At 41.9% G+C, this 144,179-nt stretch overlaps 3 protein-coding genes across 6 annotated transcripts in view; 2 read left to right on the forward strand and 1 right to left on the reverse strand.

The window, feature by feature from the left end:
• Positions 1–1,723: 1,723 nt before the first annotated feature.
• Positions 1,724–89,063, reverse strand: SERPINI1 (serpin family I member 1). 3 transcript variants are annotated; one of them, XM_044434415.1, is made up of 11 exons: positions 88,918–89,063; positions 77,890–78,062; positions 71,047–71,104; positions 33,525–33,793; positions 31,997–32,227; positions 25,194–25,388; positions 23,644–23,848; positions 13,077–13,174; positions 8,147–8,233; positions 3,770–3,859; positions 1,724–2,083 (listed from the first exon to the last, which is right to left on the reverse strand). In XM_044434415.1, the coding sequence occupies exons 4-11, from the start codon at positions 33,772–33,774 to the stop codon at positions 2,007–2,009; spliced, it is 1,233 nt and encodes a 410-aa protein (XP_044290350.1). In that variant the 5' UTR covers positions 33,775–33,793; positions 71,047–71,104; positions 77,890–78,062; positions 88,918–89,063; the 3' UTR covers positions 1,724–2,006. The 3 variants fall into 3 exon arrangements, with proteins under 3 accessions (XP_044290350.1, XP_044290348.1, XP_044290349.1); XM_044434413.1 differs by lacking the exons at positions 71,047–71,104; positions 77,890–78,062; XM_044434414.1 differs by lacking the exons at positions 71,047–71,104; positions 77,890–78,062; positions 88,918–89,063 and adding an exon at positions 58,186–58,293.
• Positions 89,064–89,304: 241 nt separating this feature from the next.
• On the forward strand, positions 89,305–116,206 carry PDCD10 (programmed cell death 10). Of its 2 annotated transcripts, XM_044434417.1 has the most exons (8): positions 89,305–89,409; positions 102,862–103,073; positions 104,216–104,269; positions 108,519–108,636; positions 109,884–110,010; positions 112,446–112,524; positions 113,010–113,092; positions 115,717–116,206. In XM_044434417.1, the coding sequence occupies exons 2-8, from the start codon at positions 102,978–102,980 to the stop codon at positions 115,796–115,798; spliced, it is 639 nt and encodes a 212-aa protein (XP_044290352.1). In that variant the 5' UTR covers positions 89,305–89,409; positions 102,862–102,977; the 3' UTR covers positions 115,799–116,206. The 2 variants fall into 2 exon arrangements, with proteins under 2 accessions (XP_044290352.1, XP_044290351.1); XM_044434416.1 differs by lacking the exon at positions 89,305–89,409 and having other exon boundaries at positions 102,768–103,073.
• Positions 116,207–124,227: 8,021 nt separating this feature from the next.
• Positions 124,228–144,179, forward strand: part of WDR49 (WD repeat domain 49) — a 108,826-nt gene continuing 88,874 nt past the window's right edge. Inside the window, exons 1-4 of the mRNA XM_044434567.1 lie at positions 124,228–124,442; positions 138,580–139,023; positions 141,470–141,646; positions 143,456–143,630. Of these exons, the coding sequence (XP_044290502.1) occupies positions 124,287–124,442; positions 138,580–139,023; positions 141,470–141,646; positions 143,456–143,630 (952 nt within the window). The 5' untranslated portion in view covers positions 124,228–124,286. The remainder of the gene's footprint in view (positions 124,443–138,579; positions 139,024–141,469; positions 141,647–143,455; positions 143,631–144,179) is intronic.

Genomic DNA, 144,179 nt, shown 5'->3' on the forward strand with positions numbered 1-144,179 from the left:
CAGTGGGAGCTGCAGTGGGGAAATCCAGCTTTTGCATGCTAGTATATTTGCACCAGACACATTATCAGTAAGAGTTCAACGGAGGGCTGAATTAAATATATGACTCTCATAGATTGTAGCTGACATTAGTTGTGACTAAGCAACACTGGAATCAAAGCAGGTTTGCCTTTAACTTGTGACCCGTTGCTTTCAACAGAATGCAAAGCCACGGTGATCTGTCTGTGCAACTGCAACCAAGCCCCATAGCAATGTTCCTTTGCTACTTTTCATGAGTAATCTAAGGCATTGCTGAAGGAATCATGTGAATTCCTGTAAACTGCTTTCAGGAAAGAAATGCATTAAATTCTGATAAATTATTAACTCCCACCTCCATCAATTAGTAGCTTTTGCAATTTACAATGGCAGCTACTCTGTTTCAAGCAGAGGCTCCTGAGCTTCTAAAAGCTGAAGAATGGTGTTCCCAGAAATAAAACAGCAAACACACCTCAATCATACCTAGAAAATTTTACCTTGAGGCTGTGTAAAACTAAGAATTAAACACCAAAGAACCAAAGATTCTCACTGGCTCTCCATGTTTCTGCATACACTTGCGTACGGTTTCTTCCCCAGGCCTAGAGGAAGCAGGGAAACAACTAAGAGTTCCCTCTGAGGTTGTGGATTTCTGCTGAACATCTAGAACAACTGGACCATCCCATCCAATCTAATATAATTACTAGTGTTGAGTCAACTTTCAAAATGATTGGCTCTGCCTGTTGTTCACACTTTAAGACTGTGAAGAAAAGCCTTTGTATAGCGAATTTCCACACCGCCCAGAACCTGCATGAACACCAGGGGCAAGTCCAGTGTTTCCACACAGCCTCAGAAATTGAGGGAGCCACATGGGCTCACAGCTCTATTCTTTCTATGAAGGGGACTATTGCTCTGGGGCTTTCTGGGGAAGACAAAATGGCAGACAGCAACAGCAGTCCCCCACCCCCACTCTCTGAGAGAATGCCCATAATATTCTCAGGCAGTTACTCTTAAAAACCTACTCTCCTGAACTGGGAGGTCAGTCAGGGCTAACATCAAAGGCAGGCATGAGATGGGTATCTGCTGAAAGCCAGCTGGGACTCACCAGCAATAGCCCCTGGAGTTGCTCCTCCTTGTGATTATTGCAATCATTGCCTGCCCGCAATGGTGGTGGGGAGGAAAAGCAGCAGCAGATGCCATGCCTTGCAGTGTTAGTGAGGAGCAAGAGTAGTTGGTGGTGATGAGAAAGTAAATTCGCCCCCAAATCTGGAGGTAGCAAGAATCTGGTGCAGAGGTTGGGTTAAGCAGTGACTCATGATGAGATCCAGTGGGTCTCCTGCTCCATGGGTGAGTGCTTGGGATGTTTCCAGATGAAAGGATCCAGCAGTTAGCAGTGAACAGGCATTGGGTAACTGTTTTGCTGTTTCTCTCCTTGACAGGTGCTTGCTTCTTTATTTGTTTTAATGGAAAGGGGAAAGACAAACAGAGCAGTGGGAAAATTAGCAGAACACAGTCATTCCATGAATGTATCAGCAAGATTGCATGATAAAGGCTTTGTCTGGAAGAACCCTTGGGTTCACAGATGCCTATTTCCCTTAGCATACTCTTCATTCCCCCCATGGGAGTTAAGTGTGCTTGAGCATCAAGTCTGGGAATGAATGGATCAGACAGAGAAGTCAGTCTTACAGTTCACTGAGACAGGACGTGTGGGCGCTGACATGGATATGGTCTTTATTTTAAAGGACCAACACAACAAATCACAAGGACAACACCATTCACTTTAATACTGAAAGCTTTTCTTCCACAACTGTGGTCTGCAATTTCTAGCTGAAGTTAGATCTGGAAATCGTTTTTCTTTTCTTTTTAAACAGTGGTAACATTGCAAAAGAGAAAGAGAGAGAGAGAAAACCACACAGCAAACCTTAAATACATCAATTGCAACTCAGTGTGCTTATTTTCTGTGTGTCTGTGTGTGGGCGTGTGAACCTGTGGAGATATTAAAGTTCTTCAAAGTCATGGGCACTTGAATTCATCGCTTCTGGGTGCATAACTCTCCCCATGAAAAGGATGGTACCTAAAGGAATAAGAAAGAGATAAATACAGAAAGGGAAGGTGGCTAAAGAAGGGCATTTTTATAAGATACAAATATGGAGAAATCTAGTATTTCTTTAGCTATTCAAGAGAGGAAAAATCGTGGTCAAAATGCAAACAGCAGGAGGGACCTCATGATGGGTTGTCCTGATGGCTTTCACTTGAATAAAGAACAGCTGTAGGGCCTCCAATCTGCAGAGTAGGCTAACTCTTCCATGACATAGTTTTCCTGGCAGAATTAGCCTCTTAATACTGCTAGTGGCCTTGGAACAGTGAAAGAGACAGATGCAGATGGGTACCTGCCCCTTCTCCCTTTAAAGAACAGCAGCAACATTTTGAGATGAGTGAAGAAAAGCTTCAAGCCAAGTGGCCATATCCACCTCTGGAGCTGCTTTTCATAAAAATCACTAGGAGAACCAATTGTGGCCATCTTGCATCTCATGACATTTCCCAAAGGAGAATTATCTATTCACCACTGAGAGAACTATTCAGAACAAATGGTCTTCTTCCATGGCTGATTGTCCTACGTGATTAGAACTATACAATGCTAAATGATTAATGCCCAGTCACTGGTTTCCAATACTCTTGGAAGTTGTAAAGAGTTGAGGCCGATATACTTGGATTAGACTGTCGATGTGACACATTTGTTCCGAGTCTCAGGTTGCATACTTTTTGTAGTAATGCAGGCACAGGTTGACCATCACATTCTTCTGTTCCAGCACTATTCAGATTTCAGCTATGAATGGGTTCCAATGATGCCTTGTGTAGAGGAAGGAGTGTGATCACATTTATCCTAACTGCCAGAAAAAACCTATCCATCTCCAGGAATGGCCATGCAACAGACATTTGCAAAGGGCAGATTTTGATAAACTTGTAGGTGCAAGTGACTCTGCTGTTTCCTGAATTTCATGCTTTCCCATTGGCTAAGATTGCAATTTTTTAGAGAATACAGTTGACATACAGGTAACCTGAGTTCCACGGAACACACATTGCCTCTGTCCATTTCTCCCCACCACCCAGCTGATCATTAATCAGCTGTGCAGAGGAAAAGAGATCACTATAAAAACAGAGGAGAAATAACACTATTTATCAGGATTACTGGGGCTACATGTGGAGAGTTTTAAGTTTCTCCAATAGGTCATGATCGGAGTGAGGGATAAAAGAGGCTTTCGCTTCACCTTTCTGTCAGGCATCTTTGTGCAAATTGCTATTTGCACAACTCTAAGTCCTTTTGAATCCAGTAACTAGGTTCAGACAACATGATAAACCTGGAGTGTGGGTTATGAATTCACTGTGGGTTGATCTTGAAAGATGGATTCTTGTGTTATACAGAATAGCTCACATTTCAGCCACAGGCCATGCTTCAACTATACCAATTCTCAACCCGTACTCAATTCCTGAGTGTGGATCATTGCATTGCATAACTCAGGCAGTACCTAAGTGGGCTGCATATCTGAAATTTGATTCCTGGCATTTCCAATTAAAGGAATCAGGTAGCAGGTGATCAGAAAGCTGTCATTCTGCTGGAGGCCAGAGAGAACCGCTGCCAGAGTAGACAACATTGGACTGGATGGACAAATAATCTGATGAAGCATAGGGCTGCTTCTTAGTGAAGATCCAGTAGGAGCAACAACAACAACAACAACAGAAGCGAAACTGATGTACTCACCTGTCCTTCTGTTCCGAATCACAAAGAAAAAGGGATGATCCACTATCACCTGAGGATACAGCACTGCCATTCTGCTAATGGCAATCATTCCTGGGGAGGGCAAAGGCAAGACGAGGAGACAAAGTCTGAAGTAAACATCATGTTCCTTCCCCCCCTTCTGTGTCACCCCATTAATGACATACTCAAAGCATGTGAACAGAAATTAAAAACTTACCATGCCAAAACAGGTTGTCAACAAGATACACAGCTAGCAATCTAATGTAAAATGAAGAGAGACTTGGAAAGAAATGGATGTGTCTAGTTATGCTCTGTGAATGATTAACAACTGGGAGCAGTAGAATTTATTTCTACTGCTGGGGGAACAGCTTATAACTTACGAAGAGGCAGAACTTGGATGGAGAGTTATGACAGCCATTCCCTTTTGCAGGAAATGCATTATGCTTTGACAGTCTTGCCACCCAACATGGGTTGCACTAGGCAGAGGTGGAGCGCATTGGATGAAACACACTCTGCGTTAATTCTGAATTTACTGTGATTGTTCCCCACAGCCCCATCTTATATTCTGGAAATATAAATTGTAAGCCAAGGGATTTCAGTGCAAATAAATGCAAATTCTGAATAGGTTTCTCTAAAAACATTTCAGGCTTTTTCTAGATACCTGCCCACCAAAGTGGTACCTGTTTATGTACTTGCATTTGCATGCTTTTGAACTGCAAGGTTGGCAGGAGCAAAAAACATTTGAGGCTTACTCTAGATACTTAGAATAGATGCAATTGCATTGGTGGGTTTATGGCTGGTAATACTGAGAGAGCCTCAGCTATGGGACAGTATAAAAATGAAGGTAAATAATGACACTTCTACTGCAAAGTTTACATTTTTAGGATATGGTACAGATAAAACGTCAACCACAGTTAAGAAACTGGATGACCAGCTTATGAAGATTTGTTCCTATTCTCCAGTCCTTCATATAAAACCTGCTACCTCAGACCAAACTCCCATCAGTCCAATATTTTGTACCCAAAATTATTCAGAATTCTGGATACCTAAAGAAGACTACAGTTACCTGCTACTTCTTTCAGGGGAAATCTTTGCTTTTGTGATCGAGCTGCTACGGAAGGACCACAATAGTTAATAGCTTATGGTCAACCTAAAAGATAATACTACTCTAATAGCAGAACATGAAGAGGAACTAAAGCGCCTCTTGATGCAGGTGAAAGAGCACAAAAGTTGGCTTGAAACTCAACATTTAGAAAACTAAGATCATGACATCTGGTCCTATCATTTCCTGGAAAATAGATGGGGAAGAAATTGAGGTAATGAAAGATTTTATTTTCTTGGGCTCCAAGATCACTGCAGACGGTGACTGCAGCCAAGAAATTAAAAGACACTTGCTCCTTGAGAGAAAAGCTACGGCAAATCTAGGCAGCATACTAAAAAGCAGAGACATCACCCTGCCAACAAAAGTTCATATAGTCAAAGCTGTGGTTTTCCCAGTTGTAACATATGGCTGTGAGAGTTGGAGCATAAGGAAGAACTGACACCTTTGAATTGAGGTGCTGGAGAAGACTCCCAAGAGTCCTTTGGACCGCAAAGAAATCAAATCAGTCAATTCTAAATCAACCATGACTGTTCTTTAGAAGGACAGATATTGAAGATGCTTTGGCCACCTAAACTCAAATGCTTTGGCCACCTAATGAGAAGGAAGGACTCACTGGAGAAGTCCCTGATGCTGGGAATGATCGACAGCAAAAGGAGAAGGGAAAGGCAGAGGTTGAGGTGCCTAGATGGGGTCACTGGGGTGGTGGGTGTGGGGCTGTGTGGACTCCAGGAGATGGTGGAGCACAGGATAGCCTGGAGGAATGTTGTCCATGGGGGTCATGATGGGTTGGGCACGACTTTGAGACTGAACAGAACAGAAATGACTTGGACAACAGACTGAACAGGAGAATAACTGGAAGAGCAAGTTCTAAACATGTATATTCCCTAGATATTTCTTACTGAAAGGTTCTACAGCAAACAGGTTTCATTTTTAATATCTGGTATATAAAAGAAATATTGTGGGCCAAACATATTAGCAACAAGGCAGGATTTGATCTTAATTAAATTTGGTAGCCTTTAATAACTCTGAAGCTTTATATTTTTGAAGCATTTTATTAACTCCTACTATTGTTGCACTTACATATGGCTAAAGAAAGAACAAGAAGAAAAATAATGTCCATGCCTGCCCAGACATGACAGTAATCCTCACTTGGGGAATGTGGGTTTCTGATCAGGGTTATAGTTATGAATAGGGCTCACTAGGAAGAATGTTGCTTTTTTCCTTGGGGGAAACAAAAACTACCTGGGGAGATCAGTTCATGATCCAAATGGATGAAGAGACAAAAATTACTTGCTGGTGGGCAAAGTCAATATTTACAAGCGACAAACAAATGGTTCTGCCACCTGGTCCTTCCGTAATCTTGCTGTTCATTCATAAACAGTGGCCACATCTTAAGCACAATTACATCGCTGTGCCATTTCCAGCTCATGTGGAAACAAACATTTCTGGCAGACTGATTCAGTGCTTGGTCCCACAGTTGCAATGGAGGCTCCAACAAAGGGATTTTTAAAATCATCTCACACTGGTACTGTTATACAGCTCCATTCCCTTGCTGCTACTGTGCTGGTGCAGCCCCTTGCAAGCCTTTAAAGCCCCAGTGGAAACAAATAAAGGAAGACAATCAGCTGTGGATCTTTCTCCTAGCTCAAGAATTTAGATTTATGATGCACCTAAGGCAGAGTCCTGAATGTACAGGAATAAGAAAGTTGTAGGATCAGGTGACCAATCAGCAAATTATTCCTGGGGCAAAACAAACACTGCCCAGATTCAAGGGTCGGCATGAAATCTTCAGCAATCTGTTCTGAGAGAAAATGTCCCCATACCCACAACAAATAGTAATATGCTACTTGTGACACTTGCATTAAGAAAACATGGGTTGGTTCAATTTTCCACATCATCTTCAGACAGTAGCTACCATGGTGTCTTCTGAGGCATTCTATCAAGGTGTTGTTATTCTTTATTTGTCCTTCATGACTGCTTCAGACAGTATGCAAACGTGCCAAAAGATGGTTGTACAAGTGAAGCTGAGTTCTAAATGAGCTCTCAGCCTACCTAGTGCCCAATGCAAACCTGTGCAAAGGGCTAGAATGCTTAGAAAAAATAGTGTGCCCCAGGTAATGACCAACTCGCCCCTAAACAGCATTTTCAAGGCATGCAATGCGACAGAGTTGTTTGCCTTGCTGAACGTCACAACAGTCTGGTAGAGAAGCCTCACATTTTCTTGACAGATGAGAATCAGAGGATGAAAGATGGTTCTGTGGTTTATACACTTATCAGACTGGCAATCCTCTTTCTGTGGTAGACCCAGGACATTCCCTTCTCTGCCATGTGCGTCAAGTGTTAGAATCTGAGTGGAGCATTCCTGAAGGGCGCTGGGCTCTGACTGAGTCAATAAGTGTTCAAATTGCTACTTAGTAATGAAGCACAGAGTGACCTTGGGCCAATTAGTCATTCTTTCCTAGGGCTGCTGTGGAAATGAGTGAGGTGACCCCTTCTCTTGCATGCTATTCCAAAAAGGCAAAACAAGATAGGGTGATTACATTCTACAGTCTTCTTCCAAGAATCCTACTATATGGATTTCGAGAGGTGTGCTGCCCAGCTGCACAGGAGGCTTCCTGGTATGAACCAGGCTGAGACCTGGTTGGGCCAAACCAATAGCTTATCCTCATATTTCACATGCTATTTACATTGATTCAAACAGGGTCTGTTAATTTAATGCAGGGAGGGGGTGGGCAGCTTCAGTTGGTCTGAGACCCCTTTCCAGCCACTGGATTTCCCTGGCAAAGAAGCCCCATCAGCTTCAAAAGAACTCCTTTAGCTTTGCTGCTGCCAAGTTTTAGTGCTGTGGGGATTTACTAGAGGCCAAGGGTGTGCACACAGCCTTTGGGGAACTTGTTGTCTACCCCAGTTTGATAACACAATGGTAATTTGATGATGAGGATGAGGAGGAGGATTTTTCTAGTGTGCCCAACAAACTTCACACACACACAAGCTCAGAAACCTTCCTTTCTCTCTCATCCACCCATCCATCAACTCACCTATCCATCCATTTCTAATCCTTATAGAAATCCTGTAAAATTGACCAGTGTCATTATTCCATATAAAAATGTCTAATGCCACCCAGAGCATGTGATGCCATTGGGCGGTTTCCAAACCAATTCAGTAAATAAGAAAATAATAAATAATGCCAACTCAGGAAGCTCATGGTTGACCTGATGCCCACAACCAGCTAAGAGGTGGTGTTTATAATTTAGTCCACTGTTTTAGATGGTGTATACCTGAAGCAGCAGCAGCTTCAGAGCCTTCTTCATTAACTTCGAGGACAGACTTGTGAACTGCTTTTGAAAGGTAAAGCTCTTTGTTGTCTGGAAGAGGAACAAAAATCAGAGGATAATAAGCAATACACTGCATATTTCCACCAACTGATTGTCTGATTCCAGCAAGAGTGTTAAAACAAGCTTTGGGCAGATATCTACAGCCATGGAGATCAATAATGGGATGGAGGCTCTTCCTTTATGTGACATAGATTACTGTGGCCTTCCCTGACATACTAAATTATGCTGGACTGCAGCTCCCATAATTTCTAGCCAGCGTGGTCAAAGGGAATTATGGGAGTGACATTGCAATGCATCTAGAAGGCCCTAAATTGGGGAAGGCTGGATCACACCCTTTGCACACAACAGCTGTGCACAACATCCTAACCACACCTACTTATGAACCTGGCCCTTCCCTTCATGCCTTCAGGCTCCAAAACACCAGGCAGATCTTTATCCTGCTTTACAGCTACAAAACTCTAAAAGCCCTCTAGTGAGTTCGGAAGCATAACATCTGCTCATGTCAAGAAAATGGTTGAACCCAAACTAGGTACTCCTCCTCTTCCCTTTCGGCACCTCTGGGAGTTCCACTCTCAGGGTTGCCCCTGTGGGGGAGGGTCAGCCAGCGAGATCTACACAAGCCCTGAAGGGGAAATAAGAATCAGTCATCTTCTCCAAGCATCTCCTGGACCTCTTGGGTCATGTATCCTTTGCAAAAATGTTCCCAGCAACTTTGCTATGGATTGTTAAAGGAATGTCCTGCAATAGTTCTGCTCCAGTAAATCTCTCCGGTACTGACCTGCACTCTTATGGTGCTCTCTATTGCCTTGTCTAGTTTGAGTTTCTGCTGAGTACAATTAAGTTTAACCTGCTGAAAGCTCCAGGAATTGGGTGGGTCAATAAAACATATGAAGGTGCCTTGGCCCATCTGAATCAGAACTACCCACCTGACTGGCAGTAGTTTCCCATCTTTCCAGGTTTTTCCTAGTCTTCCCATCACCTGGGACCTGTTTGTTTGTTGTCTTTAAACAAGCTGATTGGGATTCAACTCGGAACTGTTTGCATGCTAAGTATTTTGTCTGCTACTGAGCTTGTCACTTCCCCTCTAAATCCAAACCATTCAACCAATCAATCCTATGAGGAACAGACACTAACAACCCAATTCATCAGCACAGACTCAAAAGACACCAAAGGCTGTTGCACAAAAGTGATTTGATCATCCATCCCTAAATTGTGAAGAAGTGTTTTGAGCACATGAGAAATCATTTATATACTTGCATGTATTAGCCTGCCCGCTTAGGGGAGGAAAGAGAAGATCTTGCATCCCTTTTTGTTTTCTCCTCCAGATAATAATTAAAAAGTAAAGTTGCATTTGTGAGAGATGAAAATAAACAAAGCCCTGCATTTACTACATCAAGGCAAGAGCTTCAAGTATTTTAAAGATGGTGCTTCAAAAACACTACTTCAAAATTATAGCTGGGTATTTAATTTAATATAGCAAACTGTGAACAACCTTTTCAACACCACCTGGGATGTCTCCTTTATTCATGAAGAAAAATTAAGAGCGCTGCTGTGGAGCCCATTAATCTTCTCGGTGCTTAATGCTTCACGTTCCTCTATAAACAACTTAATCTTTAAATGGTGGAGGAGTTAATTTGTTCGGGTAAAACAGGTGTGTGGGTTTAAAGTTCTCTCCTGGTTTTCGTAAGGTAAAAAGAGTTAGAAAGTATTAAATCTTCAAGAAAATGTTCATCTCTTGGATGCAATGCAAAGCTAATTCAATGCATCTGCTGCTTTTCATGCTTTATAGCCCAATCTGACACTTTGCTGCATCAGCCCTTTTTACAGGAGCTAAATAAAAGTTGTGTAAGAACAAATGAACTGTGGAAAAGATCCATCCTGCCCAGCGTTCAGCCTCTGACAATGGACAGACGGTCCTGGAAAGCAGACCTCCTTTGTGGACTCTTCCCAACATCTCAGCTTCAGGGACTGGCTATCTCTTGCAAAGGCACTCAAGAATTCATTTTCTCCATACATCATCATGACACTTGCCAGAGGAAGATACTGTTGATCTGCTGCTTTGTTTTGCTGCATTGCAGCACCAAAACTGCAGATGGGCCATGCCTGGTGTTAATGTCTAGTACACATCAGGTCTAAAAGGTAGATTTTCATCTCTAAAATTCACAGTTTTGAATGAAAAGTTGTCAGGCCTCATTGCATTTCTCTACAATAACTACTGGTGTTTCCATGGTGCCATCAGAAATGGGTGCCTTATCAGAATTTATTCTTTAATAGCAAATATTCTTTCTTCTCTCTAACATGAATAGCAACCGTGGAGAGATTTCTCCACTCAAAAGAACCAATCCAGTTGCTCCCTTTCACATGAATGTAGCTGTGAAATCCCAAGGACCACATGTTCAACATCACATGATTGCTTCCTTGCCTACCCTTACCAAAAGGCATGCCGCTCCTTTCAGTTTGTTCTTTGCTCCCTGCTTCTCTGAGTTGCGAAAGGTTCCAGGAATAGCAAGCAAAAGTGCATCTAGTTTCCTTTGTGTGGTATTGGATAAACTGTTCTCAGTGGCCCAACCTCCCGCAATCCCCTGGGAAGTGATGTCAGGAGGCCTCTGCAGGTAATTCTGCTGCACATGTGCAGAAGAGGAAAATGTTGGGATGAGCTCCTTATTTGATCATATCCTAGCATATTGTTTTCTATCTGACCACTGAAGGCACAGCATATTACATTAGTTCAGGTCAGAGTGGCACTGCCCTTGAACCAGGGTGTTGAGCAGTTTGGGAAGACTCTCTCACCATGTGCCTCCTGGTCTGCAGACTGTGTAATTTTCGTCTTTTTCTAACAAATCCATTTGTTGTATAACTTAGCTTTTCCTTACTTGGACCTTCAGGAAGGAGAACTAGGTAAGGAGGTTCCTACCTTCCAAGGATCCTCTTTACCCCAACAATGGGAAACCATTGGCAACTTATGATGTGCCTATTATACAGCCTTGTAAATGAGGCCACAGAAGATACTGGCCTGCAAAACATCTTCTTCTAGCTTGTTACCAGACTGGCTGCACCAGAAGGGAAGCCGGAACTGCAGGCTTTTAGTTGCTCAGCAGGCTAGAAAAAGATTGCCTTCTACCAAGGATTCTTGGAGGGAGGGGATCATTGCCCCATCCTTCTCCCCATCAGCTTTATATATTCTTTGCTGGTTATGAAGGAAAGATCTTTCTTCTTCTACCGCTAGCCATGCTTGCATGTTTGGAATTCTTGGACACCTTCAGCAACCTGGTAAGCTATGGGAATGACGTATATTTTCTTTGTTTAGAACTACAGAAGCAGAATCTAAGTGGAGGCAAAAGTGAAATCCTACAAGGCAGAAGGTCCTCTACAGAGAGCAACTTGGGCAGCCATCTTGGCTGTATTGCTTCTTCTGTTCTGTTCTCCATCCAATTTCTTCTCCATCCCTATTGTCCTTCTTTTTCTTATCCCTCACCTGCCAGGTTGTCACCTTCTACAAACCCTAACGAACGTAAAATGCTAACAGATCCCTAGCTCTATTATCATCAATAACCACAGTCTCTGAGGCCCATGGGCCAAATTTCATCCTTCTGGGGTCCTAACCTGTTTTCCTGGGGTTCTGCAGATAGCCCTTCCCTTCCCTTCCCTTCCCTTCCCTTCCCTTCCCTTCCCTTCCCTTCCCTTCCCTTCCCTCCCCCCAGATACTGACTCTTTGATGGTTTCCCAGTCACAAGAAGATTGAAATGCCTTTCCTAAGCCTTACTCCAAGGGAGTAAAGTGAATGCTATGCTGGTATGCTGGCTTCACACCTCCTGCCTTCCACACTTCTTTCTCTGTGAGCTTCCCCTCACAGGGGAGCTGCTTCAGCCCCTTGGTATTTCAGTTGCCCTTCCCTGGACCTTTTCCAACTCAAACTGAGAAAGTAAGCGGCTCACTGAAAATCAATCGTGGGGAAATGAGTGTCAGTGAGATATCAGCATAATCTGGCTAGTTGTGGAACGTGCAACAGGAAAGAAAACCCATCTGCCCCCACCGCAGCTACGGCTCTGTACCAGCATGGCACTGACCTTGAAGGTATCTGCTGATTACTGCTGTTGGCTATAAGCCATCTCCCAGCAGAGCGCTTATTGCCAACTTGAACTGCCCAATAAAAATCAGCTTCATGCTCCAGGTGAAAAGTGCACAGGGCCAAAGGCAGAGAAATCCATAAATGAGAGCTGCAACAAGCAGCACAGTACTTAATTGAAGATGGGAGCCAGAAACATTAATGGAGACAGGCATGGCTAGTGACTGGTTAAAGCCCAAAGCCAACCTTCCCCATCCCTGGCACATTCTGGGTGTATTCAGAGTGCAACTTCCATCATTCCCAGCCAGGCAGGGTCCCTGGGAGTTGTACTCCAACACATCTGGCTGGTAGCAGAAGACAGCTGTGGCACAGAGAGTTCAGCTGACACTGCTGGCAGCTTCAACACGTATTAAAAGTTTAAACAGGAGGCAAAAAGAAATGGTGAGCTGTATACCCCCACAAGAATGGTAAGCCCTCTTTCCTGAACCATTTGGGTTCAACCATGATCTCTAAAATGGCTGGCCTTTTGTCAGTGGGTGGTGGGGGTGGTTTCCATCCCCTCCTAGCTGTGACGATGATTCTGCTATGAAACTACCAGTTGGCCATAAGAGCTCTAAAGCCACGTTTCACATGGTAGCATCATGGGGCTGCACAGGCTGAGGGAGGAACACATTTTGCCTTTCCCTGGTTGTGAACATTGCACACACACAATTTAAGTATATGTATATAACTCACATTTTATGGACCATACAGTTAAACTGTTTTGAATTATACAAGAAACCAAAAGATGGTCAACAATACTCTTACCAGACATTGCAGTGAGATCAGCACTTCGACTGAATACTTCTGTGATCCCAAGGCCTTTCAGAACATCCTTCAGATCAATTTCCTGTTCTATGGAGAACCTAGAGAGCATATACACAGAGAGACTGAAAATCTCAACTCTCTTTCCATCCACAGGAATATATTTATAAGTTGTCACTAGTGAAACAGGAAAAAAACCTGTGCTGATATAGAAGCAGCCTGTAAGGCATTCAGGTAGCTCAAAATAAGGGAAGAAAAAACACATTTAAAAAGTGATCAATCATATTTATTGAGCGTACAATTGTCACTAGCTTACTGCTGGGCACTGCCTTGTTGGAAGGAATATTTTGAGACTAATTTTTTGCAGCCATGTACAAAAGTCCTAGCAAAAGACTCTGAGTCAACAGAACTAGGAGAAAATGGGGTATTCTTGTGAAACCAAATGAAATGGTCACTTTTAAAGCATCATACAAGAGTGAAATTCTAAAGAAAGAAGAAGGGGAAGGAGACTGTCAGAAAACAGTTAAGAGTATGACTAAAAACCAAAGCAAGTACATAAAGAACAGCTATTCCTTCAAAAGAATAGCATTTGGACTTTCAGATAGCAATCATGATTTTAATAATGGGTTTTTTTCTTTTAATGGGAATACTATGATAAGAAACACAAACCAATGTACAGTTCTTGTTGAAACCTCTAGGAAGATGTAAAAGATTAGAAATCCACAGTCAGTATTTCAAAGGAGGGCCCATTCTCTGTGGGAAACAGAGCTAGAAGAGTTCAGTTGGCCAAAAGGCCAACCTTCTGCCCAAAGCCAGCCACTTCCTTGTGAAAAGATGTCTTCAAAGCCAGCCTTGCCTTGGTCAGAGAATCCGCAAATGCAACAGCAGGAAGAGGCAAGATAGTCTCAGTCATGGATGAGTCACCTGTCCACCCCCTCTCCTTTCCGAGGGGGTTCAGCTTGGGGAAAGGGCCATGCCTGAAGTCCTATGGGCTAGAAGGGCTAGACTGATGGGCAAATTTGTCCAGCAGGCTGGGAGTTCTTCATCCCTATCTAAACTTGGTTACTGTAGGTCAGGAGTGGAAAACCTGCACTTGTACAACTTCAGTCGGCTTCAGAACTGGGGAAGCAACAGTCCTGCCTCATTAGAGTATCATCTAATAAACAAACTCCTCCTCTGAACATGTGGCTGCAATCAGGATTTCAGCCCCAAACTGGGTACTGCATAGGCATATAGATGCACAGAAATAATAGACAGTAAAAGCTGTTAGAAGGAATAAAATCAACAGGGATTTGATCTATGAAGCCTACAAAGAAAAACAAAAATTCCTGCCCATCTGGACTCCTATGGAGAACGAATTTGCATGAAAAGCAACAGTGAGAAAAGGTGGAAGGCAGATTAAAAAAGTCACAGAGGCATGTCACCCAGACAAAGCCGCACCGCTGAAAACGTTTCTGGAACTCAAAGGCTTTATTAGAATGACAGGAACATTCTTTATGAAGACTTTCCGTTCCACTGACAGTCATGGCAGAAGGCATGGGAGAAGCACATAGCCCAGGAGCGGAGGATATGAACAGAATTCCTTAGCAATCCAGATGGTCAGGCTATGGGTGCGGGCTATCAAATACCTTCTCTGAAAGATGTCAACAGAAAAGCAAAGAACACTCAATCTAGCAGGCAGGGGTTGGTGGAGCGTGCTCCTCAATCACACAAGATGTAAAACAGAGGACTGCTGTCGGAAACTGTTCCCCCTCCGCTGTCCCATCCCTGCGGCATACTTTAAATGGGCTTTAAAACTGCCAGTCAAGCCAAACAGGGTTTCCTACCACAATTAGGCATCCCATGGCATTCCCTAGGTTGTGAGGATGGAGTTATTACATGCATAACACCTAGTGGAACTCTGTCCTAAGGGATGTCTGGTTGGTTTTCTCAGTAGTTAAGAAAGGCTCTGGAAATGCACCTGTTTCAAAGAGCTTTTAATTGATGTGTTTTATTGGTTCATGCTGTTATTTTATTGTGGTTTTATTGCTGCAGCTCTGAAAATGTTTTTTTTTTTTTAAATACTGACTGAATTATATTTTAATCACTCAGTTCTCTGTTAGGGTTTTCTGCATGTTGTATTCTTCTGAATTTAAAGCTTATTAGAAAAGTTACATTGCACTTTTAGGGTTGTACTTTGTTCACTGCCTTAGGTGAATCCAATTCAGATAACATATATTTAAACAAATAGAGCGCAATGATAATTTTGCAAGTAATTAAAGGACTCTGAGGTACGCTGGGTGCACACAGCAAAGGGCGGTTCTGCTCCTTTCTCCGCAATTACTTCTCCTTTGTAAATTATCAGCCATCACTGAGGCTAATGCCTCAGACAGCAATGCTCCATCCCACTGAATTTAATGGTGGTCAAGAAGAACTAAGCCAGCCATAACTATAATTATTCTGCATTGGGTTCTGTGCCCTGCACCAACAAAATCCTCAGCTCACAGAGCAGGACAAAACTTATGGGCAGTCCCCATTTTGTCTAGTTTGGGAGAATGCTGGGAAAGCCAGCAGGCCACCAGAAGCTCGTTTATACAGATATAAGGTTGCATCTAGAGGTGCATGAGCAATTTGTTTCAGCTCATTTTTATCAGTTCATATCTTCTGGATTGAACATGGACTTGGATGTAATCTGTGCATTTCCAGACTTGCAATGTGACTTGTGGAACAAAAAAATTGTGTTTGACAGCATGTAGCAACCGACATTTGCCTGGTTCAGAAAAATGAATGGTAATGCACTTCAGTCAATGAGAAAAGAATATGCATATTTCAAAGATGCACTCATTTGGAAAAATCTGGATGGATTTTCATGAGAAGAGAAAAGAAATGAAGTGTTCAGTCAGACATGGGCTCAAGTCAGGATGGAATCTGGTGAACTTCAGTGAGTTTGTGTTTTGCTGATTTGCATGCCTAGCAGTATTCAGTGTTAGTCTAATGCAGGTCCCTTTCATTTCAATGACCCTGCACTGGACACAACCCATAGTTTCTAAAGATGGGGGGAGATTGTTATTACCAGGAAGGTATTAAAAGAAAATCTCTGTCTTACTAGATCAGTCTAGAAGGGCTGATACCAGAAAAAACCTCTATAGTATTGAATACTTATGTCTCTAGATCTAAAATACTGGCTCAATCATTTGAATCAATGCATGACATTCAGTCCATCCAGCCCACTGACTCTTGGTTTTGGTGTCCCTTTATTTATTTCACTTATTGCATTGTTATCCCACCTTTCTTCCATTGCAAGGTGGCTACATGTGGTTCCCATATGGTCTCCCCTCCATATTCAGGCCAGGCCCAAAGCTGCTTAGCTTCAACATGGTGGATGCCTTATGTGCCTTCAGACAAAACATGATTGAGTCACAGTGATACAGAATCAAACAAGGCACACCAAGTCTGCAGCAGAATTCTTCCTGACTTGGGAGCTGTGCTGGAAATGAAGGTAAGTAAGTTTGGAACTTGAGCCTGCACTGAAAATTAAGGCCCATGGACCTTTTCTGGGTCTCCAAGCCCTTCCAGGGAGTCTGTGTAGATCTTTAGAATGCTCCCATATGGCATGTAGGCATGCACCTTCTCTGCAAGGGGCTTGTTCCAATGGTACATGGTTGCTGGGTTTTTACATGCTGCTTTTATTGTACATCAAGGTAGAGGATGTGATTGATAAGTCTAACAAATAAATACAGTGCAGGAACAGAAAAACTTTTGGAAGCTATCTCTTTAGCCTAGTATTAGCTGCAAGCAGAGATCTGGGAAATGGGCATCCAATCCACTGCTACCTGCTCCTTTTAACTGGAAGTGCCAGTGGCCGAACTTGGAATTTTCCACATGAAAGGCATGTGCTCTTCATTGAGATAGGAGCACCATGGCAGGCAAGAGAAAGTCTCCAAATGTCTAATGCAGCCTTCCTGAACCTGATGCCCAGAGGCTTTGGACCTCAATATTCACTAGCCCTAGCCAGCGTAGCCAGTGGTCAGAAAACCTGGGAGTTTTGCCTAAAACATGTGGAGGGCTCTAGGTTGGGAAGGCTGGCTAATATAAAGGAACTGAAACATCAGGCTCCAAACAGGTGAGCTACAGACATGAGCATAGCCATTGGAATTATGTGCATAGCTTCCCCTCCTTTTGAATGACCAACACCTTCTGTCACTTCAGCTTTGTGAGCTTTATGGTGACCATCTGGGTCACCGAAGAGAACAGGATGCTGCATTAAAGAGCCCATTTGGTCTGATCTAATTCTGGGGGGAAAACTACAACGATGAAGCTGTCTAGCCTAGGAAAGTAGAGGATGTAGTATTAGTGACCACAGCACAGAAGGGTGTGCATAAAAACAGGAAATCATGGAGAAAGATGTCCTTTGCCAGCCATAACAACACATCCAGGACTCAGAGAGGAGAAACAAGTTGCTTGAGAAATCATGGGAAATAGGAAAGCTAAAATGACAGGTTCTGGGGCAAGACAGACAGACATTCCTTTCAATCTGTGTCTGTCACCTAGATCTAGGTGCAAGGTCCCTGGATTTGGATCAGGATCCTTGATAGAGGGTGTGTGTGTGTGTGTGTGTGTGTGTGTGTGTTGGGGGGGGGTTTAACATCTAGACCTACTCCAGAATAGAAAAGAAAGCAATAGCTGTTTTGAGATTAGTGAAACCCAGACCGATCTTTGCACAGTCAGAAAATCTGTTTAGGTGATCTCAGACCACTTGCCATCTCTCAACCCAGACAAAAGTCTAAAGGTGGGGAGATGTACATCACCCAAAGCTCCTTGTAGGAACAGTAGGATTTTTAAAAATGCCTGCATTTATTTCTCGGGTGGTTCGCATTGTACAAGTGAAGCTGAAAAGCTCTGAAAAATACTAAATGACTGTGACTGCAGAGCTAAACATTTTATTGTTCTATGGCAGTTTGAGATGCTGCTGTGCATTCAGCAGAGAGAGAATAATTTCTAGTAGTGGCTGGGAAGTCCGTGGAGCCTTCCAGTTACAATTACCTAGGAGAACACAATAAATTTTAAATTAATTTGATCCAAATAGAAATCCTTCTTACTGTCACCTCCAATTTCCCAGTTGAAATGTTGATTTCTGCCAGTTACCTGGAGCAATGACAGAGATATTCCATTGGGCACAAAAGCCTCGTCAGCCTTCTCTACTGCACAGTAACATGGTGGTGACCTTACTGACTTGGCAGTCACCTTAAATAACTGAGTATTTTAGAGTTAAATTAGACGTAGCCTTTAATTTGTGGCAGACAGGATGCCAGGCTAAATATGCCTTGAAGCTTCCTACTCACTTTATATCTCCAATAATGTCCACTGCTTTTTAATACAAATTAGAAGTATCATTTGGGAAGCTTGTTTTAATCATTTAATTTGTTAAATTAACTTCTATTGTCATTATGATCAAGAAATCTGGGATATCTCTTAGTGGCAAGGACTAGATACTTACTTAAAAGGAGTAAAGATTCTATCTACTTTGGTTGATTTGGAAGGCAGTCTTATGGGCTAGATGGACAAAGGACTGAGTTCTCCAACCTTGGATGTCTCCATCTAGCCAATGCCTTGCTGGATGCTTGCTGGCACAGAAATAAGCATAATGAAGTCTTTTTTTAGCCTCTTCATCCTCCAAAACAGCTTTTCTAAAAGACAGTTTTCTGACCTCATTTAACTCACCCAGTCTGCCTGGGCTAAGAGTATATTAAATCTTGCAGTTGGCATGTCTCTTCCCACAACACACCCATTTTTCCCCTTTTGAGGTTGGAATCCCAGCCTTGGTGGGGTAACCTCTGCAGAGCTTTCCCCATGCCTGGAGTGAAGCTGAGCAAGAGGAAGCGCTGTAGCATCCCCTTGTCTGAGATGGGATCTCTGTTGCTCGCCTTGGAAGGGAAATCTCCTTTGTCCTGTAGCCCTTTAGACACTGTCTAAGGATTACAGGATGATGCCCATGATGCAGCAGAACTGCAAACAGCAAAAGTGCCCCTCAGTTTCTCCAACATTTATTTGGAGACAAGGCAATAAATATTGCAGGAGAAATTGAAGGATTACATTCCAGGTACTGTCTGGGTTGAGTTGGAGGCAGGAAAAACTAAATCTAAGAACTTCCCTTCCTAAGATCCTAATTATTGCAGCTTTGAAAATCAAGTCTGTTGATATCTACAAGGCTCCATCCAAAAATTCATCTCTTAAATGTGACAGAAGCTTTGGAAGATTTAAACCAAACCATACCGACCGCAAAGCAAAGCAGAAGAGGGTCTTTCAGAGGTTAAGCTTTCCTGTAAACATTCATAAGCAATGCTGAGGTGAGAACAGATGAAACAGCTTTTCACTCCAGCATATTTTCATAATAGCACCAAAAAGGCAGCTAGCATAAGCATGAATGTAGTACTCCAGTACTGTAATTCCCTTATTAAATTCCAGAGATTAATTGCGGACTTCAAGGCTGAATTTCTCCTAGGACTGCAAGCAGATCTGGTGGATGTTATCAATGCACTAAATAAATACTGCATAAATATTGTATGCTATTGCTCAAAGGCGGGGAGAAAGAGAGAGAGAGCCTGAGAGAGAGAAAGAAGGCATGGGTGGCCTGTGGGCCCAGTACATTGAAAAACAGCAGTAGAATAAAATTTAATTTTCCATGCCCTGAAAGAGTTCATCCAATTATAAAATGAACATTTTAAAAACTTCTACATTTGTAATAAGACTAAGCAAAGCCAAGTTAATCATAACGTTTCCAATTTTCCATCTGCAGTATTTGCTTCTGACTGAAACTGGAATTTGTTTGTCTTAATAGTGAAATGGAGAATCAGTACAAGATTGTTAAATTGTACTTGGTTTCGTTCTCAAATCATTGTTTCTGAGCCAAAGTGTTCAACATTTTTAATCCACTTTTGTGTAGCAGGGAAACAGACCATGAAACTAATTTGCAAAAAAAAGTCTTCGAAGCACAATTAGTTGAAGAACACAAGAAAGGAGAAGTATAAGCTAATAACAGTAACCAAGTCTGAGGCATATGAATTGCTTCACTTCGCGCTGAAGTCTTCAGGCTCTGCACAATAAAGGTACATTTGTTTTCCCTTTAGTTGCATGCAGGCTTCACATCGTTCCCTCACGGGGCCTGCTGGTTGTTAGACAGGGTTTAACAGGTTCTTCTTAACATAAAATGTTGCTTCTCTGTTTAAATTTGGCTTTAAATTTTGCACTGCTAACTTTTATGATGTTTAATATGTTTAACTGGTATATTTATACTGTTTTTAAATATACTTTTGCAAACCACCCAGAGAACCTCAGCTGTTGGGTAGTATAACAAATAAACAACAAAGCAATTTGAACTGCACGCTCTCAGCATTCTAAATGCACACAGTTTCCTTCCTTCCTTCCTCCTTCCTTCCTTCTTCCCTACTCTTGAGATTTCCTGCATGGGATGAACATCACATATCCCAACTGGCCATTGGGCTAGATTTAGGATAGCAGTGATTCCTTCTTTGCAGAGGAAAGTTACCCATTTGAAGGTCTTCATATTTTTCATACCAACTACTTTGGTTGCTTCAGCAAATGATGAGCATTGGAAACTGAGCAAGGCAGCATGTCCCTGTTGGTTCTGCTGGACCTATTGACTGTGGTATCCTCCTTAGGCAACTGCCTGATGTGGCACCGGGAGGACCTGCTCCAGGGTGGCTCTGGTCCCCTCTTGGGGGTAGTTTCAGAAGGCTGTGCAGAGGGATTTCTGTTTTGTGCCTCATGCCATTTAAGATATACATGAAGCCACTGAGAGAAGTTGTTGGGAGTTTGGTGGCGCCAGTATGGTGAATGACACCTAACTCATCTTTCTCTTCCATTTAAATGCAAGCAAGCTGTTCCAGTTCTAAATCAGTGTCTGATGACAGTACTGGGAAGAATGAACGCAAACAACTTGAAGGTTAAACCCAACGAAGCAGAAGTGTTTGTGTTCAGCCAACAGGCAGATCAGAGAACAAGAATTCAATTTGTGCTGGACGGAGTTACTCTCCCACCCGTGACTCAGATGTTTGCTTTGGGATTCAGCCCTGAATCTGATGCTGAGGTTTAAGTGCTGGTTAGGAGTGCATTTGGCAGTTGAGGTTAGTGCACACTGCAGCAGTTCCTAGAGATGTCTGATTTGGCCACAGTCAGTCATGCCTTTGTTACATCCTATTTAGTCTACAGCAATGGACTCTACTGGCAGCTGCCTTTGAAATCTGTTTAGAACATTCAAAGAGAAGTTTGAAGTGGGTCTGAGCAAAACTCACCGTGCTGGTGCTAAGTCCTATACTGCTTGGGACTAGGTTACCTGAAATACCATATGAGCTGCCTAGCCTCTAAGATCATTGGGTGAATCTTTCTCTCTGACTCACCACCATCAGAAGTGCATTTGATGGGGACACAAGGGAGACCCTTCTTGAGAGCTGCTCCGAGGGGCTAGGCACTCCCCTTTCCTTCTGAAGGCAGGCAAAAACACTTTTGTTCTAGCAAGCCTGCTAAGCTGGTCTGTGGTTTTAAAGATGCTGGTGCTGTTTATTGTTTCATTTTTAATTGTGCATTTATTTGTGGGTTTATTCAATGCTTTGTTTTAATGTTAGCTTGTTTATGACTTGTTTTTAGTCTGCATTTTATTATTAGCCACTCAGAGCACCATTTTTTTGAGAAGATTAGGATAGAAATTAAATTATTGTAATTGTCAGTCTCCTGGGATCCCATCCAGGCATTTGCCTAGTTCAGACTAAAGGATGCTGTGCAATGAACCTGTCTGTCTATGACTGTTCCTTGAAGAACTTGGGTTCTTCATTACTCTCTTCCTTGAGACAGGGAAAGAGGGATGCACATAACTCCTCTGATCCAACAGCCTTCATGAATGGCTGGAATATCCCTGGGGTTTAATATTTCACTTATGGGTGGATCATACCAGCTCATTCCAGCACAATGTTTGGGATTCACAGCTTCAGTCCTTAAAAACAAGCAAATGGCCATTATGTGACTGTAGAACCCCAAGCTAGCCATGCACAAAGAAATATATCCTTTTGTTCTTCCTAAAGTGATTTGCCATTTCATTTTATTAGGGGAGTTCAATGAGTTTTAGGGTTTCGGAAGAAAGAGAACAAAAATAAATCTCTATTTACTTCCTCCTACCATGAATTGCAACTATCTCATGGAGCAGCCTGAGACACATTTTAAATGGTCAGCTATGATTAATTTGGCCAGCTAACTGAAACAGTTGTTTTCTGTAACTTCTCAAATAATACTAGGGGTTCTTGATTAAACAAAACAAAACAAAACTTGCAAATACTTGGGAGGTCTGCCTTAATCCTATTTCTGCCTTATGCCAGATGAGTAGAATCAAATCTTGTTCGAATATGGTATGTCAACTGTTGGGATCGGTCTACAGAATGCAGAGATTGAACTCTAGCAAATGGAATCAAGATGCAGTTGGAAGTACAGACCTCTCAATCCTTTCCTGGTTTGCTGAAACATACTACAATGTGCTACAATCCTTTATACGAGTGGCAAACTCATTAGAGCCAGATAGGTAACATCTCTGCACAACAGGAATGGATTGAGGGAACTTCAAGGTTTGAAACAGCAGCAAAAATGGTTAGGGTTAGGCAACTCACCCTGCCCACCACCCACTCCAGAAAATGTCCCAATGAGGAACAGCCATGTTCAGCTTTAACAGAATGCTGAGTACCTAATTGGGAAGGGGGCTTGGAAAACCAGCAAAAGGGATGGAGAATGGAATGGAATGGAATGACCAAAGAGAAGGCATGTCTGTTCATCTGGCACCCTGAACTGCAACATGTGTATCACATTCTATTCATATTCAGTTGGCTTGAAATGGATCTAGTTAATCCATATCATCTTGAAAGTCTTCCCAAAGTTTGAACAGACTCTGTACATTGAAAACAAACCCAGCAAATCAACAGTGGCCCTTGCCTGAAGCTTTCCTAAAATATGCTATCCATCCATCCATTTATTTATTTTAATATTATATACAGTCCCATTTCCATAAGCTCTGGGTGGTTTACAAGAAATTAAAACCAATAGTGGTTAAAATCAAGGAAGACAACATATTAAATAAAGCTGACATGAGAACTAATCTGGAAACTCCTGTTGGAAAAGATACATCATTAACTCCCTCTTAAAGGAGTTAATTTGGGAAATCAGATGTATCTCTCCCAATGGACCAATCCACAGCTTAGGGGCAACCAGTGATGAAGCCTCCTGGGTGGTTGACATTAATCTTGCAGAAGCAGACTTCAGAAGATTATCCCCAGAGGACCTTAGCTGGGAGGTGGAATCTATGGGCAATGATGCTTTCCCCAACAATGCACCATTGCCCTCCAAATAAGAATATGAGGATTCTATTTTACATCTGGGGAATTCATACTAAAAGGGAGCCATTTTACAAACACCAGCTAGAGTTACATGATCAAACAGGGATTTGAAGGCCCTGTCAGACACACCATCCAATATGCTATCATTCTAGACTGGTTCTTCTCCTTTCCCAACAAGAAGCTAGAAACAGCATTCTTACCTTGGCAGATACACCTCCACCTTCTGTTTCTTCACAGAGCCTGCCCATTCCTCAATCAACTGGGCTTTGACCAGAGGTTCCAGCGTGGCTAGTGGAACCTCCTGCCTGGAAAGTACTATCATCATACTCATCTCATCCCCCTCATACGGTATTTCCAGAACTTGATAGATGCCGCCAGCTTCATTGGAACCATCACTGAATTCCCCTAAAAGAAAACCAAATAGTCTGGCTGGTGGTCTGGAGTTCATTTTATTTATCTGCACTTAAAATATACATGGGGATGCTTCCAGATACAGTCCCACACCTCTGCAAGTAACCAGGTATGTGAAGGTTGAACTAGGTTATTGCAAGACATGAGGAATGCACAATGGTAAACTCTTCTGTATCATACTCTCTCACACTATTAAATTGAAATGAATAACCTTTAATAGCTATACCGTTTTCACATTTTCATGGGATATGACTACTAAGTCATTATTCTGGTGGGCTGCCCATTTATTTGGATGATCTCCCCACACTTTGGGGGAAAAAAACTGGCAAGCCATCCTTGGACAATTTTCGTCTAGGACAGGGTAGAAATATTTTAAATAAATGAATAAAGATGATGAAAATGTGATACTTTGGTATACCTTCTATATCTTTGGGATATAATGTGATTAGACAGCTGGTTTCAGATATAATGCTTAGCTATGGTTTGTGCTTACCATAGTTATGAATGTGTGCCATACTTTGAGTTTCCAGAGGTACAGCAAGCAAACCATGGTTTAGAGCTGCTTTTGCTTTCTATGTGCTCAGTTTTATAAGTTCACTCCTGTTTTCTTGCTACAATAGTCTTTTGAGGTGGAGCAAGGTCCTGAACTATGGCTTGACAATATTCTGTGAATTCAGCCATACTGGAAGACCATATTTAGCACAAACTATGTTTTGCAAACCAGCTTCAGACCAGGGATAGCTGTGATATTTGAGTGTGCTAGGATTCCTGTACTGCCACTTTCACCTTATTTGTTTTTGTTTGTGGATTGTGTTCACTTGCTTTGTGCAAATGGAAAACTTACACAAATTGAACAGCCATTAAATGGGAGATATGTCCAAATTTACTGCATAGACTAAAGTAGGACTGATGCAATCTATGGAAGAAATTTGTGCAGATTAAGACACTGGTGCAACCGGACTGGGGGTCAGAAATGAGATGAACACAGACACTTATTTGACAATTTGTAAATACTTGCAGTGGACATATACTTGAACTTGGTTTTGGAACTTTGACTGATGGTGACATAGGATGGGCTGCACAGCTCCCATCAAATATCATCCTAAGTAGGCTGACAATTGATGCGGATCACTAATTAGAATCACCAATTTAGCCAATATGTTGATCTTTTTAATTATTTGAGTTAGCATAAGTGCTATTGCTAAATCTTGTACTATGATTATCATTCCCGCCCGCTACTCCAGCTTAGCTTTTTGTTGAGCTTAGTTCATTTCAGATTTCTATTAATTAAGCTAGTCTGCAGTTGGATGGTTAAAAAAAAATGCACTCTTTTGCTTACCATAATAAAATTCACCCTGCTGATACATCATTGGGATTTGAACTTCACTTTCATCATCTTTAGTGAAGGAGAAGGTTCTTGTGTTTTCTGGCCTGAACTGGGACTTCCAATTTCCCTTAAAGTAGATTGCATTGATGAGGGCCAAGTGAGTAAGTGCACTGAAATCCCTTGCTGACACAAAATCTTTGATCATGTCTGTCAGAGGAAAGGAGAGAGGGAGCACATCCATCAGAATGTCCAACTGAACATTTAAATCAAAGTTTACCCAGCCAGCAGAAAGCAAGAAAACAAAACAACATAAAAGTAATGTATAGTTTTCCATTCAAACATCATTTTCTGATCCTAAGATTAAACTGTCATCTTTTTGAATGGGGAAAACCTTAAGCTTTAATGTTGGCAGAGCAACCTGTATAAAAGATGTATATACTAATCAGTTGTCATTAAAACAACAATACAAAATATATCCAGTTTTATTGCCAAGTTAAGAACATGAGAATAACAACATGGTGAATCAGACCAAGGGCCTTGCAAGTTCAACGTTTGGTTCCCACGGTGGCCAATCAGCTTCCTATGGGAACCCCACAAGCAGGACGTGAGTCCTGGTGCCCTTCTGGGAATTCCATCCCATTTAAACCTGACACAAATTCTACAGCATTTCCACTCCAGAAAATGATGGTGGAGTGTCCCCTTCTCCAATTCCAGGAAAATGTTTCTATATTTTGGGGGATCTCCATTATGTGCAATCATTGTAATCAGTGCAATCAATTACAAATCAAATCAGAAATATCTTGAAATTTGTGCAAATGGCATCATTATATTTTAACAGTTTTTTATTGTGATATTGTGCAAATGCACACATTTGCAAGGCTGCCTATCTATTATGTTGTCCTGCACATATTCCCTTCTGGTACATATCCTTGTGCCTTTGACCTTCTCCACACATCGTCCAGTCCATATCCCCTACCTTGTATTGACAAGGCACTTCTCAATTGAAGGTGGAACAGAAATTGGAAAGTTCATAGACAATTCTTATACCTCCCCAGTTAGAAGTATCCTGCTTCTAGTGAGAATACAGTCATCAAGACTAATAGCCATGAATAGCTTTATCCTCCATGCATTTGTCCAATTCCCTTTAAACTTTGAAGTTTAAACTTTAAAGGCTGTCCAAACTAGTCACCACATCTACAGGAACATATTTCCCAGCTTGTCTATCTCTGGGATGAAGAAGTATCACCTATTCTTTGCCCCACTTATCCAGACGCTTATAGGAAAGAAAAATAAAATGTTCTCCAAGCAACTTTGTTCATACCATGACATTTTTATACATTTCTATCAAGCGTAAACCAAAAAAAAACAAAACCAGAACAAAATCAAATGTAACCTTTTCTCATAGAAGAGGTGCTTCATCACCTGGTTTTCTGCAGCTAATGCACTAACTCTGCTGCCCCCTCCATTTTTAAATACATAGACATTTATAACCGAGGAGCCCAGTATTACATACACACAAGACATCAATGAGCATGAACGGGAGAAGCAGACATGCCCTTATTCTCTGTGCCTACCGTGCAGTTCTGAAGCTTTTCTCCAACAGCAGCAGCCAACCAACTCAGAAGGACTAGGGGAACTCAAGGAGCTAATAACGGTCATGCCAGCCTTTTAAAAAAAACTGCCCTAGGCCTGAATTTCCAGTCTAGGTGATTCTTCCGTATGTATTGGTGCTCAATAGCCTAATCCATCTGGAACCAGACCAAAACTCTTGAGACCCTGACATCAGCCTCTGACCCTTTGGATCCTTGCCTAGCATTTGAAAACTTGAACACTTCCCTTTTGCTTCTCACCTCACTGGGCTGACAGTAGGATGCAGATACAGTTACTCCTTCTTACCTGTGCCAGCCTTTCAAGGCTCCCCACCTGCCACCAGGTTCTACCTGGTTCTTCCTCCCAGTTAGAATCAAAGCAAGGAGTTACGTTCAAGGTAAGACCATTATGGCAGCCCTACTTTAAGAATGCTCAGTGTACTTCACAGCTGGGTTGCTGCAATGCTGTAAAGCACATCAGCATTATTTTTCTAATACTGCAAGTGGGCAAATCAAGGCAAAGAGACGGTGGTTGAGGTTTCAACAGGGGATTTCTTGGTGCACAGCTCAGGCCACAATCCTAGGCATGTTTACTCAGAAGTAATCCTCACTGAACTCGCTTGCTTGCAAGTAAACATAGGTGGAGGTGAGATGATCCCATGACAGTCTTGTTGGGTGTTATGAATCAGAAAAACAATACCACAGATTAGGTGCTGATTGTTCTTCTGTTAACTGAGATTAAATTCCAAATGGGTACAAAATGGATAAGAATCAAGCACCTCCTGCTTTCCAAGCAAGGATGATACGCTTTGGGAAATATTCACTGTGGATAACGACTTGCATTAATTAAACACTACAGCTAATCTGAGTTTTAATTATGATTTTATGGAAAAATGTTCCTAGTACTAAATGCAATCAACTCTGCTAATTGGAAATACAACAGCCCACTCAGAGCCTCTTCAATTGTACTCTATTAATTACAAGAATATATTTGTCAATAAATTCTTTTATAAATGGTTCTATTTTTACTTGGTTCTACTATGTATTTATTATTTATTTATATCCCTGATTTCTTGATGATTGTCTGTGTCCCTCTGTATATTTCATGGGTCCCATATAAGACGAACTTTATTATTTCATTTAAAATGTAACCAACATTTTCTAAAATGAAGTCTTTTGAAAAAGGAGTGGGTCATTAAGTTAACCATTATGCTATCTCTCCGTCTTCTAGAAGTACACAATCTAAATGTAAATATATGGCACCAGGCAGTTGGTTTGTATCCAAAGCATGGGCTGGGCACAGGCCGTAATAATGTGATTGTGCCAGCTTTAAGTGTCTGTTGCTTGCTGTGAAAACCCAGTGTTCATTCTTATGCAAGTGTCAAATCCAACCCTTTTATTCTTCTTGTACTTGTTAGGACTGCCAACAGCCAGTATGAGAACAACAACACCTCTTCTACTCTTTCTGCTTTTAGAATATGCAAGACAAGAAGCTGTTCTCCTAAAGGAATAATCCAATTTTAATAGACATATGAAACAAAGTCATTAAACAATCCTACTGCCTGGAAGCTTGACCAGGAAAAACTTGTGTTGTTACTATTCCATTTTGCCAGGGCAACATCCCATAGGCTTTCAGGGTAATAACCATGCAATAAACCGAGTAAGCATCCCGGTTGCATCAGCATCTAGCCCATTGCCATTTGCTCAAGGAAAGGAAGAGACATCTTGCATCTGTTCGAGTCATGAGAGGCTTGTTAGCCAAGGGTAGCAGCTGCTGTGCCCACATTCCTAAATAAATCACTCCAATCAGAATGCATTGTCTTCTACCTGGTGTTGCCAACTGGGATCAGCCTGCTTGCTTTTCAGTATGATAATATTGAGTTTGGAATTCTGCACCGACAGTGATGAATCGAGTCACTGCACCAGTTTCACAGATGGTTACAGATGCATCCCTGCATTTTATCTGGGATAAAACACCCTGCCTGGATCAGAGAAACTGATATAGCCTGGATCCAAAGTGCCACAAGCACTCCAATGCACACTTGGAGCACTGCACACTCTAATGCATTTCCCATTCATGCACGGCATTCCCCTTCCCTTAAAAAACATGGGAAACCACATGCACACAGGAGAACATCTCTCCCTGAAAGACGCCACGCTTCTTCAAAGCTCCATCTTGACTTCCAATCCCCTGCAATCTTGCACAACATTGTTCCTTATAGCGCATGAAAGAGCGCTGCTTCAGTATTAAATATGATATTTTAATAGCTGTACCAGCATAAGCCTATGCCTATTATTGCAGAGGTGATTTCCATGACGTTCAGTGAACTTATTCTCAGCTCAATACATATAGCAGGGGTGAATAACATGTAGCTTGTGGACTGCATGTTGCCACCAAACAGTTTTCCAGCCCCTGCTGGGTTCCCTGCTTCTGCAGCGTGGCCCTCACTGCTGCTCGGAATTCTGCTTGGAAATGCTTGTTTCATAGCAGCATTCTTGAATTGTCTCTCAGCAGAATCACCGCTGTTTGGCAGGCTGCAGTGGAGGAGGGGTTCTAGCTACAGTTGGGCAAGGGTGCTACCTCCAGGGGACTTGTGGGGTCCCAGGTAACCTCCCATTCCACTACAGTCGCCCTCTCCAATGCTCAGCAAGAACCCGCTCGTGACCTTTACTTCTCCAGCTCTACCACTAGCAGCTATGCTGAAGTCTCCTCCTCTCTTAAACCATGTTCCTTGCTACTTTCGATCAGTCCTCAAAAGACCTCTTCCTTGGTTTAACTTCTCTAGCCCATTGAGGGGGGCGGTAACCTGAGTTTTGGACTATAGCTGCCATAACAAGTGGCCACTGGCCAAACTGGCTGGAGGACAATAGACACTTTGGAACACAGGTACACCTCCCACCTCCTCCAGCCTTAGCCGCAAATATAGGCATGTGTAACCGCTCTGTCTCTGACTCCTGTTACACTTGCCTTTCTCCTCTCCCCCATTGCTGAAATTTAGACTGTGATTGAAAACATGGATGTGTTGTTCTTGCTGATGCTGCTTCATAAGACTCCAGGAACACTGACAGCACTAAATAAATAATAAAAGCAGTTTTTCATCTGGTGTTGAAAACTTAAATTGCAACAGTGATAGCAACATTCTTTGACAGGTGATCATCTATCCATCCCTCCTTTCCCATGCACAAGATGGACTAATGTTATCTACAGTCTCCAGGATATAATAGAGGGTAGCAATTTCTATACTTCCTTTATATAGAAGGTCAAGGAGCTCTGCGATATAAATGGGATTATACTTGCTAAAAGAGGGTTGCTTTTCTTTGATGGAAATCTATCCAAGCTCTTTGAGAGAACGTTGACCTTCTTTGCCAATGGAAGTGCTAATTTCCAAATAAAAGAATAGGCAACTGAGACAGCTGAGTTATCTGAAAGCCTTGCTGGTATACTTTTCATACAACATCAATGAAGCTGTTTCTGTTTCTCTGAATTTTCTGACATCAAGTGTCTGTAAACATAAACTGTCTACCAGGCTGTCAATAGATTAAATAAATAGCTGATGAATCATTTGGCTTTAAACCCATCAATTAGACCCAAAATGAATTCAGTATGGCACAAAGAGCAGGATGTAGGTGTTACTGCCGCTAGCTAATAACCCCTGCAAATAATTGCTTGTGCAATATGGATCAAGCCGTGAAGAAAAAGTGAATCCTTAATTACAAATCATCCATTTCAGTGGAGCAAATGCCAATTAAGTCCTCAGGTCCCACTATTTAAATGTGTGTTCCCTTATTGTGGGTGAATTTAGGCTGCAATCCCATGTATGTTTAGATAGAAAAGATGCCTCCAAACAAGAATTATAGGCCTTTTAATATTGCCTAAACAGGCATACAATTGCACCTTAAGACTGCATCACAACACCCTGGTCTCTCAGCTTTGCTAAGAACTCCTTTCATTTAGGGGATTGTGTAGTCTAGTCAATACTGCTCGTGATGGCATTTGGACTTGACCTTTGAAGCCCTTCTACTTGTATCTTTCCTCCTTGTAAAGGGGAGCAGATGTAGCTCAGTAGCAAAGCACCTATTTTTGTATACAGAAGGTCCCACGTTCAGTCCTTGGCAGCTCCGAGCAGGACTGGAAATATTTCTGCATGAAAATCTGGAGAGGCTCTGCGAGAAACACCCCCCCACACTTTTATTTTTTAAATACATAAAAAATAAAAACATAAATACAAACATCTGAAATGCAGGTACGTACCATTCACAATATCAATAATATAGCACATAAAACCCAACTCATGAGTAAAGAAGTAAATAATATTGTGTCCCCACCACCCAGGAGACCAGTAATACCTCCATTTCATTTCATATATTATAACAATTGACAATATAGAATATCCTTCAATTATACCCATGTCCTCTCCAAAAATTTGTATAATCTTGATTAGGCTTACAGCCTTTCCCTTGCATCAGTACTGCTTTTACAAAATCTTCCCATATTTCATCATACTGTATTTATTTACTTTTACTATCCCTTCTTATTTTTATTTCTGTTGTCAATTTATGATTAACAACCATATTCCATTATACCATTCATTCCTTTGCATAACCCAATCCTGTTTCCAATATTTAACCATTTCTAACCTAGCTGCCATTATCAGATTTAGGATCAATTCTTTCTTAACTTCATGCAACTCACTGTTGGCAATACTGGGTTAGATGGGTCATGGTCTACATTCCTATTTCCCGAAACCTTATTTTTTCCCTTCACAAAATCAATTCAGTGCTTTAAAAATACACAAACACACACATATACATTGCCAATCATTTAACAGCTTGGTCTGCCATTTTGCTATGCCTTTAAGACAGACTATGTCTGGGTGATCCCTCAAAAACTGCACTGTTACGAAGACCCTGCAGACAGCTTTATGCTCATAGTTTTTGGAAAGTGTGCCAAAAAAAAGAAGTAAACTGATGTAAATGTTTTAAAAGCTATCTCCTAAATAAGAAAGAGCAGCAATTCAGCTGTGATAGACCACTTAGGAATGAGCAATTGACACAGTCGGAATGGACTGATTATGCAGAAAAGAAGGAAAATAAAGTGAAAGCACATAGAAGAAAAAGAAGCATTGCAGTTTGCAATTTAATTATCTGTGCATATTTATTTATACTTAAAGACACCCAATGACAACCATGAACAGCAAGGAAGACTGTATAAGTACAGGAACATACTGTTTGTGTGATTCTCCACCCATTTATTGATGTGGCTTGCGATGGCTATGCTTTGGCTGAAATCTACATCTTCAACTTCAGCTTTAAAGTATTTTTTCATCAGCTGTAAAAATTTGTCATTGATGTGATACCCATTCTGCACATAAAGGGAATTGGCCAGCTTCATCACATACTGGCTGTCCTCAGTGGTTGTCATGTCAGAAAGGTCTTTTAAGAAAGAAAATTCTTCACCTGAAATCAAAGAAAGAGATCAAAAGTAGGACCCACAGGAGAAGGTAAATATAGTGTGGGTTTTAACTACCTGTTTCCTCATTGGAAGATTTTTTAAAAAAATCAATTAATTAATTAAATACATTCTCCCCACAGAGGAGGGCAGGATGCAACCCAAGGGAGTAAAGCTCAAGGAACCAAGGTTCAATTGATGCCAGGCAGTACTTCCTGACAGGCAGGACCCCGAGGGTATGGAATGGGCTTCCGTGGGAGGTGGTTGAGGCTCCATCAGTGAGGGTGTTCAAAGATAGGCTGGACATGCACATGGTGGGCATGTCGTGAGCGGAGCCGGCTGGAGCCAGGGGTCAGACTAGATGGTCCAGGAGGACCCTTCTGACTCGCTCTGTTTCTATGTTTGTTTATTTATAAGATCTACAGAAAAGGTCACTATTAGGCTAGTATAACTTTAATTTTTGTAAGGGATGAATTAGAAACAATGGGAGCCATCTAAGGCAAGGGCACATGAGGCTCCATTCATCACCATCACCATCACACTTTTACACCCTGCCTTTTTCTGCTTGTGAGCAACCTGAACATGAACATATTTGCATTATTCTTATGCTCTTTCAACTCAACTCGCTTCTACTTTGTATTCTCAATTCATACACCTCCTTTCCTTTCCGTTTTTTTTAACTTACAAGCAAGCTATTCCTTTACAAGACAAGAAAGTATGAATAACTAATGGAGTGATACACATCCGTTGACAATCAACTGTTGTTGTTTTTAAATAAACAGCATCTACCCATATGTCTCCAACTTTTAATGAGAAGTTTCCAACCACTTTTGCTAAATATTTACTGTTTTATGCCAGCTGTTGGCAATTTATTTCATTATCCTAAAGATTTCCATTGAGCTTGTTCAAAGAGTTCCTGAAATGTTTACATAGGATTAATGCATTCTATTTGCATGGCAAAAACTAAATTATTTTGGTGAGCTGTTAATGAAATTATGTCTGACAATTAGGCTATTACAGTTTCTCCAAATAAGAATATTTATGTTTTAAACACTTCCACCCCATTATACAGCTCTGCAACATTTGGCAAATAATTGTATGGTTCTAGCAGTAGGGATGGGTTAGAAGACTTAGGGGTCCAACTGGGCCTGGCAGAACAGGAACATGGAACATTTAGTGGGAAGAACAAGTTGATGCTTGTGGGGTGGGATAGGAGAGCTGTTAGCTCCTTTTTCCAGTGTCTAGGTTGGTTTGTGTGGAGAAAAATAAATTAAGTAAGTGCAGCTTGATTTTAAAACATCTTACCATTTTTCAAGCCTTCATATCCCATGGCGTGCCTGATTTCTTTCAGGCTGGAACCATGGGCTCCCAATTCTACCATTCCCACAGCGATTGCTATTCCCAGTGGGGAGAAAATAATATTTTCATCTTCTCCTGTAGCTCTCAGCTGGTTGTAAACGTTCACCGAAAACTCTGCTATGGTTTCATCAGGAAAACTGGTGCTGAAGGCTTCACTTTGCAAAATAAGCAGAGACAGGAGTCCAAGTAGCATCATGGTGGGGAAAGTTTCAGACCTACAAGGCAAGTTAAAAGATGAAAAATTAATTTTACATTCTACACAAAATGGATTAGCAGGATCACTAAACTGTATTAAACACACCCACAGAGAGAGAGAGAGTTCAATACAGTATTTAAAAGATATTCAAATGCAAGATAAAATAAGAAGTACATTCAGTAAATTAGAAAATATAGAGATATATCTAGGCCTGATATATTGTTCCAGGTGAATTACCACTGGCAAAACCCATCTTCTTCTGTGTGTTTAAGAGTAGATGCCTGTATTGATTGGGCCTGCTTCTCAAAACATAGCACTCCAAGCTAGAAAGCTCAGACTCTGAAACTGAGTTAGACAAAGAAGAGTGGTTGGAAAGCTTTAATGAAATACCAAGGTTAATGAGCAAGACTAGCAAAGTGACTGATGAGAACCTGATTCTGGGGGAGACACAAGAGTCAAGGAGAGTCAAAGGAGGAGAGGTGTGAATACATCCACCAAGTAGTTCATCACTGAGCCAAATGAGAAGATGAATTAAGTAACATCTGGCATTCCTGCTGTGTGGTCCACAAGCAACATGAACCTTCTTGAGGGTGAACCTAGCCCCCTTTGGAGGTGAAAAGACAGACGGGGATTCAGTTCAGAATCTACTCCTAACTACCAATAACTACTTGGATGATACCTTAGCATCTTTATTGTTACTCACTCGGTGGGTGGTGAACTCTCCCTATGTGGGTCAATTGTGTCTTGTTAGCTCAGTGCAATCATTCCTGCATGGTAGGATGAGTTTTCTGAACCCATTGAGAAAATCAACAGTCTGTTATTATATGTCATTGTAGCCTCTCTGGTTGTATGGACGATGGAACCACCATTAAAACATGGTTGGTATAGAAACACCATAGAATCCACACATGGAAAGAACATGGGGTTGTCTGCTGTGTTGTGTGAACCCAGCCACTCTGTATTGCAAAGCCAGCCTAGCTCAATAAAGGACTGTATTTTAGAAGACTTTCGCCTTGATCTGCTGGAAAGGGAGAAGGGGAGAGAAATTCTCACAACGCATCCCCACAGGGCAGAGGCAGCCAGCTGGTGTAGCCTTGGACCCCTGCTGGCTTAAGTCTCACATCAAAATTAAGCTCTGGTCAGAGATTATGAGATGTGTAATCCAAAACACTTGGAGGACACCAGGTTGCCTGCAAGAGGGAGCCATTTTAAAAGGAACCATTTTTGTTTTCAAATATGGAATCTGCAGCAAATGTCTCTCTATATAGGGAAAGAAGCATTTAAAAGAAATCATGGGAAAGAAGATGTTGAATCCTTAACTTCTGGCATTCTTAACCATTGGGTCTGTTGGTTGGGACTGATGGACATGGAAGTCTAAAGTCTAGGGAAGTCTGGATTATGTGCGGAGTTTGAGATTCCTCCCGCACTTCTGAATTTGTCCTCAACTGCTGAGAAATCTGGTGTTCTGCCTTTTGCTTTCAGGCCCTACAGAAGTGCCCAGGCTGAAAAGGTAAGCCATGGCTCTGTTGAGGGAAGACACCGTTAAGGTTCTGCAAACCATATGACAATGCATATCAATAGCAAATGGATCTTTCAAGGGTGTTGATTTGTGTATTGGATATACTGCCCCAAAACAAGAAGAACTCCACCCATTTATTGACGCAGCTTGTGACGACTACGCTTTGGCAGAAATCTGCATCTTCATGAAATTATGGGTGTTTGTTCCTGCCTCCTAATTAATTGCACCAACTGGAGTCAGGTCTTTGGCACAGCTGAGAAGAAGTGGACCTTCTCAGACTGTCGTCTTTGCAGGAGATGCATGGTCAGGAGTGACAGAGGAGGTCCCTCTTTCCAACACTAAAGTGTGCCTGTTGCTAGGTGTAGAATGGACCAAGAATGGACTAATATCATTTTCCCATCATTTTATTTTGTGTATTAGCCATAACTCACCCCTGCTAGCATCTGTGATTGCTTTTATTTGCTTTTCTTTTTTATCGCCATTGAGTTGCAAAGGCAAAGGTACCGATGCTTGGGCAGTGCAATCTTGTGGGTGCTTGACAGGGTCTGGGCAGCCACAGGGTTTTTCAGAGTTACAGTGATGAGGCTGGAAAATCATTCGGAGCTTGCAGCTGGGGATCCACGTTCGGATCCCCCTGACCCACTCACACGCAGCGAGCGTAGAAAAAACTGATGGCTGCTTCCCTGAGGTTGTCAAGAGTACCCCAGAAAAGGGCTTTTGCGGTGGGGGCAAAGACAGGGATGGGGTAGGGGAGGAGACGGGCGTCCTCTGAAGAGCCTATCTTCGATTTCTGAGATCAGCTGCCTAAGTGCCTTTGAGGAATGAGAGGAACTAATGAGGCCTGTGCCTACACTCTTCCCACCCTCCACAGGGTGCCCATAAACCTGTGGGTAAGAAGGCTGTGGGCGCCCACAGGACTGTATCCTAAAAGTGCTCTGTTCAATTGTTGCAATGACCTTCTTGTCAGCTGCCTTGGCTGCTGCCTGTACGCAGAAAGGTGGGTTAGAAGCAAACACATAAATTAAATACTCTGGCTGATCTGGCAAAAAGGATGCATACCTGAAAGCTTCTGATTAATGTCTGTACCAGCTTGTATGGCTACACATCAAGCTAGTGTGTTGCATCATCTTTGCTAAGCAGGAAAGGCATGGGCCTGCAGCAGGATGGGTGACCATATGGGGAAGTGGAGCAGAGGTTTGGATTCAAAGGCCCTATAGGCCCTTTATAACCCTATTCTATTCCGTTCTATCCAGCAAAAAGAATGGCAAAGGTGGAAACAACTCTGAGGTTGCAATCTTCATTCTTTTCTAGGGGTAAAGCAGATGACCTGCTGTTATGTTAAGGTCAAAAATCAGCAACATATGTTGTATGCCATGTATTTCCTCAGGGAAAACTATGCACTTATTTTAAAATCCTGACAATAGCAGTTAAACTCTAACCAAAGCTCGGTGGTGGGCAGCTGGAGCTCTGGAGTTCCCAGCCTAATTTAATGTGGACCTCGGGAGAGGTTTGAAAATCCTCTGCAAGCAAGTGGTCGTTGAGAATTCTGCCAAGAGCGTTCTGCCCTTCCTTTGGCAGCTCACTGAGGAGAAGGGTGTGTTAGAACGAGAGAGAAGCCATGGTGCCGCCTAGACTTAGCTTCAGCTTCACTCACTGTTGGTTTTGGCCCACCCACCTCTGGCATGCAACTGAGAGATTACTTCTGAAAGAGAGAGAGAGAGAGTTCTCCGCTCCTGTTCTACATCACTGGCCAGGCTGTACTGGTTGTATTTCCTTCACCTGCTTTTCATTCTTGAATTCTGTGAACTGGCTACAAGCATATATTTGGCTAAGCACTTAAAATAAGGTTGGGTAGCAACCTGATGAAAGAAAACAGTTCTCCCCTGCAGCTCACTAGTTTGCATAAGCAGGTGTGCTTTCGTTGCCTTTATGTAACCAAATTCCTCAATGATGTGCAATGGTTTCAAAGAAGAACATGGAGAACATGTTCGGGACAGGCAGCCTTCCATTCTTGAGCTTCAAATTGTAAAAGGCCACCTCCATTAGTTAACCGCCAGTGGATTTTTGATTTGCTAGTCACATCCAAGCAAGAGATTCTTTATTGCAAGAGCCGTGTGCTGTGGACAGTTCACAAATTACATCTGTACGTGCATGTGCTAAATAAATAAATAGGGAGAAATAATTTAATTCACATACACATCATGAAACAGGTCCTTGCACAGTTATACACAGCAGGAAATTGGGGTGCATCTTCTTGAGAAGTGCAAAATACCCCTTATGCTTGAGCTTGGTGGAGGCTGTCCTTCAACAGAATATTCTCTGTCCATTGCTAGGGTTTCTGGAGAAACAGAAGCCTGGTTGAGGCATCTATTGGAACACGGATGGGACAAAGCATGTCCGGGAACGTGTGCACAATGGTTTGCAGAAGAGCCTGTGTACCTGGGGACAGTGCAGGCACACTCCTGACTTGTACACAGGTTTGGCTCACCTGTGCTTTGCTGCAAGGCTAGGCATTAACTTGAAAGTGACCCTAAGAAAAGAGCTAAAAATACTCATTAGGCTTGTGCCATAACACAGCTAGATTTTGCTCATTTGTCCGAGACCGAGACATTTATCCTTACAAAAATGCCATAAATGCAAATGGTGAACTCATCACATGCTTTCTGCCTGTAAAGCGTGAAGCAAATGCGAATGTCAGACTTATGCAATTCATTGCCGAACCTGGGTGATCCCCCCCATCCAAAGTGCAGACTCAGCATCTCCGTTGACTCAGATACAGTTCATTTATGTCTGTTTAATAGGTCATTTGTCTTCTTCTCTTCAGTGACCTTTTGCGATAATAGTACTTAACATTTATACAGTGTATCTTATTAGCACAGTGCTCCACAAACATTATCCAATTAAATATTGTGACAGCTCAGAGTGGTGTGTAATTAAATATTATTAAACCCATTTTATAGGTGAAGGAACATGAAGTAAATAGGCTCTTTTGTGTGTTTTGGCAGCAGCACGAACAGATAGTTTACTCAAACAGTGGATACACAGGAGGGAGCGGGGAAGAAGCACTGATCCTGGTCCGCTTTAGATTGCAGACAGGCACAATACTTAAATCCCTCCCATGGACACAATTCCTCCTCATGTACAAAGCTGGCAGATTAAGGAAATGACTATGTTAGAGCATATCTCTCTTAACCACCTCTTTCTAGCCTTGCTTGTTCTCTCCTGGGTATATTTGCTCTGCTATTTATCCCTTCCGGCCTCTAGCTCATTATTCCTGACTCCCCAACCGCTTTTGACCAGCCAGACCCCCAGAACTGCTATTGTGTGACTAGTCGTATCCCCAGCCATTTTGCAGCGATGCTCGTATCTGATTCCCAAATTCGCCCACAGGGTCCAGAAAGGTTGACAAACTTGCCTTGAGGAATCTCAGAAGTAGAGACCAGTGACCACAATCTCTTATAGTTCAAAATTTTTGCACCTTATATTAGGCAGACAGAAAATAAGTCCACAAACAGAGCTGTGTTTAGAAGATGGAAGGTTCATTGAGATGCTGTTTGCATGGACAAACAAGAAATGAAAACTGCTGGTTCTAAACTGTTCGTATTTAGACTGAGTGAGATGGTTATAATTTGATGAAAGTTATGACTCTGGTCTCAGCAATCTGTGTGAGAAAGTGGCATCTCCTCGTACATGTTTCTTACTGTTCAGCAAAATATATGCCTCTTCTCTTTTCAGGAGGCCCATGTTCATCTCCCCAGCTTATAGTCAACAAATGCTTTCTATGTGTTCATCCTAAGACACATCAGCTGAAGAGTTAACACCCCTGCAAGTTAACTCAGAGCTACTTTTCACACACAGCCAATTCTGCTGAATCACTAAGGCCCCATTTTTCAGTTACTATGACAACCCTTAGCAATTATGCCATTCTTGGTATTTAATATATATCAAGATTATAATAATCCAGGTCCATATGGTACAGAGTGGATCAGTTGGGGGATCTCCCCAGCAGAACCTCTCCCCTTGTGAGCTGGGTTTCTTCCTTTGCACATTCACATCCCAGACCTTCCTTGCAAAATGTACTTTGTTGACCAAAGTGTTTTCCAGAAGGGATATGTGAGCATGCACAGAGCAGTTAATTGAACCCATTCTAGTGTTTACTTCTAGGAACTCTCCTCATGAGTATGTTTGGGCCCATCCTTTCAGGAGGAGCCTTCTGGAAACAAGCACATCTTGTCTCTGCATGCCAGTTCTCTAACTGGGATGCTCTTCCCTGCTGACATCATGTTATGGGGTCCAGAGCCATACCTGAGAAACTCCCCTGTTCCAAGTCCTCTCCCACTAATTGTACATCTTGGTTATTCTCAAAGGCTGCCTGGACTCTGGGGGAGTCCGGCCTTGAGATAAGCATCTCCCTTTCTCTCATCTCAATGTCTTGGCTTGGCCAGAGTTCTGAATCCCAATCACGAGGCCTTGAGAATGCACCTCAAGAGAAACTGTCTTTCTCACTCCCAACACCTATTCTACCTGCTCCATCCACCACCAATAAATGGATCATGCTCTCCATCTGTGGAAGAATATTTACGACAAGACCCTTTTAGGATTGTTGCCCATACACATCATTTTCCTACTCTTTAAGCAAGCTGAGGGAGCAAGAAGAATAATCCAACCATCAACCTATTTTATTTTACTTGCTATGCAATGTAGTAAAATGCAAAACAAGTCATCTAAGCCCTCACCACGGTACACTTTAAATATTCCTGGCAGCTTGACTACCTGTCTTAGCATCACCATAAAGCTATTTAGTATTTTTCTACAAGGGAATGGAGGGAACATGTTCTACTCTTTGAGGAATGACCATCATTACCTCTTTCACGGGCTGCAAGGTAATCACATTGCCCAAATACAGACAGACCTCAATCTTTATTATTATTCCCTCTGTACTTTTCCACGAGAACCAGTGTCTGCCACTGCATAAACCTGGGCTTGGATAAGAAGATTTAGTCAAGTCTTCTCTTTGCTGTGGGCTCATTACATGACTGTGGGCAATCCATTTTCTCAGCCTCTATAGCCCATACACTGAATGAGGATAATAAAGTTCTCAATCAAAACAATGTTTGGAATGACTGCATTATGGGTTATAACAGCCCCAGTTATTCTTAGCTGACTGCTCTGTAGTTTGTAAAAGGAGTAATTTTTCCTCTTTAATCAGATCTGCAATAGGAAACATTCTTACACAGCATAATGTTACCATAACTACACATCCTCTTCTTTTGCTTTACTTCTCTTTGTATTATTCAGATTATAAATACATAAATCAAACTTTGCAAATCTGCTCCCTGATGTGTCTTTAGATATGCATACTAATTATAGGCAACGTGCTATAAAAGTTTGCCTTTCTTCACTCCCAGGAAAACTGACTACAAATCTTCCAGAAGAGATTTAATTCTCCCCACCCACAAAAAAATGGAGATGTTTTTCCCTCCAATCATTTTAGCATCTCACTACAAAGGGAAGAAATATTACCCTTAATAATGGAAGTCACAGCCTTCAAATTATGTGTATGCTCAGCCATTAAACTATCCATAATATTCTGATGCCACATCTTATGAATCTACCGTTACATAGGAGATTTTGGATTCCTGAACAGCTATTCAAACTGAATCACCTTGACTTATACCAAAACCAGGACTGACAGGCTGAGATATCTTTCTCCCCTGAGTTGAATTCAGCAGAGCTGTGCTCTGTGTGGGTGGAAGACTGAACAACACATTGAGAAGTTTACAGATGTTTTGCAGTAAAAAATGGAAAAGGAAAAAACCTGTCAAGAACCTTCTCTAGTCAGCATTTACAAGAGTCCCTCAAAGGGGTATCCCAGCCCCATTTCTGCCATGCACTTTACTTGCTTCTGTGCAGGGCAGAACTTTATTATTCCAAAGTGCACATGGAATTCTGATCTAAATCTTTACAAGATGTTCCCATATAATACGAGCATCTTTCTTTCCAGGTATCCCTCCTTTCTTCCCTGGAGTGAGGTTCTGAGTTCATACTCTGAATAATCCTATGGCTGTCTAGATTCGGTTTAGCAGAGCCATAGGACTGAGTCCTAAATGTTTGTTATCTGTTAGCATCTTTTCCGGTGCTGTAGTTGAAAAGGTTCTCAAACTGGCCCAAAAGATAAGAGTTCTGTCCCTGCTTGGAGGCCTGCCATTTAAAGGAATTGACACAAATTGAAAGCAGACTGAGAGAGGTGGAAGCAAATGCAGCGACTAGATTCTTAGCTGAAGGGTTCAGGAGGCCATGGGGGTCTATCTAAACACAGTAGGAGGACTGAAGCTCCATCTTTCTCTGCAGCCCTCAGCAGTGGCAGCTGGTAGCAAAGCAGGAAGAGTCTCAGCCAGAACTGTGTCCAAGCTCAGTATGGGGTCCTGAGTACTGCTGCTTCTTCCTGTGATGGCAGGATAAGCCTTCATTGTTCAAAAAGCAACCTGACGTGAGCAGAAGCACTCAGGTTTGGACCAGGACAGAGAGCAGAGCTTGCAGAAGCAGTGATGTTGCAAAATCTGGCCTTTTAGATTTCCTCAGTTTGCCTCCTAGGACTCCAGTCCACTTTCTCTCTGCCCTAAATCCACCTCTCACTGAGCACAGCTGGAAGGAAGTGAGTCTGTGAGGCCAGGGAGTGTGCGTGGCACCTGGATGCCTGCTGGGAAACTGATGTTCTGCTGCCTCACATGCAATTTGTGGGCTTTGTCCATCTTGCCCAAAGAAGCCACTGGCATCCCTGAGCGCTCACAGACTTGCTTTTGGCTTCTGGCCAGAACCAAGCATGGGGAATTAGTCTGGTGAGCATCAGAGAGTCAGATTCCAGACAGATCATCCCACCCCTATTCAGAAGGGAGCTCTGCTGACTTGCCCCGATGTGGAAGGAAGCATTTCCATTTGTTTCTACCGCCAGAACTGGTAGAAGGGTTGACTCCACTGCACGAGGGATCAATCCTGTTGGTGCACAGGCAGAATAAGAAACTGCCTAACATGAAGTGGCTCCAGTCCACCAAAACTTACATCAGAATAACTGTGTTGATTCATTAATGTGCCACAAGATATTTTGGTGTTTCTGCTGCAGTAGATGAATATGGCTACCCTCGGGGGTGGTGGGACAACAACCACCCACCGACCCACCCACACACCCACACACACAGAGGCTCTTCAGTTCCTGGTACCCTTATCCAAATCCAGCTCCTTCTTCTGAGACAGAGGAGGTGCTGTTGCAATGCCAGAAGGCACATCAGAGGACTGTGCTTCTCCTTTATCTCTCCTTTTCATCTCTGTGATCCCTGTTCTTTCTCCTGCTTCCCTTACACTTGTTTGGCCACTGGGCCATCTGTTTTCCTGCTTTTCCTTTCCCTCCAGCCTTGTGTGCTGCAACCTGTGCATGTAAAGAACTGCTGCTGAGGTCAGTCTATCACCGAGTTCAAATTCTGAACTGGAAAATTTTCCAGGGTAATTAGGCTAACTTGCATAGGGCGGTTTGCATCAAAACACTTTCACAGCTTGCACTGGGTTCTTTTTAATTGCTCCAGAAAGGTGTCTAATTTAGCAGGCACATTTCACTTGCATTTAATAATCAAAGCTAAATAATTCCCCCCTGTTAACCTCTCCCATGAAGGGGGTGGAGCAACTTCAGTTTCAGAGTCGCCAGCTCTTAGCTTTATTTCACACTCAGACACATGAACATTTTGAGGACATGTATGCATGTGATCACATACTTGCTAGGGATAATCACATGAAAAACATGGATTTCAATTTTGGAACTGCCAAGCTATCCTAATAACGGCTTTTGCAATAAGCCTCCATCTGTTCCTTTATGAAATGGAGAATTTTCTGCAGTAAAATAACTCCCACATCACAAAATAGCCACACATTACTGCTTGTGGAATAGACAAAACAAGGTGCTATCGGGCAAGTTGTAGCGCTTAGAAGCAGGATGAGGCACACTGGTGTCCACAGCCCATGGCTAGAGAAACATCTTCTGAAATTTGTGTTATTCTATTCTCAATACTTCAGTCCCTCCTTACTTTCCTCCCAAACAATATGCCTCTTTCAAAAAGTATATCAAGTGTGAAATGCCAATGTTGCAGTTCAGAGCAGAAAGCTTTGCAAAACTAGCCAGGTGTGTGTGTGGGGTCCTGCTGACTTAGCACTGGTGCTGTGCCATGACCAAATTTAAAAATAATTCAATTTGCCTTTTCAGTCTGTATAGTCTCTTGGTACAATACATCCATCAATTTCTGTGCTGTTCCAATGATATGATCAGTATTTCTGTAATCTTTAATGTAAGCCACTTAGTATTCCCCTAGTCAAATTTCATTTCCCCATTTGTTTCATTTTCCTCTACAGCAGGATTCAAGAGAATATATGAACAAATGTTTCTTATTCTATATCTTTCAGTGCAAGCTGCCACTTCATGAACACCTTGTGAAAGTCAGCTTTGACAGATGGCTGACCCACACAGTCATCCACAATCTCCTTTCAGTTTTATCATCTTCACTGATCATTATCAGTCCTCCTGAAGCAATTCCTGGGCAAATCCATATTATTCCTCTCTGTGAAGATATCTACTCCTTGCTGTTTACTTACAGAGCTCTAGACAGCCAGTGTGGAGTAGCGGTTAGAGTGCTGGACTGAGATGAGGGAGACCTGGGTTCTAGTCTCCAGTTGGTCATCAAGCTCATTAGATGACTCTAGGCTGATCACTATCTCCCTACCTAGCCTACCTCATAAGACTGGTGTTGTGATGATAAAATTGAGAGGAAAAGAACCTTGTATGCCACTTTGGGTTCTCTGGGAAGAACGGTAAATGTAAATGTAATATTGTAACAACCATGAATGATAAGAATGAGATCACAAGTATCTGAAAGACTGTGCAATTTGTACAATGATCCAGTTATTTCAAAATATTTCATGCAATAAGAAAACAGAAAAAGAAGGGGCATACCAGGAAGAAAATGAAATGGTCCAGTAATCTTTCCAGCAGCTTGTTCCAGCAGGATGTAACCTGCTGGCTTATGTTTTAAGGTTTATGGGTTGAATTACTCTCTGTGTATCAGTTTTATGGATCACTGTACACTGACTTGAGCATTTGGGGATTGGAAAGGCAAGTTATACTCTCAGTAAACAGATAAATAAGATTGGAAGAAGAGACCTGCTGATCTTAACAAAAGTCCATCTAGCCCAGTACCTACTTCCCACAGTAAACAATCAGAAGTCTCCTGGAATTCTGCAAGCAGGGCACAAAGCTAAAAGTTTACTCCCCACTGCTGATTCCCAGTTACTAGAGTTCAATACCAGACTGCTTTTCAACATGGAAGTTCCACAGAGGTATTACCAGACTTGCCTTCCAGGAATTGGCTCATCCCCTTGCGAAGCCACCAAAGGTAACAACCACCACCACATCTTATGGCACTGAATTCTACAGTTTCATTTATGCTTTGTATGAAGGACTGCTTTCTTTTGTTCAAGGCAGCACATAATTAATCTTTGGCAGAGTCCTGGATCCTACATACCCTTTCACCTGAAGCATGCTTCCATTTTAATTAGGGAAAGAGTTTTGTTTTAGGCTCCTCCACATGAAGCATTTATACCTGTGCTTTACTGAGATGCCTTCTGTTTTCTTTGTGGGAAGACTAGGACATTTTATTTTCCTATGGCTTTTCTTCTCTGCCTTGCTATTGTTCCACTTCACAAGCCAAAGTGGTGCTATGGTATGAAGCAGAATTGCAAAGATCTGCTACACTCCTGTAGGGAATGGTGGCAGCATCTAAGAAAATAGCAGACTTTCTTGGCTGTAATCCCCCGCTTCCTACAAAAATGGCTGGAATACATGGGAGATGGGGATGAAAAAAGGCACTGAAAACTTCCATGAGTGCCCAATAAACGTATTGTTGAAAGATGCCCTTAGTCTTGGCCGTATCCAATGCTGTTGTTTCCAATGCTATCCACTGCTATTTTTGGTCATTAGCATAAGTACCGAACCTGCTGATAGTTATCATCTTTGCCATTCTCATAAAGTATTTAAAAGTGTTTGTGCAAATTTTGTTCCTGAACCAGCAGGAACTTTAAGTAGCTTGCTCTGAGAACAGCAAATCTGTTGAAGTAAATAAAAATAGCAACTGAACATGATATTGCATGCCCAGACAGGTGCAGAGCTGCTCTTTCTTAAGAACATTCAACTTAGGAAAAATAAACATGTACACACAGAGTTTTTCTTCAAGTTTTTCTCTTCAGAAGAGATCATATATAACCTGGGAACTCTCCCCCCCCCCCCCGCCCCGGTACAAAAAAGAAAAACTTTTACTTAACTCAGTGCAAGCGTGGCTTCTCACGAAGGAGAAGATTCCCCACTGTATTCACTGCAAACCTGGCAAAGAACATGTCAGGCAGAAAAGAAATTGAGGGGAAGAATATAGACTAATGAATATATCTTCTCATTCTGTACATGGATATGTGAGGCAAGAAAGAGATAAAGTGGGGAAGCGCTGCTTTATATTTTGTGTGTGTGTGTCTGTGTTTGTTTCACTTGGGAGTGAACAGAGACAGAAAAGGAATGTTAAGCTGACAGAATTTTTTTGTGCTATGAGAAATCCGAACTTTGATGCCCAGAGCTAAGAGGTACCAATGGAGAGAGCTTAAAGGGATTTCTTCTCCCTTCTCACTTTGTAATATAGCTGAAGCTAGTCCATTCTGTAATGCTAACATTTTTTGAAGGCCGCATGTGATTTGCCTTAGTTCTTGCCTTCTAAAGCTCAGTAAACAAACACACAACAAGAAACAAAAGAGCTGTTTCTTGTGGTTCTGTTTTACTTCATTTTACATATACTTTTCTTCTATTTGTATTCTGTTTGTATTAAGAAAATAATTTAAAAAAACAAAACAAAGGGGTTTACAGTGGTGGCTCATGGCCCATCTCCTGAGCACAGTAGAAGACCTCCCATCCGAGGCAGAGCCAATGGGGCCAAAGGAAACAGGGTTAAGGGGATCATGGGAGATAAGCCTTTGAGTCTCCGACACCCAGAAGTCCAAACCACAAAAAGAACTCGGTTGTACATACTTCTAGACCGTATGTACAACCAAGAGGCAGGGAAGTCACAGCCACAAAAAAAAAAACAAAAACAAAAAAAAAAACACTTCTTGGGACCCACATTCTTTCTTCCAGAAACAACACCTGTTCCACTGGGAATAATTCCACAGGGTGTGAACAGAAAGCATTTCTGTGGATGTCGCACAACCACACAAAGTCATGCCGCTGCTCTTATGACGAGATCCTCCGGGACACAGCTCAAGGTCACGCTGGGCCTCAGGGTAGTTATCTGTACTGAGTTTCCTACCTGAACTCATACATAACGCACACTCATGAGTGCAGAGAGAGAGAATCCACAATGTATAATAACAATGGGGAAAAAACCAAAGTCTTTTCTTACTACCTAGTTTAGTGAAAATGATTGTCCATGCTTTCCTGGAAGCAAAGGACTTATATCTCTTTCACTGTGATAGTAAAGTCAAATAGTAAAATAGAAATACAAACACAAGCTTTTCCTTTTGCAGTAGCTGGGCACAGAACATATAAACATGCATTGCTGCGTCCTCTCATTCAGAGGCATGCTCAAGAGAGAGACATGGACTGACTCGTCCCTTCATTCTGACAAAGCAGCCTAACAGGACACACACATACATAGCTCTGCAGGACCAGGACAACGCCTTCCAACTCCCGTTGTACAAGTCCCCCCATCTGTGCTGGACATCCCTGGCAATTTCCACACTTATATATTAAATCTGATAGCGCTGTGGTTGCCGTTTCCAAGGTCTAACAACATTGTTCAGCTGGCAGGGAGTGTCCAGGGAATTTTTCTCCTCTTTTTGGAAATGCTGCAGATTGAACCAGGAATGTTCAGCACGGAAAGCAGGTACATGAACTTGAGGCACAATGCATTGACTGCACCGTCCCTTAAGTACAATCCTGGCTCTCCATCTCCAATCTTCCCTTGAACCAAGAGAAACTCTGCCATAGGCCCGCATTTTCCATCCATGCCAGGGAGCTACACGAAGTCTGGAGTACACTAGGCCCTAGTTGTCACCATGCTGAACCAGAGTGCCAGCATGGCAGGAAAGCACTGACCGTTCTGCAGTGTATTCCCAGCAACCCTTTCTTCTACAGCAGTGACCGGTATCCATTAACTTCAATGGAAGAAGCTGAAGCGGGTGGATGGGATGGAAGCTAAACCTTCTTCCCGTACCAACACAACCTTATCCTAGATTCCATTGTTTGGTGGCACCACAGCAGCCTCACCCAATGTGATGCCCCTCAGATGTGTGGCTCTGCAACTCACAGCATCCCTTGGCAGCATAGCTAGGATGAGATTTGTGGTCCAACATATCTGGCTTCTCTTGCACTGCTTCACAGAGGCAGTTTGCCCAGTTATTCAGGAGAGGTTAACAAAGTTATCTGAGCTTTCTGCCTTGGAACACAGAGCCCTTATTGCCATATGCCACACATTAAACATTTTTAGATTTGTTCTACTTCCCTTAGTGATGTGCAGTTATATTCATATTTCCATATGCATAAGTGCCAATAACAAAACTGCAGTATTTTAACACCAGCTGTTGACACACCTAGTTGCATGTTTCCCTGAGCCAGGAAATCTCGAACTTGATTTCCATTTGGTTTGCCACATGCTGCCCAATTTAGAAAGATAAATAAAATGACAGCAAGAATGCAATCCAAGGGACTATAAAGGGACAGCTCTTTATATAAGCTATTAAAGCATGCACAGAAAAAACAGTCTGAAAGAAAAGATTTCCTTTTTGAACAGCTCTGTGGCAATACGCAGCCTAGGCTTGCGCAACTTACGATTCCACCAGTCTCTGAGTGGCTGTCCGCGAGCCATACATTTAATAACTCACACAGTAGCCATCGGGGACTTTGAGTTCCACGCAGGTGTGCAGGCTGGAGAAAGAGGAGGGGCAATAGTTCCATTCCTTCTCTGACAACCCACTAAGTTTGGGCACTGGGCACAAACCCTTTTCTTCGCAACCATGATGGGAATACTGAGAGCTGTCAGAGAAGCAACTGCCGGCTGAGTATCAAGTGCTTTGCAAAGTATCGAGTTCAGGATTCACCTACAACTTCATGCAGGCCTCCTTTGCACCTTCTGAGCTCTGCTTTTCCCCCATGAAAAGCACAAGGGTATCACACCAGTAACTAATATGAAATAAGGTGACATTTAACTGTTCATATCCAGTGTATAGGCAACCTTTCCCAACCTGCTGGCTTTCAGAGGCATTTGGACCCCAGTTCCCAGAATCTCCATCCAGCAGGGCCACTGACTGGGAATTCTGGGTGTTGCAGTCCAAATGTGTCTGGAGGGCACAAGAGTGGGGAAGGCTGGTGAAGAGGAAGACTCAAGATGGTGGAATGCTCTTTCCTCAGGGAGTCCCCTCTTACCCTCCTTTTGGTATCACAGTAAGACTCCCCAGCATATGACAGTTTATGATGGGGTTTTTAATACAGTTGTGTTATCGGGCTCTGGTATTTTATTATTCATTGGACTTACCTGTTTTAAATTGCTTTAAAATTTTGCACTGTTACATTATGTTCTTATCATGTTGTACTTTCCGTTTGAATTTGTGTGAACCACTCAGAGAGCTTTGGCTATTGGACAAAACAGAAATGCAATTTATGCATGACTGAAAAGAGACACAAATGGGGTGGGGAGGGACAGGTCTGTCTTTAAAGTGTTCCCCCAGTGAAAATAAGGGGGGAAAGCAAGTGGAAATATTTTTATTTATTAGATTAAATGATAATAAAAAGGAAGCTTCTCAGTGTGCTATATTACTGACAATTTGAAACGCATTAGGCAAAAGTACTGGGGCTCCGAAAACAGAATTTCTCCGCATAAATTTAAGTTGTGTGAACCATGTAACAGACATTTGGAAAATAAGTGCTGGTATGGCAAGAGCATCCTTTTACAAAGTTTCACATAACACAACACTCCAGCTCATGAAATGCAATTGATTGACAGGAGAGACATAAGGGATGCAACACATGCTTGCTATATGGAACCACCAAAATATATGGTGATAACCGCTAACATTTTTAAAGAGAGGAACAGATTTCTAGTTCTTTGTCATTGACATTGCAGTTTTCTGTACTCTTGCCAGATCCACAGTACCACATTTGAGACAGGGATAGTAGAACCAGACACTGGCATTTTGAAGCGTCAACCCTATACCCACTTACTAAGCAGTAAACCCTACCTGAACTCAATGGGGCTTACGTATTATCAGGTATATTGACTTCCACTGTAAATATGGCTACAGAGAATCATTTAATGAGATTAAGATACATGCAACATCTTTTTTTAGCTTCCTTGCTCTTCATCTTAAAACCAGAAGTTACATATTTTGCATTTTACTGTGAAATTCAGTATTTTGATGCTTACTTTCAGAAACGATTCCCCAGTTGTAATTTAATTAAAAGGGCAGTATCTAAGATTCACCATATGTGACTGCCATCTGTAATAGCTGCAGTTCAAGTCTAAGGGTGACATTATTGCATGTACTGAAGCGTGGTCTTATAAGCGATGAAAGCTGTCACTTATGGTGTAGAAATTGCTATTATGCCTCATGATATTAGTGCACCAGTGGGCTATAAAAGCTATCATTGGTTTTTTTATGAACACATTCAACATCAGAGGTTAAAAAAAAGTTTAAATCCATAAGCCACACAAATAGATAAGAAAAACAATCCTTGGAGATCCATATATATCCCTTCAGTCAAACATAACCCAACATTCTTTTCAGCGGAAAGTATCCCCTGGTAGCATAGCAACTTCAGTTCAAACGTTTAGGCCATTGCACATTGGAGAACATGTACCAGAATGTGAACTCCGACAAACAGCGAGATCAAACACTTGAGGGAATATGGCTGGAAACACTGACCTATGATTCCTCCCTCGCCCCCGCCCGCCTCCATCTAAATCTCAGCTGCATTGTTAACATATTCAACTCTTCCCCAAAACATACAATCCTGGTCTTTTAGCCTCCTTTTTATCCACAACATCAAGTTTAACAGAATGTGCTTTGAAATGGAGACTGGATTTCCATATATTTAGCTTCTTCATTAGAGGGGAGGGCTCTGATGTGTGGCCTCTGTGGGTGCTGATGACCTTGGTCAGTCCCCACCTATCCTATCATGGCTTGTATGCAATGAGGACCAGTCTTCCTGTGAAATCTGTTTTGAAATTATCTCACAGACATGGGGCTCCTGAGATTATGGCTTGGCCAAGTGGATCCCAGGTTAGCACAGGGACTGGGCCTATTTCCCCAAATACAGCATCCCAAGGTGAATAACTCAGATTCCGAACTGGAAGAGGGCAGGTCAGAATGCTTTGCTGAATCGCCAAGGCCAGTGGGCTTTGTGGTAAGCCAAGTGGCTGGTCAGAACCAGACTGCCTCTGGTTCAGTAGGAGACATGGAGAGGATCAGAAGGGAGGGATGTAACTTTTATCAGTCCACTTGCCCATCACCAGGTCAAGAGAGCTGACTAATTATAAGTAACACCCAGTGTTCCTGTTCACAATAAGCAAGAACTTCCCTGAGGGTGCAGCCAGCTCCATTTGGTAGAGACAGCAGAGGAACATTCATTTGAATTCAAGTTCTAGAATGGCCAGAACTCAATGCACAGTTAGTGGGCTCAATAATTTTACAGATGCTTTTTGCTAACAACCCTTACCTTACCCTCTTTGTATCACAAAGCCTGTCCTGCTGGCCATAATAAAAGGCAGTATTTAGAAGCCTCCTGTCTTGGTCTGCTAGGAAGGGAAAAGGAGAGAGGGAAGAGAAACCAGTTCACAATAGCAAACTTCATTTGATATGGGAGAGATTTGCTTTTGTGAAGGAATTAATTGAAGAGACACACTCAGGATCTCAAGGCAGCAGGGCAGACTTCTACAATTATACCAGCCACTTCTGCCTTCTGATGAGCATGATCAGCCTCCAGCCTTGTTCCTACCTTCACCACTGCAGAGCCAGGCAGGGAATGTCTCAGCAGTTGCAGGCTGATGTCTGCCACCTCCTTACCTGCAAAGGTGGGAGGAAGGCAGACTGCATGTCCAAAGCCAGGGCCGTCTTAACAGCATTATGGGCCCCGGGCAAAGCAGTGTACTGGGGCCCCTACGACAACTACAACTACTGTTAATTTTGGAAGTTTGCCAATTTTCCAAGGGTTAACATACACAGATTAGCATGGGGTCCGTGGGCAAGTGCCCATCCGGCCCATGCGTTAAGATGGCCCTGGCCAAAGCCATGGAGTGCCTTGGCCCCACAATACCAAAGTAGCAATACTTTCCCTCTCCAGCAGGCTTCACTGTGTCAGAGCAGGAAATGTGGGTCAGATGAGTGTGGGATGCCACTATCTGAAGATACTTGGGACATCATTAGGCACCAACAGCCAAGCAGACATGCTCATCAGTCAGGACAGTCAGGAAGGTGTTAGATGGTGTTCCTTGGAACTCCTCAAGGCATCTTAAAGCAACAAGTGTTCAGATCAGTTGCGCCCCCTTCCTGCTGAAAAAGGTGAGCAGGGGGCTGCCCAGTGAGATGGGTGGCTGGGTGGCTGGCCAGCGAGGCGAGGCAAAAATGGTTGGGTGGCCTTTGATCCCTTTCTACCTCTGCTGACACTATGGGAGAACAACATCTGACATTCTGGGCTGTGTTTCAGAAAAACTGGGTCACAGTTCCTTCTGAAGAGCATTGTCTTTTACTCATAGACAGAGCTATGAGATTTCAAAACTAACATAGCAGAGTATTTTAAGATAAGAAGAAGCCCGCCACACTGAAAACAAGTATTCCACTGGGCATCAGAAAACAGGAAAAAGAGGTGTCCTTACAGAGGCAATGCAAGAAGGAGATTGCACCAGTCCACAGCCCATTTCCACCTTTTCAAACCAAGCACTGAAGGATTACGAAAGGCCCAAAGCTACCCTATAAGCTTCAGATCCATGAGCAGGGATTTGAACATAGGTCTCCTGGAGCTAGCCTGGTAGTTTTGCTTCCACAGATTTCTCACCATTACTCTGATCCCATAGGCTTGACTGAAGCATAAAGTAATTACAGCATTATTACTCTTCCCTAATGTTATTCAATCCTATTAGGAATCTTTATGTGGTGCACCACACCATTTAATACTGGTAACTCCTGCTGTTGTGTGAGCATTTTAACAAATCCCCTCTCAAGCACAAGAGAAGGCACAAGAGACTTTAATTACTGTCAACGTCATTCTACTGGTAGCACAGAAAGCCTGTTAACTTCACGTAGTTGCTGTGACCTTTGGAAGCAGAAATGAATCACCACTGCTTAATGCCTGAAAAATGATGCCTGGAATGCGAGCTCTCTGCAAGTAACACTGCATTCAGAAATTGCTCTCCAGTTCTGGAGAGATGAAGGAAAAATACTCTGCACCTGCTTTGGGGCACTTCCAACAATCCTGACTTTATGTTCCAGCACTCTGGCGGAGGGGAGGCATTCTAAGGTGCACCCGAGCTCAAATTAAGCCTTGTGAATTACATGACAGAAGAATACATCAATGGGCACTTCTGGAATTCTGGCATTATGCAGTGAGCAGTCTGAATAAATGGCTGCCTGGCTGGGGGCGCAGTGGTGGTTCCCCTTTAAAAAAAAAAAAAAAGCTGCCACAGAAAGTGACAAAATATTCCTTGCTCAAAAGACAATATAGTAAGATGAAAGGTAGCTTCTGCAGGAACTGAAATGCCAGGTAGAGGTGAGAGTCTGTTTTATTTTTTTAGAAAAACAATCTCTAAGAATGAAACAAAAATCAGGTGCCAAGAGAGGTGTCCTGGCATGACATCCAAAGCTCCAGGCTTCCATAGAAACATGATAGCTACTTTAGGGATGCATTAGCATCACGGTGAAAGGGGATAGAGCTTTGGCATTGTTCCAATGGAATCCGTGCAAAATCTAGAGTCTTGCTACAAGGATCCAGCTGGAATGCTTGCAAAAGGCTTGAAAGTCACCCCTGGCATCCCTTCTGATAGATCTTCCATGCCTTCCACTAAGTCCAAAAATGGACCTTGGATGGCAGCTGTGGAGGCCAGTCCCAGAGACCAACATAGCATTCTTTTCTGTCAAGACTGAGATTAGTCTCATCATCTGGGGTATAGTGTCAGTTTCTGGCCAGGTGGTCAGAAGATGCTTTGCTGTGCCCCTGGAAGTCCATTCCACCACTTCTACCACTGTCTTTTCTCCTCTTGGGGTTGGGATAATGGGAAGGCGAAGGTAGCTTGCGCGTGCGCGTGCGCGCGCACACACACACACACACACACACACACACACAATTCTGTTGAAGACTGCCGGCATACAGGGCTGAGCTCACCTTGCTCCAGTTCCCACTTTTCTGAGTGCCCCTAATCAAATGCCCATGACATCCCTAAAACTGTATGGGTTTCTGTGGAAGATCCAAGCATCCCATTTACTATTCATGCAATGTGAGACTTAATTCTTGTTGCCATTTTCAATCCAGCAGTCCAGTAAAACGAGCGAAGAGACTGAATATTGAACATGGCTCTATCAATGACATTCTAAAAAGAACCTGAATGGTCATGATGGCTAATATTGCCTCATCCTTTGGTCACGAAGAGCAAGTTCAGAATTGTCCCCCACCTCCACTTTCTGGGCAGGCACACCCATCGCCTGACAGTGGCCATGCCCACAAACGGTTCCATGAGAATTGCTCTTGCCTAGCAGCCTTCCAAGTCTTGCTGGATTATAGCACTTGGGTATGAAGTGTTTCAGCACTTCAGCCTAAGGCGCAAAGCATCAGGGGCATGGATGAGAGCACAGAGGCTGGCTAACACTCAAGGACACCTAGCAGTGTTGGCATTACTGCTTTTTCCCTATTTGCCCTCCCGCCCCCTGCGATCAGCAACAGAAGCCCTCCTCCGGGAACCCTCTGTGAAAGATGTTAGAGACAGAGTACCCGGAGGAGGGCCTTCTCTGCGGTGGCGCCCCATCTATGGAATGCGCTCCCCAGAGAGGTCCACCTGGTGCTGTCAGGATATGTTTTTCAGTGCCAGGTTGAGTCCTTTTTATTTAATCAATATTTTAATAAGTTTTAATATTGAATTTTATTATTGTATTTTATTAATTGCAGCCAGAGTGGGTTGTCAGTTTATTTATGCTGTTAGTCGCCCAGAGATGTTAGTAATTGGACAGCATACAAATTTTATAAATAAATAAATAAATATTAACAAATCGAAGTGACCAATTATACAGACAAGGTTTGGAAGGCACCAAGTGGAGCAGGAGTTACTTTGCTTGACCTTATATTCGCCCTTGCAACAGTTCTCAGCCTAGTGCTACAGAAGATGTGCAACTGGATAAAAGACCAGGCAGAAGTGATAATGCATAGCAATTACTGCCTAAGTTTTGTTCATAGTTTAACACATTTATCAGTGAGGTAAAAAATGTATTGCTCATTTGAATAAAACATTTTTAAAAGTCTTGTAATTTTCATGTATTCACTTGCTAAATAGCTGCTGCTTCAAAGGAATCTTTCCTTGGTTCGTTCGTTCATTCGTTCGTTCCTAAGTGCAGCTGCCCATAACTCACCAAACTCAGAGGATTATGGGCATCCAATCAAGGGCAGGAGAAGCATACCAGTATGGATTGCCTTTGCATTTCCCTCACCCTATGAAAGACATAGATGGGTATTTTCTATTGCTTTTGCCCTAGCATGTGATGAACTGCTGAGACACCGCAGGGATGTATCACAGCCCAAAGAATCCTCACTCCTCCCTTTCCTGCCATCAGGAGCATCCCCACCACACACACCAGCACTGGCATCGCAGTTGCAACTTAGGGGCTTTCTGGGAGTGAGAAAAATGGCTGCTTTGGGCACCTGTTCTCAAAGGCTGCTGGCTGGACAGAGCCATTGGAAAAAGAACAGTGAGCAGGGGTCTGCATCCAGGGACACTCTGATGAAAGAAGCGGACATGCTTATCCCAGGGCCAGGCTCCCCAGGCCCACAGGCAGCCCCTGGGAATAACCAAGATGTGCAGCTGGCAGGAGGGGACCCAGAGGAGGGGAGTTTCTCAGACTCCGGTGAGGTGAGTACAGCTCTTGACCCCCCAATGCATTGCCAACAAAGGGGGGCAGCCCAGTTAGAGGATCCGCACACAGAGGGGAGGGGTGCTTGCTCTCAGAAGGGGTGAAGCCCACACATGTTCAAAAGCAGAGTTCCTAGAGGTGATTGCTAGATTGGGTTCTGTGCATGCTCAGAGATTCATTCCGGGTGTTTTATGCTTTTGGATCAATAAAGAACACTTTACAAGGAAACAGTCTGTGGCTTTTGAATGTGCAAGGGCAGAGTCCTGGCTCCTGACATAGCTACAGCTGGTATGGAAAGAACCTTGCCAACTCTGAGGGTGGAGGGGAACTAATCTCAGAATACATTTTTGAGGACAGAACTGGGGCTCAGACCTATCCTATGGCTATTGGGACAATGTCACCTGAACAGATACATTTTGTCTCCTCTCATATGTACCTGCCCAGACTTTAAGATCATTCTCAAAGGGCCTTCGCAAGGAACACCCAGCAAAGCGAGTGATGGGGATGGTTACTAAGAAGAGGGTCTTTTTAACTTTGGCAGCCTGGTTGTAGAACAAATTTCCTAGAGAGGGTTGCCTGACACATATTGTGCTCTTTCCATATCCAAGAATGGAATTATTTTCCCAACAATTTTGGCCTTTTAGCCTCTGTTCTTTTAAATATTTAGTATAGTGTAAACTGTCTAGTCTACTGGTACTGCTTCTTGGTTTTACTATGGCCTTTACCGCCAGTTTATACTTTAAATTGTTACAATATTATGGTGCATTGTATGGTTTTAATTGATATGAACTATCCAGTACAATGGGCAGTATATAAATATAATAAATGCATAGGCTTTCACCCAAAATGTAAGGACAAACTTTTTCATTTCCCTTAGCTTACTTTTCCAATCTTAAGTTTGTTCACCCAAACTTGAAGATATATACTGAGGATCCATACACATTTTATTTGCATTTCCCAAATGCATACCTTTTTGCATGTGCATACATACATTTTCCTGGAAGCATTTTCCTACTGCATTGAGTGTTGACAATATTTTTACTAATACACAAGTTTTGTGTGCATGTTCTTCTAACATACATGTTTTAGGGAGGGATGTTCCAGTTGAAGAACTCTCTCGCAAAATTTGGAGAACTGTGGACTTTGAAGGGTAGCAGAATTTTGGCTTGTGTACTGGTTTGAAAGAACAAAATTAGGTTCATTGGCATTAACATATGATCTGAATGCCTTTCCCCCTTGGCCCACCCAAATGCCTCTGGCCACTCTACTTCAAGGACGTCAGCTCAAGAAACACTCCATTCGTTTACTGGGTTCAGCAGGTGATGACACAGACAAGCATCAGAAACAGAACTCACAACATCAGTGACATGAGATGTTCTGATAGCTACAGCAAAAGAGGGAAACCTGATCCAGCAGCATGCCAGCTTTAAGAGTACAAAAGGAAGTTCTTTTCACTAAGGTGGGAATGCCAATTTATCATGATCAAGGATTCTCTATAAACTCGTGGCAGTTGCTTCCACCTTGTTTTCTAACATTATCGCAATTACAGCTTGTGAGAGGAGAAGCAGCAGTTACAGTCACCCATGAGCACCTAGAAAGGTTGCAATTACTCTTGGAAGAGAGGATATGAATCAACTGACAGGCATGATGGCCAGAACGCTGACAGCCAACCAACAAAACTGTATTCAAAATGGAACAGCACTGACTTGGAAACACATCATCCACCAGCCAACAAAGACCCAGCCGTTCTTGGCACCTTGTGTTTTGGCAACAGCTCTGAACTTCGATGAGGGAGCAATACTGGCAATGGAAGCTGAGCTCAAACCCATTTGGCTAATGGAGATATTCTGGCAGGGGATGTGAAGCCATCTACCACTGTTCCCAGCAACGAGGAGTCTCTCATTCTAACCTGTAGGTGAGTTTTGTTTGGGGCAGTGGTGGTGATTGGCCAGATACTTCCAGCACTGAAAAGCTAGCGGCCGTCATGTAATGAGGGTTGCCAAGTTCTGAAGAAAGCCAACCAAAAAGAGGTGAATGAATAAGGCGATTTTCAAAGCTTTTTGCCTACTAATATGATGCAGCAAAAAATAAAAATAAAAATCTGACCAAATGTGTTCTCAGAGAAGAACTGGCACCTATACAGACATACACTTTTTCTATGCTTAGTTCAACCTATTTTAAAGACTAGAAAAGAGCATTGCAAAAGCAAGTTAATGTTTTACATATAGTGAAAATGACAGAGCTGAATATTTAGACACAATAACACTAATGATGCAAATATAATTTAGAGAATGCCCAGAGCTATGTGATTTTGTTGGGAAAGGCAAACATATCAAGCCTGTGCAGGTTCTCATTTTATCAATGGTGTTTTGTTCTGTCCTAATTCTGCATTAGATTCTGTATTTTTAGTCCACAGGAACATCAGTCTGTATTTATATCCACTTAAAAAAAGTTCCAGTCTGCACATATTTTGCCAGAATGTAAGTGGTTTTGTAAACACTTCACAAAATGTATGCATCGTTTCTAATTCAAAAAATGTTTGTGTTAGTTTTTCATATTTTATACCTTTTTGTGAGCCATATAACAGGCTTTGCAAATGGATTTCAGCAGCAAATTGTGTTCCACTTTAGTTTTAGATTTGGAGAACATAATGAGCTTCTCATCCATCTTCATCCCTTGGCTGTAGAGATAATTAGAAAGCTCAGCTCTGTACATACCTTTTCCTTCTCAATCAGGAGGAGAGAAATACAGGTGTGTCCCACGTAAAGGTTCTGGTCTATCAATTTATAACCAAAGCTGACTAAGTAACTTCCTTTATAATGTTACTAAGATAAGGAAAGAGGAAGAAGAAAAGAGTGAGAGGAAAAATTGTTACTAACTTATTTCATGGAAAGTGGCTACCTCGGGTTGCATGGCTTTTGCATCAGATGAAATACTACTCATTAAAGCTGGCTTGAAAACAAACACATATGTAGAATAACTTACCCCTTGCCTTTACAGGGGAAGAATATAAAGGGCTAAGGCTAGTTAGGCTTTATTCAAAAGGAACACATGCATGGCCCAGCAAAGCAAGCTCAAATACAGCCATAAAAGCTATATAAAAACACAGCATCTCCTGTACATTGAGCCAATGTCCGGTAGTGTTTTGAGTAGCACCCAGGAGCACTGGTTTCAAATCCCCACAAAGTGATGGAGTTTACTGGGCGATCAGTCATCACTGCTAAATTTAATCTACCTATAAGGTTTTTGGGAGGCTACAATTGTAGAGATTGGCCTTCAAGGGATGTGGGAACAGATTCTGAGTCAGATGAGGAGGTGGCTGAAATGTGAAGGACACTTAAACCAGAGATAAGCCCAGAGACAGAAGTCAGTCAGTTAGCTTTAGATACCAGGGGAATCCAGAAGGAGCTGGCAGAGGAGAATGGTGCATAATTAATCCCTGGGTAAGGGATAATCACCTGAAGACTAAGAAGTGTCAGGCATTCTAAGCAGCTGGCTCTGAGGCACAGAATCTGCCTTAAAGGCAGAGCATTAGTGATTTAAGTTTAAAAGGAAGGAAAGGCCCTCCAGAATCAACTTCTTACCACGAGGCCATGCTTCCTTAATGGATTGAGCACTTATAATTCTAACTAGGCTTGTTTTTGTTTTTTGTTTTGTTTTTGTTATAAGTGTTTGCAATGCACATTTGTACTTTAAAGCCCAGCTTTGCTACTTTGCATTACTATAATAAAGCTCTCAGTTATTATTTATGTATTTAAAGCATTTATATACCATTTGATTAGCTTGTGCAATATAATTAAAATATACAAAATCCAACAATTAACTGAAAAACAGAAGATCCTGTTAGACGATTCACATCCATGTGAAGTGGAGAGAGAGAGTGAAGGGAATCCCCCAACAATACTGATGGGGAAGGGAGAGGAACTATACAGACACTGTCTTGAGCTCCTTAGAAGAAAGGTAGGCTACATATGCGATAAACTAATAAGTAAATATTTGGACTATCATTGCCTGAACATGTCCCACTTATTCACTAAGTATCAGGTTGACCTGCATATCTATACACTGGGATGGAGAAACTATGTTGTTATTTGATCCCAAAGTTCATTAGCCTTAGCAACATGGTCAGTTGGCAGGAGTGACGGAAACTGGATGCCAAAGCATCCGCAAATCCACAGGCTCTTTGCCCCTGTTATAAACAAACAAATATTGCAAAATCCCAGAAGCTTCCAGCCTTTAGTCCTTCAAAGGCAGCTGACTGCACAAAGCGAGTCTGGAAATCCCTTGGGCCAGTGACAATTATGGAACAATCCAAGGCTTCAGTACAGAAGAATTAATTTCTTAATGATTAGATTTTACTAGAATCAAAAAGCATAGGAGCTCACCAGCACATGAAGTCAGAAAATCATTAAAATGCAAAGGTTAGAAGATCTGTTCATCACCTTTGGCAGAAGATCAACTATAAAGAGGTTTTCCTTATCCCTGTTCAAAGGAAATGTGGAACTCTGTCAAAGTATTGAGTAGATTACTGTGACAAGTGCACTGAGATCAGCTTTTCCTATGGTTGGTGTCATACTTCATGGAAAGGCACACTGAATTTCTTGCTTTCCCCTTATGACAGTGTCTTTCAGAGAAATCTTTCTTCTTTCCAGCTTATTTCACAGCTCACTTTTCAGCTGGTGATACGCTGCAAGTCTTATACCAACAATATCTCCAAGGCCATTGCAATGTTTACTGTGATGTATTCCTGAGAAATGAAGCATTACAAAAGAAAGGACAACTGACATGCTAACAATATCAGGGGATGCAAAATGCACCATCCATATCACTCTGGCTATCTCTCTCTGGTTAACTATTACCATCATTCACATAGGTTGTAAGTCTAGCAATGGTCAATTGCTTTTTTAATCATTTCAAAGGAACAGTAGTTGGGTATCATGATATGTATGAGGTTCAGGGGTCTCAAAACATCACAAAAAGGATTAGCACCTAGGAACAAGCCAAAGGAATGGGTTCATTTAGCAACGAGTGCAATGGTTCTATTTTGCTCAATCATCTTAATCAGCATCATGAGTTCAATTTTTACCACCCCAGAGCCAAAACTCTCTGGGCTTTTTACAAGAATCCATCAAAACTCCAGGCAAGGACAAAAAGTCCTAACAGTGGACAGGCCTCCAAGTTTGTTATGCCAGGATTGGAACTTGATTCTTCCTGTAAGTGCCTATACAATGTGGAACACACCTGGAGATACTTGCAGGAAAGAGGTGTGTGGCAATCATGCCTTGCAGCGGGAAGCCCTGGAGCACCCCATGAAAGACTTCCCCCTGCTACTCCTTTTTGCCACAGAAACATGAGCTGTTGTGGTGCCTACTCTGTGCTCCAGCATCTTCCTGATCCTTCCCTGTCAGGTACCAGTACCCCTTCCTAAGCTTGCCCTGCTTCTGACTGTGCTTAACAGTTTCTGAGCCTTCATCTGTCTTTAGCCTGTGCTTCTTCTGAACCCTGTTGCCTTGCTAGTTTTCTGACTTTGGACCACTTTAAGACTCACCTTTTGCCTCTGGCCCTCTGAACCTCATGCCAAACCCTCTGCCCTGTGCCCTGGTCCCCTGATTGTAGCCCCCACTTCCTCCATCCTGGACCTGACATGTTAGAGTTGCATGCGATGGGTCTCTATGCAGGTCTTTACAGAAGCCTGAAACCAAAACAGCATTTCTCTTAGCCCAGTATCCTGCACATGACTGTACATCATTAAAGCCAAGCAGGCTTTAGCTTGATAAGTGCCAACATGGAAGGCTTAACATGTGCTTTGTTAGACACTTTGAGCTTCTTGAAGAATGAAGAAAGTATGGTAAATACTGATCTATTTGAATGGCTTGGAAGACCCAATTCTGTGGTGCTTCTGAAGCTAAGCAGATATGAACTGATCTGCACCTTGATGAGAGACAAGGTAGTCCCAGGCAAACCATGCTGAGCTTTCTAATGGAAGAATAGAAAGAAGCACTTCCCCCATTAGGACCTACCGATAAGCCTTCAGGACCTTGGATAAAGGTTCCCCTGTTTTCCTGTAAGGAATCCTACCATTGGCTTTAATCTTTCTGACTTACCTTAAGCTACAAAAGGCAACACCCTTTTAAAAAGATTATATCTTTCAAAAACATTAGAACAAAACATTATTTTGTTGTTTTACCAAGGTTTTATCATGTGTGTGTTCTTTTTTTACAGTTACACCTAACAGTATGTAGTCTGTTCAGAGGTCAAGTCCTCCTATGCTGTCTCTGAATGTGTCACTCCACAACTTTCTATGTTTAGATGGATTTTGCCTTTCCATGCTCTGTTCCTTAACGTGTTTCTCAAAAGCATACCAAGTAGCCAAGAAAGAATCCTTTTTCTGATGTCACATATGAGCCCTTCATCAATCAATTTCTTTGCAAGTGTGATATTTCATACATAACTACACCATATGACTGAAGTGAAGCTCTTCTTTCTCTTCCAGTATGTTGTGATAATCTGGAACCCTGCTAACAGCAAGAATGAGCCAATTTCTTTATAAACTAGGTTTTTATTTGGTTCTGTAAATATAAATATAAGGCTAATTCAGAATCAAAGCAGATATCTATGTTCGCAGTTCTGCTACATTCCTGGAAAATGTTAACTTGCAACCCCACCACATATGGTAAGATGACCTTATAATATTATCTCTTTTCCAACACATATTTTTAAATTGTTTTTATTTAAATCATGTTATAAACTATATAAACTGTTGATTGACTGCCAGATCCCCACACACACTTTATGGTGGCTGGGAGGACGGGTTGAGTATCTGCAGCTCCCTGCAGAATTTAATGGTGCTTGCTATGATAATAAGACACAAGCAGTCAATACAAATGAGGTTTTCAGGATCCAGCCTTCAAATAGCAATTCTTAGTGGAACAAGCTTTTGGCATGAAAGAGAAGGAATCCCCCTGCTGCTCCATTCTGCTTTCTTAGCTTGGCACACAAATGAGCAGGCATCAATAAATATTTCAGGCTCCAAAAGCATTTATGATCTATTTATTCGGCAGTAAGAACGGCATCCTGAAAATTGTCAGCAGCCATTCATCAACATGACGGATGATATCCTCTCAACAATGCAGATTAGTTGTCTTGTCAGTCATTATAAGGGCTCTCTGTCTTAGATGTTGAGCATTCAATGCTATTTGAATATTCAGGATTATTGGGAATGGAGGTATTAAGAGGCTTCCAAGATGACATCTGCAGACTAATTTAGACATGAGGATTAGAGGCTTGTAATATTTGTTTGTCTCTTGGCTCTCAGTGAACCATGTCAAGGAGGCAGAAGTTCTTCCTTGATCTACCAGTCCTGGGTCCTCCATCAATCCTGCCTTTAGTGTATATAGACTAGGTAGATCAATACCGGAATTTTAAGGGGTAGCAGAAACTGAGTTATGCTGAAGCTCAAAAACACTAATCCAATAAACAATTTTAAAGTAATTGATATAAAAAGGACACAAACAGCAGATATAAAAAGGACACAAACTAGTTCCATGGGCATGGGTCATTCTGGAGATTGAACCCATTCCTCAATTATCTCCAGAATTTGCCCAATGAGATGAAGTCACCTACTAAGGTCAAATGTATTGATTGTCCTAGACTGACTGGATCAGGAAATGAACTCTGTGGAGCAGTAGTTCCCAAGCTTTTTGGAACAGTGGGCAGATACAGAATTGTGAAAGTGTTCTGGGTACTCTGGGTACAAAATGGCTGCCATGGAGATAGGGCCTGCCAGCTCATAAAATACTTGCTATGGAGGGTATAGCCAGTCACAAAACATTAAACTGGTGAGACTAACAGCACAGTCATTTGCGCATGAATCTCATTTAAGGCAATGCTTGATCTGAGCCTCAAAACACACGATGACTCTTCTAAAGTCAAATAAAGATGGCAATGGGGGCAGACTTGCTCTGTAGCATGCCAGGCCCACTGTTTTGTTTTAAAGTATAATTATGAAATTCAGACATTTAGAAATGAAATAAAAATCAGGGGAGGCCAGAATCCAGGAGTGGGGGGCAGAAAGAAAGGTGTCAGAGGGCATTTTGGTGCTCATGGGTACCATTCTTGACCAGGGCCTCTGGTAGCCAGATTCTCATCCCAGCTCCAAAGTATCTGTACATAGCATAACACCTGCAAGCCTATTTCTTCTGCCCCATAATGGGAACTTCCTGAAAAGAAAGGTACCCACCTGCTCTCGGTTCTACTTAGAATGCCGCTGTAAGTCAGTAGTCATCAAGTGACAGAATACAGCTTCATTGGCTCTGATAAAGCAGGTGTATGGCATCTGAGTCAGGTGCTCCCCATCCCATTTGGCCCTTCTTGCTGAGAGAGCTACAGAGTTCAGGATTGCTCCCAGGATGGACGAAGCGACTTAGACGGCCCTGGGAAGATGCAGCTGTCCCACCCAGCACTGGCTGAGTCCTGGGCTTCATGCATCACAAGCATTCCTATTGAGGACCTGAACTGGCTCCACTAGCCAAAGGCAGAACTTCTGTGGGATGAATTAGTTCCCTAGATTAGAGGCTCTGCACCCCCAGCATTCTAGAGCAGGAACTGGGAACAATCCACAGAGGGTTTGTTAATTTGATAAATGCCTCTTGCTGATAACCTTTATATTACTCCCTGTGTCACAAGCCCAGTACTGCCCGCCTCCTATAACTTAACAAAAGTTGCTGTTCATCTTGATCTGCTGGGAAGGGGAAAGGAGGGAAATTGGTGTGCGAGGGGTGGGGAGCAGCTCTTGGTATCCTCCTTTCTTCAATCAATCAAGTTTGTTTCTTTCAGATGGCTCCCCCCCCCCCCCGCCCACTATCTTCCCTCAGTGCTTCCACTCAGCTGTGCGGAATTCAATCAAGGGCTACAGGTTGACCTCCCCTGCTATTTGGGCAGCCTAATTTCCTCACCAGAAAGCCCTTCAGTCCTCAGGATTGCTCAGGAATGCCAGGATCTAGATATTGTATTGCATCTTTTTGTGGGGCTGGTTGCTTTCTCTGAAGGGGTTACACATGCGGTTATGCAGCAGCACAACAACACAATTGGTTAGCTTGTGGCATTTAATTCAGAAGAAGCAACATCTGGTGCCTTCCAGATGCTTTGGACTTCAACCCACAATAGGGAGGAATGCTGGGAATTGTAATCCAAAAATTCTGGAGAGCACTAGGTTGGGCAAAGCTCCTGATGTGGAGGAACCACTAGTTTGAACTGGGAACTGCATCATCAACAAGGAACGGTTTTGCCATCGGCATTGCTCACTCACTGCTCTCCTCCTCCTCCTCCTCCTCCTCCTCCTCCTCCTCCTCCCTCAGATTTTGTCAGCACTTGATGTTCCTTTGCTGTTTTGAAGAGAGAGCGGAAGATGAGTGGGTTCCGCACAGTAACGTGCACTGTTTGCCCGGATCTTTCCTGCGGTCCCCCCTTGCACGTGTCATCAGGTCCCTGCTATTGGACTGCCTTGCCAACTAAATTCAATACATTCATCTGTGGCTGGGTAAACTCTTCACTACCCAAAGTAAAAATGCTCTTGTTATATGATCACTTATCCTGTGATGAAGGACAAATGGAATTAAAATCCTGCGGTGCTGCCATAGCTTGCTGCTCCTTGTTAAACATACTTCAGTCCCTGATTTGTTACATATTCAAAGAGTGAATCAGGCTAGGCAACATGCCACTTCTTTGTAGTTGCTGATGTTCCTTCTTCCCCCACCCATCCGCCTTCATCTGCAACTTGCACAGTAACACAGACATGGAGCATTGGCCAGGAAGACGCTGAAGATGGTGCGGGGAATGAATAAGCAGTTCCTCTTCCACATGCATCCTTCTTCTTCACAAATTGCCACTGAGTAGACAGTTCCATTAGCAAGGTCAGAAGCACTTGGCCTGGGGCAATGTTGCCATAGGATAACACTGGGTGAGTCCCTTGTGAGTCTCCCTTGAACTCTTACTATCTTTATTATCCAAAGTCCTGAATGGACCTCAATAACAGGGATGAGAAACCTCCAGCCCACGGACTTCATAAATCCTCGGGATTCTTTCCCTGGTCCCACATGCTCAGCCACTGAAGGAACAGTTCTTATCTCCGAGCAAGGGCCGATCAGAGATAAGAGCTTTCCTCTCAATGACACAGACCAAATGATTCAGTCCCGCTTCCTCTTGAACCTTGTAGAGCTCCTTCTTGTGCACATACTGGTGGCTCATGCTGACTTCTGTGCATACATGATCTCTGAAAGGGCTGCTAACTGATTGAGAGCCAGTGTGGTGTAGTGGTTAAGAGCATGGGACTGGGACTCAGACGATCTGGCTTCTAGTCCCCGCTCAGCCATGGAGCCAACTGGGTGACTTTGGGCCTGTCACAGACTCTCAGCCCAACCTGCCTCACAGGGTTGTTGTTGTGGGGATAAGATGAAGGAGGAGAATGATGTACGCTACCTTGAGCCCTTTGTAGGAAAAAGGCAGGATATAAATTGAAAAATAAACAAAATAAAAATCCTGCTTACTTTTGATTAGGCATACAGAGGCTTATCCTGCTTATTTGTGAGTAGAATGATTTACTTCTGAGTGGTAAGGGATTTGGGAGTGGAGGGAAGGTTTCACCCCACCCACTTTTGCTTTCCATGCTCCACTGGAATGTAATCCCTGAGAGCTTTTCAGACATGTTCTCAGGCCACAAAGGTTCCCCACCCCTGTTCAACAGAGTTCACACCAATTAGACTTTTTTTTTTTAACCAGAAGGCAGCAACTAAGTGAATTCCCAATATCTGCAGACCTGTACTCTGTACACAGCAAATATTACCTGGGGGCCTCGTTCAGCCCTCCCATAATATTTGCTTTCACCCTTGACCACCTCCACCCACATTCTCTGCCTCTGATGCTTATTTGGGATCTGCAATTAGTTTGGATCCGATAATATGCGCTTGCCAAGAGGCCCCTGGCTTAGGAGTGATGGCTACATAGCAACCTGCATTCAAAGGTGTGTTTGCCTCTGGGGGGGAGGATGGCATAATAAGGGAGCCATGGGAGGGGAAGTCAAAGCTTGATGGAAGGGGAGAAAGAAGCAAGGGCAGGAGAAACCACAGTGGCCTGGAAGGCACCAGAGTGAAGGAGTTGGGTTATATCAGACCAGAAGGTCTCAGCTTCGGCACCCTGTTTCCCACAAGAGAGCAATGCTTTTGCAAAGCCAGAATGCAGAACGTAAAGGCAATAGCAGTTGCTTACTTCTGCTCCCTAGCAAGTGGAATTCGACAGTATAACGGCCTCTGAACCTCGCGTTCCCTATAGCCATCCTGACTAATGGACCCATCCTTCATGAACTTGTCTAATCTCCCTTTAAAGCTGTCCCAGCTAATGGCCGTCACTGCATCTTGTGGCTGCTGATCCCGGGAATTAATTATGCATGGTGTGAAGAACACTTTCTTTCCTCCTCGAAGAGGCAAGCCCCAGGGGAGCCTGAACATGTGTGCAAATTTGCAAACAAACACAAACCACTGTTTCTCTGGTATATCCAACAGCACATTTTATACGCACATTTAGTATATTATAAAAAAACCCCTCCTGTTCAAACAAACAACTCTCCTCACCCCTCAAGAAAATGAAAATGAAACCATTCCAAAATCCAGGCTAGCTTTTAGCCATTTCCTAGGGAACATTGTTGATTTATAGATTTAATTTTTGCTTCCTTTTTGACAAGTCCTATTCTAAAAATAAATCCAAAGTGACTGCAAGTACTTTTACCTACTAAAAGGAATAAGAAGCTGCTATTCATTTTTAGAGACATTATTATTTGCTGGAATACATATCTCAGGCTATGGAAATCTAGCCACCATTTCACTAAGTTTGAGTCATTATGCAGTTTTCTTTAAAAGAGAGCGAGCGTCAGCGACCTCTTATTCAGCTAAGTAGGGACGAATTCCTCTGGAAGAGCGAGAACTACTCTTATGTATCTTCATATATAAACCAAATGTACAAATGTGGTTATTCTTTCATAAAGGATAATTCACTATGAAAGGCCAGGTCCCATACTTGCATAGCCCTGCAAGGTTATTTAGTTATTACATTTCTATACTGCCCAGTAGCTGAAGTAGTCAGGGTGGTTCACAACAATTAAAACTGTACAATGCAGAACAACCACATATTACATAAAATGAAGGTCTTCATTTGGTGTCAGACAGAGCCTAGCAAAGACTAGGCAAACATCTTTCAGGAGGATATTCCATAACATAAAAGGCCCTCTTCTGGGTAGCTATCCATCTCCCTCTATTTAGCAGGGACACCTGGAGCAGTGAAAACGATCTTGGGCCCAGGCAGTTGCTTAGCCAAACATGAGCATGTGAAGAATCCAGTGTATGAACCAGGCACAGGCACAAGTACAGGCCCCACCCCAGAATAAACCAGTGCGCAGATGAACGTTTCCTCTTGTGGCCTACCTTATCAGGTTGTTGTTTCACTGCCACTATGTGGATGTGAAGTGCTTAGCTCTTCCTTCAAGGTCCTTTAGGAACACAGAAAATTGCTCCAGTGTAGCAAGCCATGCCATTCTCCAGTTCATCCACCCTACTCTCTCCTCCCCACCAATTTTCCAGGTTTCCCTTTCTCAATAAGGTAACATTTTAACTACGGAACACATGCCATTCTCATTGGGTTTTACAGGAAGGTTAGCACCATTTTGCCCCCATTTCTACAGCTATAAATGGCAAAATGTTCTCATATAGTACTTCTGTTTTGATTGCAGATGAATCTATGCATAACTATATATTCAGAGAACTGAGTTTGCCATTAGTGCTTACTGATGTTCTCCAACCTGGTGCCTCCCAGATATATTGGACTACATCTCCCATCATTCCCTGTCATCCTGATACCTATAACGAATAACATTCTTTTTCAAAAGAAGGAAAGTTCACGCTGTGCTCACTTGTTCTTTTATATAAAATGTTTATCTTGCCTCAACAAAGTACTCGAAGTGGCATATACAAGAGAAACACTAAACTTTAATGCAACAAAATAAAACAACCCAAACAGATATGTAACACAAAAACGTGAAAGTTTGTTGAAGTTGGGCAACTTCAGAGAACAGCCATATTTTTTCTCCTGCACTTACCACCTTTAGTTATTCCAAAGAAACCTTGGGATAATAGATCTTTAAAAAGATATTTCATCTCACTGAAGCATTTAACCTCAAGCAAGTCTGATTCAGAGCTATAGCACAATGCTTTTTAGCATGTGAAGCACGATAAAACAAACAAATGAATTAAAAAAATTGCCAGCAAGGGAAATAAATTATTTCCCCGAATGTTTCTATAGCTTGCATAAAGACATCAATTACTGTAGCCTGTCTTGTAAGTTAATGATTCACAGAGATGGATTATTCATGCAAGTCAGCCAGCTGAACATTCTACTAATGGGGGGGCGGGTACTGCACATCTCAATTAATTATGCTCTGTACAAGTTTGGAGACAGTCGTCAAAATTTAAATACGATGCTTCCACTGAGTAAAACAAAGGAAAAGATTTAGGATTGATGAATCGCTCCTCTACCCCTCTCTATTAAAATCTTACAGAGAACATAATAGACTTGCTAGGAAGGTGAAAGTTCAGTCAAGTTTAGCATCAGGTACCAGTGGTGTCATAGCATAAACTCAGTGCTAGAACTCTGCCAAATCTTTCAGTTACACAAGCAGATTGCAATTGCTCAAGTAGAAGGAAGCAACATTTCAGCTGCAGTCTCCTCCTGAGTGTAGGTGGGACCTTCACTGTCAATAGCACGGCGTCATTTGTGCCAACAGAATGACACAGCGGGATACTGCTCTTCATTTGCAACTCCAGTGAGCCAGAGGCTTTTTGACACTTGAAAGCGGGACAGGAAAGGATACATCTAGGAATGATGGCTCATAACCACTAATAAAGCATCTTGGGATAGGATTTAGCTCTTCCTGCAGGAAGTTGTTCATAACAGAACAATATTCTCAATGAAAACCCTAAGCCAGCATTTCCCAACCTGGTACATGCCAGATATGGATGGCAGGTCCTATCACTTGCAGACATTAGCCATGCTAACTAGTATTGATGGAAGCTGAACCAACACATCTGGATGGCAGAAAGCTGGGGAAGGCTAGTCTAATTCATTCTCTGTAAAAGCCATCTAAATTAGATGCCTGTTGTGAACCGGCTACCCACCAAATTTAATGCTTGACCCAAGTCCTGGAATGATGACAGATCGCTTTCTCCGTGCCATTCATATTGATGGCCTTCTCTCATACCGTCCTTCCTAATTTCATTCCTAGTTAAAGGTGCCAAATGCTCTGGCCTTTTCTCAGAGGGAAAGGGGTTCCAAATCCTTAATCCTTTCAGTTGTCTTCCTCTGTACTTTTCAAATTCTTCAATTGTTACTACAATGCGGTACAGATGAAAAGGTTTCATAGGAGAACACTGGAGCTTCAGGCAGCTTGTAAGAGGAGTCTGGGATTACTGTTTTAAAAAATACGTTTTACTCAGCAAATTGACTTCCGCTCTGTTCTATCGAGGCCTGATGAAGCAATTCAAATTTGATCTTATTCCATCTCATATAGTTTTTGCTACACTGCAACTGCAATTGCCTGCTTCAAGAGTACAGGAAGCTAATTCTCTTAGTCTTGCTCTGGCCATACCCCACATAATGGGTTTTGCATGAGTGACAGCCTATTTCAGATTTCTTTCATGTATATTTTCTAAGCAAAAGAAATCATATCACAAAGGTGTTTTTTCCTTTAAAACAGTAGTTTTAAAGGAAACTACAATAGCACCTGTAGAATAATCATGGAAGTGATTATTATTCCCACTTTGCTGGAGGGAAACTGAGGCCATTAAACTAATTCCATGGTCAGTGCAGCATCTAGATCCAAATCCAACCCATTCTATGATTAACCTTTCACAGACTAAAGCCAATATGTCTCAGTCTGGATTCAGCTCAGTATTGTTTTTACTTTTATATTACTTCATATTCAGCTCAGTAGATTACTTTTATGACGATGTTTTGTTTTCTGCCTTGAAACACTCAGAAAAAGGTGAGACATGAGTCCTAAAATAAGTATACATTTCACCCTAGAATCCTACTGGGTCCCAATTAAGTCACATAGCAACACTGCAAAACACAGCAGAAAACAGCTAAGACAGACTCATCTGGATTTTATTTTTCCCCTGCCAGTTTCCCTGGGTATGGCTTGACCTTTTGCTGGATGGATTTCCTTGCCAGGCTGCATTGCCTCTTTCTCTCGATGGTTGACTCTCATTCTCCAATACTTTCTCTCTTCCATTTGGCAACTGCATGCTCAGCCAGGCATGGAACTTACCCAAATCCAACAGAGCAACAAACTAACATATGTGCAATTTGGCTTCCTCCACAGAATAATGCTTTTTCTCAAAGATAGCAAACATGATTGTCACTTTCTGCAAAGCTGTGGGTTTGGGGTGGGTGGGGGGCTGGTAGAAGATTACATCTCATTGATTCAGTCCAATGAGATCCTTGCTTGGAAGAGGAGGTGGTCCTAGTGGATGACTTACCTGCATTTTGGGTTAGCTGTCACCACTGCACACACCTGAGGTCACACAAATCTACCACCTGAAATATGATGCAGGAATGTTGAGTCATTCTTGCCTATTCTTGCAAAGAGTTTTTTTTTTAATATTAAAATATAAGCAGATTTGTTTGTCCAATTTATTCTGAATGCAGAAAAAGAACCTAACGGCTAAAGAGAAAACATGGCCAAGGACAGGACCTCTGGGAACTTTCCATGGTGGAACACTTGCTCTCTCACCTTTCTATAGCTGGAAGCAAGATCCAACACCTTTCCCGGGTTCACCAGATACCTAAAAAGTACATCTGAAGCTGCCTTGTACGGAGTCAGACCACTGGTTCATTCAGCCCAGTTATGCCAGCTTGCAGGAGTTTCCAGGGTTTTAGGCATTTTTTCCAGGACGTTCACAGCAATTTATCAAAGTGCTACCTGGAGATGCCGGGAACTGAATGCAGAATTTCCTACATGCAAACCATGTGCCCTACACTAAGCTACAACCCATCATTAACTCATTTAACTTATTTAAGTAATTTCTGACAAACTCACAAAGCTCAATTAATTTTTTAAAAGATGCTTACAGACTTAGGAACTTCCAGCTTATGAGCAATGGGTGTGGCATGAATGCACCTGTGGCTTGAATAGGGATGATGCCTTTTAATCATACTGCAGGTTTTAATGAACTTATCAGTGCCAGGATGTTTATCAACACTACTCTGCAGGTGGCTTCTCATTACTCCTAATTTACACTGTGTTTTATTGCATTTTTATTTTTATTGTATCAGTTTTGTTATTGCACTTTGATAAATTGCTGTGAACTGCCTGGAGCGCTTCTGCTACTGGGGGTACAGGAGAAAATTAACAACACTTTTGAAATATTATGTATAGATTGTATTTGTTTAAAATTCCCTTGGCAACTTTGTTTGCTTTGTTCATTTTAGCTTGCTTTGTTTCATACTATCTTCTGTGCATTTGTTTATGTTAGAAAAATAAAGATTTTCAAAAAAAAAAAAGAAAAAGAAAAAAGGAAGAAATATTTACAGTAACTCAGCTTTTTCCAGTTTGGTGCTGTCCAGGTATTTGACTATAATTTCCGGGATTCCTAACCATTAGCCATGCTGGTTGGGGCTCATGGGAGTTGAAGTCCAAATTGTCTGGGGGACACCAGAGAGTTGGAAGTTTGGGAATCCTGATTTAATTTTTCGTACAATTTTTACAGTCTGTCCTTCTTGCATTTTACTCCCCTACAACCTCCTTCCTGCATCCACGTGTATCTATATCTGACAACTCAGGATGGTATTCTATGCCTCTGGTGAAGAGAGTCCTGGTTCATAAATGCTTATGCCCTAATTAATTTGTTGGACTCAAATGTGTCAGAAGACTCTTGCTGTTGCTGTAGCAGATGAATGTGTAAGGTTGCATAAGCATTTGTTTTACTCTACATTTGGAAGTGAACCAACCTGATTTATACTTCCCAAATGAATGTGTGGACTGGGAGACTTATTCTTCTGACTGTGAATTTTTCAATGAAGGTTTCAACTTAATTGCACAAAATACACATTCTTATAATGAAATGGAAAGAAAATTTTCATGTAGATTTTTTTCAATTACTCCCCAAAACTGGACTGATGTGAAAACAGGATAAAATAGATTTACGAATGAAGACAGGTGAAACTAACATGGACCAAAACTAGCCCCAAATAACCTACTAGATTGCAACTCCTTTGAAAATGTTTGCTTGTACAGATTTGCCCTTATCAGCTGCAGCACAGGCTTCAGCTTCATCTTTTTTATATCCAGGGCCTGAACATCATCTATCCAAGTCCATTGCCCAACTCAACTTCATCTTCTACATTGCATTTGCCATGCCTTTTTCCTTTTTACAAGTACCATTTTAAACCATTTGTTTACAGTTGTATACTTAAGTATGAACATGTACAGTGGTACCTCGGTTCACGGACGCCTTGGTTCACAAACAAATTGGGTCACGAACAAGAATTTCTGAAAAATTTTGACTTGGGTCACGAACACTGCTTTGGGTGGCAACCAAGATCACAGCCTCTCCAAGTGGGGAGATGGCCACGGTCGCAGTTCTGTTCATGCAGGGAAGGCGTGTGTGATCAGAGGCGCACTGCTGCAGGAAAGACGGGAGCAGCAAAGCAGAGCCGTGGGGGAGATGGCCAAATTTCCGCCTGTCTTTCCTGCAGGAGCGCGCCTCTGATCAGGCATGCCTTCCCTGCACGAACAGAACTGCGATCGTGGCCATCTCCCCACCCCCAGGGCACTGTTTACACCCATCTCTCTTCCCCACCCCCCAGCATGCTGGGATGATGGGCGGGTGCCGGGATGACGGGTGCAATCTCAGTTGTGCTGCACGGGGCGGGCAGATGGCCGTGCTTGTGCTTGGGATGGGCGGGGAGATGGCCGCGATCATTGTTGTTGTCACTTTGCTTCACATTTTTCTGCTTTAAAAAATGGTTATAGAACGGATTAACCTTATTTACATTGAACCTTATGGGGAAATTTAATTTGGCTCATGATCAATTTGGGTCACAACCAGAGTCCTGGAACGGATTAAGTTCATGAGCCAAGGTACCACTGTATGTAAACTTAGATTCTCTCTCTCTCTCTCTCTCTCTCTCTCTCTCTCTCTCTCTCTCTCTCTGTGTGTGTGTGTGTGTGTGTGTGTGTGTGTGTGTGTAATAATCTCTGAAATACACTTCCTTCTCTACTGCCCCCTTCAGTTTTCCTACAGTGGCATACAATGGAGGCATATAAAGATCCTGGATTTTATTGGTATAAGAAGTTAAGTAAATTGAATTGAAGTAATGCACGGATTGAAGTAAATGCACAGAAATGCACAGAGGAATTGAAGTAAATGCACAGAAAAACAAGTGTTTTCCTTCATGGTCTCCCTGTTCCAAGCAGCACTAGCGACTCTCCCAATTCCCATTTCTTGTTAGGAAGGTGGAGGTGCTACAATAAAAAAAGAAAAGAAAAAGAAAGAAAGAAAGCCAATGACCCTACTCAAAGTGGTTCCATTGTATTTTAAGTGGACTGCAACATCTGGACATGCTCAGGATGGCGACCTCATGCAAAGAAGCTCAATGGAAGCATATTTTGCTTTCTGCAGGTGGCTCAGAAGCAGTGGCGTCTCCTTTACAACTGGTTCCGCAAGAGGAGAAGCCTCATGCATGTTCTGAAACAAATTAACTATATGTGGGATGGATATGTGACACTAAGCAGATGTAGAATTGTATGCAGATGTATGAAGAATTGTAACACAGTTCTGAAGCAGAGAGATTCATAGATAACTATAATGGGGGGAAATGTGAAAATTGAAAAGTGGAGTGAGATCATGAAGCCACAAACCATCAAAATTCCCTTCTGACACCACTCCACCCTACAAAGAGCCCTGCTAGATGAAAGGCTGACAAATCCAGCATTCTATTCATCCAGGGGCTAAACAGGTGCCCAGAGAAGCCCTTTGGCAAGGCATCGTTCCCTCATATTTCCTAGCAACTATTGTGGAGAAGCTTAGTGCCTCTGACACTGAATAGGTCGCCATCATGCCTACCCACCATGGATAGCCTCACCCTACATAAATTTGCATGAGTTCCCTTTTTAAAGCCATCCAGTGCCATCTGTGGTAACAAGCTCCATATCTAATAAGGTGTTGCATTAAGTAGTACTTCCTTTTGTCTGCCCTCCAACATCCAACTTAATAGTAGAAGCTTATTTCATTTCCCCCATTATTTACCTTTTTTGCAGAGGGGAATTGCACCATCCCGTTGATAATGTATGCCCTTTTCTGCACCTTTTCCAGTTCTATTATATACTTTTTAGATGCAGTGACCAGAACTATACACAATATTCTATGTTGCTGACCATAAATTTGTATCGAGGCCATTAGGATAGTGGCCATTTGATTTTCAATTCCTTTCCTAATGATCCTCAGCACAGAAAGTGCCTCTTTCATAGCGACTGCACAGTGGGTTGGTATTTTCATCAAACTGATCACCACATGCAATCCATTTTTTGGGCAATCATTCCAGCTCAGATTCCATCACTGTATATGGGAATTTAGGACTCCATCCCATCCCCCAAGATGTATCGCTTTACACTTGCTTCTACTGAAGTGCATTTTCTGTTGTGATGCCAATTCCTTCAGTATGGAGACCTTCCGGAGCTTTTCACACTCATTTTTTTCTAAAACACCTTAAATAGCTTAGTATCCATTGCTATGGCCATTTCACTGTTCATCTTAAACTTTGGAGCCATGAAGGACTAGGTCCTAGCACAGCTCCCTGACAAACGTGCTTTATTCTCCATTGAGAAATCTGCCTATTTAGGCTGACACTCTCCTTCCTGCTCTTATCCAATTATTAATCCATAACAGTACCTCTCATCTGATCCCGACAGCTATAATTTCTCAGAAATCTTTGATAAATTTGAAAGCCAAAGTAAACAATACCTATTGGATCACTCTTATCTACAAGCCTTTGACAGAGTCAATGAACTGTAAAAGGCTTTTAAAAAAGGACGTTCCTTTGTAAAATCCATGTTGATTCTTCTTCAGCAAGACTTATCCTTCTATGTGTGCGTAATTTTGTCTTTAAGGAAGGCAGTGTGGTATAGCGGGTAGAGTGCTGGACTGTGGTTCAACTGGTCCAGGTTCTAGTCTCCATCTGGCCATGAAGCTCATGGACAGGGCTTTGTGAGGATAAAATGGAAAGGAGGATTATATCTGTTGCCTTGGATTTCTTGCCAAGAGGAGGAGATAAATAATAGCTAGCCCAGAGAAGCCAGAACACTTCCTACCAATTCACTTGTAATAGACACCAACACCAAGCTAGCTAGCGTGTAATTTATTGGCCCCTTCTCAAAAATTAGTGCTGCACTGACCACGTACAGTATTCTGGTAGAGAATGGATGGGCGACCCCTGTGATCAAAAGACTTATCTCATGGATACATCGCATGTGTTTTGTTTAGGATATCAGCAGTTTAATGACTGAAATTAAGAGTTATTGGATGGGTACCATATGAACCCAGTGCTTTGTTCATTTTCAATTTGTTCGTAATGTCCAGAACAAATGTTTCTCTCTTCCATTTGCCTCCATTCCTCAGACCATTCCTGAAAATATCAGTTCAGCCATGCAGATCAGCTGTACTTCTCCTGCAGTGAAGACAGACTCAAAGAATTCAGCTCCTCTGGAATTTCCTTCTATTTTTTAAAGAACTCCTTCAGCTCTTTTGTCATCCAGAAGTACAATTACCTCCCTAGACAGTTTCTGCTGTACATAAAGGGTTGTTTTTCTTGCTGATTCTACATCACAGTCCTTTGAAGCTTAGACACAGAAAGGGTTTGGCTGGAGCCTGCTGGAAGTTGTAGGGCTTTTTCTGTCTAAACTTGCATAGGATTGCTCCTTTCATGTTTAAACGTGTTACTGCTGCAACCTTTTAGGGGATGACAAGGTAGCCAAGTAATAGTTTTGAACCAGTAGTGCGAATAGAAGTAACAGATGGAAGAGGACTTCACTCCAGAGTGCAGATACAACTGTTTCCCAGGCTAAGAAGTTAGGGTAAAGTCACACCAAGCCCTCTGACTTTAAATAAAGAGACTGGTATGCTTTCTAAATGACAGCACGAAGTAGGCAGCAGATGAATGCTCTAAAACATCTTTTAATATAATCCGGGGAAAAGCATGTCAGAAACACAGATTTACAAAGCCAATTAAATTATTAAATAAATTAGCTGTACTTCGCCAGCATGTTGAGTTGCTGGGAAAATGACAAGAGAAAGAACAGACAACATCATGGAAAATGAGACTGCCAGAAGGGGAGGTTTGGCTGTTGTTTCAAAAATATGCCAGGTAGTATTTGATGGTTGTGGTGAAGATGGTAATATATAGAAATTAAAACTCAAATAATTAACATTAATTATAATTATAAGTGACAGAGAACGAGTTCAGTGGCTGACAGCCAGATTCCCATATTCTGGCTTAGCAGGTCAACTGGCTGGGAAAGAATCCCATGATCAAATGCTAAAATTCACAAAGTTGTGTTAACTATGATACTAACCTAAATAAATTTGAGCTTATTTATTATTATTATTTATTATTTAAGACAAGAATTCATTCCCACCCTTCTAGTAACTGCAGCTTACTTCAGACCAATCTGCAAATCCCTAACACTGCATTTTAATGGGACGAGAATGTGGATTTATGATTCTGACAAAAAAGGGAGTTTCATGCTTTGCAAAATCAGGACAAGGATATTTTTTTACTGTAATCTCCTACATGAAGTGACCACAGCTGAAAAACCTAATTGAGCTTCTGGGAGCCTAGTAAAACACTTGGTTCAGACATGAGTCCATGGAGATGGGGCAATGCAGTGGTTTGTCAGATCAGACAATGACACCCAGTTCCATCTGTGTCCCTATTTACCCATCCCCAGAGTTCTTTGTAAGAAGAATACAAGAATAGCTGTAAATCTAATAAATAACATAATTACATAAATAGATGCATGCAGAGAACTTGGTGCTGCTCAAGCCATTTGGGCATCTGCAACAGTATAAAAGAAGTGCTTGCACACTTGGCTTGGCAAAACCAGAAAGCAATGAGGACAAGAGTCACCGCTTCTGGTCCAAGGAGAGATGGGGCTGAGAGCATCTTCAATTAAAACTTGTCTAGAAAGCAGAGTCTCAGTCCGCGTGTTGCATCCCACCAACTTTGAAACAGCAACGCTACTTGCTGAAAGGCATTTCAGAAAATGCCACAAGCCTATCTTCCCAGACCTGATAGTGAAAATAGCAGAACTAACAGTTTGCTACCTTTCGTAATGCTGGAAAGGCAGGACCAGCTGTGGAAACTAGACTCCACCTTGCTCTGGGTGACGGCAGCAGCTGGAGGTTCTTCAGTGCAGTTCACAGAGTGCCATCGCAGGCCGTTCTCAGGAGTGCCTCGGGAATTCGTGGGCGAGGAGCAACAGAGCGGGATGGAGGCACTGTGGGGAGATGGGCAGGAGTTCCAGAAAGGCGTTCTCCATTTAAACACCCATCCATGCAGAAGTGAGCGCCTACCACCTACGCAAACCAGCAGCACTTTTGCCTAATAATTGAACTTGACAGAAGAGGCTTCCATTTTAATTTTAAAAATATGCACATGCCCAAATATGTACCAACTATTACAGACTCCACAGTGAATTGTGAATAAGCTGTCTCTTCAGGGTTACAGATTAAACAAACAACCACCAGATCTCAGTATGCATGATTCATAAATATTCTGACAGTATAAGCTCATGAAAAACATCCAAGTGAGTGATCTACAAAGATATTTCTGCCATGCATGCCTAGTCGCTCCCAACAAATTACTTCTGAATGCTGCATGAGATCAAGGGCATTAAAGGCTCTGCAATCTCAGCCTGGACTGCCCCAGTTCACAGAAAAGGGAGTCCCAGCACCAGGGAAGAAAATGAGGAGGCAAACGTTATATTTTGCATATGTGTCCTTCCCTTGATGCGCCAGCCCAGCCCTCTTCTCCAGTCTGCTTCTGCTTCTCCAGTTACCAGAAGCACAGATCAGAAGAGCTGCTTTGTCAGAAAGAGACCACAGAACATGCTTATCTAAGTGCACTGCACATTTGCTTCATTTGGTCATGGTGGGTTAAACAGTTATTTCCCCCAACCACATTTCACCTTTACAACAGCCTTGCAAGGTAGTTTAATTGATCAGGCAGTGACCAGTCCAGGGTTACCTAGAGGCTTCATGGGGATCTGGACTTGGGTATGGAATTCTAAATTTAATACTAAGTGGACTATCAAATGGTTCACTTTTACATCCCGGTTCCTGCAGGGACCTATGACTTGATTGGCATCCTTCAGCATAGCAGCTCCGTTTCTTTGAAGTTTTCTGCCTTGGGAGGTCAGGCAGATGCCACCTTGTTTCCCCGGCCTCCTCCACACGCTTTAATGTCAGGAAGCCTTTCTGATCTAACCATCCATGGTTTTATTGATACAATTTCACAGATACTGTTTTGAACATTGTTTTTAACAATGCTTTTAATATATGAAGGGGTGGTTTCTACACACTGATTTTGAATGGATACTTGCTTGGTTTGCTTTTGTTGAATCTATGTGGAATTGCAAGTTGCACGCATTTGATACAAATCTCTGTATGTATATAAATACACGGCAATGATTTTTCCCCTGGTTTCCTGTGTTTGGGAACGCTGCTTCAAATTGCAACAATTGGTTGTTGATCCCACTTGTATTTTAATACCGAATGCACAGACGCCCTGTATGCAGTGAACTACACTGGTGAAACCGAGAAACTGTTTACAATTGGAGTGTAACACAAGCCAGGCAGAACAGAAAGGTTACAGGTAAAACCTCAGCATTGTAGAAATATTGATTAAAACTGCACTAGAAGGAGACAGTTATGAATACACAAGTTTTACAGTGTACCTTATTACTTGGATTTATAGGCGACTTAGGCTTTATACTTCATTAGTTTCCCAAGGAAAATTCAGGGATTAAAATTTGCCATCTCACACATCTAAAGAGGAAGAAGCTTCATTACACTATTTTCACACAATGCAGAAAATTTAAGATGAATGTGCACCCCTAGCAACGGGAAACCCAACCTACTTACACCATTTCATGCTATTAAATCTAAATCAAATTATTTTTGGACACTTTCCTTCCAAAAGCTAGAATCCAGCTACCATAGCTCCTTCATGTCAGTTGATGAAAATACCTAGGTGAGCCATATGGAACAGCATGCAATTAACCCTTCCTGTTGATGGACTATCTTCTGCCAGCAGAATGGGGAGGAAAGAAATCTTCCAATGGTAGCTACCACTCTGTAAATGTCATCAACATTTGCCCTAGAGGATTGAGTAGCCCCTAGAATAGGTTTTGGAGGAGGTGAGTCACAAGGGAGACCAGTGGGAGGAGAGAAGGGGGAAGCCCACTTGAACAATATGAGATTTTACCTATTGTGGTATTGTGAACTGAGCACTTGTCTTGGGTTTGGATGAGATAAACTTGCATAAAAACGCTACTCAGCCATGTGGCTCACTGTCTTAGTTCAGGCATAAGGAGAAACTGTTGTGAAAGCAAGTCACTGAAAACCTTGATCTCACTTTTTCCTCGTTCTCAAGAGGAAGACTCTGAAGCCTTCTTTATTCAGCTTTAAACAGACACCATGGACATCTGAACCCAGGGAACTGTATAACCAGCCAGAACAATCCAGGATCTAAAACCACGGTTCTGTCTTCTGGTTTATACTCACTAAGCCTAATTAAAACAATCCACACTCTCCCAGGATCAAACATCATCAGGAGCTGTAATTAGTTCATCTGTGTCCCTCCGTCTCCCTTCTTAGAGTAATGATTGTGAGAATTAAATGGTATGGCCATATGTTCCTCTGATCCAAGGGTGAGATACCAGCAGGATAAACTTTCCTTGTTGTGAAGTGAATAAGCACCTCATATTTTTGCTGTCCCTATCTGTTAGCTGGGCTACTCTTAAGAATAATTCTGCTGGATTAGACCTAGCTAAAACCTACCCAGTCTGGCAGTTTCCTGTTTCCGACAGTGGCTAACCAGATGCCTCTCGGGAAGTGCACAGATATTTCTCATTTCCTTTCTATTGTGTGTGCAATTGTGATTTATTGAATCAGTTGTATCATTAGAGCAAGCAAACCTTATTTGCTCTCCCCGTTTTGTTCAAACTAGCAGAAAGTAACTGAAAAAGTTGTGGAATGGAGAACATCACCGCGGACAGTACGCTTGCCAAGTTACTCAGGGCAAGCTCCTCTTAATATTCTAATTGTGAATTGTCATGCGCTGTTACAACATTAAGCCTGTGCAGCTCAGACCAAACAGAACAGAGCTTTGGTTATGGACAGTGTAGAAGTGTAATAAATAAATTATAATAATAAAGTAACATCTTGGAAACTGGGCACTGGCAGATAGTCCAACAGGTAGTCAGGGAATTAAGAAAGGAAAGGAAAGGGAGCAAAGGAAAACATGATGACAACTGGTGTTAACTAATGGGGGAATAACTAAACAACTATTTTTTTATCATGACAATAAAAAGAACTGCAATCTTTTGGCCTGAGATACTGGTTTTTGCAGTGGGACAGGAAGGTATCAACTAAGAACACTGTTGAATTTCATCATATAGTGCTTGTTCTCCATCAGGGTTCTCTTGACATGAATTGTAGGCTCTTGGTGCAGCAAACATATGAAGCAAAGTGGGTCAAGGAATGGTCAGTGCAGAATTAGGAGACCAACCAATATGTGCTGTCAAGTCATCTCTGACTTATGGCAACCCTACGAATGAATGCTCTCCGACCTGCCTTGTTCCTCACAGCCCTCTTCAACTGGAGACACATTCATGTCACCTTGAGTTCTGTCGTGAAAAGAGGTAGAATACCAATGTAATAAAGCCATTTTAGTAGATTTGACCAGTCAAATAATGTTCATTAACATATATGAAGGCTTCAGATTCTGCCGGTATTCATAACCCACCTATCTCTGCCCAGTCCCACCCATTAGACTGCACCCTTATTCTGCCTGTTTCACCAAATGATTTACTAACTGTAGTGTAAGCTGCCAAACTCCTCCAGGTTACACTTGCAATGCAGCAAATTCAGTCCTTAGTTGTCAGGTTCCACCCTGATTGCATCTAGCTGGGGTGAGGCTCAATTAGTGTTTTCACAAGAAGTTGGTAATCACGTATCAGAGGTGAAAAACATGAAACCTTCCCAAAGTTTTGGACTCCAAAGCTAGTCAGTCCCAGTCTGCATGACCAAGGACAAGATTTTAGTTCAACATCTGGAAGGCTGCAGCTTCCTGTCTTCTGCTCTGTACAAGTCTGTGCATAAAAACATTTTGTCCTCCAGATGTAGTTGGACTACAACACCTATCATCCTGACCAATGGTTATGCTGCCTGGAATCGATGGAATTTGCATCCCAAAACATCAGGAGAGCCACAGGAAAACCAACGCTAATGGAAACAGCCATTTCCAGAGCCTATTCCTTATTGTTTCATTAGAAATTTCCCAGAGCCTCAGCCTCCTTTAAAAACACTGCAAGACCTAGTTCCAAATTCAGTAAGACCATGTCTTGTTTTAGCAAAACCCATCGGGAATGGGAATTACAATGCATTAAATGTTCTAGGTAGATATTTACATATTACTAAATCCCTCTTATGCTTCTACCTGTTATTGCCATGATTCCTTTTCATGTGAGAGCATTTTGGATTTATGCTCTGCTGAACTAGATGCTACCTTCAGCTACATGCTATTCATATCAAGCACTTTGATGGCTCAAAAATGCATCTTACTAACAAGCAATCAACTTGCTATCCATGAGTGGCAACCAATGCTTAATTTTTCAAATGCCGCTTTCATTATTGCATGCCACTAATTCTGCAATTAAAGTTGCGTGCTATTGTTTGGTTTGCACTCTGCAGAAAGCAAATGTTTGCATCCTACTGATTCAAGGAGACAGAATTTTGCTTGCACCACATGAGTGACTGGAGGATAATAATACCTTGCTGTGCTTATAGCCTGAGGTAAGCAAATTCTTCTCCCCCCCTCCCCCAATAGGGTTGGAAAAGAAAGTAAATATACTTGGACATGACAAGTGTGCCACCAGGTTTAATAATGTTGTTCCTTCCATCTGGGAAACATATTCAACAGTTAGCCTGTCATGAAAGGAGCACTGGCTGATTTTGCAGTCCCACAGCTCACCCCGGTGGGACTTACTCTCAGGTAAGTGTGCAGAGGACTACATCTCAACTACACACAGGATTGCATCCTAAGTATTTTTCCTCTCTTTTGATAGATGGTAGGCTAGATCAAAGAATCAGTATGGATGGATGTGTCTGTCAACGGATAAGCTGTGAAGCAGTTGTGCACAATGCATGCATCCCGGCTTTTGATATCATGCCAGAGTCAAGATCATTTCCAGAATATATGTAGAAAAAAGAAAAGAAACAAGAACAGAAATATACTTACAAAGCTGATAAGCAAAGATGACATGGAGAGTTTATAATGCCACAGGTAACTTAAAATGTACATGAAATCAATCTTATTTGCCCCTTCGATCATTTTATTGTAGAACTGCTAAAAACATTTCTTTTTAAAAAGCATTGCTTGCTGTTGCTGGCTACTTTTACACCCAAGTTTTTCTCCAAGGTGTTCAAAATATTCTGCATTCACTTTCCAGGTGGTTTCCCAGTTTGGCACTGATTAGTGGAAGGCTGCTTCTTCTTGACATTCTGAACCAGAATCTGGAATTTTCTTCCCTTGTTAATAATGTGAATGGCAGGATGAAGACAAAGTGCCATCCAATAAAGTTTATTGAAAAGCAAGCCCAACTGCATCTGGTGGCCTTGACTGCCTAGTAAATATGAGGACAGGCTCAGGCTGCAGTCCGTGGCACATTTATGAAGGACTGGGTTCTATGGACTGGTTCTATGGCATGAGACAGACATCTGGAGAAAACATTCTTAAGGCTGGTTTGTTCAATCGATCTCTTACCCTTTATGATAAACCTAAAAGATAGAGGTTATAGTGGGAAAATGGCATACTTAGCACTGTTCGGCTCATGGCTGCACAGCTCCTAGCAGGACCAGTGGAAGTAACATCTAAGCTAATGGAACCATTGTGCAGTGGCTTACAGAATTTCATGTATTTAATTTAAAAAATTGTGTACCATTCACTCAGCTGTGCTGGCTCTCTGAACCGTTTACATACAATAAAATGCAGACATACCACAATACAGTAAAACGGATTAACAATCAATAAATCATTCGAATACAAACAAAACAAATTACAATGTAATTAAACAAATTAATAAATACAAAATCCCAATGAAAACAAATAACAAGAATCAGAACAGAAAATAAAATAAAATAAAGAGCTGGCTGTAGGTATTTATAGCATATTATTTAAACATTGAAATGTTAAGTGACTAAAAAAGGTTTTGCCTGGTACCAGAACATGAACAGTGTCAGTACCAGGTATACTTCCCTGGTGAGTGATTTCCATAAATGAGGTGCCACTACTGAAAAGCCCTTCTGAGTAGCCACCATCTTCACATCTTTCAACAGTGGCTCTCCTTTAAAGGACCTCCAAAGATGATCTTAAGGTACAGGTACATCTGGGTATACCCACAGGTCCTAATCTGTTTAGGGCATTATAAGTTAATATAAGCACCCTGAAGCAGGTGTGGACCACAAACCCAGAATGCAACCTTGTGGAACAGTTTGGACAGGCATATAGGACCTCAGGTCTGGACTTCCAGTCCAGTTCTCTGGAGTGAAGTGGCACCAAGAGCAAGTTTTTTTGAAAGTCCCGCCTGCCTTTCTCACCTGCTGTGGAAAATGTCACAGCAAAAGAACAGCTGATGGGGCTCTCCCAGCAGTCTCACCCTGGGAAGTTTCTCAGAGTGAGACAGAAAGTGGCTGGCTACTCTTGAGCAAGTACCAGCTCTCTGGCTCATTCCAGTAACCCTCTAAGGATGTCCTTTCACAGAGCCAGGAGATTGCCTGTGCTGCAGGTAATTTCATAGGATATCCATGCTCTGGAGCAGCAACCCAGTCCTCTGCTTAGCCAGAGCTGAGAGAGGATGGAGGAGGCTCCAAAGGAGCAAAGCACCAGGAGATCACCAGGTGGATCCCACTGGTCATCTCTCTAGTGATGCCAGGCTCTGAGGAAGGAGCTCCTCAAAGCCAGGCATTTGCCTAGATAGCAGTCTGAAGAAGAATGCTGGCTGAGGCTATTGTTCTGGAAGCCAGCCCTCTTTCATGCTCTACTCAGGGCAAGCCAGAATGTGGTCAAGTGTTGCAAGAGAGACGGTGCAACAGTGGATTCTCTTCTCTGGCAATGGAAGAACTTGTGCTGAAACAGCTTGCACAAGAAAATAGGATTTTCATAAGCAATAAAAGTTGTGCACTAGCAGAATAATAGTCACATATACCCTTCTGTATGCAGGGGATGGGATCCAAATGGTCACATGGGGAACATCTGAGGGCAGACTAAAGCCTCTGAGTATTGCCTCCCACTTCTGACTGCAACTCTATGGAAAAAGCTACTCTCAAAATTCAGGGGGGCTTTAGAAAGGCTTGTAACACAACCCAAGAAAGTACAGACCTCTTTATAACTTGGGACAAAAGACTTAGAGTAAAACTGCTATCTTGCCATTATATAGTTGTTTTCAGAATCCTGGAAGAATATTATTAAACTCTTGCAACAAAGAGAGAGAGAGAATTAACTGTGGCAGCCTAAGGATTAATGTGCTTACAGTAGTTAGTTGATTTGTTAGTAAGAAATATAAATTAAAAACTATATTTTGAAAGTTAAAAACAAGCCCCCTTTAAAAGGTAGAACCTTTTAAAAGTTTAATCTTAAATACAAGTATTTTACCAAATGATGTATGGAGGTTTCCATCTTACAAGAGGGACTCCCTTTTGTTGTAAAGTGGGTAGAAAGGATATTTCTTCTAATGCAACAGTTTGCCCAACTCTGGGCTTACTGTGCTGGGTGTGTTCAGTTGCCCGTTTGACTGCTCAGTGGAGTTTGCAGCACATCTTCTGAAACTGGCCAGAGGCTAGATTAAACAGACCCCTACTACAAACTCTCTAATACCTGTGGGTTAAGCATAACTGTACTACAAAGCGAGGGTTAAATAACCCATGGTGAGCCCATGGTGGGTCACACAAACCAGTTCTTATACAAATGGTCTGCACTGGTATAAGACTTACCAGATTTGCATGCAAGGTTGTATACTGACTTTGCTAGCATTCTCTGACCAAGTGACTTCCAGATGTTTTAGATTATAACTCCCATCCACACCATCGGCATTGTCAATGCTAACACATGTTGGAAATTGTCCTCCAGAAGTTTTGGGTGACATCAGGCTGGGTAAGGTGGGACCATGCTGACTGGCAGTGGTTCTTCAGGGTTTCAGGCAGTAACTAGAGAAGTTTGGGACTGAACCCAAGACCTCCTTCATGCAAAGCAAATGTTCTGCCACTGAAGTATGAACTTTCCTAAAGAATCAGATGGAGAACCACATGTTTCTCCATAAGTCTTCACTGCTGGATGTGTCATTTATACAGGGGCAACTCATTCATGCATGGACCCCGATTCCATACATGGTTTGCTATCAGTGGACTGAGGCAAATGGATGAAATACCACAGAGGATATGCTAAATTAATGAGGTGAGAACACTGTGGAAATGCAATGGCTTGACTACTGGGACAGGAAATACAATGTACAATCTAAAAAACAGAGTGAATTGCAGCCTGATCTTAAGATCCTGCAACACTAGTGCATATGTGCTCGGGGTGATAAATCTACACCATTGCACCATACAAAGATCTTGTCAGTCATTCCCAAGTAGATTATATGGACACAACAAGCAAAATTTGCCAGCCAATGCACAGAGGATAGAATTTACAAGCCATATACTCTGAAATCATCCTACAGACTGCAACAAATAGTTTGTTAATGATGGACAGGCTTACCTTTTCTGCAATGATAAATGTTTCTTAATTCAAAATTCATCCTAAACATGCTAGGAACTCAGTAGTGCTTATTTCTAAGTAAATATTCTCAGGATTTCACCACTTCACAGATATCTCCATTGGAACAATATACCAATGAAGCTGTAGTTTTCATTCAGACACTGGCCATGCAGACAATAACTCTGGCAGAAATCCAATTTGAAAGACAATTGCCAGGACCAAGAAAATTCTAGCAAGTGGCTTTCTAAACACCAACAACAAAGAATAAAATTAAAAGATGACATTATAACCCTGAGAAATTTTGCCTGGTTCCTGAAAACATCATGCCCACACTCAGAAAATGAAGCATCTTCCCATCCTGTGCAGGTTGTTACATGATTACAACTTTAGTGTTTATGCAGCACCATGTAATACAATGTCAAGATCTACTTTTGCCAGTAGGGCAAAAAGAATAGAAATTTCTAAGGTGAAAAGAATAGAAATAATACAAAGTCTAGCATGTTAAGGACTAAAGGGCTCCATGATGCATTTCATGCCATTCGTGCTTCCCTTCCAACCCACCCCTGTGTCAAGTGAAAAAAGCAATGAATGATTCCACACTGTGGTGCTGTCCCCTATAGCTCATGTCTCATTCGCACAGTGCACAGCTAAAAGCTGCAAAAGGTAACCTGTGCTTTTCTGTACAGAAGCTCTTATGACCAATGGCCAACTGATTCAATCACCTAAGTCAAAAGCATGGACTTCTCACCCCTGTTTTAGTTTTAAATGTCAGCATTGGCTGTTGCAATTTCAAATGCAATGTAAAACTTCTGAAGTTTCTATTAAAGATAGAGTTCATCTTGCAAGAGATATGCATAGCCAACATTTATGGGCAAACTGATTATATAATCTTAAGGCATTATATAAATTGGAGTCCCAGATTTAATAGAAACAAATCAGTGTAAGAACCTGTGCATACTTCCCTAAGAGTAAGACTCACTAAACATAATAGGGCCTACTTTTGAGTAAACATTTCCAGAACATGCAAATATCTCAGCATGCAGCCTGACCCCTGTACATGCCTACATGGACATACATCTCATATGGTACAGTGGGGCTTACTCCTAAGGAAGTGTGCATAGAAATGTAACCTTAAGACTTAAATGTAGATAGGTTGCGAAAAGTCTATATATGGCACATCTTATTCCATGCTATATTGCATTTCATTGTTGGTCAGAGTATCTGATCTAGTGTGTTTAGAATTCCTTTCTTTTAAAAAGCAGCTGGAAATACCAAATAGTGCTCTAACTTGAAGTCAATGTCAAAATTCTCACTGATTTCAAAGATTGCAGCCCACATCAATAGACATCAAAATACACAGTGCTCAAAGAGTAATGATTGTTTCAATGAGCTGTTATAATATAAAAGAGATATATCAAATCCAACTCTTATTTTTAGCAAACTGATATCATGTATCATTTTGCAGTGCTTTCTGTATATCTAAAGTAACATCAATGTAAGCAAACTGAGCAGTGTCTAAGATACCTTGTATTTTAAAATACAATATTAACTCATCGAAAGTGCTACTTCTCCATGATACGAGCATGTGTTTTAAAGTCCAGTGCATTTTGTCTTAAGGACACCCAGCAGAGAATATGTGAATCACGGTTTATGGTGAATGACGATGGGCGAAAATCACCTTCTCTTCAAATGAAAGAAGCATTTTTCGAAGTACTCAATGAAATCAGGGGTGAGCCAAAATTTCAAAAAAAGGAAACACCCGAAGACGTTACTGCTAGTTATTTTTCATCATCATCATCATCATCATCATCATCATCATCATCATCATCATCATCGTTTTACAACATCTATGCAAAGCGAGGGAAAGAAGCATCTAGCAACAGGGGGAAGAAAACAGTTATATGTTCGTTGTCAAAGCGTGAAGTGCTTCAAAGGGATTCGTTATATCGCCTCTATTCACCCGAGTAGATATTTCCAAATAAATCGGAAGCTGTCGAACTTATTGCGCTTAAGCATCTGGAGCCCATGCCCCTTCCCCTCTCCAAAGAAACGGAGCGCGGGGGGGGCGCAAAAAAGGCATTGTACTATTTCGGGGAGAACAACAGGAACGCCACTTTTACAAAAGAAAAAGACGATGCAGTAGAGAGGTATGACAACACAGCTCGCTACTGAGCGCTGAGTATGAATAATAACATTAATAATAGTAACGACAAAAATAAATAAGTATCTATGAGGCATATACGGCAGAGCTGCCAAACCCGCGCGAGTAGCGGACAAGGCTGCGGTACTGCAGAAGTGCCTGGCGCGGTGCTTACCTGCCCCACAGCCCCTCCGGTGAGTAATGCGCGAGACGCAGCGGCGGCTGCACCCCCGGCTAGCTCCACAATGGGTCTGCTCCTCTTCGCCGGAGCGGCGGCAGAAACGCACCACTCCGCGCGAGCACCGCCTCGGGGATTGTTTCTCTCGCGTCCTGCAGCGCCCGGAATACTTTCCTTCGCCCCGCCCCTCTCTTCCTAATTTGGACAACTCCGCGCCCCCTTCATCGCTACTGGGCTCCAATTGGGCTACATCCTCACCGTCTTTTGAGAGCCGCTCTCCCCTCACCCCGCCCACGCCGTTTTCCCTTCTTGCTATCGCTTCACTTTGTCGTCGCAATGCTTCTCGGGAGTTGTAGTTTTCCCAGGAAGAGGACTACAGGTCCCATGGGCCCGCGCGGTCGCCGGCTAGTTCCGGACAACGCCTGGTGTGTGGTAGCGGCGGTGGCAGCGGCGGTGGCTGGCGAGGGGAGGACGCTTCCTTCCCGACGGGTACTTCCGGCAGTAGCGTCGGCGGAGCCCGCTCGGGAGCCCGAAAGGCTTCGAGGGGCGGGTGGGCAGGGAGGGAGGTAAGGTGGCGGAGCCGGAGCGGGAGCGGGAGCGGGAGGAGAGGTGGGGGGCTGTTGTTGTGTCGCCGCCTGCTGAGGGATCGTCCTGGCCGCGGCCGCAGGGGCCACCCGTGGGTGTGCGCGGGGCCTAGCCGTGTCGCAGAGGCTGCGCTGGCCGAGAGGGGCAAAGGGGCTTCGGGAGCCTGCTGCCCGTGGCGGAGCCGGCGAGAGGCCTAGTGCTTTAGCCGGCGCAGCCAGAGGAGGGATAAGCCGGGGCTCTGCGCGGACCCGGTTGCCTCCCCGCCCACGTCCACCTCCAGCATGGCCTTGAGGGGATGGATTTATCATAGCAAGGGCGGCGAAGGACTGCGACCCTGGCCCATCAGAGGGAGGGGGTGAAGAATATGGGTAGATCCAGTGCTTTCAAGACGAAGGTCTCCCACTGTTTAGGGTTATGTGAGGGAGAGGAAGGCTTTCTTTTTCGGCAGGGTGTGACTAAAGATGACATCAAGGTTGGGAGGCCTCTCACCTCTGGAGAAGAAAAGCAAGAGTAGAAAAAACTGGGAGGAGGAAGTTGTCTGAAGGTCTTTGGCCTGGGGTGTGTGTAGAAAGCCGGTATGTTGGGGAGATGGTCAAGTTCCAATTTCCCACAACTGCCCAATTTTCTGGTAGCAGGGAGATACGTTTATAAGCACTCAGGTAGTTTCTGTTGTATAGCCTGTAATAGGATAACCCAGGAACAATTTTACAACTTCCATCTGTTTAGATAGGCTTTTGTGTACACACATTCTCTTTATATTTGTGCATATATTAACATATGTACACCCTTAGAATGCCTAAACCTGATGTACTTGTAGATAAAGCAAAATGGAGTGATCAGAAACTCAGTGGATAGACTTAATAAAGGGTTCTTCATCAAATACAGAGGATGCCAAGAACTGGTAGTTATTGGAGGCAGAGTGTTGGACTAGGTGGAGTGAGTGCCCAGAACTAACACAAACAGCTCTTGTATTCATCTGAATATTGGATGGACGTTAATGGAAAGTTAAATGGAATGGTAGTAGAAGAGGTATACAATAGTCACTCTGCTGAATGGGTTATATCAAATTATATTGAAGGTGGTTCAATCGCTCATGTAGGATGATGGCAAGAAAACTATAAAGCAGGGGTTTGGGGAAGAATCCCTGAATTAATAATGAATGTTACTTGTATGGACAGATTGCTGCTGGTGGGTCTTTTTACTTGTGATTGAGTACAGTGTTTTGGAAGAACAGTGAAGCTTTTGGTGGAAAGAGGTGGTCTTAACATCTTGGTATGAGTAGGATAAACAGATTGAAGCCAAAACTAACTTAGACTGGTTTCCCTAATTCAGCTAGGAGGCCAGGTTCCTGGAACTTGCCTAATCTCAGGAAGTAAATACTGTGGTATGCTGAAATTGCAATGTACCTTGAAGGATAGAGTTAGGCCTCTCTTAAAGGTAGGTGCTACCTTCATTAGTAAGTTAGTATGAAAGGAGGTTAATCTTGACAGTTATACCATCACACAGTAACAATGTCTCTTTGCCATTGAGCCATATGCAGACTGGGGCACATCTGTTGCCAGTAGGCATGCATTAAATTCCACTTGATGCAATTGTAAGTTTGAGACTCAACTTGTGTGTAATGATTAGCATCTCTTGTATCTTTCCATTATTTTTATTTCTTTACAAAAACTCAAGATATCTAAAGCAAGGGTGGGAAACTGTTTCCCTGTTGGTCTGCATCATCTCTGTCAAAAAATTATAGGGTCTTCATGCCAGAATCCAAAGTGGGTAGAGTTATAGATGGAACTATGTATTCAATATGCAACAGACATAAGGCATTTATATCCATTATGCTTTCTCAACCTGTGCAAGGTTACCTCCATGGATTCAAGATGGAGTAAACAATATCAATATGAAGAGAGCTCCTGAGGGTACATCACATGGGAAGAGTCTGCAGGCCTGGACTAAGAATCCCGGAGCCCTGCATTTGGGGCATGGGCCAGAGGGTCTTCCTCTTCTCTCCAACCTGATTGAATTAGAATATTCCGTATTTTCTGTTTCGTATATTAATTCTTAGAAATATGTCAGGCTTCTCTTCTCTATTGTTTACTCTAATTATGCATTTGGAGAGCAGAAAAAGATGCTTGTATCTTTTTTGTCAATGCAGGAACCCAATAGGGAAAGTAAATATATGCATAAATATTATTTCAGTTTCTTTACTAAGGTTTAAAAAATAAGAGTGAACTTATTTACCAGTTGATATACTTTTTCTGTGGTCTGTTTTTAATATTTTATTTTCTTTTTAAAGCTCTACTAGTAGTGTTAGTCCTGTTCAAGTATTCAGAAGCATAATAACCCAGTTGATATAATTTGCGAGCTAGAACGGATTAGATAGATTTATATTCCCTTCATTCTGTGAACAGGGAAAAAAAATATTCTGTTCAGCCTGTTTGAGAAAGAATGCATTTTTTAAAAGAAGCGTTTAAAAAGGTCAGTGAAATAAGGTGTTATTGCTGATTGTATTCACAATGTTTAAAATGCTAAGATTAAACTGTAAAGACACACAAGATAGGTGCAGACACAGTGGGCATTCAGTGGATGTGTTGCCTGTCATTACTGGATGTGTTGCCTGTCATTACTGTCACAGATGCTATCAAGAAAAGGCTTCCAACCCACATTCCTCATGGAATGCTCAGTTCTACTGTGTGAGGTGCACTACTTGGTGGAACGATTAGTGTTTTCCCAGTATCAAAATATTTTGGTCTGTTTCCTGGAAAATACATTATCCTGCAATGCAAATACCACCTTGCTTGGATTGTTCATTAAAAACTGAAGAACAGTTGTGTGTGTTGCATCAGAACACCCATCACTTGGAATTTCTTTCTGTGAAAATGTTAGTCCTATTTATTGTGTTTTTATAGTAATGCAATCTAATGGCAGCAACTGATGTGTACTTTAAAGAATTGTTTATGCAGCATTCTGGAACAACTGACTAATAAATAAGCGGTGTACTTGCAGATGCTTTTGGGGATGCTATCAGAGCAAACGTTAGTTAGAAAAGCTATTTCCTTTTAAAATTTAAAATGCTTGTTACTGAACCTTGCTGGTTTATAGTATTTTGAGACAGATGAAAATAGACTTCAATATAAAGATGCACTTTAAATAAAGAATACTTATTTCAGACCATTAGATATCTAAGTATGTGTTTTGTAGAGCAGTTAAAAGCTGCTAAAACTTTGGCAAGGGTAAAATGTCCTAGAAATAAATGACAGTAAATATGCCTTTTCTCATTGCTTTTCATGTATGATACTTAGTTAGGAAGGAAAGGCTGGCAGCAATTCTCAATATTAGATGAGTCTTACACTGGAGAGGCCAAGACAAACTTCTTGAATTGTGCATAGAACCATATATAGATACCTTTTTATAGATCCCAGGTTATTCAATGTGTGTGAATGTTGGCTAAGTTAATATCTGAGCCAACAACTGCAACTTTTCTCCAAAGAGTCTATAATGTTTTGAATCTCCTGTGAGAAGGTTCGTTGTTCTGTTTCTAGATAAGGACAGTGGGATGAAGACAGATTACTTACTGATGGCTGAACCATGATTCAGACTGTAGTCTTTTGAGTTCTGGTGCCATGCCATACCATGCTATGCCCCGTATCATACTTGTTTTTGAAGTAGATAGGATTATTCCTAGAAAGGGGTGCTTTATGATGACAGAGTTTCCACAGCCATCTTCAAGCATTTGTTACTGACTACTATTAGAATTGTACCACTGGGCTGCAAATTGGTCTGGCAACATCTACTCAGGGTACTGAAGCCAGATATCTTGATAAGAGGAAGTCTTTGAATTAAATAGAAAAAAATCTTTCGTTGATAATATTAAAACTGTCAAGAAATCAAGGGAATATGCTAGCAGTTTTGGTAAAGGGAACTAAAATGCCAAGCTAGTGCCATTTCCTTCGAAGATGTCTAGAGGAGGAGAGACACACTTGTGCTAGAAAGACAATCTAGATTTCATGAAGAGCAGGTAGTGGCATTTTTTTTTTCACTGCTACAGCAAGCTATTCTAGCTCAAAAAGAATAAGTAAAGAAATACATTGGCTATTATAGGGTACACTGTGAATGGTTAGACTGTTTGTGAAGTAAATGGATAATATTCAAGATCTTCCATGGATATGGGGGTGGGCACTGTTCACAGAAACTGCTTCCATCTGATTTTTCAGGTACCCCTGCAGCTCAACACAGTTCTGCATATTTCTGCACCCCACTTGGTAGCATTTTCAGGGAACTGAAGGAGCTGCTGTGGAAAATTGGAAAATTTGCTTCTGCCAATTCATTTCCGTGTTCCTAAATTAATATTGCCTAATGAAATGTGTAGTTATATAGAGAACAAGTTGGCATATTACTGAAAGCAAACATGAGTAGGGCATAAATGGATCATTCTGTGGAGAATAGACTGTTCATTCATTTGTTTGGAAAGAGCTTCAGAGATTATTTGCAATTAAGCAATTTTTAATTTTTAATTTTTGCTGGTTAACAAAATAAGACAAACTCCACCTGTTTCAAAGACATATCTGGATAAGATAAAATCATCCTTATTGAGGCTATACTATAAACTAAGAGTATGGGGAAGAAATAGAGATAGTGACAGATTTTATTTTCCTGGGCTCCAAGATCACTGCAGACGGGGACTGCAGCCAAGAAATTAAAAGACGCTTGCTCCTGGGGAGGAAATCTATGGCAAATCTAGATAGCATACTAAAAAGCAGAGACATCACCCTGCCAACAGAAGTGCATATACTCAAGGCTATGGTTTTCCCAGTTGCAATGTATGGCTGTGAAAGCTAGACCATAAGGAAGGCTGAGCGCCGAAGAATTGAGGCCTTTGAATTGTGGTGCTGGTGGAGACTCCTGCGAGTCCCTTGGACAGCAAAATGATCAAACCGGTCAGTCCTAGAGGAGATCAACCCTGACTGCTCTTTAGAAGGCCAGATCCTGAAGATGAAACTCAAATATTTTGGCTACCTAATGAGAAGGAAGGACTCCCTGGAGAAGAGTCTAATGCTGGGAACAATAGATGGCAAAAGAAGAAGGGGACGGCAGAGGATGAGGTGGCTGGATGGAGTCACTGAAGCAGTTGGTGTGAGCTTGAGTGGACTCGGGGATGGTGAAGGACAGGATGGCCTGGAGGAATGTTCTCCATGGGGTCACGATGGGTTGGACACGACTTCGTGACTAACAACAACAAATAATACAACTTTTCAAATACTCTTTGTATGTTCTTCATATGTGTGTGATCTTTGGGTCCAGAGACTTCTTCCCTTGGTTATGTATAGACGGTTGCATTCTTTTAAATGCAGGACTGCCCATAATTCTGGATATACTTCATGGGGATGCTTGATATTTGTCTCAGGACTGGAAAAAAAATCAAACTTGTAAAAGATAGAATCTCATATCCCACGTCTGTGCCATATACTAATCTTACTTTTAAAAACCACGTTTCTGGATGCCTCAGATTTATGAGGGTGGTAACTTACTAGTTTTTTTTTTTTAATTTTATTAAAATTTTTAAACTAATACTAAAAACATCAGTCCTCACATACATCGGATTTACTGGGTCAACCCCCTACTACATATTTTTAACATTCTATAGTCATATTTAAATCAGTTTATAATAACTTGAAAACATCTCTAAATTTACGCCAAGTCCCATTTCTCCAGCCAATTATAAAAAAAATCCCGTTTGATAGAAGTCAGTGCCTTCTTTCTCCTTCAATGATACAGTCATTCTATCCATTTCTGCACAGTCGAAGATCTTTCTTAAAAGCAGTTCATCAGTGGGTAGCTCCTCACTTTTCCAACAATGAGCAAATGCAATCCTCGCATCTGTTATTAAATGTAACATCAAATACATTTCCTATCTGTTAATGTCTTCCAGTATGATGCCTAACAAGAAAATTTCAGGTTTCAAAGCAAAGGGTTTTTGTAGTATTTCCTCCAGCCATTTATGTATTTTAATCCAACACTTTTTCACATTATCACAAGTCCACCACATATGATAAAAAGTACCCACTTTATGTTTACATTTCCAACATCTGTTTGACATATTTGGAAACATCTTAGTTAATCAACTTGGCGACAAATACCATCTATAGGACATTTTATATAAATTTTCTTTATACAAAGTTGCTAATGTTACCTTAATATTTCTTTCCCATAGTTTTTGCCACTTTTCTGGTTAAACATCATACCCGAAGTTTTGTGCCCATGTTATCATAGTTTCCTTAACCTGTTCCCCTTCCATTTTCCTGTCAAGTAAAAAATCATATAATCTTTTAATCATTTTCTCATCTGTTTTAAGCATCACTTGATCAAATGCTGTTAAGTCTTTGTAAACCCCCCATGCTTTACCATCTTTAGCATATCTCGATTGCATCTGCACCTTATAGAGGGTGGTAACTTATTAGTGACACCCTGCTGCTTTTAAATGTTATATGTGCAGAGATAAGAAGTGGAACTGACATTTTTAAGAGTTGATTTAGGCTAAAGATAATGGCTGAGATCCAAAGGCCTGCTTTAGGTAAACCCAAGCTCACTCTGGAGAAATTATATTTCCCCCCCTCCCTTTAAACAACATACTTTCTTGACTTATCATAAATTGTATTTGAAATGCACTTCAGTTTGCCAAGAGCACCTGCAATACAAAAAAGTCCAAAGCCCCCTTGTGTACACAAAACAATTTGATGGCTTCTTGGCTCCTGGCTATTGTGTATTTACATGTTTCAAAATATCTTTTTGTATTTATGTGTTCCAAATTTCTTTGTTATACTTTGAAACTTTGTATCTCTAGAAGAATCTATTCAGATAATCTGACAACTCCGCATTTAGTTTTAGTCCTGCCTTCAAAGTAGAAATGGGGAAATAGTATTTAGTATGTTTTAAACAACACTGTACATTGATTTGTCATCACTGTTCCTACTGCTCTAGATTATAAGGTGTTGACAACTTCTGATTACAATTAATATTTACTGACTTCTTATGTTGAAGCATATTGTCACTAAACTCTTGACTGTATTCTCGTATTTTATGGGCCTAATGGCAGAATTGGTCAAAAAGTTATATCAATAACATTTTCACTATGCTGCTACTGGTCCTCCAATAATGGTCATCTCAAACCTTTGAGCTTACTGATTTAAACTGACCAGCAGGAGTTATCAGAGGTGTCATTGCTGTTTCAGATAAATTCTGTATCTTTATACGTATTTTTCTATCGTGACAACTCATAAAGTGGCAACAACATAAAGTGACAACTCATTCTTCCTTGAAACATTCCTTAGTCCTCTAAAGCTGGTATTTAGAAGAGCTTTAGATGTGGCTTAGTTGTTGCATTTCAATGCTGCATGTGTAGTTAGGATGCCATGCTGCTTAGGTTCTTAACAGCCTTAACAGTGAACTCATTTTCTTTCCATTTCCCTAACACACAGAAGAAAATGGTTTGCTTAGAGAGAGGAGACAGGTGTTACACTAGTATCTTTATTCTAATTCTGTTACTTTCAGAATTGAGAGATGGAAAATTCCCAGATACATACATATTTGATGCTGGCAATTAATCTGAAATACTAGCTCTGTTGAAGGCTCACATCCAGGCATTGGACACTAGTTTATTATAATTTGAGACATTTCTTCCGTCATTCTCAGAGTGAAATTGGTTTCAGTCCTCAGAGCATACCTCAAAGTATAATGACAACTGAAAATTAATTTTGTGTCACTTTGTAAGCTTGCTTGTTGCTGATTCTTTAGACTGGTCCTGGGAAAATTCCAGGCACCTACCTTGTTTAGATGCCTGGTCTTTTTTTTTTTTTTTTGTATTGCCTAGTATATGAAACTTTCTTTTTTAGCTCTGTGTTAAAAAGTACTGTGTTAAATTGCAGTAGTAAAACTGGAACTGTATAAAAGTCCTGATTATTGTAGATTCTAACTTCATGTGCCTCAAAAAGATATTTTTTCAACTTATGTACATCTGTGTTGTGGCACTGTCTAACGCTTAAGCATTTCTTGCAAACAGAAGGCAATATACACTTTTTTCCAGCTTAAATATTAATTTGAATTCCAGCTTTAGCTGTTGTCAGAAATCCTTACTGGAGACTGCAGGCTCTTCCTAAGAATGAGTGTTAGTTCTCTCAGAGCGAAGTGTAGAAGAAGTGTGTGCCAGCTTGGCTTGGCAATGTGCTTTGTGCCTTAGCCAAATATATAGCTGTCAGCTTCTGTTTGCTTTTCTCTCTGGCTTCCATGCTGAGAGAATGTGTTAGAAAATTGGTCAAGGTTAATTACCTTGTTGTATCTTCTCTTAAGCATTTGTCTGTTCATGAAATTTACTGTAGTATACCTAGACAAATCTCATTTTCCATCTTTGAAACTTGACCTCTCTTTGCTAGAGAAATGCAGAATTCCATGCAAGGTTGTTTAAAAACAGTGCTGTTGCTTTGCTTAGCTTAGCTTTTCTTGCTCATCTTCCTTGCCCCTTTGTTTTGTACTTCTGCTGGTACTTCATTAAATTCAGGAGCAATGGTTAACAATAGCAGAGAATGTGTGCTTGAATTATCAAATTAAACTACCTGCACTTTATTTCATTTCTTTTGTTATATTTCTATTCCACCTAATAGAAGCTCTCCAGGTGGTTTGCAAGGAGTGAAACCTTAAAATAGTTTAAAATCATATTTATATATAATATAAATAAGCAAATAAATAGACAACACAGAGAGGAAGAAGCACCTATAGTAGAGCCTTCGATGATAAATGTAGTATATGGGAAAATTCATACTGGGAGAGGTGCTCTATCAGGTATTATACTCCTGGGCTTCATAAGACTTTGTAGGTTAAAAGCAGCTTTTAGTCTCAGAAACATACAGGCAGCCAGAACAAACAGGCCAAAATGCATGCATTTATTTAATTTTTTTCTATGCAGTGATTTATTAAAAATTATGACAGTTTACAAAATTTTAAAAAACAGTCGATTCAAACAGTAAAATGATTAAAAACTCCATAGTACCAGTACTTGATGCTAACATAATGAAATACCATTTAACAGTTTAAAAACTGGGTAAATAAAAAGGTTTTGACCTAGTGCCTGAATTAATAAAGTGTCGTGCCATGCACACCTCTCTGGAGAGTGAGTTCCTTAATTGGGATGCTATAACAGAAAACATCCTTCTGCTTGTAGCGGCCCTCCTCACCTTTTTCAAGGAGAGGTGAGGAGAGAGCCATTCCTGAAACCTGGGTCAAGGAGTACTCCCAAGCTGTCCCTTAGGGAGGGTTGAAACCTGTCCAAAAGACAGGGCAAATATCATTCACCTGAACAGTTGGTCCACCCATTAGCAAAACTTCTGTCTTTTCTGGATTGAGCTTCAGTTTATTGACCCTCTTCAATTTATTGGCCCTGTTGATGTTATATGTTCAAATCTTGTCCCTGTTATTAATTGGCTCCCCAGTTTGCATTAACTGCAGCTTCTGAACTGCCTTCAGAGACACTCCTACTTTAATGCATGGTTAAAAATTGTGGGTTTTTGTCCTGATTTATTTAATTATTATATTTATGCCACATTTTCCAGCTAACCTTGGTTTGAAAAGATGGTTGTAATTAAAATTCACAAAATGTACAGTATAATTAAGGATGTGCATGTATGTTTGCATGCAGGAGTCTCATCTGGTCCCTAACAATTGACGTTATAGTTCTGGTTCTCAGTTTTTTCTTGCATGGGATGGGACAGAAGGAGTTGCAGGCAAACTCAGGGTCTCTCTAATGATAAAGATGTCAACCCTCAAAAATAGCCCTTCCCTTGATCTTCTGAGTTTCTTCTCCAGAGTTTCATTAACTTCAGTCTTCAGTACCAGTGGAATAGTTGCTAGGCATTCTTGAACAAGAGAAGGAGGGTCTGCCAGACCTGCCTTCTCTCTAGTAGTCCATGGCTCAGTAAGCTTCCAAAACAAAAACAAAAAAGGGAAAGGAAAAAAAGTTGTCCATGGTATCTGAGTTTCTGCATATCTTATTGCATACTCCTATACTCGGATGTGATCTTGTGACACATTATCCACCAACAAAAGAATGAGTGCAACTGGCGTAGTCCTTTTTACTCTGAAGTTTTGCACTTTACAAAGAGTGTATCACAATGGCTTTCAAAATTCTACCTTCTAGGATTACAGTGGTGCCTTGAGCTTTGAATGACCCTAAGTTCGAAGGTTCCAGAGTTTGAATGCTAAAATCGAGATTAAAATTGTTCCACAGTTCAAATGATGCTTCTAAGTTCGAACTGCACACGCTGTGAGAAAAATGTGATCACTGTCGAAAGATCATCTGTTGTGTGCCTAAGTTTTTGATCCTTCTCAGTGCCCTTTTAGTGCCTTTGTGATTGTTTTTAATGTATTGGGTATTGTTTAGGGTCTGGGAATGGAATAATTCATTTTCCATTTTTTCTAATGGGGAAAATTGATTTGGAGTTCAAACAACCTCCTGAAACAAATTAGGTTCAAAGTACGAGGCACCACAGTAGTTTCAGTGTAAGTTTCCTTGTTGAGGAACCCATATACATTTGCTATAGAACTTTCCTGCTTACTGCTGAAAATTCTGGGCTGTGTTCCAGAGTGCTGCTGTCTCTCCTTACCAATTGAAAGTGTGTTCACTGCCCTTTCATTGCATATTTCTTCACATGGTGCATAGTTAAAACTATGGAATTCACCACCACAAGATGTAGAGATGGCTGCACCAACTTGGATGGCTTTAGAAGGGAATTAGACAAATCATGGAGGTATCTAGGGCTAGTCTTTTCAAAACAGTGCCCCCATCCCTAAACAAAGTGTTCTAGTTCATTCAAGTTGCTGCATTTCTTGTTACCTTGAAATGACTTGTGTCCTGAGCACATCTTACCATAATGCATTAGATGAGTGCTTTTAAGCCAGTTATCCTGAACTTTCTGGAAAATGTCTGTGGGCATTCATTCTCTTTCTGGTGTTGCCAGTTTAAAATGCAGAAAGAAAAATAATTTCAGGCAAACCAAGGAAGTGTGGGTGCTTCAAAAGTGATGGGCAGATGGTAGTGCTTTTCATGTTGGATGGTTTTCACAAATGAAGTTGGCCTCCAGTGCTAGCAAGAGTTGATGCCTTGTGCTGTCTGCTCCAGAATGTGTAAGCATGCTGTCGCTAATAATAGAGAATTTAACTTAGTACTTGAAGGGTTTGGGGTGTAGGAAAGAAATAAGGAAAAGGAAGTAAGGACTCTTCTTGCTGTTTCTGTTTAGCTGTTTGGGTTTAATATCAAATCTGATTAGTATAAGATTATTGAGATCCCTTTGCTTTCCTATGTCCCTGTTGCTCAATACAGTTTATCTGAAATGAGATTTAAAATGTTGTCACTGAGAATGCAGACAGTTATTTCAGTTCTCTAAAATCTGCTTTTTATGAAAAACAATCCCTTGCAAACATGGCCAGTGATCAGAAATGATGGAAAATGTAGTCCAAAACATCTGGGTTACAAACTTCTGTTTCAGAGGTTAACTTCCAAATTAGTTCTTGTGAGTTATTGTATATGCTGTGTACTGATAAATTTTATGTATAGCAAAATATGCTGTTATAATTTTCATAAACCTCAACAAAGGCAACCCAGATACATATAACTGGGTAAATCACACAAAAAATCCACCTGTTCAAATTTGTAATCTTCATCGTGTTCCTTGTAGTAGGTTCACTCACTCATAAGAAATCTGTATATTAGAAAGAAATACTTTATTTTTTTTGTTTTTAATTTTGAAATGCTCAATAAAAATTAAATTTAAAATGAGTTTTTTAAAAGAGTGGCAAATTAAAGACTAAAAGGTGACTGAGGCAATGCTTCAAAAATGCAAATTAGCTTTTATACAATAGTCTTGGGTGTACAGAGGTTTGGTTTTGATGAGTGATCTCCGACCCTCTTGTTTGGGCCCAACTTTAAAATGCATGATTTCTCCCTTCTACGGTGTATAGATTTTTCCTCTTGCCCATTTATTTTCTGACCCTCTTTGCTCTCAATTTTTCCTTTCTATGTTCCATCTCTTAAACCTATACAAAAAGATAAAGTGTTGCAAGCCACTCTCTTTGGTTTGGGAACAACCTACCTATTTTATCTGACCCATGACTTGAAGAACAATCAGCTTGTTTAACACTTCTCCAATTTCCTGTATTTTTTGTGACATAGCTGACTGGTGTATTTTCTTATCATTAGTTGAAATTCAGGTCTACATTTAGAACAGTTACCCATGCGTAATGGGTTGGGCCAGTTAGATGACATTTCATATGAGATTCGGTTACTTGAACCATTATTTTCCATTGAGCTTACCTGTGTTGGCACACCCTGTATGGAAAAATTCTTGAACATTTGTTTGTTTTAAAGAAACCTGTGATATAATGTTTGAACAGCTTTTTGACCATTACTAATGCATTGCATCTCTGATTTTATTAGAAATGGATCTGCGATGTATGTATGAATATCAAATATAGGCTTTGACATTTATCTTTGCATATGTATACATAGATGTTGCTATTTTAGGTGTTTTACATCGCTTTCTAAGAGAGTGGTTTTAGACGTACTTCTAAGAGACCTGTCCCGTGGCCTCTGGACAGTGCCTGGAGAACAGAAGATACCTTGAATTCCTTGATCTGAGGCTAGAGGCAGAGCTCCAACCTCAGAGGGGAAACTCAGTGATCTGGTGGCCACTTTGAGGTTGGAAGCATGACCTCAGAATGGGGGAAAGTGGGTGTTTTGATGGGTGGGGTGGGGTGGGGAAGAGACTGGGGTGACCAAGTTTAGTAAAAATGCAGGGCATGATGATAAGGAAGAAAATATTGCTTTTGCTGCTGCCATCCTCCACAGGCAGACAATAAGCATCAGAACTGGGGCCTTGTGATCATCATAATAGGACTGCAGCCCAAGTATTGATCTTTGCTGTTTTCAGGACTTGTTATAAAAACTGCTGTAAGTGCATGCAATTTGTTGGTATAGTTGAATATTCATTGGAAGTGGGCTGAGTAAATGAGTTGCTTGCATATTACAGTGGAACTGGGTTGTGCATGGCTTGCACACCTCCCTTGTCCCTGGCAATTCCTGGGTCAAGCAACTGAGAAATTAGTGTTGTGATATGCAAGTCACACCAAAGAAGGCTGTATTGTAAACTGCCCAGAGCCTATGGGAAGGAGGCAGTATATAAAAATCAAAATTGATAAATAATAAATAAATCACATTTACTGCATTAAAATTTTGGTAGGATTTCTTATCCCAAAAATTGATACTGATTGTAACAAAGTCTCTCCTTTTCTCCCTCCCTCCCTCTCTCTTTCCTTTCTCAGGGTAATATATTTTAAGTGCTCTAAAACTCAGACACAAGAAGGTAAAGAAACAAACTGTTTATTGAATGAGGAGTCCATCGCTTTGGTAGCCTTTTTCTTCAAGTGTGGATCTTTGAATGAGGATGACAATGGAAGAGATGAAGAATGAAGCAGAGACCACTTCCATGGTTTCCATGCCTCTCTATGCTGTTATGTATCCTGTCTTTAATGAGGTAACAAACCTTTTAGTTGATTTTCTGTACACAATGGTATTTAGAAAACAGGACCTTGTCTTCAGTGACAAAAGACAGTACTAACCTATAACTTTTCTACTAGTATGTCCCACAGCCCTAGTAAGTCCTGCTTTCTTTTCTGGGGTGGATTGGGGTGTCATTTCCATGATTGCAATTATCTATAACTTTTAACTATTTATTAGTCTTAGTCTGTTCCTTAATTCTGACTCCTCTCTAGAACTATAGGTTCTCAAGATGATTTCCAGCACGTTTCTAGCAAGTCAGCTCTGTAGGTTTCAATTAAGCTCTCAGATTTAGACAAGGTAGAAAGCAGCATGTCTTATGCTATGATTCTGCAGCTATTGTAGTTTTACAGAAGTGATCTCTGTTAAACATTGTAGAACACAATGTTCTTTGTGCAAATCTAGACATCTTTAGGTATGATCTAGGTGGCCTCTTTGAGGTAATTTGCCAGAATATATATATAGATAGTAATTGCTACGAGTTTGCAGGGAGAATAAACTTAAATCTTAACACACCCTTCCCCAACATGGTCTTCACTAGATGTTTTGGACCACAACTCGCAGCATTACTGACCATTGGCCATACTGGTTGGGGCTGCTGGGATTTAAAGTCAAAAACATCCAGAGTGCACCAGGTTGAACAAGACTGGTCTAAGATATAAAGCATAGCCTGTGTTCCAGTAGTTAGTCTGCTTTGTTTAATATATACCTGAATGTGTTTTGTGCTTTTTTTTCTTATGTCCTCAATACTGGTGTCATTGCTCCATTTTATCAAAATTGTTTGTATGCTAGCGAAATCTCCATGTGGAAATGATTATCCATTAGAATTCTAGCAGAATGGCTATCAGTAGCTTTCATGTCTTAGGCCAGATCACAAAAAATTAACATGTGAGAAAAAATTATGTTATTGATTTTGTACATCTGAAGAGTTGTGTGAATTTTCCAATGTAAGAGGCAAAGGTCAAGTTCTTCTGAAAGTGTTTTAAAAATCAGCTCTTCTGGGCTGGCAGAAAATCTTGGAAATGACCTTTCAGAAGACAAAGGGTGATGCTTCATTTCTATATTTTCCTTAAATTAGTGTAACCTAATGTAACAAGTTATTTTAACTCCTTTTTACAGCTAGAACGAGTAAATCTATCTGCAGCTCAGACACTGAGAGCAGCTTTTATTAAGGTAAGAATACATCAAATTGTTTTTATATACATAGCATTCATAAAATATAAAAGGCTAATAAAGTTACCCAGTAGAATTAACTATTGCTCTCATTCTGCCCTGAGTCTATCCTAACTTTTTGGCTCCTTGCTTCCTAGGAACACCAAACAACATTCTTGTTTATCTGTTCTAATGAGGAAGTATCTGTAGGAGAGGGGCAAAGGACAGTCTGTTCCAGGGCGATAGCTCTGTGGGACAGTATTGGCTTGGACAAAGGTCCTGGTTAATTCCTTGGTAATTCTGGCACAAACTAGGAATTACTGGAGTAGACAGAATGCTCTGTGTCAGAGGGTCTGAGCAAAATCAGAGGGCCCAGTGGGTAATTTCCATTTCTGGGGCCTGCTGAATTTCAACAGTGGTTGGGTGGCAAAAAGGCAGTTTATATTGAAACATCTTGTTTTAGTGCAAATGAAATGAAAGCAGCTTGTTTTAATGCATAGCCGCACTTCTAGAAGCCATAAAAGAATGCATTTGCACGTTAAAACAAGGGTTGACTTGCTCTTCCAATGTCATGAGTATATTTCTGCCGACTTTTCCTTTGCAGCAGATCAAAAGGAAAAGTCTGTAGGATACAGTCTATTACTGAAGCTTAACAGGCTTTGTTGTAATACAAGGGTGTGTTCTGTAAGAGTTAACAAGTTACTTAAAGTAATGATCTGTGGGAGTAGCTTCTGCCTGCAAAAAGTTGTTTCCCCCTCCTCCCTTCTTGACTCAGCCCTCAGGATGGTTCGTGCTGCTTGGGGGCCTAGCAGCAGGAACACCTGATGTTACATAATTGGTGTGCCCATCTGACCAGGTGCCACCTTAGTCTAGGAATTCACTCTTCTTCCTCCTTTGCTCTTGCCTTCTCCCATGCCCCATTTGGTTCTAAGTTACTGCCTGACTATTCTCACTTGTCGACCTTGATTTTTCAGACTCGCCTTTCAGCTCCTCACTTTCTGTCCTGACTAACATTCTGAATCTGAACTGTGAGACAGAGAATGCTGTATTGTGTGATAGCTGGGCCTCCTCTGCTCATGTGGCTTGTTTTAAATAAAAAGTGCACTTTTTTCTTGCCACTACGGTCCATCTCCAAATCGTGTAGTGTCGGTTTGAGGGCAGCATCGCAGTTTGGTGGTATGGTGTGTCACAATGTGGGGCCAAGGATGGGGGTCCATGTGGACATATGTTGTCCAGCCCTGTTCTAAGATGCCAAAGGCATCTTCATACATTTGTAGATTGCTACGAGCACTTACTGCTGGTGGGCACTATAGAAATTTTGAAAATAAGATTGTACCATGGTTATATTACGCATATTGAACCAAGCATAATTCATTATGGTAATGATGATGCACCTTGGGTTGCAGGTACTTATGGACAACCTTTTCCTCTTAAACCTTGGCACTCTCTCATTTCTATACCCAGTTTTGTCTGTCTTGTGGTGCAGCATTCTTTCCTGAGCTAAAGGGAGCTATAGAGAATTGTTCCAGCTTCCTCTTCCACCTCTTTAAATGCTGGAGATATTGTCATAAATACTGCAGAATTAACCCTGTTGTTAGTTTTGGTTTTAAGATGCAGCTGTGATTGTCTCTTGGTGTCTGTTTTTTTTTTTCCTTTGAGCAAGAGCAGAAAAAAATAGAGTGAGTTCTGCCACCTTTGCATTTTTGGGGCACCTGCTGCTCACCCCATATAATTGGAAAGTACAACTTCATCTTGAATACTTCTTACAGGAACTACTAGCTTATAAGACAAATTATTGAAAAGTTGCTAGGTAAAAGCTCTTGAAAGTATATAAAATAGAACTTATTATTATGCCAATACAAACATGTTAATTTGTATTGTAAATTAGAAATATACAGTGATCTTTTATACAAATCTTTTCCTCAATTACAGCCTTAATATGTTAGCTATGCATTTTTGCATTATCGTATTCATATAAATCAGTTGTACACTCTATCTGTTTGTGAAGATAAAATTTATAGCTGTAAAGGTAAAGATTAATGTCAGGCTCTACACTGAAAATACACTGTCATCAACATAGTTTATATTCAGATTGTTCCAGTTCTTATCAGAGTGTGGTGTAACACTAAGATTGTGTAGTTAATAGTCTGTGCTCTATATTGTGCCTTCTGTCTCTAAGAGTATGAATTAGTGAAACATAATTACATCGAGTCAGACCAACTCAGATAATTCACCCCCCCCCCCACAACCCCTATCTCTTTTGCTAATTCATTTCTCCCACCCACTTTGCTGTTTCCTGCAACTCTTGGATGGTTTCCTGAAAAGTGTTGGTTTTCAGACAGGCAAAGAAAAAAAAATGTTCAATTTGTCATTAGTAAAGACTCACTTATCTTGCATTCAGTTTGGGTACCATAGTTTTAGAAGGATTTTGGGACATTTGAAAGAACTCGAGCATCGCACATATAATATCTATCTTTCCAAATTGCATGTGGGCTTGCCACTCATTTGGCCTGTGTAGGTACCCAAGCCACCCCCCTCTATTCCCCCCTCCCCCCTAGTGGGTAGAGTTTTTGAAATCCAGGATCATGTTGGCGGTCTCCAGTGCAGTCCTTGCTTTTAAAGGGATCTTGCCTCACACAGAGGGAAGTCTATAATGTCCCCATTCCTGCAAGCTGGCATGTGGGATAGGACAGGGAGTGTGTGGGCAGGGTGAAGAGGGGGAGCCTGTGCGCACTTTCTGCCCATCTCTGCAGTTGGTCTTTAGGGGCAAAAAGATGTGCACTCTCCTCTTAAGTGAAATATTAATTAGGCATTTTGGGCTAGAAAGACACCGATTAAGGGGTAGTAATGACAGCTGAAAATATAATAAACATAATCATTTTTATGTTAATCTGGCACTGCATCATGTGCCCTCAAAGATTTCACAAAGCCAATGAGTGTAGTATAGACTGCCTTTGAACATCCCCTTAATTTCTAAAACAGCTTAGCATGCAACATGGGATGCTGCTGTTGAAAGAGGAAAAAATAAAAAAGACCCACTGGGCACACAAAATTAGCCATCTGGTCCTCTGGATTGTGGCCCGTAAGAGCAGATGAGCAATGGAATAAGCAGTTGGGGGAGATTTGGAAATCTTCCTTTATGGTTGTGCTGGAATCTTTCAGTTATGCTAACAACACAGAGATCTCTTGGGCATCTCCATTTAGTGCTATGCTTTGGGGGGTCCTTCTGGCTCAGAAGCAATGCTTTGAATTCTGCTGTTGGCCTGGATGAGAGCTGGTTTGCAAACATGTTACTTAGGAAGTCCGAAACTCCAGAATGCAGAGTCATGCAAGTTACTGTATCTGAGTTGAGGAGGGCCCCAAGGCCTCTTCTTCTGGTGTTTTCTGTCATTTTCAGAGATGTAAGAGACCCTGGCCAGTTCCTTTATCCTGGCAGGCTAGATCTGCCATAACCAAACACCTAAGGGAGAGGCAGAAGTTGGCCATTACCAGCACCTTCCGATTCTAATTCTGTTCTAAGAGGCAAGAGGAGAGATGAGGGGACAATTTTCCCACTCCATAACAGATCAATTCAGTTTGGCATTTCTCTTTTCCTAAAAAAAATCCCCATTACAATCTTAGTTCGTGGTTCATATAATCTTTACTGTAGTGGTCAGCTGCTAGTACTTCACGTTACCTGCTCTCTAAGTAGCTGAAAAATTAATACTGTAAAAGCACTTTGAGGAATGTATAAGACATGAGAAAGTGACATGGGATGTAGGAAATGTGAGGTTTTCTGGTTGCTTTCCAGACACCCTGAGGTGTTTATTATATCCTGTTACTCTTATGTCATATATATTGCCGGCTTTGAAACAGTAATACTGTATATTTCTAAAGATTAAGCAAGAATGTTGAAGATAAATTGAACTTTACTAATTCTGTACTGCCTGTAATGTTTAAATGACTAAATACAAGTGTCTAAATCAATCCCTTTAATTTCAGATGGCATGAGAGAGTATAAGAAAAAAGGGAAATGTTGGTCATGATGCATAGAAATTGAATACTGTGCAGAAATGAATGAAATAGCTTACTGGGCAAAGTTACAGATGAAAAATATTGATGTAGTCCAAGAAATATGGGTCTCCTATTGGAAGAGAAAAAGGCTATGTTATTATGAACTAGTTCTACTTGGTTAGCTATTAAAAATATTATCTTGAATTTATGTCTGTTAGCTTTGAATCTGTGTTTCAATATGTCTGTGTGCTAATAAATGAAACTATTTGAAATATAGGCTGAAAAGGAAAATCCAGGTCTCACCCAAGACATCATCATAAAGATTTTGGAGAAAAAAAGTGTTGAAGTTAATTTTACTGAATCTCTCCTTCGCATGGCAGCTGATGATGTAGAAGGTATTTTCCATTAATGGTTAGAGTTACTGACATTGTTTTGTCATCTGGAGCTGTTGCTGCTGTTTTTAAATTACACAAATATTTATGTTGTCGATTGTGTTTCTGCAAGTAAACTTGATTTCCTGATAGTAATAGCCCTAGAGTAAACCCATTTTAGATATGTATTTCTATAATAATATTTATATAACTACATGTCCTTATAGACATGTTAGTTGCAACTGCTTTACTGCTTTTCTTTTGGATTTTCTTGTAACATGGTTTCTAAAAGATGTCAGACAAATCTGGTTCTGCCTATCTGCTTGTATGCTAGTTTGAATATGCCATAGAGTCAAATAGAAAAAAATATTTCCACTTGAAAGCAAAATAAAGGTTCGCCTAAGTTGTTGGGCCATATCAAACAATGTAGCAACCTTTGGTTGAACACTCCTGTTTGTCTGCTTCCATTGCACTAAATGACCCAGGGCTGCTCTGTCCCTGGATCAGGTTTTACATGAAATACTAAACAACCCAGGGATGGAGTGTTGGTGGCTGTTCAGCCGTTTGGGCAAGTCATTCTGAGCAAGCTTGCTTACTCTGCCTTACTCATAACAACCCACAGTTTCTTGTGTCATTGGAACTGGGTTATTGTGTTCCTTTGAGTTATCCATCTGCTGAAGGAGGTGCGTAGGTGCTGAATGCCTTGCCTCCTCTCCGTTTAACTTACAGGGCATCATGAAAATGCTCCCACAGTGGGAGGGACTTACTTGTGCAGAGTAGGCTGTGGCATATGGGACCGAGAGGGAAACAGGAGATTGCGGAGAATTGGGCAGGGGTAATTTCTGTGCCATTTCTACAGTCTTCTTTCTCAACCCCTTGTGCCACAGTTTTTTAAAAGGGCAGGGCAATCAACCCTTTCATTTTGCCTCCATCCATAGACAGATCCTGCCTCCAGTGAATTTAGAAATGTGTCTCAAACCCATAACTATGTTAGGTGTTTTCTTTACTAGTTCTTAAATACATCTCATGAATCTGGAATACTATCTGTTAATATTATTTTAATATGCTACTTAAGCATCTCAGCTTTGGTCAACGTCTTTCAGTTATATGCCATCCATTTCATATAAGAGGGGGTATTAGGGTGCGTTCATAATTCATTCCTTGCCTATCCTTTATGTTATTGCTTTTGATGAGGTTTATGTCAAATGTTTTTGGAGTTATTTGAAATTTGCTTGGAATAAGCAGTCAAGGTAGTTTTTCTTCTTTCTCAGAGTATATGATTGAAAGACCAGAAGCAGAATTCCAGGACTTAAATGAAAAGGCACGAGCACTTAAACAGATTCTCAGTAAGATTCCAGATGAGATCAATGACAGAGTGAGGTTCCTTCAGACAATCAAGTAAGTGCTCATGCTTCCCCATCAAAGTAAAAGACTGTCCTAAAATATGAGCTGTGCACTTTACATGTGATGTTGTCATTGTTTTTGCTACAGTGTTTTTATACTGTTAAGTATTTGGTGTACATGTACTTATGCATATCCAAGCACTTTTTCACTAGAGTGCCCTTGAAGTTCTTCCTAAATAAGCATGTGTCTATTTATTTTTACTAAATGGTAAAACTGTGGACTGGCTTTAGCACCTGCAAAATCCGGTACAAATGCCCATCTTGCCGGAAAATCTTTTTTCTACAGTGCCGCTGTCAGCCTGCATGGTGTGTTAAGAGTACCATAAGGTAAAATTATGGATCTTCTCTGACCTTCTGGCAAGATTGGTCAAGTTTTTAAAGCCACAGGATGAAGAAAAAGAGGCTCTTGCAGTGCCTGCCCGCCAAATAGCTGTGCTGTGCACTGACTTCCAGTGCTATAGGAAACCCACACATGATATTGTCTGTATTGCTGTCAGATGGTAGGATTGGTTCATCAGTGATGTCTAAATTACAAGCATGGATAACTTCTTCAGCTGTGGCAAGTATAGCAGCCAAGGTCAATTGATCTATCAAATACTATCAGTTTACTCCTATCATTTTATTACTCAGATAGTCCATGCTCAAGAACATCCTTTGTGTAAGTGGCAACTTATGTTTTACAAATTTTCATGGACTCATCTGATAGCAATTGCTGGAGGTAACCCTTTAATTCCTTAGGGCTGGGAAGCAAGTTGTGCACATTTCCCTCATTTAAGAGCAGATGCCTCTTGCCTTTTAACCACCCCAGAGAACTTTTCCCTTCTCTCCTTAATTAAGCTGTATGACCTGTCATCCTGCTGGTCCTTTGTTTAACCATCTCTGAATGTTAAGATGGTTCAAGTGGAAGCAGGGAGTGAACACTCAACAGTTGTCAGGTAACCAGAACCCCAAAGCAGATTGATAGATGAAATGTGTATTTTATGTCTCATGATGTTAGGCTGCCTTTAAGGATGCTGTATAATGATCATATCCTTTGCTGCATGAAATGTTCAGATTATGAAAAGTTTTCTGATCTGTTGTTGTTTTCATTCTGGCTGGAAAGATGGCAAGAATATGGGATATACATGCAGAAAAGTATGAGGGTGAAGGTGATAAGCATCCCCTGTCCCCAATTTTACTGTCTCTGTATCCCAGCGTACATTGAGCTGTCAGTGGCTACCCTGTTGCATGTTGTTGGCAAGTATCAAAGGGCCTGTACTTCCTCCAGTCCTAAGTAATCCCCTGCCTCCTTAGCTACATCGTGCTATATTTTTCCAGTCCTTTTTTTCCTACAAAATGCTAGATACATATTGCAACACCTGTTTATGTTTGGGGCATTTTGAACAATTTGCTGCTTGCACACTGAGCCCAGAACCTAACAGAAATTAGCTTTTTACCTTTGGTATGATTGGGGGATATCATTTGAGGTTGGCTTCACAAAATGCACATGCAGAGCTTCACTTATCAATTTATGTCTTCAGAATAAATTGTATTTTTAGATTAAACATGACAATTAAGGTTGTCAAGGTTCAAGAGTTCATTATAGCTGAACTTTGTTTGCTTCAGCTTTCTTGCAGTTGTCTTGTATTTGCAAGGCTTAAGACCTGAATATATTCATTTATTCCAAGAATGTTTGAATGATTTGTTTGTAGAAACTGAATAAACTTTTCCTGAACTCTCTTTTTAATTTTAGAATTGGTTCTTCAGAGGATTTCATGGCTTTAGATGTAACCGTGGAATTATACACAGAACATAGTGTTAACTAACTTTTCCCTCTTACGACCTCTCTTAGTCTAACACAAATCTGTTTAGTCTTGTTATGTAGTGATTTTACATCCTGCCACATTAGAGGTAGATGAAATTGCATCCATTAATCCTGAGAGGAGACAACCAACATCAAATTGCTTCCAAGAATACTTGTTATGACAGTTTTTTTTCCAGGTAGTTTAGTGTTATTTAAAAGTCTCAGGTAGGATGTAATCTATTTATAAAATAGATTAAGGCAAATCATGGGTCACTTTTTATTCAGAAAGAAATATCAGGTATAAAATCTGCTGGATGGATGGAGTTGCTCTGAAGGGAGAATTTAATTCTAAAGGTAGACCAAAGCTCCTGCTGCTTAACACTATTTTGGTGTAGATTTCGATATCAAGCAGATGCTAGCTTTCCCCATCTGAAAATAGCATTAAACTTAATTTGGACTTTGAAGTGCCATATAATCTAATTAGTTCTTGGTGTTCAGTCTTGCTGTGCCATATCTAAAACTCATTCTGTAAGACAGCAAATCCTTTAGAAATACATGTCAGACATAATTTTGGAAGTGATTAAAATTTTTCATTGAGTGAATCTAATTTTAAAAGATGTTGCAATTATCTCTTCATTGCCAAACAGGGACATCGCCAGTGCAATAAAGGAACTTCTTGACACAGTAAATAATGTCTTCAAGAAATATCAATACCAGAACCGGAGGGTATGTGAATTTGTTATCTTGTCAGAAATATAAACATATTAACTAGCATTTTTTAAAAATCTGCAGTTTCTGTGGTTAGATTGTGGGAATTGTAAATCATATCAACATCAATGGCAGCTGAGACAAATATGCTGATGAAGAGACAAAAATGGAATAAAACTAATCCAATATTTTTCCTGCTTTCTGATATTCAGTATATGTGGACTTTTAATCTGCAGTGCTACATTAAGGCTTAGTATAATTTATAAAATAGTCTGTATAAATTTCAGTGTGGTAAATAAACATTCCTAGACACATACGCTGAAGCCATGAACCTGATTTACTTTCTTTAATTGGTGAATTATGCTAGCACAGAGTAACATTTATGCTTATTTACTTCAGTTTATGATCTTAGTCTGCCTACAGACTAAAGTAGGATGTTCTGTAAAGGAAGAGACTTTGATTGAATGACTCTTCATATATGTGTATATATATGTATTTTTCAGGCACTTGAACACCAAAAGAAAGAGTTTGTAAAATACTCCAAAAGTTTCAGCGACACTTTGAAAACCTATTTTAAAGATGGAAAGTAAGTAATTTCTCTTTAGTTGAATTGGAACAACAGTGATTCTTTACTTTCTTAGTAAGCTTTAAAATACATATTTCAGACCATCAAAGAGCATCTTTTACGTGGACTAGTGTCTTAAAGGCTCCTTAACTTTCAATTTGGCAGAGTAAGAAATGCTTGAGAAGACTTTGTTTTTTTTAAACCTTTTCTAAAGGAGTAGCCAAGTTACACTGTTGTTGTGGCAACTTTCAAGAATAACATCTGGTGAAAATGAACTGCCTTTAAGGGGCCATAGGACTCTTGGTTGTTTCTTATAAACCCTGTTTTTTAATATGTCTAATTGTAACATTAATTAACTCTTAGGAATCCAGGAATTTTTGTTTTTAATACTGAAAGCTTCCCCATACAAGAGAGACTACCTGATGCTGCTACTATGCTCTTGCTATTCTGTTGTCCCAGGGGGACCACCCACTAGTTCAACAGCATTTTCTGAAAGCAGCTAACAAGCTACTGGAAATGCTTATTTGCAGAACATGGGAAGATCAGCAAGTTAGCTTACCGTGTAGGTAGAGTGTGTTGTACATAGGAAATGATCAGATGGCAAATCATATGCAAGGACTAGGCCAAATGCCAATGACCTTGTCCTGGACTTGCTTTCTGATATTTTTAAGTTGCGTTTGGCTCTACTTGCATGGTAACTTATTAAATGCTCTCCCAAAATGGCAGAGGACTATACCATTCATGTATTGCATGTGTAAGGAAGCATGTGCAATAAGAATTAGATGCAGCTATTTTAAAGGCAACAGAAGAAAACTAGTAATGGAAGCCATTGCACAGGCATTTCGGTTTGGGTAGTGAAGAGGAAAGAATCCCATCTGTTCCCTGACCTGATTCATGGTTGTTGGAGCTAACTGAGCAGTGCTAATACACAAACCATTCCAGTCTTCTGCATTGTACAGTCTGTCGTTTATTTAAAGTTTATACTAAGACATTCTTCTGGCTTGTTAAACTTGGCAGCTCAGGAATTCATCATTCAGTAGATGTGAAACTAACACATGCTCTGACCAGGGATAATTTCACACAACGAAGGGGAAATGGATTTAGTGGAGTTTGAAATACTGGAAACACAAGATATCTGTTCTATTTCATATGGCAGAAACAACACCCCCCCCCCACACACACACCCTTTGAGTTCGGGTTGTATTAACTTGTGGACTTCATTCTAGCAATACTTAAACATAAAAGTTGAATTTCCCAGTGTTGCAAATGCATATAGGTCACTGCATTTTACTTTTATCTTTGCGGCTGTTGGGCTTTCTGTTCAAAGAAAATAAATAAATAAAATCACTTGGAGTCTACCTAACGTAGCTTTTCAACCCTGGCTCACATATGTGACCCTGAAAAGCTAGGTTATAATTGAATATAATGCTGCTATACACTTTACATGCAGATCCTTTTAAAGGTGATGTAGAAGCTAATGGACATTCAGAAATGCCTGAACACAGTCAGCCAATATAGTGCTAATTATAGTGGCTACTTATAGGCTTCCATGCCCAGTTCAATCTACTCATTTTTAACCGTCACAGTCAGAAGCCACTCAAAACTTGAAAAACACTATCCTGGGGAAATGCCATCTGTGATATCACCTGCTGTACCAGGTATATATGGTGATGGGGCTCTTGTTGCAACAATTTAGAATGAGGAGAGTACAAATTGGGGATGTAAGAAGGTGCTCATCTGTAGGCTCTCTTTATTTTTGGTTCAAATTTAGTTAACATGCATTGCAGTCCTATGTGTGTTTTTTCAGAATTAATTCTCATTGAATTTAGTTGGTCTTATTCCAGGTAATGGTTAATTAGCTTTGGGCTGTGATATAATTATTTAGTTTTGTGCTATGCTTTTATTGTAGGGAGTTTTAAAATAATGTATGCCACTGAACATTTGGGAAATTGCCCTACAAACCCTTTAAATGTTAAATTTTTGAAAGCAAACAAAAGAAATGCCAGTGTGTGAACTTTGCAACAGGTTTCAGTTTCATTTCTTTGTACATACGGTTAATAAGAAAGACGTGCTCTTCCCTGTGCCTTGTGCTGAAGAAATGCCATGCAGTACTGTGTAAGTCCCTTATTTCAGACTCACAGGTGAGGAATAATGCTACTGGGTGTAGTGTTTGACATAAATTTAGCGTTTTGCATGTAAGCCATCTATTTGTGGAGGGGCTGCATGAATCAAATAATGGCCAGTTTAAATGGTGCTCTCTGCCATTGAAAAGAAGCTACATAACACACACCTGATTATTGAGAATTTTAAATGCTAAAAAATCACTTGGTTCTTGGTGCAAGGTCTGTTCTATTTGAATGAAGGACAATGCTTTGTGCGTATCATCTGCCTGTTGCTAAGCCAAAATGTGTGTGCTGCTATTTGTCTATAGATTTATAACTGCAAGATTGCAACCAGGGTAGGCAGCCTGTGTTGGACTTGTCTTTCCATTGTCTCTGATAGGTGGGACAGGCTTACCTGGAAATAAGTCCTATCCAGTGCAATGAGACTTTATTTCTGGGTGGACATGTGTAGAATAATTCTGATAGCTTTCTAACTGCTAGTCTGTTATCTTTCACTAAAATGTCTTTTGTTTCTTACAACAGGGCAATAAACGTGTTCATAAGTGCCAACCGACTAATTCATCAAACCAACTTGATACTCCAGACCTTCAAAACTGTGGCCTGAAAAAATGTATATGTTGAGAGCTGTACTTTTCAATGGTGGATAGGATACATTTATATGTAAACTTTAAAGTTTTGACTGTATAAATTATCAGTCCCAGTTGCAGGGACCCAATGCAGGATTTTGAATGGGATTTATTGCCATCTTACACCATATTTTTGTAAAAACATTGTAGCTTAATCATAATCTCACAATGAAGATTTTGCATCACTTTTTTGCTATTATCATTCTTTTCAAAATTATAAGCCAAAAGAATTTACGCCTTAATGTGTCATTATGTAACATTCCTTATAAGAATTGTAAATATTTGGTGTTCTGTTTCTGACATTTTAACTTGAAAGCGGAAAACTCCAAGATTATGTATTTAACAATATTGGTGGCAAATATTCAATAAATAGTTTACATCTGTTAGAGGAGCTGTATAATTTGTTCTCTATCATTTAGGCCCAAATCATTCGGACAGATCACGGGGAGGCAACACTCACTGAACAAGACAATCATGCTAGGAAAAGTCAAAGGCAGAAGATGAAGAGGAAGACCAGATATATGGATTGGGTACATGAAGGAAGCCACTGGTTTGAGGTCACAAGAACTGAATGGGGCTGTGAAGGAGAGAACATTTAGGGGGGCATTCATTCAAACAGTTGCCATAAGTCAGAGATGGTAGCACATAATAACATTAACATTTTAGCTGAAAGAGTGGAAGATGCACATTTATTTGGCTTCTGTAACCAAAAGGTTCAGATGTTTCTAGCATGGTGGATCCAGCCACTTCCAGTGGCCCCAGCAAAGGGGTTGCCAGTGTAGATCCTGTAGGCAACTTTTAAAATTTGTTAATTTCCCCATTTTAATATACATATGTGGATTTGTATGGGATGCATACAGCTTCCTAGCAATTCTATATCAACAAAAATGGATCAAATATTCTGATAACATACGCAATGTGATGTGGGAATCTATATGCCACCCACACATATATTGATAGTATTTTAAGGTCCTCATCCATAACCTTATAGCAGGTGAGTGTTTATCCTTCCAATTTTGTATTTCCCCTTTAATACGTTAATTCCATGAAGTTGGTAATTATTTAAAAGAGCATGTGTATCACTGAATATTAAAAATGATCTAGTATTTCTCAAGAGCTTCAGGATATTGCCAAAATATGTTTAAGCATTAGCTGTATCGCATTATGAGAAATTAGAGAAACTAGAGAATCGTTTGTAAAAAAAAAAATGTTTACATGGACATTTTTGCTGAATAAGATGCAGCGTAAGAGCCATTGTTCGGTAGGCAGATGCTAAAACAGTAATCCACTGATCAGGCAAATCCACTGATTTTGTGGTGGTCCCCATAGCAGCTTCTCAAGTTTCCAAACAGGAATTTTGGTATTCCTGATTTATGTTGTGCATCCCAAGAGCATTGTTTTTGAAAAATATCCTGAAATGCTCCTTGGCAGAAAACTGAACCTTTCAGCTTTATTTTGCCATATGGAAGTTTACTTGAGGCTACTACTTGGAATTAGAAGGGGGGATTTTGAAAATCAAGACAGCAACTGTTGCATAGACCTGCCCAGGTGCTTCTGTTTTTAGGTACACTAGAATGGAATAAAATATTGAGCACGGGCTTTTATACATATAGATGCTCTGGAGAGAGCAACTAGGTTTTTTTTACAGTGCAGCTAAAGAGAATGGAATGCTGCCCCAAGAAACATAGTCTAAATTCTGACAGTGGGGATAAATGAAGAGACTGAAAAGAAGGGAGTAAAGTGTAATTATCTTACCAGTATTACTGTGTTAGAAACCTTCTACAATAAAATGTAGCAAGCTGTGCTGATGTGAGAAATCACCCTTAAATTACTCATGCAATAGTACATAAAGTACAATAGAAGCATAAAGTTGGCCGCAGAACCCAGGGCGTTCTCCAGCAGGTCATGCTGCTACTCCTGGACCCATGTCTTTCTCTACAACCATGTACTTTTCAGTGGTTTCCTGCCTTTTGTGCAGTTTCCTCCCATTCTAAATACTTACACAGGTTCTCTTAAGGCTTAATTACTAGCTATAGAGGTTTATGCTAAAATATGCTGGCATTTCTTGTTCTTTTGGCCTCAGCCTTTTTCTTCTGCCAACTCCTAGAATGTGGCTTTTGAGAGCATCTTCAAAATGAAATCCAGCCCTCTGGCTGAAAGAAGTTCTGCACTTTTGCTTCCTCATAGTGATGTTATCAGACTGTATTATCTGCAGCAATTTCTTTAAAAAGCCTTTGCTACGGAAAAGTCTTTTATGGAGTGATTGGTTTTCCAGCACCAGTGTTTAGAGCAATCTTCCACAAGCTACTGTCTTCTGATGTTTTAGATTACAAGTCTCCCCATTCTGGGGCATTAGGCATTCTAGTTGGTGCTGATAGGATTTGGAGTTCATAATACTTGGAGGCCACGATGTTGGCGAAGGCTGCTTTAAAAAAACTGCTCCAGGAAGGGCAATGGAGCTGTAAAACCATCTGGTTTCTTGGTAGGCTGTACTAACCGAGAAAGGTTCTGCAGCTGTTTGTCTCTCGAACAAGCCATGGGACTCATGCATACACAGGACCTGAGAGATTGCAGTCGCTACGCCTTGCTCAGGCCTCTTCCTTTTTGTACGTGCAGAGCTTTTTAACATTGAGTCCTTGCCTTCAGCTCTTTCCTGTTGCACAAGCAGTCAGTTGATCAGTTCAAAGGTTTCCCAGGGTGGTTAACCATATAAAAGACTCAAAAATGACGATAAAAATGTAAAAATTCCCATGAAATAGATGCCACTGATCAAAGATCCTTAAAAGATCGAAGTAGCATTAAAAAAATGAAAGAAATCAGTCAGCCAAGGCTTTGTTGAGAGGAGGGAGGGAGAGATGGGCTGGCAGAATAGTGCTGCCTACAGAGACACCTGGAGTGTTTCTGCTCTTGTGCTAGGGCAGAGAGCTCACCAGGCCCTCTCCCAGGTACTTGAAGGCTACTCACCTGCAGGGACAAGTCAACCACAGGACTGCCAGGCTCCCTCTTCTAAGCATCCACCCACTTCTTCTCCATTACACCCTGTTAGCAGGAGCATCCAGTTCTCTACCCCTTGGATTTTTTCTGTTCAGTCGGGGTGGCCACTGTTTGGGCAGTAAAAGGAAACTCCAGCACAACTTCTGGTCTTTCTCTTTCCTTCTCATTCCCCCTCAGATCAAACTGGTGCTTTGTCTCTGAACAAGGGCATGCTTTTAGTGCTTTCATCTGCTTGAACAATTGAAGTACTGGGCAAAAGCAGCCTGTTCCATAACAAGATGCAAGTTGAGTCTGGCAGCTCTCCTCCCACTACAAAAGGCATGTTAGGAGCAGGTCAATGGATTCCTCCCTAATGTCTGGATTAGGTTGGCCCTCGGTAAGCATTTGACACGAGATGTTCTTTCACATCACTCTTGTGAGCAGCTTATCTACACGGTGGTCTTGTGCTTGCATGACTTTTTGGTTTCTTAACAGCAGCTGCTGTAAGAAAATATGGAAGATAATATCTCATTAGCAAGCAGTGATCAAAGTAAGTTTGATTATATGGTCTTTTAGTGTCTGGAAGAAACCATATAAAGCCATTAGGCAAGCAGGACTTGTCTAGTCTGGCTTTAGGTCAAGCCTTTAATATTGATACATAGCAAAAGGTCAGGCTACCGGTCCAGAACCTCCTATAATCTCCTTACCCCAGAGTTTGTTTGTTTTCTCTCTGTTGCTCACTTAACAAAGGTACAACATTATGGAATTCCAATTCCAGCCAACAGAAGCCTTGAGCCGATCAGGGCTCAAGCACAATTAAAAATGTTAGAAAATATGCATTCTGCAGCAACTTCCATGTACATAATTCATGCCAAAAGTAAGAAGACACAAAGCAATGGTGCTGCAGTCTGTTCTGGTTAGTTACCTGCTTCAGTAGAAACTGCCTTTAGAAAAAAATGCTGTAATTTACTAACACAATTCCTTTGAAAAGGAGAGGTAGCTGTGCTGGCCTGTGAGGAAAAAAAAAAAAGATATTTTCCAAAAATCTGTAGTTGGTCAAAATCTTTATTGAATCTACTTCTATGCTGAACCCCACCCCCTACTACTGAGTAATACCTTCCCTTCCTGTGAATGGGGCAGTGTTCTTTCTGCTTCTTTCACAGAGAGGTGGAGAATTTCAAAGAATTTACTGTCTGGAGAAGAGATCCATTTAAGTATAGGACGTGGCAGAAAGAATCTTTTTTCTGTTCCTTTTTTCGAAGAAGACGATGCTCCCAATGCACTGTTCCTAGCAGAGAGTATTTTGGCCATCAGTATTTTCTCAAAGGGATGCAAAAGGGATGCAAGTGGCGCAGTGGTTTAAACCGCTGTGCTGCTGGGCTGGTTGATCGAAAGGTTGCTGGTTTGAATCTGCACAACGGGGTGAATTCCCGTTGCTCTGTCCCAGCTCCTGCCAACCTTGCAGTTCGAAAGCATGCAAATGCAAGTAGATGAAAAGGTACCACTTCGGTGGGCAGGTAACAGCGTTCTTCGATGTTTAACGGCCCCCTAGAGTCAGGCATGACTGGACTTCACGTCAAGGGGAAACTTGACCTTATTTTCTCAAAATGCTCAAGAGACCCTAGGACTTTGCATAGTCCCCTAAGCATTCAGCAGTGGTCACCTGGCTGAATGCCTCTAGGCAAAAAGTTTGATGCTGCTATGAGCAAAATGGGGACTTAGGTGTGTTGATGCTATGGTTGTTGAGCTTCCAGTCCAAATGGGGACTTAGGTGTGTTTGGCCCAGGATTCTGAGGTGAAGGGCATAGCCTTTTCATGGGAGGTATAACATAGCTTAGTAGAAAAATACAGGCTTTGTGTCCCCGTTTCATTCCCTGGCATGACCTGTAAAAAAAAAAGGATTAGATAGCAAATGATAGGAAAAACTCTGCCTGAGACTTTGGAAAGTTGCCTCTAGTAGTGTAGACAGTGTGGAACCAGACAGACAGACCTGCCTATTGTAAGACATATATTTCTATGCACAGAACAAGAGGTAACTTGTGCCAGGCTTCCGCCTTCTCAAATGTGTCAAGCTGCAACTCCTGTAATTCCCAGCCGTCATGGCCATTGCAGCCCAACACATCTGGAGAATGCCAGGTTGAGAAACCTATCTTTTAATGGTAGGTCAAACTTTTTACTTCTGATATTGATTGATTTATCAGTTTCATGGGGAGGTAGCTCTCAGTAGCAGGCACTATATATAAAGTTTTGATTTATATTTTTGCCTTGTGAACATCTACAAAGCCTTGGATTCCTCTCAGCAGCAAGAGAGAAATTGATCACGACTCTTGGGCTTCAGAAAATAGATTAGCCTTTCAAGGTAGCTTTTAGGCATGGTTCTTGTGATGAAGGGGCTCCATGTTTTTAGTATAATTTTGAGTATCTGATGTGTTCCGTGGAATAAAATCAAAGCACCCTGCTTAATTTGGGGCATTGCAATCAAAGAAGGTTCAGCTGTTGCATCTCTCACCATCATTTAAGTTTAACTTATAAGGACAACCTTTTAACATTGATTCTGTTGTGTGAACCCCTTTGCTTTTGCAAGTGCTCAAAATCTGGAACCTTATTCTGAGCACTCTTACTCAAAAGGTAAATCTTATTGACTTGAGAGTCTCCACTGAATTGCATCCTACAGCCCATATACTTACTTGGAAATACGTAAGTTCAAATGTGATCCATGCACAAGTACCACGTCACTATATACAAGATTATACCCTTAGGCTACAATCCTGTACCCATTTATCCTGTACTAAGTCCCACAGAACTCTGAGACTTGCTTCTGGCCAGACCTGCATAGTTTTGCCCCATAAGTCAAACAAGAGCTGATCGGGTAACTCAAGAAAGGACGGGGCTGAACATTCCCAGCAAAAATATCTTCCTGCTTCCACATTTTGAATAAAAATCCAATGAAGTCCTTCAGAAGGCTTGCCGCTGAACAATGCTTTACATATGCAAGCAGTTAAGGTAGAACTCTGAATGCTTCACTGATTTCCCTGGGGTTTCACTGAATACCTCATTCTCTTAGTTTTTTGCTTATAAAATGTGTGCCAGTGGCATGCACATGTGGTTGGGGAATTTTCAGTCTGGTCAGTCAAGTAATCTGTATTGCATCACCAGAGTCACTCACCATTCAGAGGCATTGGAATCTATAGGAAGGGAAAGATCAGGAAGCAGAATACCACCATAGGTTTCAGTTGTAATATCATTTACGGAAGGACATTCCTGCTTCTTAAAGCCTTAAGCTTAGTTCTAGGCCTTTAGGTCAGAAGTCAACAGCAGAGAGCCAGTGTGATGTAGTCATTAGAATGCTGGCCTGGGACTTGGCACTTCTGAGTTCTAGTCCCCACTTGGGCCAAACTTATTCAAGCACTCTCAGCAACCTGAGAACCCAGCTTCAAACATTTTCTCTAAAACTACACAGGGCATGTATTGTGTGTCTGTGAATTCTTAAGGCTTTTTTGTGGCTCCTTATTCAATGCTGTGACACTCCAGTGTCTTCACCATGGGCAACCAGGCTAAATCCCACCCTCCTGAGGTCCCAGACTGGCTCCTGGGGGATATCCATGTCCCTTGCCCATGGCTCCATTCTTTCCCCCTCTCTGCCAGTCATTTCTGGTTCCCCAGATCTTGCATTTTGATCCTCTTCCAAAAAGTTGGAATGCTTCTCCTAAAATTACTGTCTGTCCATAAGAGCTTTAAGCTACACTGTGTTGGTATACTTTTTGTCCATTTGCCCTGTCCTTCTGCTTTTAACCCCACCCACCTTTGGGATTCACCCTCCTCCCCAAGAGCTTCCCCACTGTGGTCCCAGGCTGAAAGAAATTCCTCAGCTCTGCTTTAATGCATGTGTGTGCATCTACCTGAAGGGAAGCAGACCCTTTGAAGCAGTGGTGCACTGTGGGGGCAGTGGTTAGATGGCGGTTGTGTTTTGTCTTTCCATTTGCTTCCAGCTCTGATAAGCCAGCCCCGCTGTGTCTAGGGACCTCCTTGCTCACTGCACCGAGTCAAGACCTTGAGCTCTGTCCCCAAGATCTGTTCTGACATTACCTGGAAGGACCATTCACAGATGTGAGTCAGTGTGTGTGTGACAGAGAGAGAGAGAGAGAGAGAGAGAGAGAGAGAGAACAAAGACAAACTACTATTCATTGCAGCAGTGAGTCTCTGTATTCCTCTCTACCCAGCTTCACCCTCCTTATTCTGAAAGGAGAGGAAGATCCCATGGGGAAATACAAAACATGCTTGGCTATTTATTCCCCACTCTAAACACTTCAGGCTTCTCTACATAAAGCATTTATTGTGCACTTATGATTCCTCGCTCCTGATGGTTTGCAGGGACTTTATACGATAGCACACTCCTCCAGGGCCTCTCCTTTCCAAGCACTTCCATACCTTTTTCAAAATTATTTTGTAGAGCACGAACAGTGTAGTATTAACAGGAAATGAGGGAATGAATCAGCATGAGAGGCTTGCGTGTTTTTGCAGTTCTGTAGCTGTGAGAGGGAACATATAGAAATGCAAAGAAAGGAAACTCCTGGGAAGGGCAGATAAACGTGTAAAGAAGCCCATCTTAATCCTGCAAAGAACTGGGAAGCTGAAACCACAGTAAAGTGGTGGGTTAAAGGTCTCATGCAGATAAATCCATAGCCTAAGATGTTTGCACTGCTGCCAAGATCCTGGTCACAGGTCTGTGGAGAAGCCCACAGAGACCCAGAGCTCATGGAAGCAAGCATGTGAAATGCAGCTTCTCCCCTTTGTGATGCTGAAAGGCTTTCAAGTTCTGCATCTCATTGGTGAGATTGCTTTGAGTCTTCCTTTCTTGGCTTGGTTTGAAAGATCCTCCCCAAGGAGCACTAACCAAGTTCTTTATTTCAGCCACTGAGTGGAAAAGGGAGGAAACGAGTGTTGTGTAAGGTTGCTAAGAAACACTTGCAAGCTCCAAGACAAGGGAATTCACTTACTCAGAACAGTCCCATGACAGATCTGTAGTGTCAACTTTAGACTCCAGCTGAAACTAATCAAGTGTGTTCAGAAAAGATAATGGAATTTTAATCAAAATAAATTACACATTAGAAGCAGAAAGGTAAGCAAAATTGATTTTCAGTGGGTGAATAGTTTCTATTATTTCCAGGAACAAACTGTATTTTTTTTATATAAATTTGCTTGATTTTGTTTACTTTCCATCAAAGAAAACTACTCTCTTTCTCTGCTTTTCAAATGATATTCCACATCTAACCTGTAAGAAATAAAAATGAAAGCATTGCAACTGGAGCCTGTGATTATCTCTCTTGTTTTCCATTTGAACCCACACTGACCTTCCAGAGATGTTAAACCCATAACTTGAGCTACCTGGCACAGCAAGAATGATGTCTGGAAAAAGAAATTCTGGAAATACATAAAAGCCAAGCAGAGAACCAAATTTGGAAATGTATTGATTTACATTAAAGGTCATCAAACATGAGTAACGGATCTTCTGAGCCAAGAAAAGCCACCGACCCCTTTGGGAATCAGTCTCTGAACAGGGCTGAAGATCCTGGGACAGTGAAAAGCCCAGAACAACTAGAAAACAGGCTGACCAGCCATGATTTTATGAAAATGCAAGCTCTTTTCAAGGTAAGTACGCTTCACATGATTGGAAGGCTTTTGAACTGCTCAGGAAAGATCAGTTCCTAGAGCACAAGGAAGTAAGAGGGAAGAACAATGGTGCCATATTAAATCATGGGTTAAAATGCCCAGCACTGTGTGGCCATAGTCAACTGACATATCTTTGTATATTTTTTTGCTACACAAAGAGAATGCCAGAGTTCGGTTAGTAGGTATGCTTAACTTATATTAGAACACTGATCCGCAACTGCTGGATGGAGAGGCACAAATGGTTTGCACCTGAATCCAAAATAGCTTGCCACATGAGGCATCATCACAATTTTTCACTGTTGTTGTTCTTGGTTTAACAGAGACTGAAACTACAATCCTATGTATGTTTCCTCACGCTTGAGTCCCATTCTGGTCATGGCTCTCACTCCCAGGAAAGTGGATACAGGATTTCAGTCTAGCCATGTTGCAGCCTCCTGTGCCTCTGCTAGTTCAGAAATCCAACTTGTGCTGGAATGTCTTTGTGAAGGTCATCACTACTCCATTTTCTTTCTCTGAAGGTCCTTGTATTCTTCCTTCCCCACAGACTCTACCTCTATCCACACACCCCCTCAGTCTGTTGATCCTTACACTCACCGCACAAGGACTGCTACATGACTACTTTTACAAAGGGCTTCCCCCTATCGGAAGGGCTGTCTTGACTCTGTTTGAGTCTGACTTAAAGATCAAGGATCATAAAAAGTGAGATCAGGAGCATCCTCGAAGTTGCTCATCACCTGTTAGCAGCTGGACAGCAGAATGCCTAAATATGTATTTATGGGTATAAATCAGCACATGAAATTTTTATGTAAATCTCATAAGTGTAAGATTCTAAGTGGCCACAGAATCCGCTGAAATACCCTTAATACACTTCTTTTCTCTTTCTCATTCTCATGCTCTCCTACAACTACCAGGTTCAAACAATCACCACAGCTCACATCATGGTTTAATTAAGATATGAGCCACTGTGCCTGCAGGTACCAAGTTTCCAACCCCATGACTTTGAGGGTAGCTTGTTAAGCATACCAACAACCTGCCCTTCCTGGGTTTGCATGACACAGCATGCCACAGTTGTGACCTGAGCATTCAAAGTGGTGGTCCACAGCCACTGCAAAGCACGGGACATTAAGTAACCTAGGGTAAATTAGCATGGTGTGCCAACAGGCCCTGAAATGGCTTGAAGGTGTTCCAAAGCACTTTTGAAAAGCCAGGGCTTGCAGGAGATGCCATTGTCCACATGTGGCCCGTGAACTGCAGGGCTGTCCACTGAGAGAGGTTATTTTCAGCGGTGGGGGTCTGGCCCTAGAACGTTTGAAATGACCATTCTGCAGTCTGTTCCCAAACAATTACCCTCTTTCATGAAAAACCAGAGTCAGCTGCTTAAAACATTTCAGTTTATGTTTTACAGCTTTGTGCCTGATCACTGTCAATGAGCTGAGACAATGGTGATTTGTGGCTGGCTGCTTGTGCTAGAAAAATCCTTCTGCCCCAATTTGATATGGAGTTAAATGCATTTAAGTCCTTTGATTTCAAAGGCCATAAGCCTAAAAGGGTCATGTATTGCAGTTACTGCCTTGCAAAGATTGCTGCTGGTTCTGTGATAGCTTGGGGACAGGACCAAATTACCTCCCAGTCCTGTGAGTGCCAGCTAATGTTGGGAGTTCCTTCCAGTACTCACGGGACTGGCTTTGCTCTGTGTGGTTTTGGGAATTCTGCACATCAGTCTACACAGGGAAGTTCCCTCCTATCTCGGCTCACAGATGATGCTGGGGTGCCTCCAGAGGGCAAGACTTGGAGGAGAAGCCCCTCCTTTTGCGGGAATCCCACCCTGCTGGGTAGGGAAGCTCCCTGGGCTAGATTAGGCTGGGCAGGAACAGTTGTGTCCTATCCCTATTTTAATCTCAGCTGTTTGTTTCTAAAGTGAGGATAATTTTAAGCCAGGCCTTGTCTAGATTCATCTCATCTCAAGCCATTTCCAGTGGCAGGGTCAGCTCTACACATACCACATAATGCTCTTAAATTAGCTCGAGCATGTGCAAAGTAGTATTTCTTTACCACTTAAGGACATCTGTTAGCCCCAGTTTGGGATTAAAGAAATACTCAGAACCATGGTGTGGATTCAAGAAAGTCTATCATGGTTTGAGTTAAGCTAAAAGAGAAATTTCAGTGAACAACTTCAAATGTTTCCTGGATTATGGGCAACAGCTGGCAGAGGCTGTTTCTCCTTGACAGGTTTTAACCCAGCAGGTTTTTTTTAAAGCAGGATCAGAGAGGAGGATGGCAGATAGTCTGTAAAAGAAAAAGTGGTGGAATTTGTACTCGAAGCATGCTTGGAGCCCAGGGGCTGCACCTATGCAAACAAAAATCGAAATAAATTAAAATGGCTGCTTTCAGTTCAACCTTGCATACTTGCACACACAAATAAAAATGGCATCAATTTATTTGAAATAAACCGCAAAAGCCAAAGGAGCAGAACAGCCTGGAACAAAATTCTGAAGTTCACCTCTGAGCTAGTGCTGTCATGTACCCTCAAATGGCAGCTACTTAAATTGCTTCAGTGGCTGGCGAAAAGTGGAGCTGGCTCATCTGCCCTGCATGCCGGGCCCAAATGGCCCACCAGTGCCCTTTGTTCTAAAAGCAGAATCTACCTTCAGAGGAAGCTTTTACAGCCTGTGGAATTGCAGCCTGTTGTGTTGCTGTAATGGGTCTCTGAGCAGTCCATGTGCAAGTGAGAGGACTTTATTTCTGGTTTTGCCCTCTAATTTTGGCAACCAGGTAAGGTTAAAAAGCCCATAAAAACTCTGGTTTGATGAAACCCTCGTGCCAGGAAATGGCTCCTTTTCAGAGACCATTTTATCAACAGCTCCTAATCTCCTGTCCTCCCTGTTTTCTTCCTGATTGTGCTTCCGAAGTGCCAAGTGAACAGGTCAGCATCCTCAAAAAGACATAGATTTTTGAGTAAACCACACAGATAAATTTCTCATCGACAGAGTGAAAACAAAGAGATTAAAGAACGAACCATTCAGAACTGCAGCAAAGCCAGTTCAGTTCTGCTGCAGTGCTAATTTTAATATTCCAAAGCAATGTGCAAGATGCTTGGAAGAAAGCTGCAGTGCTGGTGCCAAAGTTTAAAATTCTTTGGCTGGGGAAAGTAAAGTTGTTCGGCTTGTACCACTTGGGTGTCTTGCAAGCTGGGCATCTCCCATGATAAAAGTCTTGCTTATCTCAAGGCCACTCTCCCCAAGTGCTGAGGCAGGCTCTGGGAATTGCCAAGAAACACAGGTCTTGGGTAGGGGCATGGGAGAGGAGCTCTCAGACTCAGATGGACCCGATATGACTCTTGACCCCATGAAGAGGCATCAGGAGGGGAGGGAATGCCAATTAGAGGATGGGTACATAAAAAGGAGTCTGGTTTCCTTTCAAATGGGCCTTTCGGAAGGGATGGGGCCAGGCGTACCCAAAAGAAAGGTTTCCTGAAGTAGATTGGATTTAGATTCCGTTCAACACACTGCTGTTCATGCACAGAGATGCGTTCTGTGCAGGTCGTGTTTGTTGTGTATCCTTAGGTGCATGAAATGCTTTTGCAAAGCAACAGTCTGTTGCCTTGAATGTCTGAAGGGAGGAAAACTCGTCTCATAGCAGCTTTGTTTCCTAGTAATGCCTTTGGATGGTATGATGCGGCTTAGGGATGTTCTTAGGAGGAAAACTAGCAAAAGGAGCTTTTTGGTGTTTAGCTACCACCTCTGGCTAGTACGCACAGGCATTTGAGCAGGTTGCATGTCCCTTGCCATCCCTTCCATGGGAGCAGTTTTGTGGTCCTGCCTAGGACACGTTCTCAAAATGCTCCCTTTGCCCCCAAGTCCCCACAGTTTGCCCAGCCTGGTCTCCACTGATTGACAGCAGCTGTCCAGGATTTCGCGCAGAGGCCTTTGCTGACCAACCCCACCCGGGGCCTGAATCCGGGACATCTACATGCAGATTATATGCTCCAGCACTTTCTTATTTTACATGTTCATGCAGACACTTCAGTGCCCCCTCAAGGTGAGAAAAGCAAAGGAATGCTTTCATTCCACTGATTAGTGTCAGCGTTATAATATTGTGTGATGCCGGGACTATATCCCAGATTCTCGTTTTGTTCACCGCAGTGCTATTGGCATAACTCGGTGCTCACACAAGAGGCCTTCACGGATCAGAGTTTGCACTAGAGGAGGAAGCGAGTGGCTCTGCTAATCAGGTTTTGCCTATTACCACAGTGCTGATGAGGACCATTGCGAGACCTCCTGTCTTAACCCACACATCAGTGAGAAGGAGGGAGGCCCAGCAAAAGCAGGACAAGCAGCGCTTTTGATCTCTAATTACTGCAGTGTGTCAGGCCTGTGGTTTAAATTAGGCCTAATTGAGGTGATTGCCATTACAATAGTTTCCCTTCCACTGGTTGCCCTTTCACTCCCTCTGTGAGTTGATCAGCTAATGGCACTAAGCATGACCCATACATAGTGAATTGTGGCTTGGCAGAAAATGACAGAAACATGCCTTGCATCTTCTTTTGGGTCATGTCCCCTTGACAAGGCAGGGCCAAAGAAGCAGTAAATCCATTTCCTAGCAGCATCATTAAAAAAAAAGAAAAAGAATCTCCAGTACTAATGCCACTTTTGTATTTTTGCAAAGATCTGCAGCAAATAAACTCCCATTTCTGAGTGTTGACAGAGAATGCAAATTAGCAGTTCCTCATGGACAGATGAGTTTCAGATCACCTACAGGGCTCCAATTCATACCATTCTTCCGTTGCCAACTTTCTAGGGGAAAAGAACTGGTGGAACATTGGGGGGAAAATGTTGTGAGCATACAGTAATTAAAACCCACTGCTCCAAAAGACATTGCTTATTCCAGAGCACTGTAAAATGTCAACATTGGAAACTAGGGTTGCCAACTTACAGGTTGTTGTATCTTTAACAACGGCACAGCAAGCATAAAAACAAAGCTTTCCCACTGAAGCCTCAGGGGCCAAATTTCTGCTTGGTGTGCAGCCACTAAAAGAGCCTTTGCAAACAACAGTGTTGGCAGCCCTTGATGAAAAGCATGTGTGGAGAGTTGGACTGATATCTCTGTTATGCGCATGGTCCCTTCATAGCATGGCATTCATCCAAATAAGGTTTTCAATGGTTTGTTTCCCTTGTTCATATTTTCCAGTCTTTTGAATGTCTCCTCAAGTTTCTCACTTCCTTTGCCAGTTGGGGTACTACCAATTGCATGTTGCATCTGTCAAGGGACCACACCCCAGTTGATGCCCAATGACAAAATCTCCCTGGCATTGTCCGTCCTCTTCATCACAGCAACGTGTTTGCTCACCTGTTGCTCACCGTGGGCCAGAAATTGGTGGTGGTGAAAAGGAGAAGCAAATCTGGCTGCCTAAATGCTCACTGACTCTCTGAAAGTGGTAGCAATGATGAGAACGAGGAGATGAAGCAAGAGCAGTAGGTGGTACTGGTGGCAAGAAGATGGACTCCTTGGGGAAGGATCCTAATGAGGGCATATTGCCCCAGTCCCTCAAAATCCTGGAGCTGGCACTGGGTGTCTCCCCACGAAATCTAAATCTTAAGTGTCTTCAGTCCCGTTTCACCCAGACTGGCTTCCAGTTCATTTCCAAGCCCAGCTGAAAGTCTTACAATGACTTTCATGGCCCTAAATGCATAGAGCTGTCTTCTCTGAAGGTCTCTTTCCTCCTGCATTAGCTTCACTCTCCACTTAGATTCTCAAGAGGTGAGGGGTGGGAGAAGTTTTGCTCTGGGTCCACTTGGATTCTCAATGTGTGTGTGCTGAGCCTTATCTACATCAGATGAAAACACCTCATTGCAGATGGGAACATGGGGGGAGGCACCTTCTCCATTATGACACCCTTAAGAAGGCCAACCAGATCTCTCTGGGAGACCCGGTTGGCCTCCTTAAGGACCAAACAGATATTAGCTATGCACTATTTCCTTTGAACTCTAGAGTGGGCACAGGATCTTCAGCACGAGATATTCCCACATGCTTGTATGCCAGTCCAAATTGTGCCACCTGCACCTACTCTAGAGTAAAAGCAAAGAGGAGGAACAACAACTAATAGACAAAGATTTAAAGTAATGTCCATGTTGGCCCTAGTGTGTCACAGATAGAAGTCCTGCCATGCCGCTGTTAGCAACATCTCACACCCAGCCCACCTCAAATACCGAGCTGGTAGAAGAGCTCTGCAAAACTTGAAAGTGACCGCACAGTTACGCTGTTGTTCCTGCCTGCCTGGATCCCTTCGAGCTGTTGCTATGGACCAAGCTGTTTAAGATCCCCTCGCCTGCTTTGCATTTGCATGATTTTGGTTAGCTTATTCCACCAGGAGCCCTTCCAGGATGACTGTGAAGTCCCAGCATGTGCCCATCTTGAGAAGGATCACTCCCAGGCAATTAAATGCCATGACTGTGATAGACAGTCCCACAGGCAGAAGAAAAAGCTCCCACCGTTCAGATGTGGGTGGATGCCAAAGTAGTTCTCTCCTTGGTGTCGGCAGCTACCAGCAAGGAGGTCAAAGAGCAGAATGTTTCTTAGAAGATCTGATTTACTGTGGTGTGTGTGCATTCCTGCAGAAAATCAGAAAATACATCTGAAAGAATTGCAGCTTCTCCCGTCTCCAAAGTCATTCAAACCACTGAAACAGATTTAGATCAGCTAGTGTTGCTGCTTTCTTTTTTGTCTGATGATCTGGTGCTTTCAACCATTTTGCAAGGTGGCCCAGGAATCTAGAGCGGCAGTGCCTGCCCCCGCCCAGTGAAATCAATACTATTGAGCACTTCCACAACCTGTCTCCTAATGGAATATGTGCTAGGTGTTGTCACTTTGCTATATGGCACACTGTGGACTTAGAACCACTATTTGCAATGCTGGCAGGGCACGCTCAGATACATCTACTCAGAAGTCAGCCCAGCTGGATTCAGTGGGACTTAATTCCAGATAAATTTGGTATCGTGATTAAGATTGTTGCACAGGGACTCAGGAAATCCAGGTTCTAGACCCAACTCAGTCATGAAGCTCACTGGGTCGCTTTGAGTCATCCACTGACTCTTAGCCTAAGCTACTTCGCAAGGTTGTTGTGCATATTAAAAAAAAACCTTATAAGTCACCTTGGGTTCTTTGTTAGAGAAAGAAAGGTGGGATATAAATGTAATAAGAAGAATGTGAGTATACAATTCCAGCTTGAGCCTCCAACTTGACAGCAATTAATTGCAGCATGGTTTCCAGAGAAACGGCATTGTGAGACTCATTCCAGACCTTGCACAAATAAAATCTTGGAGCCAGCTGACACAGTATTGCAACTGGTGTGCTGAAGTGGACCATGCACTTCCCAGCACAGAGAAAGCAAGCTCTTAATTTCTTTCCTCTAATGGCAGTTGACTACATTGAGCAGGAGGTTTTGAAAATGTGTTCGAACCACCTAATAGTACTGTGTGGTTTCTCAACCTGATGATCCCAAATGCATTGGACTACAACTGGCCATGCTGGAAGGTCGTAGTCCAGCACATCGGGAAGGCATGAGGGTGGAGAAGGCTGGTGTAGCGGGCTTTCCAAAGAACGCTGTTCACACAGTTCAATAAACGAATACTACGCAGCGGCTCTAAGCAAAAGGAAGGAAGGTTTTAAGGTTACACATTTGGAAACCACAGGATGCCCGTAAAGTGGCTGTGTTGTATCTTTATAGCCGCAATCCATTCTAGTTTTACTATGCAGACGTTTTCCCCTAGAAGGATTCTGGAGAATGGAGACAATAGGAAAGAAAAAAATGGAGGAAGAGACCAAAGAGATAAACGGTAAGAAATGAATGGTGGAAAGAAAGACTCGGATGCACCTGTGTCCCTTGTATCCTAACCATGAACAAGATACAAAAAGGCCACTTGAAGTTGTCCTCCAGTTTGTCACGGTGAGGCACTAGGGCAAAGTGACTTGCTATGATGATTGTGGCATTTTCTGCCGGGAAAAAGTCTCGCCTCAGGGAGCCACTACAGTGCATGGAGAGAGCCACAAAAATGTTTTGCTCTGAAATCATTCTGCAGGGTAAACTCCTCCCCCTCCCCCTCCGCTTTCTTCAATTCTCCAAATGCTTTTCTACCGGGGATTTGAATAGTCAGCTAAAGCCCCTGTAAGGTTCTGTAGGAGAATGCCTGCTCCTTCACCAAGTTACCAATTTATCGGTCAGTCAATCAACTGTAGCACTCAGAACCACACTTCACTGTCCTCATTCAGCGTGGAGATTCCTTCTGTTGCCAGAGTAGAGTCAGCATGCGCTGAATGGAAGGTGGTGCACATCAGCACTGCGATATGCACTAGGTATGAAGTAGCCGCCACAGGGCCCCGTTGAATTACCTGTGAGGTGTTCCTTTGGTCCCAGCATTGCACAGCTGCAGCCCCTCGGCATGTGCATCCCTGTGCAAGGCAAGATGCTATTCCGGTGCTTAGCATGGGGTTAAAAGCAATGTGTGAGGAAAAGGAGAGCTCCAATCCTGCCTTGCATTCATTGCTCTCTCCTCCTGGAAGCCCACATGAGTCGTTCCCTTCAGAGGAGAACTTCCTGTATCTTTTCAGTCTGAAGAGGAGACCACCCTGTATTCAAATACCTGCGTGCACCTTTTTGTCTTGGCTGGAGCCCATGTGTGGTTTGGGTCTGCAGCCGTGATCCTGCTTCATTCCTTCCGTGTTGCTGTGATACTTATTTGAGAAGGTTAATGGTGTCACGAGTAGGCTGGTGTCCTCTGCTTTAGGAGGCTGTTTTTCACAGGGATCCTTCATGTTACCTCTCTGAAGAGCAAACAAATGGTTTAAATGCACAGCACTTCCCAGGGGCACTCTGACTCATTTACATGGATTTAAGAAAAAAAATCAGAGGGAGAAGCTATTCTATATTAGCTCTGAGATTAGTATTACATTTGTATGTAAATGTGTAATAGAATGACCCAAGGGAGACAGAGAGGAATGTGGAGGATTTCTTGCTTTAACTAATTCATTCTTAAATGAAGGGGTTATCCCCTGCATGGAAAGCCTGATTGATTGGAACCAGGGCTACAAAGGATCAGAGCCTTCCTTCCACTCACCCATATTTGCTGAATTTATGAATGCTTTCCAGTGGAGGGCTCCTGGAGGTACCAAACAAAAGCCATTGTGCACCAACTCCTGTTTTCCCCCTTCTTAACCATTTTTTTCCAGTAAGATCAAAGACAGAAGGAGCTGTGAGAAGACACAAGAGGATTACAAATGATTGTCTGCACCCCTTTAAAAATTCTGTGTTTCAGGGATGCCAGTTGCCAGATAAAGGATTCCTAATGTCCAGTGTTAATACATTGAATCCAGGTAGGGTGTCTACCTGCCCCATCTTACAGGCTGAGAGAGTGGGCATCAAAAGGACTAATGTGGTTCAGTGTAAGCAAGTGTAAAATGGGGTATAACATCTGGACTCCAAGCATAAACTGATGGGATTTGTGGTAAATGTGACTGACCAAGAATGAGATCTTGAGATTGTGGTGGACAGCTCAACAAAATTGTTGCCCCAGGGTCCTGCTGCTGTGAAAATGGTGATCTCAATGTTAGGGATAATTACGAAATGAAATGAAAACAAAATTGCTGTTATATCATACTGTGCTGTGGCATATGTTCAACCACACTTCGAATGTTGTATACAGCAAACTCCATTTTATTCCTGTAGTCAAGATGGTGCTATGATTTAATGGGTTTAAAATATGAACCCAAATTTGAGATGGATCATTTCCATTAAGGAAGCCACAGCTTTTTGCTTACAGGAGCTGAGCAGGGCTGTCAAAGACAGGACATTTGAGAGAGCTTTCATTCACAGCATTGCCATAAGTTGGAGAGGACTTGACAGCATGTGACACCAACAAATAAAATGTGAACATTTTAAGTGTTTTGATTTGGTTTAGCATGCCTAGAATCTGGTTTAAATCAACTCTCAGCCTTAAATATATCCAGTAGTGGGCTATAAAGCATCCCCTGTTTGGGTTCAGTTGAATAATGGAGTCTGCAGTGCTTGAAAAAAGTATGATTGACTCTCCAGAACTGGTCAAACAGGAGGCTTCAAACAGGTGAATAGCTTTTTGAGTAACCCCAAGACATGTAGCTTGAAATTTCAAAGGCATTAATAACAAAGTCAGGAAAACCTGTCATGTCTTCACATTTCAAATTCCCTCTGATGTTTGGAGAAGCAAAACAAGACATGCATTGGATCTCTTGGCTGAGAGCCAATGGACCACTTGCCATCCGCTTTATGTTTGTGTGTCCCATGTCTCTTCTCTAGAGGTAGCCGTCTTGTCCCTGCAGCAAGCCCCTGAAGTTGCCTGAATCTCTAAAGTATGGCCCCAAGGGACTGCAGCTGGAAGAGAATACTGATAAATGCTTATGTGCCACTTCACCCGCTCCATGTGCACATAAACTGCACATCAGTGATTTTTCTGCATATTTATGATTGTTGGCGCTATTTTGATTATTTTGGTGAAGGGACCAAATATTTTGAGATGACCTGGGATTAAATTCCACTCAATGTTAAATTAAATTCACTCCAGGCCCTATCTCTTACCCAGCTAAACCAAGTTAGAATTCTGGCTACAAGGGAAATGAAGCTTAATGATACAAAGTTGATTCCAAATAGAATATCTCTCCTCCCTTCCAAGCCAAAAAGAGCTGGGTCCACCTTCAGGGTGGTTCTTGCTGCATGTGGACCAACAGCCTGAAACATCTGATGCTTCCCAATTGCTGTACTCTCTTTGACTGCACTAATCTCTTCAGCCTGCTCATTAGAATTCCCATCAAACTTGAAATGGTCTAGCTTTCAGCAACTGCCTGGCTTATTTCTGGATGGACTGGCACTGTTATTTCAGTTGCAAATTCCAACTCCACCTCTCCCACATCTGAATCAGAATCTAGATCTGCAACCCTTGAAGGCTTTATTATAAGAGGAATAGACCCAGTCCCTACATCTGGTGACTGTGGCCCTGTTCCCTGCATCACAAATTCAGCAAATGTGGTTACCTGGGATTTTCATAACTACTCTACCTGGGTGTGGGCATTTGTACAAATTCAGGAATCCTGTCCTCCTGTAGATCTCCACTCCTACAATAGCCTGACTGGTGACTGCACACTCTGAACTAATTGGCTTTGCAGGAGGGGTTGTTAAAAATAGATTTACTCATCAAGTCAATGCTTCTGATGCTTGCTCTTTAGATCATTAGAAACCTGTAGTTGCTTATTAATCATGATCCTGAAATGACCTGAGGCTAAGAGGCCCTGTATTGAGTTCAAAGTTCTGGTTCCAAAAACAAGGCAGCAGGACTAACTTATAATAGCAGCATTCTAAGCACTGAAGATTCTTCCTTGCTGTCTATGAAAAAGTGAATTAGAACAGAAGGGGCCAATAGAGCCTCATTTGCATGCTAAAATATTGTTTCATTAACGTGCTATGTAGAACAGTGAATAGATAGTGTTGAAATACTAATGGGATTTTTATGTGAAAATTAATTAAATTTGATTTTCCACAAAGTTATCAGGTTGTTTCACTTTAGATGTGTTCCCACCCTCCGCATGCGCGCGCACATTCAGTGTATTAAGTAAAAACTGAAGTCAAATATTTTTGGTCTATTCAGTTAACTAATTACAACAGCAGATTTGGAAGAAGCTTTTAATATAGAACAACATTTCTCATTCCCTCCCTTTTGCTTCCCTCATCCATCACACTTTTATTTGTGGGTATGAGAAATTCAAGGAAGTCTTCCTTTAAAAAACAACAGTGTGACCCCAGGGGAGAATTGATTGGGTGATTATTAAATTGGATAAAGAGCCTTCCTTCTAACACAGTGATCCAAAATCATTATTCTGATGGCTTTTCATCTGAGCATATGAAATGAGTTTGTGGCCTCAGGTATTTGCAGAAAGGAAAAGTCATTTACAGTCAGTTCCCAAAATAGAAGAAACTTTGTTAACTAGCTTCTTTTGCTGAAGAAAGTTGGCTGTTCTTCTAAGGGGTTGCAAAGCTAAGATAGGGGTTACTGCTAGTCCTTCCCTTTTAGGGACAAATAATATTTTGGTCACCATGGGTTGTATCAAATGTGAGCCTGATTTAAGTTCCACTGTTTTCCATGACTGGATTCCTACAGTCATGGATGGGGAAATAAACCACAAGGGAAATAAGTCTCACGTGCCAGTTGGACATTGGAGGACTTGCACGGTTACTCTTGCCTGGGCAGCATTCCATGTTATGAGGGTGGTTTGCTGCCATGGTTAACAAGGTTGCCAGAACCCATGAGTTGTTATGGAGTTCTGGCATGTCGATAAACCTTCGTTGGCTGGGTTCACATGTCATGACGAGCAACCCTGCATGGTTTTCATGGTGCACTTTTTTTGCCTGGATGTATCTGTTTTCTCATCTCCAAACATGGGACTCTTTAATTAGATGGTTCACATGTGCTGTCCTTGAGCAGGAGGTTACTTGGAGTAGTATCTAATGTTTATTTATTTTATCTTAATATTTATATACCTCTTTATTCCCATAGTCTCTGGGCAGTTTACAAGAAATTAAAACCAACATGAGTAATATTGATTAAGACAATAAGTTAAATAAAACTGACATGAGAACTAATCTGGGAAGACCTGTAGTAAAAGATACATCTTTAAATCCCCTTCAAAGGTGGGAATTTGGGAAATTGGATGCATCTTTCCTGGCAGACTGTTCCACAGCTTAGGGGCAACTGCTGAAAAAGTCCTCCGGGTAGTTGTCTGCTTCTGTGAGATTAATGTCTTCAGAAGTTTATCCTCAGAGGACCTTAGCTGGCAAGGTGGAATGTATGGGCAAAGTGCTCCTGAAGGTGTTTTGGACCCAATCCAAAGGTAATTACCAACACCTTGTTATCTACCTGGAAACCAGTGTAAAGACTTTAAAAGAGGTGATATGTGGTCTCTACATGATGTCCCAGGGACCAGCCTGGCTGTGCTATTTTGTGGTAGTTGCAGTTTCTGGAGTAGGAACAAGGGTAGCCGTATGTAGAGTGCATTGCAGAAGCTGAGCCTAGAAGTTAGCAACACGTGCATTACTGTTTTCGGATCATTCTTCTCCAGGAAGAGACGCAGTTGGCAAATCAGCCCGAGCAGATAGCAGACACTCTTGGCAGCTTCTATCTGAACTGAGATCTGAAGGGCCAGGTCAAGTAGCACCCCCAAACTGCACACATGGTCTTTCAGGGGGAGTGTGACCCCATTTAGAACTAGTTGACACACCTCTAATCCTGGATTCAGGCCATTAACAGCAAGCACTTCCATTTTGTCTGCATTCAGCTTCATTTTGTTTTATCTCATCCAGTCCATTACCAGCTTCAGGCAGTCACATTCAGAGAGGAAATGTGGTTTCTAGAAGCAGCAGCAGATGGTGTTAAGGAGAAGTAGATCTGGTGTCACCAGCATACTGATAATATCCAGAGTCACTCCTACAAATGACCTCTCCCAATGGCTTCATGTGGTTTTCACACAGTACTGGAGACAAAATGGAGCCCTGTGTGAGAAGCAATGGTCTCCAAGCATCACCATCTGGAACCAACCTGGGAAGTAGGAATGGAACCACTACAAAGCAGTGCCTCCAGTTCCCAGTTCCTGCAGATTATTCAGGAAGATACTATGGTCAATAGTATCAAAGGCCACTGAGTGATCCAACAGACAACAGAGACATCAGGGTTTTTTTGCTGAAGAAAGTTGGTTGTTCTTCTAAGGGGATGCAAAACTGAGATACAGATTACTGCTAAGTCCTTCCTTTTCAGGAGCAATTCATATTTTGGCCACAATGGGTTGTATCAAATGTTAGTCTAATTTAAGTTATATTGATTTCAGTGACTAGATTCCTGAAATCATGGATGGGAAAAATTTAACCCTGTGCTGAATATACACATAGAAAAGAATGGGATGTCAGATAGTGATAAGTAAATTCATTCTCATTTGTTTCAATGGGTCTACTCTATATAGGACTAACATTGGACAATACCTGTGTTGATTTATAAGTGGCTGCAACCTGTGTACTCCATGTGTCGTCTTTATATGTTCATCTTTGCAGTGCCCGGAATCAAATGAGAACATGCGAATGTTGACTAGAGAGGAATTCATAGATAAAATGTGCACAGCAGTTAGACAAGGGAGCAAGGAAGAATATGGCAAACTGTTTGATAAGATAGACTTGATCCGAGATGGCGTCATTGACTGGGACAAACTGACCTCCTTCATGCTACTCGAGTTGTGTGAGAGAGATGAACGAACAAAACAATCCATCATCCCCCAGTGGAAGGACCTCCGGCTTCTCCCATCGATTCATAAGGATGCTGTTCAAAAGATCACCTGTTTGAAAAGCCCCAGCAGCTACCTGACTGTCAGCAGGAGGGGACTGCTTAGCCTCTGGGGAGAGAGCTTAAAATTACAGAGGACTCTTCAGATCACTATGGAAACTGTCAAGCCGAAGGACCTCTGGGTGACTTCTCTTGTCACACTCCCAAATGTGAACAAGGTGTGTAGATATGCTTACAGAAATAGGAGAAAGAGTGCCTTGGAAATTATGTCCATACAGATAGCTAGCTAGCTAGCTAGCTAGATATGCATGCACACACAGTCTGGTCAGGAATCCCATCAAAGACTTCTTCCATTATTTCTACTTCCCTTCAACTGCTACCTTTCTGCTGTCTAAATAGCCCAAACGCTATGGCAGAAACCCCCAAATTAGGCACTGGGCAGCATCAGTGTCTAAGAGAAGGACTAAAGTAAGTGTAGGCAACTTTGGAGCATCTGGAAGCTACTTTGGACCCCACAATACACACTCTTGCCATTGTGGTACCATCAAATTTAATGGTACAGTGGTCACAACCTCTCTGTCCATGAACTGCTGAAATCCAGTGGCAAACCACTACAGAAACCTTTTCTTTTTAAAGTCATGGTAGTAGTTTAACCACTTTAAATTTTTATTCTGTGTATTTATTTTTGCCACCACAATGCTGCTAAGTTTGGTGGCATAGCAGGGATTACCCTAGAGGATGAGAGCCCTGCTGGCTGACCCAAGGAAGCCCAGGTACTGATATTGGTAATGCTTGCCTATTGTGTTGAGAGGTGAGCTCATTGGGAATAGATATACTCACATGTAGGAGAGCCTTCACCTGATCAGGTGTGTTGTTCTATAAGTCCCATTACCACCCCGCCAGCATGGTCAAGAATGAGAAAAGTCCCATCATGCACTGAAGGTATGGGAAATGCATGGGTTGGTTCCTTTAGCGATCACCTAGCAACATGTCAACGGTCATCTGGTGCAGCCACAGGTTTTGCTTTGCTGAACTTTTGATCCATGCTTCAACTTTTACCCATTCCCTCTCTTATTATGCCAAAGGATTCTTGCAGCCCATAATTAATTAATGCAGTGCTGGCAGTGTAATATATTTCTTGCCTGCCTTTCCCTAAAACCCAAGATCTATGGCAGCTTACAAATTATAAAGCTAATAACACACACTTAATATCGACCTCAAAAAACTCAAGTAGAATGCAGCTCTTTTAAAATAACACTGCAGCACATGAACTCAGCAAGAGACAGGTCCCCTGTCCCAAAGAATTTAATTCAGGTTTCCCAGGAAAGAGGGGAACTGGGGGTGAGATGGGGAAAGGGGGCAAGAATAAAAAGGTGCAAATGGGAGGAAAGGGTGTGTTTCAGCTGGGGAGAAAGATGGAAGGGTTAAGGCAGGGGCCTGAGGGAAGAGCTGGACGTTGGGCAAAGATGTGATGGGAGAGCATGAGGTGCATATGCTTTATGTAGGTGCTTCATGCTACTGTTTAAAGTCATAAAGGGCAACTGGGATAAATGGCAGTGCCATGGACCAGCAGCACCTGCTCCATGAATGGAAGGGAAAGCAGGAAAAGTTGTGCACCTGACCACAGGCCCTTCTGCACTTCCCTTCCTGTGGCTATTTCTGCTACTACCAGGTGGCAGCTTGACTGACTGCCTCCATGAAGTCAGCCTTACCTGCTTTGATCCTCAGGTGTAACGTGGTGTCCTGCAACACCAAGGGGTTGGACCCGATGGCCCTCATGGCCCCTTCCGACTCTACTATTCTATGATTCTAGGAATTTGCCACTGGTAGTGCAGGACTGGCTTTTAGGCACGGGAGGGGTGACCTAAAATGAAGAGAGATAAAGAAGGTTCAATTTCAATTCTAGGTTATTAGGGAAAAGATGCATGTTTTCTCTTATACATGCACACCACTGTGAGAAACAGGGTAGCAAAATAACCATCAACAAAAGCATCCGGCTACCTCAACTAGACTGTATGTATTTTGTTCAGGTCTTTTAACCAACCAATATTTTAACTGCTATTGGTTCAGTTCTCTCAATTAGTTCTTCAGTTCCAGCCCCTCTAACTTTCTTTCCTCTATGGCGTTAGGCTCTGTCTGTCCATTCCTTCCTCCCTCGCATTCTCTGCACTACTTCTTCCTGCTTCTCTTCCTCTCTTCCTTTTATCTCTTAAAATAAGTTCCCCCCAGCCCTGCTGCCCATGACCTCTAACCCGGAGGATAGTTTCTCATTCCTTTCTGCAAATTAAATTCCTGTTTTCCAAGTTAGAAAGGTTTATCTTCCCCTGACCCATAATTTAAACTTATAATCTTTTGGATTCATGGGCAAACTTCCAGACTCAACATTCTAATGAAATGTTTAACTTCTAAACGTTTTGGGCTGAAACTGACATTGTGTGTGTGTGTGTGTGTGTGTGTGTGTGTGTGTGTGTGTGTACAGACACATAGACTTGTCCTATAATACCCTAAAACTGACTATATCCAAAAATGGATAATTGTTCAGTTCCTTCACAAGCATGTCTTTCAAAAGACCTGGAACTTTTAAATTGATCTGGAATTGTAGACTCAGAAGAATGCCTTTTCCCTCCTGTGCTAACTTTCTTTCCTTTATTCCAACCCCAACAGGTAGCTGTTGCATTTACAAGCAAAGAGATCCATTTTGCTGAGCTGAATTCGAAACAAGGATTCTCATGCCAGTACAGACTTCAGGGCTTGGAGGGGACGGTGATATGCATGGACTACTGGTACAATCCTCATGATGGAAATGATGCCATTCTGACCATGGGTGATGTCTGTGGGCAGGCAAGTATAGCACAAAATCCAGCATTGTTATGCCGTGATGTAGAGATGTTGCGTATTCATTTGGTGATGTCCAAGAGTTCCTGGCAGGGCTGGGCACATGCACAGACTGGATGCAAAGTTCCCTGGCAAGCAGGTGGCTTGGAGAGGTGCACCAGCACTCATCTGGGATCTGGCAGAGTGGTGTGGTTGTTTTGGAGAGAAACTTCAATGTGTTCAAACCTGCTCTGGAGGGCCACATTTTTTTATTCTCTGTGGGAATGTGTCCTGTAGTCCCTGAACTTTCTGGGAAGCTGGAGGAGATCCTCTTGGCCTATTTCTGGGAAGGGCTAATCAGTGGAGATCAGCAGCTGTGCTGTTGAATGGAGTATCCCAATGCCCAGAACTGACCCTGAAGTATAGAAAGCTTTCCTTTGAACCTTACTGGAGTCTTACTCTTTGATCTTGACTACAGGCTTGTCCCACAGACCCTGGTTCCCAGCTCACCTCAGGCTTCTGTCCATGGTTCCATCCCGATGGACTATGGGAGTATGTCTTAGGCAAAGTGTCTGGAAACTTCACTATGCCCTGGGAGTCAGTCTAATGGAGCACTGCCCCCTTCTGGGTCTCCAATCTTCTCTCCTTTAGGAGAGTGCCAGTGTCCTTGATCATCATACTGAAAGAGTGTGTACTTCCATAGTATTCTAGTATATTAAATCACTAAAAGGCAGCTTTGGAGAGGAAGGTGGAGTCACGTGATTCCTTTGTGGAAATATGGAAGCAGTTGGACATGTTTAGCCTGGAGAAGAGGGGATTAAGAGACAATCTGATAGCAGTCCAAGTATTTGAAGGGCTACCACATAGATGATGGAAACACTTTATTTTCTGTTGTTTGGGAGGCTCAGATGCTTTCTCAAATTACTAGAGAAGGAATCTTGATTAAACATGAGGAAGAACTTCCTGACTCTGCACACTGTCTGGTTGTGGAACAGATGTCCACCAAAGGCGGTCAAATTTCTTTACAGGCTTTCAAGCAGAGAAAGGGCAGCACCATCCATTTAGGGGCGACAGTGGTTGGCCCAGACCAGGGATATTGGCTGTCTTTCAGCCTGAGGGCTCAATGCCATTTTGGAGAATGTCTCTGGACCTGTGCTCCAGGGACGAATGGGGAAAAGTAAAAGGGACAGGGACCGTTGCAGAAGCAACAGGCTGAGAAGACCAACAATCTCAGTATGACTTTGCTTAAGGCTCTTATTGCCACAAACTAAGCTTTTGGAGAGAAATCTCAACTTTGTCGAATGGGAGAAAATGCACAAAATCCCAGAAACCAGTTGTTCAGTGACTGGCGGAAGGAGCGTGGCCACCTGGGAAACCCCTGAGTGGGGGCAGATTTGGCCTCTTAGTTTGAGGTTCTGTAGTCCTGGACTAGGTGGTATCAAAGGCTCCTAACGCCATGATTTAGAGCTTTCTCCTCCAGTTGAACTAAAAGGCAATGCACCTCAATTGTTTTCCATTACTCATACCCTTGAGCTTCACAGAACTGCTTCCAGCTGCCCAAAGCCTCCCTTTTGTCATATGCACATCCTTGCCAAGCTATACATATTTAAGTTATTTCCATTGTCCTCTCTTAAGCAAATCCCTGCAGCCTCATTAACAAAAAATAGCCTTTGCTCTGGCCATGAAATTTAAATGACTACAAGTTATGAATTTATAACAAAGTGGAGGCTTTGTGCAATATTCAGGGTATCGCCTTCAGTAATGGGTTGCTTTGAAGTGAGGAGAATAGTAAAATATATTTATATATATTTTAAAAATTAATTGTATCCCTCTCAGGTTCAAGCAATTGCCTTCAATGCAGCCCTGATCTCATTGTTTGAACGACCTTGCAGTTCCCCTGAAGATGAAAATGTGACAATGACGATTAATTGGCAAGAGCTGGTCTCCGGATATCACAAATGCTGCTATACGTTAAGGCACAGGCTGCATGATAAAGAATGGGTTAAACAAGGTACCAATCTGAAAAATAATGGAAGGAAATCCCTTTTTAATTTTGTGCATCACCTTTGGCATTGATGATGGTGTCAGACAAAGCATTAGAACTGAGACATCCTGCTCTTAGGCTGTAGTTCAATGCTCATTCAGCTCAGAGTAAGGCTAACTGAATTGAATGGGACTTCCTTCTGAGGAAACATATAGTGTTCTTCTTGGGACTTGGCATTCTTGGTCTCAGGGGCTGCTCACGTGGCCCTAAGGCATCTCAGGCACTAGTATGGTGGTCGTTAGGTCTGGGGCATAGGTGGCAGGGGCCAACAGCTGGAATACCTGGGCCAGAGGCGATGGTGGCCCTAGCAGAATGCGGGAGAGCCAGAGCAAAGGTGAAATCCAGAGCAAGCAAGGGTAGCAGGACCAGAAGCAAAGGCAGGGTCAGATCCTGACAAGGCAGAACAAAAGCATGACAGAGGCAGTCAGATACTAACAAGGCATGGTAGAACCTCAGGCCAAGACGAAGCATGGAGCAGGCAAAAATCAGGTACTGACAAGGTATGGCAGGATTCAG

The sequence above is a fragment of the Varanus komodoensis genome, unplaced genomic scaffold, assembly GCF_004798865.1.
Source record: "Varanus komodoensis strain SLA01 unplaced genomic scaffold, ASM479886v1 scaffold28, whole genome shotgun sequence".
Taxonomy (NCBI): domain Eukaryota; kingdom Metazoa; phylum Chordata; class Lepidosauria; order Squamata; family Varanidae; genus Varanus; species Varanus komodoensis.

Coding starts and splice junctions, on each gene's coding strand:
- PDCD10 (XM_044434417.1), top strand. CDS start 102,978: ATGAGGATGACAATGGAAGAGATGAAGAATGAAGCAGAGACCACTTCC. Junction 103,074..104,215: donor TGTATCCTGTCTTTAATGAG/GTAACAAACCTT, acceptor TCCTTTTTACAG/CTAGAACGAGTAAATCTATC. Junction 108,637..109,883: donor GGCAGCTGATGATGTAGAAG/GTATTTTCCATT, acceptor CTTCTTTCTCAG/AGTATATGATTGAAAGACCA.
- SERPINI1 (XM_044434413.1), bottom strand. CDS start 33,774: ATGATGCTACTTGGACTCCTGTCTCTGCTTATTTTGCAAAGTGAAGCC. Junction 23,849..25,193: donor GCAGGGTGAATTTTATTATG/GTAAGCAAAAGA, acceptor GTTTTCTTTTAG/GGGAATTCAGTGATGGTTCC. Junction 2,084..3,769: donor GATTCGGAACAGAAGGACAG/GTGAGTACATCA, acceptor TTATTCCTTTAG/GTACCATCCTTTTCATGGGG.